Source organism: Sceloporus occidentalis, unplaced genomic scaffold, assembly GCF_023333645.1.
Source record: "Sceloporus occidentalis isolate IW3139 unplaced genomic scaffold, rSceOcc1.0.p SCAF_2, whole genome shotgun sequence".
NCBI classification, from domain to species: Eukaryota; Metazoa; Chordata; class Lepidosauria; order Squamata; family Phrynosomatidae; genus Sceloporus; species Sceloporus occidentalis.
In genome coordinates, this window is record NW_028316982.1 from 127,357,613 (window position 1) to 127,501,791 (window position 144,179).

General features: G+C 40.6%; 2 protein-coding genes across 3 annotated transcripts; one reads left to right on the plus strand and one right to left on the minus strand.

Annotated features, from left to right (window-relative positions):
* The first annotated feature begins 39,516 nt into the window (after positions 1–39,516).
* On the plus strand, positions 39,517–81,845 carry LOC149319004 (retinol-binding protein 3-like). Of its 2 annotated transcripts, XM_089510908.1 has the most exons (4): positions 39,517–42,654; positions 60,433–60,623; positions 76,797–76,939; positions 77,853–81,845. In XM_089510908.1, the coding sequence occupies exons 1-4, from the start codon at positions 39,610–39,612 to the stop codon at positions 78,185–78,187; spliced, it is 3,714 nt and encodes a 1,237-aa protein (XP_089367034.1). In that variant the 5' UTR covers positions 39,517–39,609; the 3' UTR covers positions 78,188–81,845. The 2 variants fall into 2 exon arrangements, with proteins under 2 accessions (XP_089367034.1, XP_089367035.1); XM_089510909.1 differs by lacking the exons at positions 60,433–60,623; positions 76,797–76,939; positions 77,853–81,845 and adding an exon at positions 45,036–45,565.
* An 18,738-nt stretch (positions 81,846–100,583) lies between these two features.
* On the minus strand, positions 100,584–111,624 carry ZNF488 (zinc finger protein 488). Its single transcript, XM_089507943.1, is given in 3 exon segments — positions 100,584–101,979; positions 101,982–102,208; positions 111,460–111,624. Coding segments are annotated over 2 exon segments (1,011 nt in total). The 5' UTR covers positions 102,084–102,208; positions 111,460–111,624; the 3' UTR covers positions 100,584–101,070.
* Positions 111,625–144,179: the final 32,555 nt, after the last annotated feature.

A 144,179-nucleotide genomic window follows, 5' to 3' on the forward strand; every position in this document is an offset into this window, starting at 1 on the left:
CTCCATCTTGGAGCCAAAAGCACAAACAGATTTTATTTGGGTGGCAACACTGAACTTTAGGGCTGAAGGGCGGAGTATAAATACCATAAATAGTTATAATAATAATAATAATAATAATAATAGTGTTGCATGCAGTGGCAAGCAGTTTCAAAGGAGCAAATGAGAACAAGAAAACCATATGGCTTTATGTAAGATACTATCCTGGTAGGCAATTTAGGTATAATTCAGCAGGTCAAGAACAGATTCAGGTCTGGAACAACTGGCACACTGAAGTCATCTCTGGTACCAAAGGTAGATGTCATCTCTGATCTGAAAGCATTTGAACATCTTGATGTCATCTATGGTGGAGTAATTGAATCAGCAATCAACTCAGTAACTTTAGCAACACTGGAAGGTTATCCTCTGGAATACAGCAACAGCTCAGGTTCAGCACAGCAGCATCAACAGCAAATATAACCAGGAACCAAAAATCAGGAACAGTTGTAGCAAGGAGTAAGCAGGAGCACTTTGGAGGACCTCTGAGGACTGTAGTCAGGCCCAGGAAACAGGCAGGAGCTGGAACAGCCAGAACAGGAACAGAAAACATCTGCAAATTTGCAGCTGATCTTTAGCACAGCATAACATAAGTCTGGAACCACCATTGTCAGGAACAAACAAAGAACACTTTGGAGGACATCTTAAGATAACAGCCGGAACATTGAGGACATCAGCAGGGAGACATCAAGGAAACAGCAGACTTTTGCAGATTGTAAGGGCACATCGGCTTAAACACACTTATTTAGAAGACACACACTTAAGAAATAAATGTCCTGAGAAGAGGAAGCAGATTGGATTGGATAGATTGTACTTGAGGAAGAAGCTCTATTAAAACTATCAAATGGGTTATATAGTATGCAAGCCAGAAAAAAATTGGATATTTGGAGGGCATGAAAAGATGTCTGCTGTTGGAAGCAAAAGAGGACAAAAGTATGTCGTCAAAAGGTTTGGGAGGTGACGGTAGAGGATATGTTAGTGGGAAGGAAAAGGGAAACTGAGGAATGTTATGTGTTTATTTTCTGAAAATTATATTGGTTTTTATGGAAAATAGGGGGAATCTTCTAATAAGAGATTAGTGAAAAAGTGATTAACTATAATATCTAAGAGTTTTACTGTGTGTTTTTGTTTATAATGTGAGATAGTGTTTTTTGTGTGGCTGTCTTTTTGTCTGTATGTTTTAAGAAATTGTTTTATAAATGTGGTTTTGTGGTAAAGAATGGACATATTAATGTTTGTTTTATGTTGATAACTGGGATTGCTTTCGTGTGGTTGATGTATAAAAATGGGGTTTGACTTAAAATTGACTCTAGAATATTATGTTTTGACTTGAAAAATGGCTGTGTGTTTGTTTGTGTGTAGCCGGTGGATAATGCATAAGTATGTGAATCTATGAGCTTGATGTATGGTGTGAAAAAAAATTATACATGGAGAAAGCAAAATAGACAAACAAAACTATTCAGATGTTTAAAGAAAAGAGAAAATATTGTTTAAATAATTTATGATTTGGAAGCGTGGATTCTGAATTAAAAGAGGTTATATATTTCCTTGTTAATGCTGTTTGTCATTTTTGCTTTCTAAAACTAAAATTCACTGTGGGTTTTTTGAAAAAAGTTAACCATCTGGTTGGATTAGATAGCGCTTGTGATCTCCTCCAATTTGTAAATCTGACTAAATTATGAAAATAATAATACCAATAATAGCTTGTATGATAATACAAGGGCTATTATATAAATCACTGAAATAACGTACATGAAACACTTCATCGATTGAAATGCTCTAGAGAGCTATTTATGCTTGTTTAAATACAACACTAAGATTATCCTTGTATTTTTAAAATCTGCTAATTTGGAAGGCAATGCTGTTATGGATAGTTTTGCCACTTTTTCACTGCCCCCGAAGTCTTTGTCTACTTTTTATTGTATCTGTGATGTTGAAGAGGATTTCAGGTGTATTAGGGCAAAACAAGATACGGCCACAAGAGGAGGCACTGATCCAGGTTGCTAGGGCTAATTATTCTGTCACAGGTCCCAAAGCTCAGAATTTCTCAATGGCTTCCTAGCATGAAAACTAGTACCACTTCTTCAGTTTTCTTATCCTGCATGTCTCTATTTTTAGTTCTATTTTTAGAGACATATTTGAATGATAAGAAGCAGAGCCACACATTCTGACAATGACTTCCTGTGAGGAGAAGCACTGACCTTTTGCACTTCCTCCAGAATGGAAGATTTCAGAGTGGAAAAGAGGGAACTGAAAAAACAAAAAATACTAGCTGTGGCTGCATCTACACTGAAGAATTAATGCATTTTCACACCACTTTAACAGCCATGGCTCAGTGGTATGTAATTCTGGGATTTGCAGTTTTGTGAGACATTTAGCCCTCTCTCTTACAGAGCAATGGTGCCACAAAACAAAACAAAAAACCAAATTTGATGATTCCAAGCAGTGTCAAACTGAATTAATTTTGCAGTGTGGCAGCAACCACAAAGGACAGGAGAGCATAGATTTGCAGACAGACATCTTCAGGTAGCATTTATTCCATACAAACTTGCTATCTAGGCACTGGTTGCATTCAGTAGGTGATAAGTCATTGTTCAGGTTAATTGTTCTGGCATCTGGTTCCTTTACATGGGTGGAATTCTGTTACTTGCTATCCCGAGCAGTCCAAATACATCTCTCCCATCAACTTTCTAAATAGAAGTATACTGTATCTCCCTGCTGTGCATTCAGGCTAATTGAGAGTGAATGAAGACAGCCCATAGTTTGCCCATTGCCAGGGTGTTTCTTTCTACACTTTTGCAAATCAACATCAGCAGTGGTGTTAGGAAAAGAACTACACATCGATGGAGGTTCTATTAGGTCAACTTGAAAGCCATGAGAAAGACAGACTGAAACTGTTTCCCTCTGGATTTCAAGTGCTGTGGGTGGGTGGAGTGGATGTTTCAAGCTTTCCAGTCCAGTTATTTGATTGCAGAAATACTCCTGTCTTCCAACGGGTTAATTAAAAAAAGAAGGGGGAGTCCAGTCATGGGAGTCCAGTTTCCCATTTTTGCCAACACAAAGGGCTGGGGTGACTGGAATCTGGTTTAAATTTTCTAGTTCAATGTGTGGTGGTTTCAATATGGATGATAGAGAGGGCAACTACAGTGGACCCATAAACGTCTCAGGGCTCATCTATAGTTTGTTTTCAACAGAACTATGTAAATATCCTTAATCGGGTATTCCCAAATTGTTGTTCACATTATTTTTTTATCAGAACTGCATCTATGTGCATCTCTGCAAGTTCTGATGCCCATGAACAAAGAATGCAAAGTTGTAACCTAGTTTTTTCATTTTTTAAAAGCTGTCTATCAAATTATGCACATCCATACATTTCTGCTTCTGTTGTCACATGTTTCTTTGTTCCTTTTGCAAATGATGTGGATCTCATCCTACTGGAGTGCTGTATGGCTTTTTGTCATCATGTCTCTCAATGTGCTTGATGTTTCCCATCACTGAAGACAAGCATTTTATCTTCATTTTCTTGCCAGAGATACATAACCGTTGAAGAACAGAAGAAGACACAGAGAGATTGAAGAGACTGGAGCACAATTGCACTAGAAATGTGTTCATTGTGAGGCTTTCTCAAGCCCTTGCAGTAGAAATTTCACCCCTTCTAACTCAGTTAAGAGCACAGTTTTGGCAATGGTGAGTATACTCAACGAGTGAGTATTGGTGGGAACATTTTGTGATGTCAACATAGTTTGATAAGAAGTAGCAACAGTATTTCTGAATGCCCAGATTCATTTTTGTCAAGCTGGTGGATGCTCTTCATCCAGAGATCTCAAAGCAGGACATGTGTATGCATGAAGCCATCCTAGTGGGAAAATACATCACCATGGCCTTGTGGTTGATGGAGTACCAGTGCTCATGTGGTTCCATGTTGTGCAAGTCTTGTGCTAGGCGTTCAACTGTTGGTGTCATATTTGTGCAAGTTGTGCTTGACATGGGGATGCCTCTGATTCATCAAACAGTTTTCCTGCGAGACCACTGGAAAGTATGTATTTTTAATTAATATTTAGTACTGATTTAACTCCTCAGATTTATTCCTCTGATTTTGTTGTGTTGAAATCAATGCTAAAACCACCACATTTGGTTTCAGTACTGTGTGCTTTTTTTTATTCCAGGTGATGACAAGCTGACTTTCCACAGGTAATAGGTGCCACAGATGGATGCCACTGCCAGATTGTATCATCAGTTGTCAAAGAAGATAATTCATTAACAAGAAAAATTGTTACTCCATTCTTCTTCAGAGCACTTGTGATCACAAGATTTGCTTCATGGATATGGAAACTGAATGGAGTGTTTCAAAGATAGCAGAGTTCCTGAAGACCCTGGCATTGTGATATGTGTATCACAATGCCAGGGTCTTCAGGAACTCTGCTATCTTTGAAACAATGGAGGCAGGGGTGTTTGTCCCTGGGAACCCAAACATAACACTATATGCCCAGCAGATTGGTCCACTTTTGATTGCTGATAGTATCTATAGTGCCATTGCTGCTGTAGAGCCTTGACAGACTGGCAAGAAAGGCTGGCATCGGGGTGCCAGCATGACACTGTGTGTCCCACCACATGGTGGGTGGCATCACGGTGCTCCTCTGGCACTGTGTCCAGATGACGCAGCGCCAAAGGAGTATCAAATAGCCATGGTGCCAGCAGCTATGGCACTCTTTCTAAGGCACAAAAAGGAGCCACATTTTGTGGATCCTCTTTGCACCAAGGAAAGTCCAGATTGGGACCACAGCATATCGTTGCCATGGCCCTGATCTGGCAATGAAAGGGGATGCTGCAGGCTGCCCTTAAAGGCAGTCTGTTAATCCTTGTAGTCACCAGCAAATGACTAATGAAGCCATGCCAGGAAACAGTGACTCGATGACAGGCTCTGTTTAACAAATGCCTAAACTGGGCAAGAAACATAGTTGAGAGGGCTTTTGGGAGTTTGAATGCATGATGGACCTGACAACACCTTTGGAGGATGTAGAGGAAAATGTTAACTCTCTAATAATCTCTTGTGTTATACTGCACAACATTGTAAATACAAAGGGTGAGGTATTGGGTGACAGCAATCAGTGTCCCCCAACATTCACTCTTGCCACTCTCAGGTTCATTAAATTAATAAAGATGATTTTTAAAAAGTAGAAGGAGAACAAATTAGAAAAGTCCTGGCTGTCTTTTTTCTGGCAGCACAGGAAGTGAAATTCTAACAGTCCGGTATGATGAGGACCTTAATTCTTGTACTAGACAATTGCTTCTTGTGACATGCAGTGTTTTATGTTTGTCCTTTTCTATAACTTTTATGTCATTATTTTTTTTAATAATGTTTATTAAATTTTAAAACATATAAAAACAAAAAAACCTTTGACGATTGTCCATAATATATCATAACACAAAACTACTATCTGTCGTTTTTATGTTCTCAAACATTACTTCCTTACTGTCAGTCTATCCCTTTATTCCATCGTTTTCTAATTGAAATTATCTATTAAACAATAATAATCGGTGTTCTAATTATGCTTGTTCCTACAATTACATTCCCCCCCGTCATCTTCATTTCATATGTATAATTATCAAAACGAGTCCTCTCTAAATTGCATATCATTAGAGTTAACCAATATACTCATATACATTCTGTCAGCTGTTATTGCCCTGAGAAACAAAACCTTTACTTCCACTTCAACTTAATCTATACCCAGAACAGCATTTTTCCTCATTCTTTTTGGAGAAAAAGAATAATGTCATTCCAATCTTCTTTATATACATTCTTGGATTCATTCCTGATTGCTCTCGAGAGCTTGTCCATCTCCATCATGTCTAATAACTTGAACAACCAGTCCTCTTTAGTAGGGATTTCTTTCAGCTTCCATTTCTGGGCATAGACTATTGTTGCTGCTGATAACACATAAAATAATATTTTACCATATTTACTCTCTAAATCAAGATCAATTATATTTAACAAAAAGACTTCAAGTGAGAACTTCAGAGTTATGGTAGTTATTTTTTTGAGTTCAAAGAAGATTAATTTCCAAAATTTACATGCTTCCCGACAAGTCCACCACATGTGATAGATTGAACCTTGTTCTTTCCCACATTTCCAACACAGATTGGTACAATTATTATACATTTTGCTGATCTTAAGAGGGGTTAGATACTATCAGAAGTAAACTTTATAATAGTTTTCTCTAAGGTTCTGGCTACAGGTATATTTCAGTCGCTTTAACCATGTATATTCCCATTGGTCCAAATCAATAGAAAAACTAAAATTTTGGGACCACTTAATCATATTGTCTTTGACAACTTCTTCCATATACATTTTAAGAATACATTTATACAGTCTTGACCAGGGGTCGGCAACCCCCGGCCCGTGGGCCGCATGCGGCTCGCTGAGACCAGGGGACCGGCCCGAGCCTGGTCCTGCCGCCGATTGCCAAAGGCCCCGCGCTGGCGGCAATTGGCGGCAGGACTGGGCCACTCATGTGGGGACTTTGGGGGGCCACTGGCCTTCTCCCTCTCGTGCAAGAGGCCGCTCGTGCGAGAGGCCAAAGGCCCCGCTCCCTCGTGCAAGAGGCCTTTGAGGGGCCGCCGGCCTCCGGCTGCTCGCACAAGAGGCCAAAGGCCCTGCGCCCTTGCGCGAGAGGCCAAAGGTCTCTCATGCGAGCGCGCGGGGCCTTTGGGGGGCTGCCAGCCTCCTCCCTCTCGCACAAGAAGACGCTTGTGCAAGAGGCCAAAGGTCTCTCGCGCAAGCACGCGGGGCCTTTAGGGGGCTGCCAGCCTGCTCATTCTCATGCGAGAGGCTAAAGGTCTCTCGCGCAAGCGCGCAGGGCCTTTGGGGGGCCGCTGGCCTTCTCCCTCCTTCTCGGCCTTCACGGAGGCCGGGAAGGAGCCCGCGGGGCCGGCAAAGAGGGGGAGGCCTCCAGCGCTGGTGGCCCCCCCAGCTCTTTTGCCAGCCTCTGACGGGGCCTAGGGCCGGCAAAGAGGGGGCCTCCAGCGCTGGCGCCCCCTCCCCCAGACAGTGGAAGCTCCCCCCGGCATGTGGCTCCGCCCCCGGAGGGTGGAAGTTCCACCCCCCAGCTTCAGCCCCCCAGTTGTCTGAGGGACAGCAACCTGGCCCCTGGCTCAAAAAGGTTGCCTACCCCTGGTCTTGACAATAAGGCATCTTTATTTAACATTAACTCCCGCTCTAACTCAGAATCTACTTTACCAATCTCATACTGTTTTTTGTCCATAAGAAATCGTTCCCTTAGCTGTCTGTAAAAGAGCCACGATATTTGATACCCTTGTTCAGTAAGGTTTTCCCATGACTTTATCTCATATCCATTATCATTTATAACCATCAAATCTTCATAGGTAATCCAACTCTCTTTCTTAGGGTTATATTTAAAAAGGGCTTCATGGGCAGATGCCCAAAGGGAGATTTTCGGACATATTAGTTTTTTGTATTTTTCCCAAATTCTGAGTAGAGCATGTCTCACAATGTGATTATTAAAGTCCCGATTTACTTTATCCTTGTCATAAAATAGGTAGGCGTGCCAGCCAAATCTCAAATTCACACTTTCCAGATTTAATAAATGCTCCTCTTTTAGAATGATCCAATCTTTTAACCATGACAGACAGGCTGCATCGTAATATAGTTTGAGATTTGGCATGGCAAGTCCCCCTCTCTCTTTTGAATCCTGAAGATATTTCATTTTCACTGTTGCTTTTTTATCCTTCCAGGTAAACTTAGACAAGCCCTTTTGCCATTCTACAAATGGCTTTTCATTTACAACAATTGGGACAGATTGAAATTAAAAAAAAAAAGGAATTTTGGCAATATATTCATTTTGACCAAAGCAATTTTTCCCAATAGTGATAGATTCAAGTTCTTCCAATTTTCTAAATCCTTTTTTAAAAATATTTTTATTAAGAAATTTAAAAAACAATAAAGTATAGACGTACAACAGTACTGAAAACAAAGAAAACGCATAATACAAACATAATACAACAACATTCCATTCTTCCCAAACATAACAAATATTCCCAATACTAATTGACCACCCACTATCCCCCCCTATCCCACCCCCTAGTTACCCCTACTAACCCTAACCTAATGACTATATTCGCAACACTTTCACCCGTAGACAGTGACTTCTTAACTGCCAGATACGACTCATTAATGTTCGAATTCGGCTTCCTCCTAATTGTTTCTAATTTACTTATTTTGGTGTTTGTTAACAGAAAAGAAACATATTCCAAAATCTATACTTCATCCTCTGGAACCACTATAATGAGAATGACAGAGTTAGTAAATATTGGTTATAACAGTCTTTCCCCATTCTAATCTGAAAAAGTCTATTACAGACTTCCAATCATCCATCGGTTTAGTGTTATACTCATTCCTCATAGCATGGGTTAAAATATCCATCTCCATTCCCTCATAGAGTTTTAATAACCAATCCTCTTTGGTTGGAACTTGATCTTCTTTCCATTTCTGAGCAAAGCAGAACCTTGCCAAAGAAATCATGTAGAATATTACTTTTCTTACACCTTTGTTAATCTCCCCATCAATCATCTCTAATAGATATAACTCGGGTTTTAAGGATAGTTTTGTACCCATTATTATGTTAATCAAATTATTAATCATTCTCCAATAAGTCTTGGCTTTACCACATTCCCACCAGCAGTGATAGAAAGTTCCCTTTTTGATCTTACATTTCCAACACATTTCTCTCCTTGTTTTATATATTTTGGCCAGCTTGTAAGGGGATAAATACCAAAAATATAACATCTTGTAACAGTTTTCTCTAATGCTTTGTGAGAGAGTCAATTTCTTAATATCTGTCCAAACCTTGTCCCATTGTTCAAGTGAAATTGTGTGTCCTATACATCTGGCCCATTTTACCATCTGTTCTTTAATCCTCTCATCTTCAGTTTCTAGGAGCAGAAGGGCCGCATAAAATTTCCCAATTAATTTATCCTTTTCAATATACAAAATCTTGCCCAATTCAGATTTTTTGATCTCTAATTCAAATCCATAAGTCTTTTGGTCCATCTTAAATTTTTCATAGATTTGTCTATATGAAAGCCAATTCAGATTTTGAGACCTGTCCCCCTCATCATTTATTTCTTCTCTGGTCTTCAGCGTTATCTTGCCTCCTTCCAATTTCCAAAGGTCTTCGTATCTGAGCCACTTAACCCCTTCACTTATTTCTTTTCTTTGAGTTGCTTCCTGCGGGGATACCCAGCCATGTGTCTTTTATACTTTTTCCATATTCTAAAGAGCGGCCTCCTGAATATGTGGTTGCCAAAGGATTTGGTTTGACTACTTGTTTCATATACTAAGTATGCGTGCCATCTCCTGGTCAAATCCTCTCCTTCTAAATCTAACAATAGTTTGTTTTCTAAGGTCACCCAATCTTTAATCCACAACAGTCCACATGCCTCAAAATACAATTTCAAAGATGGCAAGCCCAATTTTCTAAATCCTTTTTAACACTGGACCACAATCTTTCATAGTTATTCGGGAATAAATCAGAGTTCTTACTTGAGACCCAAATTCCTAGATATTTAGTTCTTTTACTTGAGTTAAAACCTGTAATTGATTCTAACTCTTTTACTTCCAATATGTCATATTTTTAGTTAGTATCGTTTTATCTTTACTTAATTTCAGTCCTGAAATTAATTCAAAATCCTTGAATACCTTTATTAGTTCTTTAGAATCATTAATTGGATCACTGATAGTTACCATAAGGCCATCCGCAAATGCCCAGGTTTTGTGTTCAGTTCATTTAATCTTTATTCCCTTAATCTTCAAGTTATTTCTTATATTTTGTAATAGCACTTCCATAATCAGCACAGAGGTAAAGGGGACAAAGGGCATCCCTGCCTAGTACCTTTGTAGATGTTTATCATTTCAGATCTCTCTCCATTCACATTAAGTCTAGCATGTTGTTTTTGATATATGGCTTGTACCCAACTTAAAATCCTATCCCCCAGTTCCAACTTTTGCATAACACCAAATAACAAATTCCATGAAACATTATCAAAAGCCTTTTCAATATCAAAAAAGGCAGGCAATTTCTTATCAATATTAATTTCGTGATACTCAATCAAATCTACAAAATGCCCAATGTTATCTTTAATATATCTTTTGGGGATGAACCCTCTTTGTTCTGTATGTACCACTAATGGTTCTATTTTTTTAATTCTCTCTGCCAAGATACTTGCATACAGCTTATAGTCATTATTGAGTAAAGAAATCGGCTTATAATTCTTTAGTTGTGTTGGGTCTCTTTCGTCTTTGGGTATCAAGGAAATTACCACCTCTTTCCAGGTTGGTGGAAAGGTGTCTTCTCTTATACTGTTCATCATGTTTCTTAGTGGATCAATTAGTTCTAACTGAAATGTCTTATAGTACAAGGCAGGGAAACCATCTGGACCAGGAGCACTGCCTGATTTACTGCATTTAATAGCGTTTAGGACTTCGTTCGTGGTTGTTTCAAGAGATTTCTTTGTTCTGTAGTTATTTTAGGTAATTCAGTATTTTGTAAATAGGAATTATCTTATCCAAATCTTCTTCCTCTTGGTTATACAATTTCCTATAAAATTTATGAAAAGTCTTTTTTATTTTGCTTTGTTCTGTGACCATCCTCTTACCAACCTGAATCTTCGTTATCATCTTCCTTTCTTTCTTTTCCCTAAGTTTATAAGCTAACCACTTCCCCGGTTTATTAGAATGTTGAAAATTATTTAATTTGAGATATTTAAGCTTGTTCTCCATCTCTTCAGTTAGCATAATAGAGAATTGTTTTTGTAGGAGTTATATCTCTTTATTTGTCTTTACATCAGTTAGGTTTTTTTGGAGAGCCTCGTCCTTCATCTTGAGCTCTTCTTGAATTTTCTGAGTCTTTTCTTGTCTTTTTCTCTTCTATTCCACATTAAGTTTTATAAAAAAAACCCTCTTAACACAGCTTTCGACGCTTCCCAGTTTGTTATATGATCAGTCTCTTTCCCCACATTTTCTTCACAATACCATTTAAGAGTCTGTTTTGCTTTCTCTACATTTTTAGGAAATTGTAGTAGTTGTTCATTCAGTGACCAATTAAATGACTTTTTAGCTTTCCTAATTTTCATGGTTATAGGATTGTGATCTGACAAGAGTTCTGGTAAAATTTCCATTTCCAAAATTTGCACAGCTAATGTTTTAGTAGCTAAAAAAAAGTCAGTCCTAGAAAAAGTCTTATGTCTGTCAGGAAAAAAAGTGTAATCTTTTGCTCCCCCATAGAGATGTCTCCAAACATCTACTAGTTTTTGATTTTCCATCAGTTTAAAAAAGGACATGGGGAATTTTCCTTGGTTCTTTTTTCTGGCTTTACTACAAGATCTATCCAGTATGGGGTTAATTACAGCATTCCAGTCCCCCATCATTATTATTTCTGTGTAATCTAAGTCTGTCATCAAATTATATATTGATTGAAAAAATTTATCTTTTTTTTCCCTGGGGGCCGTATATTCCAACTAATAATATTTTTTTGCCCTGAAGGTTCACTTCAACCCCAAGATAATGGCCATTTACATCACTGAACACTTCCTTTGCTATAATAGTCTTTTTTACATACATCACAATCCCCTTTTTCTTTTTTGTCGAAGCTGAAATAAATTCATTCCCTAATTTCTTGTTCTTTAATAATCTAATATCCTTTTCCCTTATGTGGGTCTCTTGTAAACAAACATCTTTCTTAAGTTTCCCAAAATAGTGATATATTTTCTTTCTTTTTATAGGTGATTTTACTCTTCCTATAACTTTTATGTCATTATTGACAGGAATCAAATGTAATGCTAATGTCGATGAAATCTGGTGGGATGAGTTTCATGATTGGAATGTAGTAGCAGAAGCTTATAACCTATTTCAGAGAAAGAGATGAAACAGGAAGGGAGGGGAGGCATTACATTAAGGATGTGTACACCTGTGAACAGATCAATGACTTCAATCCTGGAAGTCAAGTTGAGAGCATCTGGGTAAAAAATTAAGGGAAGAGAAACAACAAGAATGTGTGGGTAGTAGGTTTACTTCAGACCTCCAAGCCAAACTGAGGACTTGGATGATGCTTTCTTTGAACAAATGAAAGCTGAAGATTGCCATCTAGCAATATGTTTGATATCTGTGCTCTCAAATCCCATAGCTGTGGCTGTTCTGATTCGGAAAGAATGCGCACCAAATTTAACCCTCTTTAGTCCAAAATTAGCCAAAGCCTTAGCCGCCACAGTCCAAAATTGAAATTTAGTTAGGGTTGAGTGGTCTATATGTAGAAACAAAGGGCCCGGAGTTCGGCTACGAAGTACAGTTGGTCCTTGGTATACGCGGGGGATCCGTTCCGGACGCGGGGGATCCGTTCCGGACCCCCCCCCGCGTATACCAAAATCCGTATATGCTCAAGTCCTGTTGTTCCCAATTGCGGTGCGCGTGCATGCGCGCCGCCATTGGGGACAACTTCCCTCCCTCCCCTCTCCTCCCCCTAACTCTTTCCCTCCCTCCCTCCCTCCTTACCTTTTCCTCCCCGGTGCCGCGTCGCTGCTGCCGCCGCCGCCACCTCGGCCGTAGCAGGGGGAAGGCCGGGTGGGGGTTTTGGAGGCAAAGAAGCCTCCAGCCTGCCACCCGGCCCTTCTGAGGTGGCGGCGGCAGCAGTGGAGGACCAGTGGCAGAGGCCTCTTCGGCCTCCTCTGTGCCGCCGCCACTGCCGCCTCCAGCACCTCTGTGGGCTGGAGGCCTCTTGGCCTCCAGTCCGCCACTCGGCCCCTGCATCGAGGTGCTGGCGCCGGTGGTGGAGAGGAGGCCGAAGAGGCCTCAGGCGCTCGTCCTCCTCCTCCTCCTCTCCACCGCCATTGCCGGGGGAAAGGCCAGATGCTGCTCCTGGAGGCCTCCAGGACCCGCACCTGGCCTTTCCCCTGGATGTAGCGGTGGAGAGGAGGCCACTGGCGCTGGAGGACCAGTGCCAGAGGCCTCCTCTCCGCCACCACCGCTGCCGGGGGAAAGGCCGGGTGCTGCTCCTGCAGGCCTCCAGGAGCAGCATCCTGCCTTTCCCCTGGCAATGGCGGCGGAGAGGAGGAGGAGGAGGAGGAGGAGGAGGAGGACAAGCGCCTGGGGCCTCTTCGGCCTCCTCTCCGCCACCGGTGCCAGCACCTCGATGCAGGTGCCGAGTGGCGGACTGGAGGCCAAGAGGCCTCCAGCCCACCACCCGGCCCTTGCACAGAGGTGCTGGTGGCGGCGGAGAGGAGGCCGAAGAGGCCTCTGCCACTGGTCCTCCACTGCCGCCGCTGCCGCCGCAGAAGGGCTGGGTGGCAGGCTGGAGGCTTCTTTGCCTCCAAAACCCCCACCCGGCCTTCCCCCTGCTACGGCTGAGGCGGTGGCAGCAGCGACGCGGCACTGGGGAGGAAAAGGTAAGTAAGGAGGGAGGGAGGGAAGGAAAAAGTTGGGGGGAGGAGAGGGGACAACTTCCGGATTTGCCATGTGCGTATGCTCAAATCCGTGCATGGCAAATCCGCGTATAAGTAGGGCCGACTGTACCACATATTCTGTCAGTGCCTGTACAAAGATCGGCCATAATACAAGAATTTAATGTAATAGAGGTCCCTTTACCTTTTTGATTAGTCTTAGACCTTCTAATCTGCAGTACAGCCGTCCGGCTAGTTAGGACCAAATCAGTAAGTACAATTGGGAACGATGTCCCTTTAAGACAATGTAAAATAGTTTGTATGGCTATAAATGACACCAGGTTCCAACCTTAGTCATTACCATTGTATATAAGTGCTCTAAAACCCAGGGCAGGTGTGGGTTGGAGAGGACTTGGTGGCTTGAAGTTAGTGAATTGGAGAGGAGTTTTTATGTTGTTTGTAGAGAGTGAATTTATTGTATATCAGACAGTGAATGTTGGAGAGAGTTACAGGAGAGTTTGTATATAACTTGTACATATTGAAACAAGTGATAAAAGCTTCCAAGGATTTTTAAATGAATCCAACTGTGTCTGTACATCATACAAGGTTAGTAAGTGCAATATTGCCAAATGCTACTAACTGAGTTTTTTGTGGGTTTTTTGGGCTATGTGGCCATGTTTCAGAAAAGTTTCTTCCTGACGTTTCACCAGCATCTGTGGCTGGCAAGAAACTTTTCTGAAACATGGCCACATAGCCTGAAAAACCCACAAAAAACTATGGATGCCAGTCATGAAAGCCTTCGATGCTACTAACTGAATTTGTGTTTCTGCACTCTGCTGTGTAAATAGCTGCTGTTGAGGTCAAGCACCTCAGACAGTGCTGATAACTGGCTTATCTAGTGGGGCTAGTTTGTGTTTTTTGTTGCTGCATGCCTGCAGGACATAGAAGAGAGCCAACAACACAGTTTCCAGCTGAGAGAACCTGTGCCCATGTTGGACCACTGTCATTTCCCAATCAAGTCTCTGTAAATTGCCAGATCATAAAGTATGCCTTGCGGAGGTCATAGATATATGATTTATTTTGAACTGACCTAGCATTACATAAGAGCATGCTGAGGTTTTGTGGGTGGGCTGGCACACTCTCCTAGTTCCGTGGGCTGGCAGTGTAACTGGAAGGTGAGAATTGACTGATCACTTTGTATTCTTAATATACTTTTTATTTATTATTGTATTTGTTCTTCCAGTGGAAGAATATGACCCAGGAAGGGAGAGAAAAATAGTGGAGATGAATAACTGGCTCCACAGATGGTGCCACCAGGAATGATTTGGTTTCTGGGGCCATGGTGTGCAGTTTCATGGAGGTGGACTTTTAGCAAGGGATGGGTTGCACATCACAGCAGTTGGGAGGATTTTTTTTGCTAAGAGTTTGAAAGATCTGATCAAGATGACGTTAAACTGAGTAATGTCAAGGAGGGAGATAGTATTGTTGAGGGCAGGAGTTCATAAGACGCTGGACACAATAGCCCAAATATTATACAGAGAACAACACAAATAGCACAAGAGCCCAACAGTGTGGGGGGGGGGAGCTTTAAAAGTCAGAGGGGGGAATGGTCCATTAAGTGACAGCTGCTCTGTGCAAACAATTATACCAAATGCCACAAAGAATTGCTACAAAACCTCAAATTCAAATTATCTTCAAGTAATCTCTTTGGTACACACTTTGTAATGACCCTTTCAGTACTTGTATTCATAGATATAAAGGGAAAATACTGAAGATATCAATGTCAAAAATCAAGAGGTTGGGTGAACCAACAGATCCAGTTTTCTAGGCACTGGAGAGGCCATACAATTCAAGCTATCTTTTTATGAGAGAGCACTGCCTTTTCCATTAATACTTTTGTCCTTCCTATTTTTGGTGAACTTGCAGTCAATTTGCATGAGGAGGTTTGGATTTTGTCAGCACTAAATATTTTTGCTCAATGGTAAGAACATCAATACTGTTTAGAGCTGTGCTTCATCATTGTTTGCATCAGACTGACACACCTATATCTACTGACTAAATCCAAGGTGACTTTAATCTTAATAATTTGCAGTCAATTAGGATTTACTTGTAATACCACTACAGAACATATGGTCACTGTTTCCAGGAAAGAGAAATTAGTCTCACAGACTGAAATAGAATGTGTGCATGTGCATGCACACACACACACACGTACGTATTTCATTTAGTCTGTATTTTATGTCTCTAAGATTTTATTGTTCTCTTAAGAGATTACTTCTGACAGTGCCATCATCTCTATTCAGTTCAAAATTACCAACTAATTTTATTGTATAAGTACACAGTTTCAGTGAAAATGAAGAAATAGAGCATAGATGGGTCCAATGCAGTACTGCCATCACATGCTGCACCAAGTCTGTTTTTGAGGCTGTCACCCTTCCAGAATCCCAGGATTTCCCTATGTGTGGTCTGGGGGAAAAGAGGGTAATTCTCTGTAATTCTCCAGGAGCAACAGTTAATCTTTCTAGTACGTTGTAAACACTGCCCTGCACTGTTTAACCTTTTTTTTTAAAAAATCTTCAAATCCAGAAGTGGACTTCTAGGTCCATGGTAGAAAATTGATCCTCAGTCATATTACAGTTGCCCAGACATTTTAGAGTTATGGTGAATCAATTTTTCATACTAAATCTAAAATCTATTTTGTCAGTTGCACCCCAGTTCTTCCAACACAAACTGGACTGAAAAGCAAAATAAAATTCATTCAGATTTATCTCTCTGCCTTTCCCCCTCCACTTTGGATTAAAGTAAACTGAATTAAAGTAAATGAATTAATTATTTCTCTAGCACCTTGCATCTAGTTATTTCAGGAATTCTTGCACCATAAACTCCAACAACTTTTGTTTGCCAAGCACAAAACTAGTTTCTAGGAGAAGATTCCTCATTCATATATTACCATATAATTCATATATTACCAGTATCTAAGTGCCTACTCTTTTCTTTATGCAGTCAGAGGGCTCATTTCCAATGGCAGAATAACATGGATTGTGATTCAGATCCGCTCCATTTCTGTAACTGATTTCAAAAGATGCCTTGTTCTCACTGTAAAAGGGGATCTTTTTTATGCTACTTGAATTGGTTTTCTTTTTTTGTCTCCATTTGCACCGGCGATGAAGCACAAGCAGGTGGGAAGAGAGGGCCAAGGCCGAGGACAGCGAGCAGGCACTGGGGAAGCCAAGTGGGGGAAGCCAGCTGGGAAAGGAAGGAAGACACTGGGGAGGCAAGCGGGGAAGGAAAGCAGAGAAGGAAAGAAGGCAGGAACCCAGGGGGTGGGGGTGGAGGAGGATGATGAAGGGGAGAACAATGTATTTTTTAAAAATATAAAATATAGAATTTTCATTTGATTGATTTTGCAACTACTTGCCTTGCAAGTAGTTACAAAATCAAACAATCACATATTCTATCAATTTAATTTAAAAAACAAACCACAAGTACACAGGCACCGCTACAAGGGGGGAAATGGTGGATCTATCAAAATGTCAACCCTCTGCCATTTGCCTCTCCTTGCCTTGCAAGTAGTTACAAAATCAAACAATTAGACCTTCGGTATGATGGTGGAGCAGTAAGTCGCTAACCAGAGCAGTGGATAGCAAGCAGCACCATTCGTGAGCCAAGTAGCCAGCTAAAACCAATAATTTCCTAACAGAAATTTGGCTAAGAATTCACCTGATAAAGGGGGTTCGGACAGGACCCATGGGGGTTCTCACAGAGTGGATTAACCTGATGCAGAAGTGGTCAGAGTTGAGAGCCTGAGAGAATGAGGGCAGCTGCAACCATAAACTGGGGCTGGAACACAGCATAGCTCTGCCAGTATTATCTTTTATTCCCCTCTTGCCCCAAAAAGCTTGGAAAAGAAGACTTGAAGGTAAGAAAATACTACACTCAACTCATCAGAAGGTAAACAGTGTTGAAAAAAGGACTGAGATGGCCAAGATGGAAAGAGTGTGATGAGGAGAGGTAACATGAAGGAAGAAAGCAAAAAGTAGGAGGAAGCAGCGGTGAACTGAGAAGATGACAGAGAGAGTAAATTAAAGTTTGAGGAGCAGACACAGAAAAGAGAAAAAGGAAATAGTGAAGTGGAGAATGGCAGACCAAGACGAGAAGCAGATGGAGAAGGAGTTGGAGATAGCAGACCAGGACGAGAAGCAGACGGAGAAGGAGTTGGAGCCAGCAGACCAGGATGAGAAGTAAATGGAGAAGGAGTTGGAGGAATTGGACCAAGACAAGAAGCAGATGGGGAGGGAGTCGGAAGTATCGGAGGCATTGGACCAGGACGAGAAGCAGATGAGGGAAGAGCTGGAGAGACGGAGGAGAGGTTTCAAGCAGCGGAATAGATAGAGCAGATAGGCAAAAAAAGAGATAAAGGTTTGAAGTGTTCCTAGAGGGAATTAGATATGGAAGTAAAACACTGGCCGTATTCAAGGTTGCGGAGTACATGGAAACAGGGAAGTGACATAGAGGAAGGAAATTGACGTCAGTTACAAAGATAGACACAGATACAGAAATAAGAAGGAGCCTGAGACTAAGAAGAAGAGTGGAAAAGACAGTGATGTCTAGAGGCGGGAGAACTAAACTACATTTTCTATCTTTATTATTTAAATGCAAATTGAAATATTTATTTTTGAAAGGGCTGGTTTAAATAGAATTGCATAGTTGGGTTCATTAAAGTAAGTATCAAATTGAGAATTTAAGTGTTAAGCAGCTAAGGCTTTGGTATTTAAATTGATTGGATAAAAACTAAACTTGTGAAAACAGACAAATAAGAATTAGGAAACTAAGATAGCATAACCAAAATAAATAAGATGTCGTACTCCACTACAATGACAACGAGAGAAATGGCAAATAGAGAAAAAGAAAGGAAAATACTACAAATATCTGACTTGAGACAAGGTTTGGTCAGAAGACCATCTTTAGAACTTAAACTGACAGACTCAAACTTTAAAGTTTTGGAAGCAATTCAAAGAATTGAAATTAACATTCGTCAGGAAAGTAAAGATTCACGGAATGAACTATGACAAGATTTCAAGGAAGATATGGAGGAACTGAAAGAAGCTATGAAAGATAGAACAGAAGATGTTAAAGACGTGAAAAAGAGAATTGGAGCTTTGGAAGAAAAAACAACAGAATTAGAAAAAGTAACTAAAAACCTCACATTAGAAGAGAAGCAAGAGAAAGAAGCTAATAAAATTAGAGAAATCAAAGACAGGAAGAAATGTATCAAGATAAGAGGAATAAAAGAACAATTTAACAAGGATCTTTATGAATGCTTCGTCCCAGCTTTGGCAAACTTGTTAGAATGCTCTCCTGAGTATCTGGATATGGATATAGACAAAATTTTTAGGATTAACTTTTATGCTGCCCGTAATAGGAGTCTTCCAAGAGACATTGTATTCTACTTCATGAGAGAGAGAATAAAAGATAAAATCATACAAGCAAGCTATGAAAATAAATTAATGATTGCTAGGAAGGAGGTGATTCCAACGGAGGTATTAAGAAGGAAGAGAGAATATGCGACATTGACCAAAATGCTCCAATTAAGAAATGTAAGGTATAGATGGGAGCCATTAGAGGGCATTTCGTTCAGCTAGAGACAAAAGCACGACAAAATAGACTCAGTAGAGAAAGCAAGAACATTTTATAACAAATGGTTCAGAGAAGAAAAGAAAAAAGATGATAGACAGAGGACAAAAAAAGAAAGGAAGGTATTCCCTCTCCTGTATTTCCCAACATGTCACAGTAAATAAAGCAAATAGGATCGCGATTCTATCCCTTCCTTCTTTCCCCCCTCAGGAAACACTTTACTTTTACTCCACCTCCCTTCCTACTCTCTCCCAAACCAGCTCCTTTCTTCGTGAGTTCAATATTTTACTTACAGGTCAGATGGAACATTAACACAATTGATATTACCCACTTTTTTCTGGAGCTCAAATCCCACAGGTCAATGTCTCTCAACCCTGCATTAGGGTTGCCTCTAAGATTATCTCTTTAAATGTCAGTCTGCAATGATTCTTTACAACATTCCACTGTATAATCTATTTAATTAGTCTCTCTATATTCCCTTCTATGTTGTGACTAGTTCCTCATCCACTTCCGACTCCACTCTGCAATTCTCCACCGCCTCTATGGTCCCAGTCCTTCTTCAGTCCAGCTCTATGATCTCTTTACTTCTCTTTCCAGTTCCAGTCTATCCTTTTTGGCTCCACTCTATATCTCCTTCTATTTCCTCTTCCGCTCTCCACCACTCTGTCGACGATCCCTCCTCTTTCTCTCTCTCTCTCTCTCCTCGTCCAGCCGGGCTTCGCCTCACCAACTCTCCCCGCTGAGTCCAGCCCTCCCAGACATGCTCAAGGTCGCCAGCCATGGATGTGTATTCGCCAAGGTAAACAAATTATATTAACTCTTGCTATCCTCTCTTGTACTGCAATAGTATTAATATTATGGGGAAATTCCACTGGTTATATTGTCCTTTTCAGTTGCTGCTCAGTTTAATAACTCAAAGACCATCACCTTTAAATACAATCTCCGACTGGGAGAAAAATCAAAAAATCAAAAGAAGCAATAATCATTCTTTACTATTCTTTTGTAACGATCCTAGTTGTTATTTTCCAAACTGTATCCTTACAAAATCCACTTTAAAACAACAGCTCTCTCATCTTATATTCCACCTTTAAACCCATTAAAAATTTAAATTGGTGGCACCCTTGTGCAAAAACGTCTCCGGTTCTTACAGCATGGCTGTGGAATGCTCTTCAGCCCCGCTGCACCTTACGATTTCGGTTTGGTCCCTTTGAGCCTCTCCAGATTGAATCTACGTCTGCTGAGACAACCTTGGGGTGCAATTCCTGGGCCTCTGCCGAGCCCCCTCTGAACCTGCTATGACTAGAGGGTATTTTCTGGACTTAAAAGACCCTTTTTGTCCAGACCGCCACATTGAATGAGAACACCTCCAGGAGCCTCCTCAGGCGTCATAACCAACCGGAAGTCCAGAGGATACAGTTTTTGATCTATGGAATGGACTGCTATTGCCTCCACATTTTTGTTTTCATCGGTAGAAGAATTTGCTATTTACACCTTAGTAGGCACTGACATTTTTTATATTTTTAAGTTGAAGGAATGAAAGAAGTAGAATTAAATAATCTCGTATAGTTGATGGACATGGGCTGATAAGTAGGGTGCTGAAAAAAAGAAAATGCAAATTAATATTTCACCTTTCCATGAGTGTGAGTTCTGAAATTTTTGTGATGCAAGAAAAATAAACATTTCTGTTAAGTATCACTGTTTTGTGGGTTCTGGATATGGTGAATATGGCAACCCCTGGATATAAATTCTAGATAAATCACTCTAATGATGATGGATGAGAGATTAAAGTGATAATGTAATGACAGTCACAGCACCATGAAAAATCCATTGCTTACCTTTAGGCCTCCGAGCTGTTACTTAAAATTCAAATGTTAAAAATGAGGAAAAAATAGTGAAGGCAGTCTGAATTCTATATTGTCTTACAACAAGAGTGCAATGACATCCAAAAATCACAAAACAATGATATTGGGCCAACCATATTGTTATCATTATTGTTATTATTATTATTATTATTATTATTATTATTATTAACATTTATTTATAGAGCACTTTCAAGTTTACACAGAGCTTTACATAGAGAGACAGAGCCCTCCCTCCATGGCAACAACTGCCATCTTCCAGCCTGGAGGGAGAGAGGGGAATTGGGGATTGGGAAGGGGCTAATTTTGAATTTTTATTGTATTCTGTATTTGTATTGCTGTAACCCACCCGTATTCCTTGTGATTGGGCAGGCTATAAATAAATAATTTATTATTATTATTATCATCATCACCATTATAGTAAGGGTAAAGAAAAAAGAAAAAGAATAAAAAAGAATAAAAACCTACCAAGCGGTGTATAATCTAAAACAACAATATTACATTATTAAAATCTCTCTAAAAGAATACTAATTAGTATACAATAAAAACAAAGTAAGCAGAAGATTAATAACCAGTAATCTGGATTGCCTCACTAAATAAGAGTGTCTTCAATTTGGCCTTAAAATTAGCAAAGGAAGTAATAGTTCTTAATTTTGTGGGGAGGCGATTCCAAATATTAGGAGCAGCACAGGAGAAAGGGCGGATTCAAGCAGGGGAGGAGGAGACCCTTAGCTGGGTCAGGGGACTGGTGTCATAAGATCTCAATGCGTGTGGAGGCGGTAAGGAGAGATGAATGCTGACAAATAAGAGGGAGCCAAGCCATGAAGGGTTTTAAAGGTCAGGAGAAGGAATTTATATAGGCTTCTGAAAGGAATGAGTAGCCAATGGAGGGATAACAACAAGGCAATAACATGGTCAAAGTGACGGGCAGAGAAGATTATCCTGGCCGCTGAGTGTTCCACAGAGATTAGGGGGCCAAAATAGGAAATAGGAAGACCCACTAGCAATAAGTTGCAATAATCTAGGCGTGATATCAGCAGTGCATGCACTAAAGTCTTCACTGTCTGAACAGAAAGAAATGGTTGAATTCTGACGAGATTATAAAGAAAGAATCTGCATCACTTGGCTGTAGCCTGGACCTGTGGAGTGAATGATAATGAAGAGTCAGATAGGAAGCCAAGACTACAAGCCTCATTGACATATTGAATAGAAGTGTCATTCACAGTAATTGACAAAGAACATTGCAAAGATGGCTGTGTGAGAAGACAGGTAGCTCAGTTTTGGCCAAGTTGAGCTTCAGGCACTGATGAATCATCCATGCAAAAACAGCAGACATGATGATAACTGCTGCTCAACACCCAGTGAAATCTCAGGGGTAGAGAAGTACAGCTGGGTGTTGTCGCTGTACAGGTGATATTGAAAGCCGTAGGAGCTAAGAAGATTTCCCAGAGACAGGTTATAAAGGGAGAAAACTAAAGAACCCAAGACAGAACCCTAAAGGATTCTAACAGCTAATGACATTGGGGCAGAAACCTGACCTCCTGTAGCCACCACAAAAGATCTGTTTGACAGGTAGGATTTAAACCAATTTAAAACCCCCTTTGCCCCCTTTGCCTTCTCGCCGGACTCCGCAGCCAAGCCGCGCTTCTGCCGGGCGGCCTCCTCCCGGGGTGTCGGAGGTGCGCATCTGCGCACCGCCCCGGGAGCGCCGCCCACGGACTGGGGAGCACCTCAGCGGGACTCTTTGTTTTTAGGCTGCTTTGGCCTTCGGCGGCAGCTGGGGAGAGGGCCCTTTAAGACTTCTGGGGGGAAGGTAGGGAGTGGAGCTCGCCAGGTGAGAGCGGCGAGCTCATAAGCCGGACGCCGGACCTCCCCGCCACGCCCCCTTTGCCTTCTCGCCGGACTCCGCAGCCAAGCCGCGCTTCTGCCGGGCGGCCTCCTCCCGGGGTGTCGGAGGTGCGCATCTGCGCACCGCCCCGGGAGCGCCGCCCACGGACTGGGGAGCACCGCAGCGGAACTCCGCACTTGCGCAGCTGCGCAGTTTTTACGGGGCTAGGAAGGTTGTTGGTTAGCTTGGGCAGAGGATGCCTGCAGTGGCTAACCTCTGCTCCTTATTTGCTGGTGTAGGGTGGGTGGGGGGAGGTCATGGACACGGGGGATGCATGGGCTGGGGAGGAAGGGGACAACATCACTCTGAGCGGAGCTCCTATTGAGGTAGTGTGGGGCAGGGGGAGGTATGGCGGTGGGAGGAGGGACATGCGTTCCAGGGGAAGGCGAGATCGATGCCTCATATCCATCTCTCCTTCCGGTCCCCCTCCTAACCTAAGGGACCTGAGGGTCGCTCCAACCGTGCCACAAACCCTGTTGCTGCTCCTGTGCAACGCCAGATCAATTAACAACAAGACCCACATCCTCCACGATTTGTTGGAGGACCGAAGTTGTGATCTGGCTTGCATTACCGAGACCTGGCTGGGGCCTGAAGGGGATGCTGTGTGGGCTCAGGCCCTGCCTGCCGGGTTCTCGGTGAAGGACCAGCCCAGGTTAGGTGGGCGGGGGTGTGTGTGTGGCCTTGATACATAGGAACACCGTGTCCCTCACTAGGAACCACATAAGACAGACGTCCTATATCGAGTGTATCTACCTGACCCTTAAAGCTAGGGACAGTCTAGGGATTCTGTTGGTGTATCGGCCACCCCGTGCGCTAACGGACTCCCTTAACGAGCTGACACAGCTGGTCGCTGAGCTGATGTTGGAGACGCCCAGGCTACTTGTCCTGGGCGACTTCAACATCTCTCTCACGGCCAGCTATGTTCCACCCGGTGCGGCTCGCGAATTCATGGACACCATGGCTGCCATGGGCCTGTCCCAGCTAATTCAGGGTCCTACGCATTGTGCGGGTAATACTCTCGATTTGGTCTTCTGTTCGGATGTGGAAAATCCGTGGGCGGAAATATTTGATATTTCCCCCTTGCCATGGATCACTTCCTGGTTGAGGTGAAAATCAAGGTCTCTACCCAGATCCCTCCCGGGGGTGGTGGACCTATTAGGATGGTCCACCCTCGAAGGCTGATGGAACCCAAAAGGTTCCAGGAAGCCCTAGAGGGACACATGGTTGGAAGTGACGGCGATTCTGTTGATGCCCTGACTGGTATCTGGAATACCGGTCTCTCGAGGGCTATACACAGTATCGCTCCCAAGCGCCCTCTCAGACCTGCTTCCAAACGCAAGCCCTGGTATACGGAAGATCTCCGGGCAAGGAAGCGGGAGCTGCGACGGCTAGAGTACCGTTGGCGGAAACACCTTCGCTTACACGACAAGACTCTCCTAGCCCAACGGTTAGAGGACTACGGAGAGGCGATACGAGCAGCAAAGAATTCGTTCTATGGTGCTCGTATCGCGTCTGCGGAGTCGCGTCCAGCAGAGTTGTTCAGGGTAGTCAGGGAGCTCACTCAGCTCCCTCCTGCCCTGAACCAGATCCTTGAACCTTCTAAGGCCTGCTGCGACTTATTTAACGACTTCTTCGTGGATAAAACTTCTCGTATAAGCGATGGTCTTAACGCCGACATTCAGGCAGAACCTATCGTAGAGGCGTCCAGGGCCTCCGTGGACTTAGTTAAGCTGGATCGGTTTGAGTCGGTCAGTACCGAGGATATGGACAAGATCCTCGGAAGTGTTCGGAAGACGACCTGCTCTCTCGATCCCTGTCCCTCGTGGCTAGCAGCCCAGGGTGGACCGGCTGTAACTTTATTGTTACGCCGGATAATTAATACATCTCTGAGGGAAGGGCAATTTCCATCTGTCCTTAAATTGGCCGTAGTAAAACCTTTGTTACAAAAGCCCTCCCTCGACCCCCTGGTGTATAATAATTATCGGCCTGTTTCACTGCTGCCATTTTTAGGGAAGGTGATCGAGAGGGCGGTTGCAATCCAGCTTCAGAGGGTCTTGGATGAAACGGATTATCTGGACCCATTTCAAACTGGCTTTTGGGCAGGTTATGGGGTTGAGACGGCCATGGTCGCCTTGGTCGATGATCTCCGTCTGGGCATCGACAGGGGAAGCGTGTCCCTGTTGGTGCTCTTGGACATCTCAGCGGCTTTCGATACCATAGACCATGGTATCCTTCTGGGACGCCTGGCAGAGGTGGGAATCGGGGGCACTGCGCTCCAGTGGTTCCGGTCCTACCTCTCCGGGAGGTCCCAGATGGTGCAGCTGGGAGACGTGTGCTCCGATGAGAGGGCCCTTAAAACTGGGGTCCCTCAAGGAGCCATTCTGTCTCCCATGCTATTTAACATTTACATGAAACTGCTGGGAGAGATCATCCGGAGACATGGGGCGCGGGGTTATCAGTACGCTGATGACACCCAAATAATCTTCTCTATGTCTCCGACTGATGCAGTGACTGAGGATGGCGTCTCTCCTCTCGTGGCCTGTCTGGAGTCAGTAATGGGCTGGATGAGGGAAAACCGACTCAAGCTGAATCCAGAGAAAACGGAGGTACTTGTGACAGGTTCCCCTGGTCCAGGAATGGCGGTGGTTCCACCTGTCCCGAACGGGGTCACGCTCCCTGTGAAGGACTCCGTGCGCAGTCTGGGGGTGCTTCTTGACTCGTCGCTTCACCTGACTGCTCAGGTGGATGCGACGGTCAAGAGCACCTGCTATCAGCTTCGGCTTCTTCGCCAGCTGCGCCCATACCTGGCCCAGAGGGACCTTGAAACTGTGGTACATGCCCTGGTAACCTCGAGATTGGATTTCTGCAATGGACTCTACATGGGACAGCCCTTGTACCAAACCCGGAAGCTTCAATTGGTGCAGAACATGGCTGCAAGGCTGGTCACTGGCACGTCCAGGGCCAGCCATATAACACCGGTTTTAAAAAACCTCCATTGGCTGCCCATTCGCTTCCGGGCGCAATACAAAGTGCTGGTAATGACCTATAAAGTCCTAAATGGCTCGGGCCCAGGATACCTAAAGGACCGCCTCTCCCCATACATTCCGCCTCGCACCCTCAGAACATCTGGGCAGCAACTCCTTAGGGTTCCCGGGGCGAGATTATCCTCCACTTCTAGGAGGTCTTTCTCCATCGCCGCCCCGGCCCTTTGGAACACGCTGCCCATAGAGCTCCGCTCAGTCACCTCCCTGGCCCAATTCAAACGGGAGTTGAAGACCCACCTGTTTAAAATCACATTTCCCGATTAAGTCCTTATAGGCCCCCCCGCCGTAAAGGCCACACAGGCAATGGTTGGCTAACCCGGGGGCATTTGTTGTTGTTTTTATCTTTGTATTGTTTTGTAATTTTAATATCGTTTTATTGGAGTTTCTTGTGTATTTTTAATGTTGTGAACCGCCCTGATCTCACAGAAGGGCGGTATACAAATAAAACATTTATTAAAGACATTTATTAAAACTGATCTTGCAAACCCTAGGTCTTAGAGTAAATCCACCAAGAGACCATGATCAACCAAGTAGCACAAAATACATATTGCAAGTTTTCAAACCTGCACTGGAGAAGAAGGAGGAGCTTATCTACAAGCTGTATGTGTCCTGCTTACCTCTACTGAGGGCAACACAGCATGAGAATAGGCAAAGGAGTAGTCCAGAGTCCACTCCAAGGGTCACACAATACCAGTCAGTCAGTCAGTCACATCAGAGGCAAGAGTGTAGTTACAAGACAAGTCCAGAGGTCAGATAACTTGAATCCAAGAGCAAGGAATACAGGAACAACAAGGCTGCAAAACTTCTAGCCTGGAAGACCTCCTCAAGGACTCCTTGACCTGCCTTCTCTCCACAGGTCCTAGCACCTGCAGCCTAGAGTCCATAGAGTCTGTTTCCCCCCTCTGCAGCTTCCTGAGCCTGCTCTGGGACTGCTCATCCAGGCAGCCCCAGATCTGCCTCTGTCTCAGCCTCCTCCATTTCTTCAGAGTCCGAGTCCTCTGATCGTGTCTCTAAGTCAGGCCCAGGGCAGTCCATGAAGCATATGATATGATAAAGATCATAGAGTTCCAATCTATTTTCTGCTAACCAGCCATGTCCTCTTCTCCTGGCAATGTTCATTCACATTGTAGACCTCTGTTTTGCTTCTTGGAAGACAAAACCTAAACTCAGTATTAGGTTTTTAGTATTTCCCCACTCATGTATGGATTTAAACTGACAAAGGTGTTTAAACCCATTCAGGAGGGGGAAAATATGACAATGTTAGTCACAGACCTGCATTTTGTCAAAATGTAGCTGTTCTCATTTCATGCACGTTATGGAGGGAAATAAAATTTAAGTTCCATTAACAAAACAAAAAAAGTCCAAGTTGCCTCTTTCTGTTATAGTTTCAAAGGTTGGAGGCAACTTTAATCTTAAGAGGAGCATCCTTTTACATTTAAATGTTGTTTCCTGGTTTTGGGGGCGGGGGGAGCATGAATAACCATGAAGCACAGATGACATATAAGATCCCAGTGATTAACGCTAAATAAAAGCAAGAATTTTATCCTAAAAAAACTACTAATTGTCATCTACAATGGATTAATAATTACTAATCCATTGTAGATGACAATCAGTAGCCTGAGTTAGAACTAAATTGAGCCATAATAATGTTTTTATTATGATTATTATTATAATACTGTGGACATGGAAAATTGTAACTCCATTTATGGAGTCATATTTTACTTCTAAACTCTATGTCTTTACATTTATTGCTTTTCAATGCAACTTTAGAAAACTATTAATCATGAGACAGGCTAATAACAGAAGAGATAATATCCTGCTACAATTATCCTGCTCTGCAGGAGATCAGTGTGTTTAAATCCAGTCAGGAGAACAGGTGGTGCCTGATCCCCATTCCTCTTGGTAATGACATTGTTCTTAGTTTGTTAACGTTTGAACAAACATAAGCCTGTAATGCTAATTATGCTATTAATTGCTTATTTTAATCTCATGACTATATTCAACAGCTTAATGGAACATGTCGCAGAGCATTTAGATGTGGTAAAATGGACTATGTTAGATCCTCAAGTGTTAATCTGAGAAATGGGGAATAATATGAAAAAACAGGAAAAGATGCCCCAATTTCTTTATATATTACAATATAGTGCTACATGACAATCTTGAGAATTATATCCTATAATGTTAGGGGGGTTATGCTCAACAAATAAAAGGGGGGAAATGTTAAAACAGATCAAGCAACTACACCCAAATATCTTATTTCTTCAAGAAACACATTGCGAGGGATCTAAACCCATGTTTCCAAAGAAAAATTATTTGGAAACCAATATGTGGTTGGAGGCATGAGAAAAGCCAAAAGAGTAGCTATTCTCTTGGATAAATCTTACCCTTTCATAGTTGATAAAGAATTCCAAGACTCTGCAGTGCATTACCTAATATTAAAAGGAGTACTCTTTGGTTGCCCCTGTACTCTTGACACCTTTTATGCACCTAATACAGGGCAGCACCAATTCATGTCAATTTTTCTAAAGCATCTTAAAGAAGTATCTGTTGGATCTCTAGTATTAGGAGGTGATTCTAATGAAGTTCTGAACTCCTACTTAGACAGATCAAAACCTAAACTATTCGGACCAACAACTTTGGCCCAGATAGTTACCGATGAAGGGCTACTTCCACACATAGTATCATTAAAATCTCTTACACTGGCATAGTAGATGAATTCTGAAATTTCTACTCTGAACAATATGCTGAAGAATCGGCACCCCTAGAAAAAATTAACCCCTTCCTTGATTCTCTCAGAAATTACAAGACCCAAACCACTTTACTTAACCAACTAGCCTCATTGCACGAAATCAAACAGGCTGTTGAGAAACTCAAACCTGGGAAGTCTCCTGGGTTTACAGGATAATTTTATAAGATATGCTATGATAAAATTGCCTCACATCTGCAAGATCTATTTAATGAGGTAATGTCACAAAGGTTATGCCCTCAATGTTGGCTTACATCTAGAATTGTCCCTGTCCCCAAGACAGATGACTGTCACCCTCACACCTCTGCATTTAGACTGATAGTGTTAACAAATCAAGACATGAAATTACTAACCTCAGACTGAGCAAACAGACTCAACAGCTTTACCCCTAAATACATCTCATTAGCCCAAACTGGTTTTATGCCAAACACAAAACTCCCTGATGTCCTCAGACATGTTTTAAATGTAATACACCACTCTTCACTATCTAAAATTCCAACCATGAACTGGCAATATTTATTTGGCATACTGAAAACGATGAATCTAGGAAACAAATTCATTTAGACACTAGAAAATTTATACATAAACTCTGAAGCTGTAGTGACAGTCAGTTGAATAAATTCATCTAATAATAATAATAATAATAATAATAATAACAATATTTATTTGTATCCCACCTCTCCCTGTATTGGATTGAGGCAGATAACAACAAACTTAAGAACAATGAAAATAGAACACAACAAATCACAAGTAAAAACATAGCAAAGCATATAAAATCCAATTCCCTATCTCCCTCCCACCTTAAAATAGCATTAAAAACAATAATTCCCAAACGGAGAGTGAACATTCCGAGGAGGTCAATTTGGGAATGCCTGCCGGAAGAGATCAATTTTTATTGCCTTCTTAAAGGCCTCCAAAGATGTTATATGGTGAATCTCTTCCGGCAGGTCATTCCAGACTTTTGGAGCGGCAACAGAAAACGTCCTCTGGGAAGTCAATACCAGTCTGGTTTTCTTGGACTGCAAGAGATTCTTCCCAGAGGACCCGAGGGTGCAGGAAGGATTGTATGGGAAGAGGTGTTCCCTCAGGTAAGCTGGACCCAAGCCATGTAGGACTGTATAGTAATGACCAACACCTTATACTGTGCCTGGATGCTAATAGGCAGCCAATGTAGGGATTTTAAGATAGGTGTAATAGGTTCAGATTTCGAACTCCCTGTAACCAATCTGGCTGTCATATTTTGGACCAGTTGCAGCTTCCGAATGAGGCATGAGGGTTGTCCCATTAGTGCGCATTGCAGAAATCGTGACAAGAGGTTACCAGTGAATGTACAACTGTTTCTAGGTTTTCCCGTTCCATAAAGGGTTGTAGCTGGCATATCAGCCAAAGCTGATAACAGGCACTCCTGACCATCACATCCACCTGAGATGACACCTGAAGCGACAAGTCCAGGAGTACCCCCAAGCTACGAACACAGTCCTTTATGGAAAGTGTGACCCTGTCCAGAACTGGAGAGCTTATCCCCATTCCTGGATTAGGATTGCCTATAGCAAGTACTTCCGTTTTATTTGGATTCAGTTTAAGTCTATTTTCCCTCATCCAATCCATTACTGACCTCAGACAGTCATTCAGAGGGGAGATGCCATCCTTGGTCATCGAAGCAGTCCGAGACATGGAGAAGCAAATTTGGGTGTTATCAGTGTACGCCCCATGTCTCCGGATGGTCTCACCAGCGGCTTCAGTAACTGTTGAATAGCATTGGAGACAGTATCGCGCCTTGAGGGACACCCAATTTCAGCTTCCTCTTGGCCAAACAACTGTCCGCAAGTGACACCATCTGGAACCTACCTGAAAGATAGGACCGGAACCACTGCAAAGCAGTGCCCCCTGTTCCTAAACCTCTCAGGCGTTCCAGAAGGATACCATGGTCGATGGTATTGCAGGCCACTGAGAGGTCCAAGAGCACCAACAGGGCCACACTTCCCCTGTTGATACACAGACGGAGATCATCGACCAAGGCGACCATGGCAGTCTCGACTCCATATCTTGACCTGAAGCCAGTTTGAAATGGATCAAGATAATCGGTGTCATCCAAGACTGCTTGGAGTTGGTTGGCAATTGCCCTCTCGATCACCTTGCCCAAAATCGGAAGAAGAGATACCGGCCGACAGTTAGATTTCTCCAGGTGATCAAGGGAAGGCTTTTAAAGAATAGATTTAACCACAGCCAGTTTTAAACTGGCTGGAAAACTGCCTTCCCTGAGGGAGGCATTCATTATAGATCTTAACAAACTCATAGTTGCCTCCCCTCTCGGGATGCCCAGAAATGAAGGGCAGGGGTCAAGAGAGAAGGTGGTCATTTTGACCTTAGCAAGCAGATTGTCTATGTCATCAGTACTGAAAGACTGAAACTTATCCAAATTAATCTCATTAACAGAGTTGCTGGGCACCTCTCTAGACGTTTCTGTGTTAAGGCTGGAGTCTAAATCAGCCCCTATCCGAGATTTATCTGCAAAGTAGTTGTTGAAAATATCACAGCAGGCTTCCATACGTTGTAATAACGGATTCAAGGTGGAAGAAGTCTGAGTTAACTTCCTAACTACCTTGAAAAGCTCTGCCAGATAAGACTTCGCAGATTCAATAGATGCAGAAAAGCTGCAAAGAGGAACTAAACAAGGATGTCTCTTTTCTTCACTGCTATTTGTTTTAGCACGCTGATAAAATCAACTCTAGAGCTAACCAGTATACATCAACAAATATGGAAAACAAAACAGTGGACAACAGATTGGAATAGATCAATATACATCCCATCCACAAAAACAGGAGATGCAAAAGACTGCAACAACAATAGGACCATAGTGCTAATCTTCCATGCAAGCAAAATTATGCTCAAAATTCTGCAACACAGACTCCAACCCTACATGGAAAGAGAAATTCCAGAGGTCCAAGCAGGGTTCAGGAAAGTAAGAGACCCTTTCCAAAAGAAAATCAGCATGTGTTTTATAAACTACAGCAAAGCCTTTGACTGCATACATAATGAAAAGCTATGGAACACCCTTAAAACATGGGACTGCCAACACATGATAGTCCTGATGAGAAATCTATACTTAGGACAAGAGGCTACTGTCAGGACAGAATCTGGAGAAACATTATTTCCTTCCCTCCTACTTAGACTCTCTCTGTTTTCTGGAGAGAGAGATCAGCATTTAATGGGATTTAATGAGTCTGCTGTGATTAGGACTGTCAGAAGAAGTGTAAAAAAAAGTTCATAATATGTAGTGTAGTGTAGAATGAGGTTATAGAATAGAGAATTATGGGGAATTTTGGAAAGGCAGATTGAATGGCTTTCAGAATAAGTAGTGTGTGTGGAGAGGGGGATGGGATTGCAGCTGTGAAATGATATCAGTATTGCTTCAAAGGTTTGCTATGTTGGGGGAGAGTGGAGCTTGGGAAATGAGTTCCTCAAGGTTATACTGTCAGGGAGAAAGGAAGGTGAAGTGTAAACAATCATGTTATCTATGGCAACTGTCCGTTGTGTTAGTTTAGCTTGGGAATTGGGGCTGGCTTGGGGCCAGGTTTAAGAGGGTTAAAAATGGGGGGGGGGGGAATTCCTTTGTGTTTCAGACTTTGCAAAATGTGTTAATGGATGTTTCTGCCTAGATTCATCAATGAAGCTTCTTTTGCTTCAACTGAGTTTTATTTTTTGAGCACAGGACTGACTCCAGATAACACACTAACCAATAAATTCTTGCCACTTTCTACAGAGGCCAAAATGCAGACACGCACACAAAAATGCAGGGTGGTGGTGGCTTAAAATGAGGAATTGCTCTGTAAAACTCACTTCAAAATCTTACATGTGTGTACATAACAGGATTTGCAAAAAATCCTCATTACTTGCTACATTTTTTGCTTTCCTGTTCGGAGTGGAATCTAGGTAGGGTTGCCATAATGGAGGACCTCAAAACCGGGACAAATGTAGGACAAGGTTTGAAAATGTAGGACTTTTTTTTTTAATTTCCTGGCTAGGAAATTAAAAAAAAAAGTCCTAGATTTTTAAACCTTGTCCTCCTCCTCCTCCTCTCGGCCTGGGAGGGAGCCTAGGCCGGCTCCCAGGCCGGGAAGGGCGGGGGGAAGCCTGGCATCGCGGCGATCGCCGCGGTGCCAGGCTTCCTCCTCCTCCTCTCGGCCTGGGAGGGAGCCTAGGCCGGCTCCCAGGCCGGGAAGGGCGGGGGGAAGCCTGGCATCGCGGCGATCGCCGCGGTGCCAGGCTTCCTCCTCCTCCTCTCGGCCTGGGAGGGAGCCTAGGCCGGCTCCCAGGCCGGGAAGGGCGGGGGGAAGCCTGGCATCGAGGCGATCTCCACGGTGCCAGGCTTCCTCCTCCTCCTCTCGGCCTGGGAGGGAGCCTAGGCCGGCTCCCAGGCCGGGAAGGGCGGGGGGAAGCCTGGCATCGAGGCGATCGCCGCGGTGCCAGGCTTCCTCCTCCTCCTCCCGGCCTGGGAGGAAGCCTAGGCCGGCTCCCAGGCCGGGAAGGGCGAGGGGAAGCCTGGCACCGCGGCGATCTCCGCGGTGCCAGGCTTCCTCCTCCTCCTCCCGGCCTGGGAGGAAGCCTAGGCCGGCTCCCAGGCCGGGAAAGAGGCGGAGGCTGCTCCTCATCGCGGCGATCGCCGCAAGGGGAAGCGGCCTGCTCCTCCTCCCGGTCTGGGAGGAAGCCTCAGCAGGCTCCCAGGCCGGGAAAGAGGCAGGGGCCGCTCCTCATCGCGGCGATCGCCGCGGTGGGAAGCGGCCTCCTCCTCCTCCCTGGCCTTGCGGAGGCCTTGGAGGACCCCGCGGTCGGAGCTCCGACCGCGGAGCCGCCTCGAAGGCCTCGCTGGGGCCCAGGAGGGAGCGTCTCCGCGGCTGGAGCTCCAATCGTGGAGAGCCTTCCCAGGCCTCAGCAAGGCCTTGGAGCCGCCGCGGGGGCTGAGGTGGCCGCGGTGGGCGGGGCTGTCCCGGTTTGGGCGCCAAACCGGGCCGGGACCGGGTTGGCCCCTCCCAAACCGGGATTGTCCCGCCCCCCGGCGGGATATGGCAACCCTAAATCTAGGGCTCTTACTCCCAAACTAGCATGCAAGGTGGTTTGCAATCATATGAGAAAAATATTGGTTTGTATCTGTTCAGCACAACCATGCTGGTACATAATATCATGTACTATCAGGACTATCAGATTTTCCAGTGCAGGAAGAGAGAAAACAACAACAGTGGCTGAGAAAGCCATTTTCACTGTGTGAGTTCTTTTCAAACTTGGAGTTTTTTTGCTCCTGAGTGGTGGGCTTTTGTGAGTCACTGGGGTGGAGTCAGCAGCCTAGCTGTTTTTAATTGATTTCAGAGGCTTTCACCACCATAGATCGAACAACCTGTATTCCAGTGGACTGGGGCCTTGCCATTATTGTGCCTATTTTTAAGAAAGGTGATCAGTGTGATCCTGGAAACTACAGACCCATTAGTCTCCTAAATGTCATTAGCAAGCTTTACGCATTACATCTCTTAGAAAAGCTTCAAACCTGGTTTATAGAAGAAGATATCATCAAAGATGAGCAGGCTGGATTTAGGAATAATTGTTCCACAGCTGATCATGCCCTGGTTCTTCATCTTCTGGCCTGGGAGGGAGTGAAAGGACAGGCCCAACGCCATTGGGCCTGAAGAGGGAGAGCCCTCCCCTCCCTCCTTCTAACTGACGTCTGGCCTTAGATGGAGCGAATGGACAGGCCCAACACTATCAGGCCCGGCCTTGAAAGAGCCCTCCCTCCAGTCCATCTGCCTTGATCCAGGCCTCAGAGGGAGAGAAGAATGTTGGACCTGATCCCCTCCCCCCCACCATTCCCTTCTCCTTTTCTGTCATGTCTTTTTAGATTGTAAGCCTGAGGGCAGGGAACTCTCTATTATCCTCTCTGTTGTAAGCCGCCTGGATTCCCAGTGATTGGGTGGCATATAAATAAATCCTATTATTATTATTATTATTATTATTATTATTATTATTATTATTATGACTAATGCCCTGAATCCTAGCCCACCCTTCTAAGGTCTTGCGAATTCTAAAATCTGATGTATGATTGAATAACTCCTGGGCTTTGGTGGCAAAGGCTAAGGCTGATAATTTGTTCCTGTGGTGTTAGCCCCTTGTCGTGTAAATGAACACAGAATTGCAAACAGTGTTCTACAAGTACAGGCCACTTGTGGCTTAAACTATGCACAATATGAAACTCGTCAAAGGCCTCGCAAGACTTCCCATAACTGGACCGTGTATTGTCAGAAAGCAAAGCACTTATCACCTTTGCCACCTCACCCTTCCAATCGTCCAAAGCTCTTCCAGCAGAACTGCCAGGTGGAGATCCACCTCTGGAGCCAACTGTCTGAAATGACACATCTGTCAACGGTGAAGGCTGTCAGAAATTTTGTTATCAGTCTCCTAAGACATGAAAGGCCATGAACAGGATGTTATGCATCAAACACTTCAGCGACTGCCCAAATATGCACTGCAACCACTATTGGAAAGAATTCCAAAAAGGTGAGATCTGAGGAAAGGCCATCCATCCAATCATGAGGCCATACCTGTGCACACCAGTAATTGTTAAAATATACCCCAAAGCCAGTCGAACCTGCTGCATTCTCAAGAGACTTGCAAGGCTCGCCAGAGCAAATTAGCTTACAGCTGTAAACTGCTTAGACACTGCTTAGGCAGTATGAAGTGGTATATAAATGAAGCTTGTTTGCTTGTTTGTTTAAAATGTTTCTCCAGAAAGACACACCATTGAAGGATTCCAGGAATGAGAGCCAAACTTGCAAATCTTGTTTGGTCTCAATAGTCACCCGTATCCTATGATACAGTTGAGAAACACCAATAATTACATTGCTCAAACGTCTAAGGCCCGGCCTGGTGCAATTATCCTACAGGCAAATTTCAAGTGGCCAATCAATTCCTGGAACTCTTGAAGAATAGCTTTACGCATATGCAGAAACCTATGAATTCTCATCCTAATGTTGGTTATTTTGTCTTGAGAAAACTTAGAATACTAATTAATAGTGCCAATTTCAATGCCCAGAAACATTAGACAGGTAGAAGCACCCTCAGTTTTCTCGTGGGCAAGTGGGACTCCTAGTTTATCAGCAAGAAGTGCAAATTGTTGCATTAAGAATTGGCATTGACCAGATTGTGCCGTCCCTACAAAGAGAAAATTGTCTAAATAGTGAACCACTCCTTGTAATCCAGATTATGTACATATTGCCCATTCCAAAAACGTACTAGGCTTCAAATGCTGAGCAGGTTATAGAACCCAATAATTCAAAATCCTGTGGGTGTACTGGCAACAGTCTGAATGCAGACTTAATATCACACTTTCCAAGTTCAACAGTGAAACCTTTACTACGTACAGTGGCCAGAGCCAAATCAAAAGAGGTATATCACACAGAGCAGAGCTCTTGTGGGATAGAATCGTTAATTAAATCACCCTTCGGAAATGACAAATGGTGAACCTATATTCACCTGGTGCCGTCTTGGGGACAATGCCCAAAGGAGACACCCTAAGATTAGGAACCGAAGGTCAAGAGAAGGGTCCAACAACTCGCCCTTCATCAACTTTCTTCTGAATCTTAACTTTAAAAACATGTTCTAAACTCAAAACTGACTGTAAATTCCTTGAATAATAAGGTCTCGACCGTGGCCTGAATTAAATGCTCTCCTAGCACAGAATCTAATTCACCAGCAGGTGTGGCAAAGACTGATTGCCTGGCAAAACTTGTTGGGTCATGTATGAAGCTGGTATGTCAACATAAATAAAAGCTAACAATGGGGTATGATATGTCAATCCTCCAGATGGAACATATTGAGGTTGTAATGCTCCTTGTGTGAATTGTGATACATTTGATGCGTCAGTAACTGTGTGTTAGGTGGTACCCTATAGGCAGATGTATTCCAACCCCCCAATGGCCACATCTGTAACCAATCTACAACATCAATTTGTGGCACCAAATAGACAAGAAGAGTACCTGAACTAGATGCAACTGCCTGGCCAGAGGATGCTGAGGGAGCTGACTCTGCCGTTGCCTGAGCAACCACCTCTTCATCTGCCAATTCTCGACTTTGGTCCTGATAGCTTCAACAGTAGTTTCCATGCTTGCAAATATTGTTATTATTATGCTTATCCCTTGGTATTCTCTTTGCAAAATCCCTCCACATGGGTTTGCTTGCTCCTTTCTGGGTTGAGACACAGTGTGCATGCATTTTCCCTGTTCTGTGGCCTTGTCTTCTGGTAGTTTCCATGCTTGCAAATATTGTTATTATTATGCTTATCCCTTGGTATTCTTTGCAAAATCCCTCCGCATGGGCTTTAACTTTACTTGTTCTTGTTCTTCATTTTAAATATTGTATATGTTACCATTTTGTTTTTTACTTCAAAATATAATGTTTGCAGTGTATGTAGGAATTATTTCTTATTTTTTATTTATTTAAGTTTTTAAAAAATTATTTATTTATTTATTTTCGGGCTTCGGCCGAAGGAAGGGAGCGAGGAGGAGAGGCCAGGCACACTCTGCCTTCTCATTGCGGGGCTTCGGTGGAAGCTCCACCCCCGGCATGTGGCTCCGCCCCCGGAGGGTGGAAGCTCTGCCCCGGCGTGTGGCTCTGCCCCCAGAGGGTGGAAGCTCCGCCCCGGCATGTGGCTCCGCCCCCGGAGAGTGGAAGCTCCGCCCCCGGCTTCGGCCCCCCAGTTGTCTGAGGGACAGCAACCCGGCCCCTGGCTCAAAAAGGTTGCCTACCCCTGGTCTAAACTCTATCCAGCCATGCGGGAAGGAGAATGGGGCATGCATACACAACATTGTTATATATGTTAAAATAATTTAATTAAGACATTGCACAGAAAAAAAAAGTTTAAAATATTATTTGTTTTGTGTATGGTGATGTAACTCAAGTCACTTTATTCATAAATGAATCTAATGTACTGTGATAAATATGATTTGCTTTGTGTATGGTGATGTAACTCAAGTCACTTTATTTATTCTAAGTGCTAAATTATATAACTATCCCGTAACTAATATGCTTATGTGTATGTATGTGTATATATATATATATGCACATACATACACACACCTATACACACACAAACATATATATACTTATAAAAGGTATGATTGAACTTGAGGCTGAGAGAGTGTTCCTAAAATGTCTGACAAAGAGAACAAATGTGTGGAACTGCTGATGTGATTTGACTTGAAGCTGAGAGAGTGCCACACAAAATGGCAGCCAGAGAGTTTGATTAACAAAATGGCTGCCATGAACAAGTTGGCACCAGGCAGCAGAAAAATGGCAGCAAATTAACCAAAATGGCCACCGAGAACCACTAACAGGCCGAGACCAAAGATGCTAGGCCCTGTGAGGCCCAGCACCCGGTGGACCCAAAACACTGGGCTCAGTTCAGCCCCAAGAACATCACAGGCCCCAAAACACAGGGCCACGTGCAACCCAGGCACATAGCACCAGCAACACACAGCCTAAGACTGGGCATGAACACAGCCGCCCGGCACATGCCTCCTGAGCCTCCCGCTACAATTCATGCGGCTAGAGAGCCAAAACAGGACAAAATCATGTCCCGCCGAGGGCAAGAAGGAAGCAGGCCAAAGAGCGAGTGAGCCATGCTGGGGGTAGGAAGAACCAATGTGGAGAAACTCAAGGCCTGGGCTGGGAGGAGGAGGAAGAGAAGAAGGTAAGACCTGGGGAAAACTCAAGGCAAGAACTGGGAGGAGGGAAAACAAGGTCGGGGGGAAGACAAAACAAGAGCCAGTAGGAGGAAGAAGCAAGGCCCAGGGAGAACTCAAGGCAAGGGCTGGAAGGAGGAGGAAACAAAGCCCAGGGAAAAGGCAAGGCCCAGGGAGAACTCAAGGCAGGGGCTGGAAGGACTGAAAGAGGAAACAAGGCCCAGGGAGAAGGCATGGCCCAGGGAGAGCTCAAGGCAAGGGCTGGAAGGAGGAGGAAGCAAGGCCCAGGCAGAGCTTGAGACCTGTGCTGGGGAAATCAAGGCTCCAAGTGTCAAAACCTCTTCCAACAAATAACACAAAAACTTAGCCACAGAAGGTCCTGACGACAACTCTGTTTCCCTGCTTCATGGAAAAGAGGCAGGTTACAGGGTGTACTGTTTGACACCACTTTAACTGCCATGGTTCCATCCTACAAAATCCTGAGATTTTATATTTTGTGAGGCACCAACATGCTTAGGCAGAAGCCCTAAAGACCTTACAAAACTACAAATCTCAGAATTCCATAGCACTGAGCCATTGCAGTTAAACCACTGTCAAACTGCATTATTTCTACAGTGTTGATGCACCCTCTGTGTGCAGTTTTAGTATGCATAATGTATTTTAAACATTAAAATATTTTTAACATTTTTAACATTAAAATAAAAAAACACTAAAAATACACTGTGCATACTAAAACACCACACAGATCCTATATAAGAAGAAAGGTGGGATGCAATTTAAATAGACAACTAAATAAATAAATAAATAAATAAATTAAATAAAAATAGTTGGTTTAAGACAGCCTGTGCTAATTCCAAATTATTTATCTCCTCCATTTAGTGTGAAGCAAAATCTTATCCAGTTTCTAATGGCATCATCATACTCAGAAAGTGGTGACCTATAATCTTGTGAGCGAGACAAAATGGCCTGTGCATTACTAGGTTTTGTAAGATGGTTGTTGCAATCAGAATGAAGCTGCACTTTATTTGGATACTTGATGATGCCCTCCTGTTTAATGAGATTAAAGATTTAAAGCAAGATTAAGGGTTAGTGTTAGATAAAAGGGATATTCTGTTTTCAAATTTAATGCACAGACAGACCAGTGAGGTCAGCAGGAAGTTAAGCTCCTCTCAGTCTGCAAGTGCTTCAGATTTCTTTCATGGTGCATTTCTGACTGCACTTTCTTAGCTAAAAAATGATGAGAAAATGTTTACTGCTATCAATAGCCCTGGTGTGTTGCAACATCCATACTGAGGGTGTATTGCAGTCTACACTAGTGCTGGATATGGCCAAGCTTCTACTGGATAATTACTGCTTTCCTGAAAATCTGGTTGGAATGCAAGAAGGCATTGAACAAGCCATCAAGAATGGAGAGATCCTGGACATCTCAGATTCAAACCTTTTAGCAACTGTTCTGACAGCTGGAGTACAAGGAGCCTTGAATGACCGACGCCTTGTGATCTCTTATGAGCCCACAGCTACTGCTGCTCCCAAGCAAGTAATGGAGGCTTCTTTAACACCAGAGCAGCATTTAAGTCTTATCCAACATACAGTGAAGTATGAAGTGCTGGATAACAATGTGGGCTACCTAAGGATTGACTACATAATTGGCCAGGAAATTGTGCAGCAGATTGCTTTTTTCCTGGTAGAAACAGTATGGAAGACCTTGATGGGGACATCAGCTCTGGTATTAGATCTGCGCTATGCTACTGGAGGGCAAGTTTCAGGCATTCCATTCATTATTTCTTATTTATACAATGGAGACAAACTGCTGCATGTGGATACTGTGTACAATAGGCCTTCTAATACCACTGTGGAAATCTTGACCTTGCCAAAGGTCTTGGGTGTGAGGTACAGCAAAGACAAGGATGTAATTTTGCTGATAAGCCAACACACCACAGGTGTGGCTGAAGATGTGGCCTACATCCTCAAACAAATGCATAGGGTCATAATAGTGGGAGAGAGATCAGCAGGAGGCTCCTTGGACATCCAGAAATTGCAGATTGGCAATTCCCAATTCTATATGACAGTTCCTGTATCACGTTCTATGAGCCCATTAAGTGGCAGTGGACAAAGCTGGGAAGTCAATGGGGTGATGCCATGTGTAGCCATCTCAGCGGAGCAAGCTCTGGATAAAGCCTTGGCCATTCTTTTACTACGCAAGACTATTCCCAGTAGTATGAGCTATTTGATGGATATTGTAAAGAACAACTACTCCATGTTAGAACGAGTCCCCATACTGCTGCAGCACCTCTCCACTTTTGACTATTCTTCTATCTTATCAGCAAAAGACCTGGCCTCCAAACTCAATACTGAACTACAGACCATATCTGAAGACCCACGCCTCTTCTTATGGGTTCCTGCCTCAGGTGAAGTTGTAACTGCACAAACCAATGTGCAGATTGCCATGGGATCTGACTTGCCTTCCAATGAACAGTTCATGAAAGCCCTAGTAGCTACCGTATTCAAGGTGTCTATATTACCGGGCAAAGTGGGTTACATGCGTTTTGATGAGTTTGCTGATGCTACAGTACTGGTAAAGCTAGGGCCATACCTTCTCCAGCAAGTCTGGGAGCCACTACAAGCAACTGATAATTTGATCATGGACTTGCGCTACAACCCTGGTGGCCCATCATCAAGTGCTGTGCCAGTCTTGCTCTCTTACTTCCAAGATCCCTCTGCTGGCCCTGCACACTTTTTTACCATCTATGACAGACGCACAAACCAGACCAAGGTTTTTAACAGCAGAGCTGAGATGTTAGGCAAGCCCTACGGAGCACAACGTAACATCTATTTACTCACTAGCCACCACACAGCTACAGCAGCTGAAGAATTTGCATACCTTATGCAGTCCCTTGGTCGTGCCACCCTTGTTGGTGAGATTACTGCCGGCAGCTTGTCTCACACACACACTTTTTGCATCCTAGAGTTAGAAGGAGTGGGTTGTAGGCTTCTTATTAACATACCTGTCATCACTTTCATTGACAATCATGGAGAATGTTGGCTTGGAGGTGGGGTGGTACCAGATTCCATTGTACTAGCTGATGAGGCTCTGGAGAAGGCAGGAGAAGTGATGAAATTCCATAAGGGCATGGGAGCACTTATTGAAAGAATTAGACACTTGCTTGAGGCTCACTATGCCATACCTGAAATGGCTAGACGAGTCAGTGGCATGTTAAATTCCAAGTTGGCCCAAGGTGGGTATCGTACAGCAGTGGATTTTGAGACACTTGCCTCTCAGCTGACCAGTGACCTTCAGGAAACCTCTGGAGATCACCAGCTGCACATATTTCACAGTTATGTTGAGCCGTCCCCAGAGGAGCAACTTCCGAACAAAACTCTCACCCCTGAGGAGCTGAGCTTTATAATTGAAGCTCTCTTCAAGGTGGATGTGTTGCCAGGCAATGTGGGATATCTGCGCTTTGACATGATGGCTGAGGCAGAGACAGTGAAGACCATTGGGACACAATTACTTCACATGGTTTGGGACAAACTAGTAGAAACAGATGCTATGATAGTTGATATGCGCTACAATACTGGCAGTTACTCTACTGCAGTGCCCATCTTTTGCTCCTACTTCTTTGATGCTGAGCCCCAGCAGCACCTCTACACAATCTTTGACCGTAGCAGCTCTCATAGTACTGAAGTGTGGACTTCAACACAAGTTTCAGGCAAACGTTATGGCTCAACTAAGGATGTTTATATCCTAATTAGCCATGTGAGTGGGTCAGCTGCTGAAGCTTTTACTCGCTCTTTGAAAGACCTCCATCGTGCCACAGTAATTGGGGAGCCCACTGTTGGTGGCTCACTCTCTGCAGGTATTTACCATGTGGACAGTAGTCCACTATATGCTTCCATCCCCAGCCAGATTGTGCTCAGCCCTATCTCTGGCAAAGTGTGGAGCTTGTCTGGGATACAGCCACATGTTACTACCCAGGCTATTGAAGCCCTGGTCTCAGCCCAGAACATTTTTGTCTTGCGCACCAAACTGCTCAATGTTCTGCAGACAGTGGGCAAACTAGTGGCTGACAACTATGCCTTTGCTGATATTGGAGCTACAGTGGCAGCCAAACTTGCTGACCATGCCAACAAAGAAACTTACAGAAAGATCAACAGTGAACTGGAACTTGCTGAAAAAATAGCAGCAGACCTAAAAGCTCTTTCTGGAGATAGACACCTGATGTTAACCCATATTCCTGAACATTTAAGGGACCAAATCCCAGGGATTGTGCCAATGCAGGTAAGTTCCTACTAATTGACTTACTAGCTATTGTTAGGAATCCTTGTGAAATAGGAATAGAGAACATAGGTGGATTTTTCCTCACTTGATCACAATTTCATATCAGACAATAAAAGTCAAGTATGCACAGTCTCAGGTCCTACAGTACTAGTGGAAATAGGATTTGTCCAGTCAAAATTTGCTGTTAATGTTGTTGTGTGTCTTCAAGGGATTTATTACTTATGATGACCCTGAAGCAAACCTACCACTGGGTTTTCTTAGGAATATTCATTTAGAGGGGGTTTGCCTTTGCTACCTGTAACATGTGTGGATTTTTTTAAATGTAAAAAGCAGTTGCAGTGGGACCAAGCAACAGAAAAACCATAGCAGGAAAATGTAAACCTTTCCACCTCCATGTTCCTGACAAACTTTATCTCTGTGAAGTTACTATTTATACTTTAACTGTATATCCTGCTCTGAACGGAAAATAATTGTGAGTTTCAGTGAATCCACAATAGGAAAAAAAAAAACCATTCAAATTCCCACTCCCCATCCTTGTGGAGTTACTATTTACTTTTGAACATGTACAGTCTTCCTGTCTAATTTGGTCTTCTGGAAATGTTTCCAGCCCAGGTTCAATCTTGACATCTTTAAGTGTAGCTGGGAAAGACTCCCACATCAGAAACCTTGAAAGCCACTGTTAGTACGGTGAATGACACTGAGCTAGACAATTCAATGTGATATAAGTCAGCTTCTATAAGTTTTGGGGGCTATGGGGAGCCCTGATAAAAATTGCCACAAAAATTTTAAAAAAGGGAAGATTGATATCTCTTTCTTGAAAAGTCAGAAAGTGTAGCTGGCAGAGTTCTCATCATATTTCTGTATTATCTCTTATGTCAGAAAACACAGCTTGTGTTAAATTTTCTGCATGCCATACATGTGTTAAAACCTCTAAAAAGGACAGCCTTCTGGTAAACTGGCTATCATCTTGTGGATGCTCTGCAGGACAAGACAGAAAAAGTTATATCCTGCCACAGAGATGAAGAGCATCAGCTCAGTCAATGAAATTAGATTCTTCCTTATTTCTTCTTTGTAGCTCTCAGAGTCTAAATTGAATAGTTAATCCCACTGAATCAACTAGGACTTAAGCCTCATTTATTTATTTGATCTATTGTAGTCAAACTAACAAGAGGATTTAAGCCTAGAGACAAATTACACATCAGATGGAGCACAATATTGAAAAGTATTTAAGACAGTTATTTCTATTTTGAAAGAATAACAATTATATAGGGTCTTGATTCAGACTGTGCTCTCCATCAAGATAAGGGCCCTGTGTCATGTTCCCCAATCTCCATTTGCCTCCCCCCCCTGCCCCATGCCATAAACTAAAGGATTCTTTAAGGAACTCATAAGAGATTGTGCATGTCCATTTGGGTTTTAGATTCTTTTTTGCTATAGTGCTAACAGAGAAGGAAGAGAGCTACATCACACACACTCAAAATAAAATAAAAGGGATGACTGCTTTTTAAAAACAGAAAAGGGCACGGCAGCTATTGACAGATTATTCCCATTTCCAAATTACAACACAAATGCTTTGTTGTAGGAAAAATTAATTGGGGCAAATGTGATATTTAAATCATGTGCACAGTTGTAACTGTTCAGGTTTGTATAGTTGTACTGTTCAGGTTTGCTGAATATTAATGAAGCTCCCCTCCCCTTGGTTAGCCTAAATATAAAGTGGGGCTGGAGAATCTCAGGCCCTGAGGCTAAAGCCAACTCCTGGGCTTCCAGATGAACACCTCCTTTCCTCATTGATGCCATTCTTTTGTGGTGTCCCTGCTTTTGTATGGATTTTCCTCCCTCTAAAAACTTTAAAAGGATGAAATGCTTCTTACAGTGCTCAGTTACTGTTAAGCTAAAATATCCTGATATTTTTGGCCCCATCCATTTGGAACCAACGAACACAAGAATGTGGCTTCATGAGAAGTCGAATTTAAAACCTTGGATTGAAAGTAGTTTTCCTACCATGGCTGTTAGGCAATATGAAATTGCTATTCTGCTCACTGCCTCATTAGGAATCTCTGTCTCATGTTGCTTCCACTGCTCAGCTCTCTGTAACCAAAACCATAACTGTCCTAACTGATTATTCCACCACTATCTATGTATCCTAAACCTATGTAGGTTCCAGGTTCTCATAGAGTGTAGTGTCTGAAAGTCCAGCTGAAAAAAAAAATGATATTGAGAAAGACACTTGGCATGTCCTCATTCCGTACTGCCACAAGGGTCTACACATGAGTGAGAAATTCTGAACAGTTCCAAACAGATTTTAGTTTTTAAGATTTGTGTCTTCCAAATAATGAATCCAAGTTTAATGCTTTTTTCACTGCTTTTTTTGTTCTCAGCAAACCCAGGACCCATTCAGAATGAAATCCAATTCCTGTAGAATAGACTTGTTTGAAAGTCTGTAGTGTCTAGCATTTGAAATATTTCAGTACAAGAAGCAGATTAATGTCCTTGCAGTTAACTCATTCCCTTGATCTCACAGCTTTCCACTGCCTGCTTTTTGTAACATTATTTATTAAGGAGACTGGATGCATTTTGATTGCTTGCACATTTTTGTAATTTTTTGGTTGTCTCAATAAAGGTATTACTGAAATATGGATTTTGGAATTCATCTTATGGCATCTTACACCCACAGTGTGCTCAGCAATGGCTCCTCTTCAGCTTGGAGAGAAGTGAACAGTTGGGTGCCATAGGATCCTCGGCCCAGTGTTATTCAATGACTTGGATGAAAGAATAGGGGACATGGTTATCAGATTTGCACATAACACCAAATTAGGAGCAGTAGCTCCCCAGAGGAGAGGATCAGAATTCAAAATGACTTTAATAGATTAGAAAGCAGAACCAAAACTAACAAAATGAATTTCAACAGGGAGTAATGTAAGGTACTGCACTTAGGGTATAAAAATGAAATGCATAGATGGGGGACACCTAGATTAACAAGACTACATGTGAAAGGGATCTAGACCACAAGGTGAACATGAGTCAACATTGTGATGTGACTGCTAAAAAGGCCAATGCAATTTTCCAGCGATGGAGGTGGAAACATCCTATAACATGGGTCGATTGAATCTCTTGCTCCGAAATAGGCAGGAAAATCAGACTTGAAGGAGTCGCCACCAGAGGGAGCAGCCCCCACCATCCCTCAGTCTTTTTCCTACCTCGCTCCGAGTAGGCTGTGTTTTTCCTTTTCTCCTCCTTCTTTGTCTTAAAGACTTTAATATTTCTTCTAATATTTCTCCTATTCTTCTTATATTCATGGTCTGTTTTCTCCTGTCTTGACAACTACCTGCAAAAACAGCAATGTTTTCTTTAGTCTTGCTCTATTCTTTTGACTTTCTAATGGCTGAAACAAATCCAGACAGTGAGAGACAGTTCAGAAGCTACTGTGTTGTAAGCCAACTAGGCCCAACTCCAGCATTAAAGAACAAGAAGATAGCCCAGCCATGTCTGGCTGAAAGGACTAAAGGCCAGAGAGCCCAGGTGCAGCCGGAGGAGGGAGATCCCTCTGTCCTTGACCAGATGCGCTTCTCTGCAATCTCCACCCTGGCAAGGGGTCTGCACAGTGAGATGGACATCCTGAAAGGAATTGGTGTGGTGGAGGAGGCAATATTCCCTGTCCTTAACCAAATGGCACCACACTGCAGTCACCAACCCCAGATGGGGTTTGGGTGGTGAGATGGACAACCTAAGAGGGCCTTGGTGTGGCTGGAAGAGGAAGAACCACCTGTCCTTGGCCAGATTGCGCCCACTGCAGACATCAAACCTGGCAAGTGGTTTGGGCAGTGAGAGAGAGAGAGAGAGATGAGGCAGATTTCAAGAGGAGAGTGATGATCCTACTTCTAATCCTATGTTTGTGGGTTAAGATTTACCCCAGAAGTTTGTTCCTGCCTTGCATTGCCAGTTTTCAATGAGATTTCAGTGACCTCAGAAGTGCGAGTGGAGAGTTTGTTTCTGGCTTGCATTTCCAGTTTGCAAGAGACCTCAGTTGCACAGAAGTGCGAGTGGAGAGTTTCCCTCCAAAACCAGCTGCCTCTTCCTCTCCATCCTCCATGATCTACTTGGACGGAAGGGATCAGAGAGGGTTATAGAGAGTCTTGCCCGTCTGCCCCATCATCCCCTTTGGGAGAATTTGTCTAAACAATTTATTTGTTGTGCTTCCCTTTTTAAAAGAAGAGGCAAGGCTGCAACTTAAGGTGTGGCAGCCATTTTGATTAAGGACAGCAAATCAAAAGAACAAAGGCCTGCTGCCTCTGACCCAGTCTGTCTCTGTTAAAACAAAAGAAAATATTAACTAGAGTTCATTCATCAGAAGAGGAATGTGATCTGAAAAAAGAAATAAAAAAAACCACACAACTAAAAATGAGGGCCTTTCAGTAGTTCCTGAAAGCTCCTGAAATCTCTTAGACCTTTGGGGTCTGATGATCTTTTATTATTATTGTATTTGTTTTTATGGTATTACTGTATAAGACAATTAATATATTGGAGTTTAATGAGAACTCTGACCAACTAAAGCTGGAGGATCCTGATCTTCCTCAAGGGAAGGATTTTCCTCCCCTCTCCAAGTCTGGGCCTTCAACACCAAATACTTCATTTTCATGCAGATTTTATGAAGGTCATAAAGCCTCCATAGCTTGTTATTGTGAGACGAAATCCAATAGCTCTGAGTGTGTGTGTGTGTATAGTTACAGCTCACCTCAATTTGTCATGGGAATCAACAGATCCCACTTGTGGTTGCCAGAGTGTGGCTTACAGCGCTTGTTAAAAACAAACAAAAAACACGATGTCAGATGAAGTTTTGCCACAACATTAACAAATGATTAAAGGTAGTGGCTACTTCAGGAGACACTAGCCTAAATGTGATTCGATACAATTCAAGGCCACAACTGGTTTAGATCTAGTACAAGGGCAGATTTGACCAAAAAATTGACACATCACAAACAAAATTTGACATTTCCACCTCTTACTGGGGGCAAATTATTCAGAATAAAGCCTCTTGGCTGAGACTAAGGATAAAAACAAAACCTTACCATCTTTTATTTAAAAAAAGGTTATTTCCTATAAAACATTCCTCAAATGAAGAATGAGAACAGGGCCCCGACTTTCCTCTCTTGTCTAAATATGACAATGGGTAGCCTTTAGAGATGAAGATGGCTCTGATGCAAGGACTCCATCTTCTGACAGGCTTCTTCTGACTGAGCATTATGCAGTGTTACTACACAGTGTGGTTAAGATTTTTCAATAATATTTTTGAGGCCACTCCAATTAGTCTACAAGAAACGGTCCTGATTTGCCACAAGGCAAAGGTGACTTTTCTTAGACCAGGGCCTTCAATCCTAGAGACACTCTTCAGAGCTGTCTTCACAAAGGTATCAGGTAAGAGTGGGTTAAACCTGCCACATTACACCTAAATCCTGTGTCTGTTAATAAGCTTTATCATTTACCTTGACAGGTAATGGCAAAACTGCAAATCTAACCGATGGATGCCTCAATCTAAGCCCTGAGTTTCTCCCATTTATACTCAAGCTTGACGAGACACACATTCTCTCTCTCTTTTACACACATACATATACATACACTGATGAAAGAACAGATGTGGTGCTTAAAAGGTCACAAATATCATCCTCTTTGGCAATTAGGGCTGCTTCAACTATGTCATTTTATCAAGGGCCAACCTTAAGTGGGCTAAAGATTTTATGAGATCCCTCATAATCAGGTTAACATAAAATTATGTCAAGGCAACCTACAAACTACTCAAAGTGGCTGCTTTCTCAGCTGATGCCAGGTCAGCTCTATGTTGGTCAAGAGGCAGATTTTAAATAAAAACAAACAAATAAACAAAACGCTGGCATGTAGATGCCTATTCTAAACAAAATTTGATAATTTGATTGGTGATAAACTCTTTCAACAATCACTGGAACCAATATTGATAGAAATTAATGATAAGGGAAAATCATTTGCTTTTTCACATAAAAATAAAAAAGAGGTCCCTTCATCAGGGACAATCCTCCTTTTTCCCCCGTAGATACAGTTATGGTGCTTGTTCTACAAGAAATAATAGGTTTGGCAGACAGTAGGTCTTAGCTTAGTTACCAACCTTACCAGTAGTCCCAGGCACTGCTTCACCTGAACCTACAACAACAGTGTCAGAGACAATACCTATCTTGTCAAACAATGAGAGAAATAGCCTCAGTCCTGGCTGATTGGTGCTAAAGGGTCGGAGGAAGACTGCAGTCTTTCTTTCATAAGAAATTCAACAGACCTATGGGTCCTCTGAACTCTAAAAAAATTGCTCGGATATACTTCTATACCATTCTCATCACTATTTCATTGCTTCCTCAAGATAAAGGCAAAGAATAGTTGACTGATACTAAAAGCCACAAAACATCTGATCAATATTGGGGTCATAAAAAACTATACTATTTTTATAAAAACAAAAGAGGCTTGTTCCAGTCTTCTTTAATTCTACATTTAAAACAAACAAAAACAAAATTTAGAGTGTGGTGCTAGAGCTAAAATGGTTCAATTGGTTTATAAAAAACAGGTTCAGACTGGAGATTTTCCAGAAAATCCTGGAGGCACTTCAGCTCTATGATTTTGTGTGTCCCTGTTCTCAGTTGTAGTTGCTTCTGCATCCCAATCCACCTACCTCATCACAATTATCTTTACATTACTTACCAGGGTAAGCTTTTCCATACAAGGCTCTATGATCTGTTGTCTGTTGTTTTCTTCAGTGACACTACACTGATAGGGACACATTGAAAATAGTGGGACCTTCATTTATACTCATAATTTCACAATGTCCTGATCAGATCTGATTCTCTTTCATAGGATATAATAGATGTCGAGTTTTGCTTTACTTCCTATTCAGACATGGTTTTCTGCTCACTCATGAAAAGAACAACCTAGTTCCATTTCAGAACGTACAACACTTTGGAATGGTTGCAGACACGTTGCTGAAGAGAGTCTACCTGACCAAACAAAGGGTAAGATCCATGAAGAACACCTTCAAGTAGGTAGGTTGTTCCCAGTTATCTGACCTAGTGTTACTGGCACACCTACAGTGCCTGATCTGCTTCACTTAATAGTTTGCAATAAATACTAGGAGCATAGAGTGGTTTCTCTAGCTATTTCAAAGACAGATGGCACAAATAAATCACCTGTTCTGACATATAACAAATAAGTTCAAACCCCCTTGGTTCTTGCCACCAATTGAGAATGATTGTTTGATTTGGGCCCTGCTGGACTTCGAAGTAATGGTTGAGGCCAATTTAGGGCTAAGGTAATCATTTGTTACTCCCAATAAACAAAATACATAATAATAAAATAAGATCAACAATCTCTATTCCACAATATAAACTGGCTTGAGCTACATCCAATACTGTTTGTTTTCCACCACAACTACTAACAGCTTAATTCTGATTCAAGTTGACAAGTTAACATTAAAGGTTCATGTGAACCAAAGGACTGACCCAATTCAGATCACTGATGACAAAACCAACATTTCTAATAAATGATTTCAGCATCTTTTTGTCACAATCAAAAAAGGTGTTGATTAAATTGTGGCTTATCTTGGATGCATTTTAACATGCTACAAGAAGACTGAGATATCTGTGTTGTGATCAGTTGTTGATCACTCCATTTACAGTGCAGCTACTTCCTCTGCACTAACAATAATCACATCCATCTAAGATAAATGTAGGACATGACATGGCCTTCATCTTCCACATTTACATGCCACCACTGTTGGGTTGCCTTGAATCAAAAGAGGTTTCCTTTGAAAGACACATCTTGTGGTTGTCACATAAGCGATATGCCTCAGTTCACCCACCCCTTGGTTGGGGAGCTTTGGTAAGTCCCATGTTATAGGATGTTTCCACCTCCATCGTTGGGAAAAGGAACATTGGTTCTTACCAGTGATATTGTTCATTTTCAGTGATGTAGGTGGGAATATCCTCCCCACCCAGAACTGAGGAGGCTGTTTCCCTTGGCTCTGCAAGGGTGGTGGTTAGTTAGTTCTTTTTAGTTTGACTTTATGATAGTTTCTATTTATCATACTTATATTTGCATTGAATGCTCTCTGAGTTTGTTTTCTGTCCTCGGCTATAATATTGACTGAGGGATGGTGGGGGTAGCTCCCTCTGGTGGTGACTCTTTCAAGTCTGTTTTTCCTGTCAGGATATAGCAGAGTATCTGACGTATCTGGAAGCGTGTCCTCAGCCCTCAGCAAAGGTAACAGCGGATAGTTGTCTTCCAGAAATGATGGAATGTAGGTCACTGGGAACTGTCCAGCTTCTCACCAGGCTTCTGATGATTAACAACAGACAAGCCAAACTCCCGAAAGTGCTTATCTTTATTTACAAGTGCAAACCAATTATCCAACGTGATTTTTACTATACAGAACTAACAATCCACTCCTCTCACAAAACCCAACACCAATTACCGGAAGCCTCTGAGTTTATATAGACGCAATGCCATGCGGTCCTAAAACCCAGCCTCTTCCGTTCATGGCTGTTATCAGTTTCCTGTGCCACCCAGAAAACTGTTCCCTTGTCTAAACAGACACATGTTCATCTTACAGGCTTCCTGCATGCAGGCAGTAGAATGACCTTGTACACTCTGTGTTGCTGTGCTCAGCAGCTGAAGCTCATCAGCTTCGTCCCCTGGCTGCTGATTGCTCATGGTCACCACACATCTAAACATTTCTTGTTAGCTTTTAACCCTTAACAATTCCTGCCTATTTCGGAGCAAGATATGAAATTTAATATAGGATATTCCCACCTACATCGCTGAAAATGAGCATATCACAGGTAAGACCCAATGTTCCTTTTTAGGCTGCATCAGTATAAAAGTATAGTGTCTAGATCAAGAGAAGTAATAGTTCCACTGTATTCTGCTTTGGTCAGGCCTCACCTGGAATATTGTGTCCAGCTCTGGGCACCACAGTTCAAAAAGGACATTGAGAAACTGGAGCATGTCCAAAGGAGGGCAACTAAAATGGTGAAGGGTCTGGAAACCCATGTCCTATGAGGAACGACTTAGGGAGCTGGGGATGTTTAACCTGGAGAAGAGAAGGCTAAGAGTTGATATAATAGCCCTGTTTAAATATTTGAAGGGGTGTCATATTGAGGCTTGAGCAAGCTTGTTTTCTGCTGCTTCAGAGAATAGGACTCGAAGCAATGGATTCAAACTACAGGAAAAGAGATTCTACCTCAACATGGGGAGGAACATTAAGAGCTATTTGACAGTGGAACACACTCCCTCAGAGTATGGTGGAGTCTCCTTCTTTGGAGGTTTTTAAACAGAGGCTGGATGGCCATCTGTTAGGGTTGCTTTCATTGAGAGTTCCTGTGTGGCAGGAGACTTTTAACAAATCCAAACACAAATCCATCAGTGATCAAGAAGTCTACATGGTTTTGCAACAGGAACATTGATATTGATCAGGAACTGCATTGTAGCTGCAACAGGGGAACCATGAAGAGTAGTTTGTGGACTGAGACCTCCAACCAAGGTAAAACAATTTTTTTCTTTTTAAATTTAGACTGAATTTGCATGTTTTACCTCTACATGTTCCTGATGCAAAACCATGGAGACTTTTTGAATTAGTGCACTCCCTTAAATTATGATACTGCATCAGACCTCATTGGTAGTAAATTCTAAGTAATTTACAGTGTGAACTATGCTGGTCACTTTGGGGCCAGGTAGGAATTTTTTTTCTTCTTCTTTTTTGCCTACCCTACACTGTATCGGGGGGAGGGCACTGTAAATTGGAGTGGGTGGTGTCTGTAAATAGGTTGTAAAGGTTTCCTCTTTGACAAGGTTGTCAAATTGCGTCCGTTAGTAAGGCAAAGAGCCAGCATTGTCAAAAATGTGATCATGTGGCCAGCATGACTGCACAGAACGCTGTTACGTTCCCACTGAAATGGTACCTATTTATCTACTTCTACTTTTACATGCATTTGAACTGCTAGGTTGTCAGAAACTGGGACTAGTGACGGGAGCTCACTCAATGACATGGCATTTGGGCCTTGAATTGCTGACCTGCTGATCTTGCAATTATCAGAGCCAGCATCTTAACTTCTGAGCCACTGTATTCTAAGTGCCTCAGTATAAATCCCATGGTTCCATAGTATGGAGCCATGACTGATAAAATGGTATAGTTATAATTGTGCAGTGTGAATACATTATCTGTTGCTCTAACAGCTTGACCCTTTTAACTAACATGATTATAGCCATAAAAAATAACGCCTGTAATCTATTTTCTGCTATTCCTAATCAGCTGCCAGCTGTTTTCTCTTTTCAGTCTCCCATTTGTGGTCCTCCCTGCATGTGAGGATCATGAGCCCTCTCAGTAATGTATTTCTTAGTATTTTACACACATACAGACATACATTTCTCCTTCTAAACTGTCTTTTACTTAGCCTATCATACAGTTTGCAAAACTGTCTGGAAACTGCAAAAAACCTGCTTGTCTTGTGGATGATTATGCTATACTGGGAATGTGGCTAAGAGATGTTCCTTCCTCCTCCTTCCCCAATAGTAGGATGGATTTATTAAAATTATTATTTATCTTATTAAGAAGAGTACATCATTTTAAATAATTGGCTTAATCAAGTTTACAGTTTTAAAATATATTATAAAATAAATTATTTCCCAAATAAGCATTCATCATGCTCAGTGGCTGCTATAACAAAGCATACTTCTTTGAAAATCAAAACAGCAACAACCACCTTTCTGCTGCCTAGGAACACTATCCAAAATATTTGGTTCTGCATCTGACATACCTTTAATGCTACAATTACTAAGTTTATTGCAACCTGCAAGAAAAGGGAACATAAAAGTTTTGACTGATAGCTCTCACCCCTTCAGCAGTGTTGTCTAACAAAATAACACCTGTCCTTACAAATTCTTACTATGTATTGTTGATGTGCTGGAGGATTGTGCTTCCACATGTCTTCAGCAAAACATCTGAAGGATATCTCCATGAACACAAACAGTCACATCAACTCTGCTATCATGCTCTATTGTCGCTGGGTATGGATGTATCCCCACAGACTTGGATCAAAAGAGGGAACAGTTATATGATCCTGAATCAGTCCTCTGCAAAACAGTGGCTCACATTAATAAATGGATTCCATGAATCCATGGAATAAAGGATCCTTCCATTCACCTGTTGTGAGATATAAATCATTTAATGTCATGCCTTACTTGTCCTCAGGTCAGCAGTAGTAAAACATTCCTCCACAAATGCATACGTCCTCCATTATTATCCTGATTTATGGCATAATTCATTCTTCTGCACAGAAATTAGTGAAACCCCAATCGTGTCTGCTCAAAAATAGGTTCCATGGAGTTCTATGGCATTAATTACCAGGTAAATGTGTGAACGATAATGTATTTGACAAATGGGTGCATATCAGTTTAATTGCTCAGGCTTTAACATATTTATATTAAATTCAGATTTTCTTTCCAGTCAGGCTGTGTGTGTGTGTTTTAGACACTATGCTTATTGTGAAGGAAATGGTTACATAGGTGCGATACAGACTGCTTAAATGTGCCATGCTCCAACAACTGCATGCTACCTAACCCTAGTACACTTGGGGGCCGCCATGATTGTGCGGCTCTGCCCACATGTTGCACACGTCGATGATGCTGCAGCTGTGTAGCGTACAAATGGCACTGTGCAGCTGTGATGCCACCGTGCTGTTCTATGATGCTTTGCTGCATTGCAGCTGCACAACAAACAGGAGCTGCTTCTAAGTATTCCTTTTTTGCTGTGCAGTGGTACCGCACCATTTGGTTGCGCAGCAAAGAGAGGTAGGCCCCAGCCTGCCTTTTGCAGGGAGTATCTACTGGGCAAAAGTTACAGTTCCAATTTTAAAATCCACTTTTTAAATTAAAAATCTCCGCATAGAATCATAGAATTATAGAGTTGGAACTCCCTGAACATTTCCTCATATGTTTTGTTCTCCACACCTGGTTGTCTTTCTGTGAACTTAGGCTAACTGGTCCTTCCTAAAATGAGATGCCCAGAAATGAACACAATACTTTAGATTAAGCCATCGATTTGCCCTGTCTGATCAATTGGTAATATTTTCTGATAGATGCAGAATGCTATTGGCACAGAGAAAATTGAGTATACTTGTTTTCATTTATTGATCTGTTGTTGTTGTTACATGTCTTCAAGTTGTTTCCAACTTATGGAGGCAAACCTATCACAGGTTTTAATTGATCTGCCTGTTCCCATATCATAGAATCATAAAATCATAGAATCATATAATTATAGAGTTGGAAGAGACCCCAAGAAGGGCCGTTCAGTCCAACCCCCTGCTATGCAGGAACTCACAATCAAAGTATACCCAACAGATGGCCATCAAGCCTCTGTTTAAACACTTCCAAGGAAGGAGACTCCACTACACTCCAAGGAAGAGTGTTCCACTGTCAAACAGCCCTTACTGTCAGGAAGTTCCTCCTAATGTTGAGGTGGAATCTCTTTTCCTGTAGCTTGCATCCATTGTTCCTAGTCCTGTTCTCTGGAGCAGCAAGCTTGCTCCCTCTTCAGTATGGCATCCCTTCAAGTATTTAAACAGGGCTATCATATCACCTCTTAACCTTCTCTTCTCCGGGTTAAACATCCCCAGCTTCCTAAGTCATTCCTGATAGGGCATGGTTTCCAGACCCTTCACCATTTTAGTCACCCTCTTTTGGACATGCTCTAGTTTCTCAATGTCCTTTTTGAATTGTGGTGCCCAGAACTGGACACAATATCCCCAGTGGGGTCTGACCAAAGCAGAATAGAGTGGCACTATTACTTCCCTTGATCTAGACACTATAATTGTATTGATGCAGCCTAAAATCGCTTTGGCCTTTTTAGTTGCCGCCTTGCACTGTTGACTCATGTTCAACTTGTGGTCTACTTGGACTCCTAGATCCCCTTTCACATGTAGTTTCATTCAGCCAGGTGTCCTCCATCCTATATCTGTGCATTTCATTTTCCTGCCCTAAGTGCATTACCTTACATTTCTCCCTGTTGAAGTTCATTTTGTTAGCTTTGGCCCAGTTTTCTAGTCTATTTGGGTCATTTTGAATTTTGATCTTGTCCTCTGGCATGTTAGCTATTGCCTAGGAGGCCGCCGCAAGTAAACACATGAGCCAAAGCTGGAGGAAAGGCCACAACTTTATTCAGCAAGCAACAAAATTGGTAGGGTTGGCCCAAAGCATGAGGTCACGATCTGTACTATCGAACAACCCCCTGGTTGTTCAATAAACCCCATGCCTGGTAACCGCCAGGCAATGGGATGACCTAGGGACCTAGGGAACACCATCTCACAGCCATGCCACTAGCTGCTCACATGTTCTCTAAGCCCCTTGTCACCGGAGGCGCTAACACATTGTGGCCCCTGCAATGGCCACAACTTATGCCCTTATCGCCCCCGGGTACCTAATGACTCCCATACCAGTGCTCCGTAGCCCTGGTAACCACACCAACCAGATCCATGACCTATGCTGCCGCCACAAAAGGCAGTTCTCCCTGGAATGCCTTCCGCCAACCCTAGCCAAGCAAACTAATGTCCAGCGCAAGAGTCCAAGTGCGGCTGCACATATCTGGAAAAGGCCTTTACTTCCACCTGCCAAGTCTCTTGATGGAATCTTCCGTAATACCGGCCTGAGACGCTACTGTAGCTGCCCTGATCTGAAATGAATGATCACTAAAGTCTGAGGGAGGCAGTCGCAAATGACAGACAGCCATTCGTAGCACCGACACAAATTGGTAATGTGTCAAGGGGGCTCCATCAAGATGGACAAACAGGTAGCCATCAACCACAGGTTGCTGATCCCAGAATCTGCGAAGGGCCCAGACTGGGCATATCTGGGAACCCCTCAGCCGCCTGAGCACAATGCTTTTGCACAACCAAGCTGATCGCACGTGGACCTGTGGATGACGAATGAAACAGCATGTTTAACAAAAGACAAATCACCTGCTTGTAATGCCCTAAGAGACACATTGCTTTTAGAAGTAGAGATCCATTCTCCCAACCTGAAAGCTCCAGAAAAGGCAGTAATGAAAGCAGGAAAAACTGAGAGTTGGTCACATAGATTTGACAACAGCTGAAAACAAAGAGGATGTTTAGCATCTACAGAAACTATATAAAATCTTTTCCATCCTTCAAGCGCCTTCCTACCAAGGAAGGACGAGCATGGATCATTAAACCTCTCAGCTTTGGACAAGAAAGAAATGCCAGCTGAGTGAATAGACATGGTTTGGGGGGCAATACCGGCATGTTAAGCCTAACCAAGAATTGGAGAACAATGTCCGAGTCAATCAGCCAGCGGTGTTGGAGGCCAGAGGTCCCAAAGAATTCCCAAAGCATATAAAATGAACGCTTATAAGTCTTAAATGTAGAAGGAGCAAGAGATGCTATGACTCCTTGCATCACTTCTGACAGCCAACCTCACACAGGGCTTCAGGAAAAGGTGTGGGTGCTGAGTCGACTTCGGGCACCACTGGCGGAACCTGGACTCCTGAAAACGAGAAAGCGCATCTGCAACATAATTTTGTAATCCAGTCACAAAACGGGCTGTAAAAGAAACATTGTTATTTAAGCAGCAGAGCACAAATCGCTGTACCAAAAACATGACCCTGCTGGATTTAGAGGACTGATTTATGATGTTGACAACTGATTGGTTGTCACCAAAAACAGACTTTTATATAGCAAATTGAAGATGCCCAGTGTGAACTGCAGCAAAGATTGGGAACAGCTCCAAAAAGGTAAGGTCATGCAGAATGTCACCCAGAGCCCAACTGGCAGGCCAGTGCAGGACACACTAGTGACCCTGAAAATAAATACCAAAACCAATACTGTATGCTGCATCTGAATGAACCTGCAGACATCTCCTAGCTCCAAGGTTTACCAAATAGCAATCCCAAAGAGATCCCTAAGGAATTGAAGCCAAGCACGGAGGTCCTCCTAATGGCCCGTTAAAGGCGGACATGATGGTGAAGCAATCGAAGGCTGGGCATGGACTTGGCCAACTGGAGCAGACGGCCCGGCTAAGGGATACTACTTTGCAGACGAAATTAAAATGTCCTAGGAGCGACTGTATCTGTCTCAAAGTGGCTTTTTGAGCCTGCATGGTATCACAGAGCAATGACTGAGGGGCAGCCAACTTATCATGAGGCAAGCAGAACAGACCTACAACAGGATCTGATCTAATACCAAGGTAGGTAATGGAGGTGGTAGGCTCCTTGGTTTTTATCACAGCCAAGGCACACCAATCATGTTAGCCAGGGCAGAAAAGGTGGCGAGAAGTCTGGGACAACCAGTGGTGTGAGCCCTGTCTAGAAATAGAACAAACAAACAAACAAAAAACATCTGGGTAGTGGGAAACCCAGGTGAGGGGGAGCAGCCAAATGCATGGCCTCCCACTCAAGCAAGGAGCTGAAAGTCTCAAAGGCTGCACAGCTGACAGAGCAACAATCCATAAGCATGGCCTAGTCCAGTGGTTCCCAACCTTCCTGATGCTGCGACCCTTTAATACAGTTCCTCATGTTGTGGTGACCCAAACCCATGAAATTATTTTCATTGCTACTTCATAACTGTAATTAAATAGGTGTTTTCCAATGGTCTTAGGCGACCTCCATGAAAGGGTCATTCAACCCCCAAATGGGTCCCGACCCACAGGTTGGGAACCACTGGCTTAGTCAAAGTACCATTGTCTTACAAACTAAAAACCAAGGGGAAATCAACAGGAAGAACAGGCAGCAAGCGAAAAGTGGACTGAATATCCCATTTGACCATAAGGGCACCTTTCCCACAAGACCTCACCAGGCGTATCGCATGATCGAGGAAGCATATCGAACAGGGCAAGGCTGGCGGAGAAGGCATCATTCCCAGGAGGCCCCAGGAGGGTGGGAGAGGTGATGAAAGAGATGGAATTCGCCCGGGGCTTATAGGAACCACACCCCAAAGGTGGGATATAAGGTTGGAAGACATCAGGATGTGGAAGCTAAAACTTGGTTGGTGCCCACAACCAGCAGCCAAATCTCATAGTGGAGCAGGTCCCATGGTTCTCTAGAACTTTGAGAGGCGTGCTGTGTCATTGGCGATGGCTGCAGCCTCACCTGAAAAGTACTAGACCCGAAGGACATTGAGCATATGGCTGACAGGTGCCAGGCATGCTCTGGGAAGGCCATGGAGACAACCGCCTCTGGGCCCCACAACAACCTCCCACTCACAGAATTCTATGGCCTAGCCAGTAAAAGAGTCAATCCTAGAGCTCTGAGCCTCACAGTAAACTCCAACTCCCAGAATTGCGTAGTCGTTAGACAGAAAAGAGTCCAGCCGTGAGTTCCTGGCCCCACAACAAACTCCAATTTGCAGAATTCCAAAGCCTAGCCAAGAAAAGAGTCTAGACTGGAGCTCTGGGCCTCACAGCAAACTCTAACTCCCAGAATTCCATAGCCTAAAGCCAGGAAAAGAGTCAATCCTAGAGCTCTGGGCCCCTAGAGGTCTGGGCCCCACCACAACCTCCAACTCCCAGAATTCCATAGCCTAAAGTCAGGAAAAGAGTCAAGCCTAGAGGTCTGGGCCGCACAACAAACTCTAACTCAGGGGTAGGCATCCTCTTTGAGCCGGGGGCTGGGTTGCTGTCCCTCAGACAACTGGGGGGCCGAAGCCAAAAAATAAAATAAATAAATAATTTTTTGTATAAATTAAATAAATAAATAAACCGGGACAAATGTAGTACAAAATTTTCAAATGGAGGACACTTTTTTAAAAGTGGAGGACACACGAAAAAATTTGCTGATTTTTAAAAAAATGTTAATATAAATGCATGTTTCGGAGGCTTCTATAGACAATTTCCCCCCTTGCCCGCCGCTTGCCCCCCCTTGCCTGCCTCCTCCTGATAGGCCAAAGGCCCCACGCCCTCACGCGAGATGCCAAAGGCTCTGGCGGCAATCAGCGGCAGGACCGGGCTGGGGCCGGTCCCAAGGCCTTGCCGGGCTGCATCCGGCCCGCAGGCCGTAGGTTGCCTACCCCTGCTTTAACTCAAAGGCAAACCTGAGATCCAAATGGTCAAGCTGCAGGTGGCTAGAGCCAAGCAGCAAATGGCTCTGGGGCCAGAGCACATAGCCCTATATAGGCCAGGCCCCAGCATGCATAGCAGGCGTGGTGGCCCCTCCCCCAAGGCTGCCCAGCCAATGGGCTGCCCTGGAGGACCAGGGCACACCATAGAGAGGTCCTCCTGCCTCCCAGAGCAGCTCACTGACGTGGAGGACCTCTCCTCCCCATACCAGCCGTCCAATAGCAGCGTAGCTTGTCCCAGCAAGGCATGCTGGGGTGAGCCCGGGAACCTTGCTGTGCGGCTCCCGGCCTGCCTGGTGAGGAGGGTGGCTGCTCGTTCCTCCTAATTTGATGTCATCTGCAAATTTGATAAGTGTGCCCCCAATTCTGTCATCCAAGTCATTGATAAAGATGTTGAATCATTACCCCAACAAACCTGTAAGCTAGTTGGGGAAGTTCCAAGGTCCAAGTTCACCCAACAAGATTAACAGATAAATGGATGTAAATCCAAGTCCACCCTAGTTAATGGTACAACACTATTGTTACCATGACAGCTTTGTTTCAATAAGACCAGTAATCAAAACACACTCTTGATTGTACTCCCCAAGATATTATTCTCTCCTATGCCATGTGGCCTTTAAAAGTTTATTGTTGTTTTTTCAAACTGTTTCAGATCCCTTCACCAGAAATGTTTGAAGACCTCATTAAGTTTTCTTTCCACACCAATGTGTTTGAAAACAACATTGGCTACTTGCGATTTGATATGTTTGGATACTGTGAGCTTTTGTCCCAAGTCTCTGAATTACTAGTGGAACATGTTTGGAAGAAAATTGCTGACACAGATGCATTAATTATAGATATGAGGTGAGTACTGGACCAATAATGGGATTTAAAGAAATTTATCAGGGACAGTGTGCAAGTAATGGTATTTTCAAAATGGATTTTATGTAATTAGAGGTTATTTTAAAGGCTACATTTAGATATGGCATTACCTATGTATGTAAGTATGTAACACTGAGCCTAAGGCTGGATGTACTCCTTTTAAATTAGAAATGATAGAAAAAGTAATAATATTGCATTTTAAGGGTGGCTTCTAAAACCACAGTATTTCCTGCTCTGGAATAGATATTTTATGACTATTTTTTTTAATTAAAAAAAAAACAGCTTTGAAACAAGAGAACTTTTAAAGTTCTTCTTCTCTGGTACTTATATTCCTTTGATTTCGAACTTGAATAATACATAATGTTTTCATTTCAGCTAATGTTGGTGCAAAGAATGAAGTAGACACCAGTCTTTGTAGTGTAACTTGGCCAAAACTTTAGTTTTTAAATAATATTTATTTATTTATTTATTTATTTATTTATTTATTTATTTATTTATTTATGGTATTTATACCCTGCCTTCCTGCCCTAATGGCTATCAGAGTGGCTTACAATTATTATTTTTAATTAGATTGTTCCCTGCCCTCAGGCTTACAATCTAAAAGACACAACACAAAAGGAGAAGGGAATGGTGGTGGGAAAGGGGATGAGGTCCAGTGGTTATTCTCTCCCTCTGATGCCTGGACCAAGGCAGATGGACTGGAGGGAGGGCTCTTCTTCTTCAGGCTAGCTCTGATGGAGCTGGGCCTGCCTGTTCACTCCCTTGCAGGTCGGAAGATGACAGTTATGGAGGGAGGAGCCTCTTTCTTCAGGCTGGTCCTGATGGAGCTGGGCCTTCCTGGTCAACTCCCTCTCAGGCCAGAGGATGGCAGTTATGGAGGGAGGAGTCTCTTAATAAATTTTATTTTTAAAATACAAAAACAAGACAAAATATTACAAATCACCTCAGACAAACAACAGCAAACATCATTGACAATAACCCAAACATATAAATCACATATCTATACTCCCGTACTTCTCACACATCCAATGACTATCTCTAATATATCATCTTCCATTATCTTTCTCTTCCATCTTCGACCATTCTTCCTTTCTCTGACTCTACCATACATACTGACTTCTTACCTACCAACTTTATACACAAAGAGTTGTCAATACTTGGCTATCTTATTTACTATCTTACTCAGCTAACCTGTTAAATTTGTTCTACTTATCCTTTAAATTTCCTTTGTCCTGAGACCCTGTATAAGAAAGACTTAGGATTTACATCATTCTAAGATTAATTACAGAAGCTTTTCCCCATTCCGATTCAAAGAAGTTTATTACTTTTCACAACTTGTCCATGACTTTGGTATCAAAATCGTTTCTTAGAGCGTGCGTTAAAATGTCCATACCCATACTCTCATACAGTTTCAATAGCCAGCCTTCCTTTGATGGAATTTGTTTATTCTTCCAATTCTGGTCAAAGCAGATCCGTGCTAGCGATATCATATAGAAAACAATTTTTCTTCATCTCTATTTACCTCATTTCCCATTAAACCTAATAAATAAAGCTCCAGCTTTGAGTTAATTTTGAACCCAATATTCTGTTAATTATATCATTTAACATATTCCATTTTTTTGCTCTATTACACACCCACCAGCAGTGAAAAAGGTACCCTTTTCATTTTTACACTTCCCACAGGTCTTTTTTCTAGTTTTATAAATTTTTGCCATTTTGTATGGGGAAAGATACCAAAAATAAAACATCTTATAAAAAATTTCTCTTGTGTTTTGGGAGTCGACCATCTTCTAACATCTTTCCATACTTTTACCCAATGTACTAATTGTATGGGGTGACCAAAACATCTAGCCCATTTAATCATCTGCTCCTTAATTTACAATCTCAAGAGTACTGCATAGAATTTACCAATTAATTTTTCTTTTCTTTTTTAGTCATAATTTTACCTAGGTCAGAGTTGTTTCTCCCCCAAATCAAATCCATATATTTTTACATCCATTTTATATCTTTCAAAAATCTGTCTGTATGTGAACCAGTTTATATTCCACCCCTCACCATTTAATTTCTCTCTTGTTTTTATTACAACCTTGCCATCTATTAATTCCCAAAGATCTTCATATCTAAGCCGATTGATTTCCCCACTTATTTCTTTCCTATGAAAGGCTTCATGGGGGGAAACCCATCCACTTATTTTTGGAAGGACATGTCTTTTGTATTTATTCCATACCCTGAATAGGGGTTTCCTAATTCCTTGGTTCATAAAGGTATTATTTTGGTTAGTTTTCTCATAAACCAAATACGAACACACCTCAAAATATAGTTTTAAGTCTAGCAAATCAAGTCCTCCTCTCTCTCTTGAATCTTGTAAACTTTTTATTTTGATCCTTGGTTTTCTCCCCCTCCATATGAAATTCGAAATGTCTTTATTCCAGTCTTTAAATATCTTATCTGTAGATATAATGGGGATTGTTTGGAAAAAGAATAAGAGTCTTGGTAGGACATTCATTTTAATTGTTGATATTCTGCCTAAAAGTGATAAATTTAATTTATTCCAATAAATTAAGTCTTTTTTTAACTTCCTTCCAAACTTTCTTATAATTGTCCTCAAATAATTCTATTGACTTTTTTGTAATTTGGATTCCTAAGTACTTGACTTTGTTTGTAATATTTATACCTCCTTTCCCTCCCAACGTTATCTCTTCCTCCTTTTTTAAATTTTTCGTCAAAATATTTGATTTCTTCTTATTAATTTTGCAGCCCATTACCTCACCAAATATATAATAATGGGTCCTCTGCTATTATGACAACATCATCAGTGAATGCTCTAATCTTGATGTTAGTTCTTCTTATTTTTATCCCTTTAATTTCAGTATCTAATCATATCCCTTCAATTAATAGCTTGATGAATAATAAAAACAAAAGGGGGGTAATGGACACCCCAGTGTGTTCCTCTCTGAATTTGTATAAAATTTGATTTGCTTCCATTGATTTGGATCTGTGCTTTTTGATTACTATAAATTTTAGACATCCAATTTAGAAAAAATTTACCTATGTCAATTTTTCCCAAAAACTCCAATAAGGTAGTCCAATTAACCGCATCAAATGCCTTTTCAAAATCTAAGAAAATTAAACCAAGTTTTTCTCATTATGCTTCTCGTAAAATTCTAGTGCCCAATATCATCCTTATGTTGTCTCTTATATGCCTATTTGGCAGAAATCCCCTTTGTTTTTTTGTTTTTTGTTTTGTTTTGGTTTTGTGTCCGTGTGTGTGTGTGGTTACTAGATCGAAAAAAAATCTGGTTTACTTTAATTTTCTTATCTGGCTTCCTATCCAATTTGGGTTCTATTACCCCGTTAAAATCCCCTATCATAATAATATTTTCATAATCGAATATCTTCCTCTGAAGCTTTGTATAAAAGGATCCTTTGTTTTCTTGTGGGCTATATATCCCAAACAGCAGAATTTTTTCCCCATTCCAAAAAGTTTCTACCCCTACATAATGTCCATTAGCATCACTAAATATTTGTTTTGATTCAATGTGGTTCTTAACATATAGGATAACTCCTCTTTTGCTTTTGACTGTAGAAGAGGTGTATTCTTTCCCTGCTTTTTAGTTCTTGATCAATCTGACATCTTTTAGTTTTATGTGGGATTCCTGTAAACATACCATATCTGCAGTGTTTCTATCCAGGTAGAGAAAGATTTTTTTCCTTTTTTTGTGGGGAGTTCATTCCCTTTACATTCCATGATAAGGTTTTCATGTTAATAGCCTAACCGGATATCTTTAAGTGTGTATGGAAGAAAACAAATGCTTTCTATTACTTGAAAGTAATTTTATTATAGTTCCAGGAGGAGGAAAAAGAAAGAAATAAGAGGGAAGAGGGGATTTAGAGTGATAAAACTGAACAGTCCAACAGTAGTTTAATAGAAATTATAAATGGTCAAATTTCTAGTCAATTACAGCTTTTCCGCCCCCCCTCCCTCCCCTTCCCCTCCCCCTCTCGTTTTGTTTCTCCAAATCTTTCTTAAAACCACATAAGAAAAGTCTTGCTTTCTCGGTGGAATTCAATCGTACTTTCTTCTGGTTCCAAGTTACTGTTACTCCCTCAATTGCCTCCGATTTGAAGGGGATTTTGTGGATCTTTAAGACATCCGTGAGGAAGTTGCACTCTTTGCGTTTTTTCAATATTTTCCCTGGAATATCCTTCAGGATAGTGATCTCTTTGTTTTCAATAATTAATTTAGATGTGTCACTTTGGTTGAGAATTAAATCTCTTGTTTGTTTTCGCACAAAGTAGATCGCCACGTCTCTCGGTAGATTCTTCATCTCTGCTATTCTGGAACTGATTCTATAAGCACGGTCGATTTCCCATGGAATTGTTCTTCTGATTCATTAATAAAATTTGCCAGGATTGGACACAAGAAGGTATACAAATTTTCATTCACATTCTCCGGGACACCTCTTAATTTTAAATAGTTCTCTCTCTGTTTTATCGGGATTCTCAAGATTGCCTCTTGATCCTCAGTCTCTATTTAAATGTTCCAGCTTGTCTTCCATCTTCCTTATGTCTTGTTCTAAATTTTTTACTTTTCCATTGATTGTACACAATTCACTCTCAATCTTATTTAGTCTTGCAGTTATTTCACCTACTTCCAATTTTAATTCGTGTTTGACTTCCTCTCACAATTAGTTTCTTGTTGTAGTCTTCTCATTTCTTCAAGTAGTGTTTCATTTTGATCTGGCAGTTTAGATATTGATTTCATTGAAGGTCTTCTTGTGGTTCCTGGTTCCAGCTGGTTAGCATTTCTCCTTGTTGTCATCATCTTTAAGAAATTGGAAAGGGGTACAGGGAGACAACACAAATAGGAAGGGAAAGGAGTAATTTGATCTAATAACCCCTTAATGTTGGCTTATTTGTTTTTGTTATTGTTATTATTTCTTTGTTAACTTAAATTTGAATCTATTACTTAATTATTTCTGTTAGATAATCACCTTTGCTTTTACTATTCTATTTATACAAATACAAATTCTATGTGATACTCTTTTCAAGAAACCAATCTTACCTATAATATTTAGCCCAACTTGTGTCTTTCATTAAAAAAAAGAAAAAGAAAAATAGGACCACTATAGAATGGAATTTTTTTCCAATAAACCAACACTCCCCCCCCCTTTTTTTCTTTTTCTTTTCAATTGGGTCTCCTAAAAAAGGAGTTCAAAGAAAATGTAACTAAATAGCCCTAAACAAATCATAGATGTAACAATGTTATTTAATTATATAACACTAGTTAATTCACACATTTGTACCAGGCAATTTTGAAACAATACTTTCTTTTTCTGTCTCCCTTAAACCCCCTCCTTCCCCACTACAAATGTTACCAATGTAATTAAATTGTAGCACCCTGAAAAAACAAGCTATTTCTAACTTCCCCACCACCACTTACACACCCCTTTTCTTGGATTCTTGCATTTTTCTCTTTTTGAAAATTAGAGCTGCAACAAAACAAATTTTGTCCTCCAAATATTCGTCTGTATAAATTTCTTAGAATGTAAAGGTGTTCAATTAAACCAAGGAAGTCCCCACAGTTATTTATGTAGTTGATCCAGAATTCAAACAGCACACAAGATTTTTTTCCTCTATCCTCCTCCTTCTTATAGCCAACCAAGCTTATCTCCACCCAGGTTTAAAGTCTCTAAGTTAATTGCAAGCACCTGCTCTTATGTGAGTGGGGCAGAGAGTTCGAAGACTTGAAAAAAAGAAAAGAAAAACAAAAAATTTTACCCCTCCAAATCAATTAGTCTATTAGATATGCTCAGGTTATCCAAAAGTTTTCTTCAACTTTGCCTCTTTCCTGAAAAAAGAAAAGAGGAACAAACACTCCAACAGATCCGCTCCTTCTTTCCTTCTTTTCTCCATCTTGGTCTCTGTCTCTTTCACCAAGTCGCCATATTTTCCCCTTCTTTTCCCTTCATGCACACTCTTCTCCGTCTCTGTCTTCCACAAACTCCCCTCTCTTCTCGCTCACTGACAGCGGGTCTTTCATGCAGAAGCTTCTTTTAGTTGGCAGGTCTCTGCATTAGCCTTGAATGTTCTTTTCAATACTAATAAAAGTTGTGGTGGAGCAATTGATGCCGAGCCATGGCTTGCGTCTGCTCTTCGTGGCCGTGGTTGCTCTTGGCCCTATTTGCTCCTTCGTTTTCCTCTGTTTTCCTCCAGCCCACAATAGTGTAGAAACCTGGAGCGCTGGACCTTTAGGTTTTTTTACAGGTATTGGCAAGCTGAATAAGTTAGTGTTAGAAATAAGAGTTTCCCAGGGTTTGGGGAAAAATATGAAAGCTAAAACTACAAAAGCTCATGCTACCTGATACTTCAGTTAGTTTCAAAGATTCTACAAGATCCCTTTGCATACTGATTTTCCAGACTAACATGTCTAAATCTTTGAAAATTATTAGCAATTAGCACTTGGGGGGGGGGGGCAGAGAAGCATGTCCCAATCTGACATTGCTTCTCTGAGAACTGAAACTTGACTAAAAGATAAATATGGCAGGCAGTTTCAGGTTACAAATTTATAAAAAGTTTACTAATATCTTTTGCATTAGTGCAAAAGTACACATGCACATGTGCATGTGGAGAGCTAATATCCTAACTAAGGCCTGTTGCAGACTGCCAAAATAAAGCTGCTTCGGGTCTCTTTGGAGGTATGCTATTTAAATGATGCATGGGTCCTAAGAGTCTGGAGGTCGCGCCAAAGCCACACTCCATTCCTAAGCGCTGGAGTGCAACTTTGGTGCCGCTTCCGGATTCTTAGGATGCATTCATCATTTCAACAGCATACCTCCAAAGAGACCCAAAGCAGCTTAATTTTAGCAGTCTGTAACAGGCCTTACTAATGGAAAGATTAGTAAAAGTTAGAGCTTCAATCTTTAACTCACCATCTTTTGATGGAAAGGTGAAGCATGGCAGAAGGTGAGAAGAGATTTGAAGGAGTAGAAGTAAGAAGAAAGAGTCTGTATAATGTGAGGAACTTTCAAGGGTCACATGGTCTAATTACATGGACACTCAAAAGGATATGAAGAATAAATGAGGAGAAAAAACCCAGAACGATTTTACATGCAGGAATTTCTGTACTATCTAAACTCCAGCTCGGGTGAAGAATTTTCCAACTATTCTCTTCTCATTCTCTTGGACCCACATCAAGGATTCTCATTGGTCTTTTGGTAGATGCTTTGTAAGAATATCAGAAATAATCACTTCAGTATTGTAATATTCTAGCTGAACAAGTTCATTTTGACATATCTCTTGCACCTTGTGGAAGGCAATATCAATATTCTTCCTGAGTGGCTTCTGGCTTTCAGAAATCTTAATGCAGCTTTGGTTATCTTGCATCAAAATGGTTGGTATCGGCTTTGTTATCCCAGTGTCCAAAAGTAAATCTGGAAGCTGTTTTATTTAATCACAAACTGCCTTTACCAAAACACATTCAGCACCAGTGGAAGAATCTGCAATTGTGGATTGCTTCTTACTTTCCCAATTTATAGCTTCTCCACCATAAAAGATCAGATTTCTACTGACTGATGTTCTGTCTGCTAGATCTGCAGCTCAATCTGCATCTGCATGTGAAGGTTGGTCACAGGCTGGCAGAATCAGTATGTAATCTGCAGTTCCTTTCAAATATCTGGCAACTCTCTTCACTGCACTGAGATCTCTTTCAGTAGGAAACCATTCTGCATAAGATCCAACAGCATTTGGAATATTAGGTCTGATTAAATTAGCTATGAATAGGTGCTTTCCAATTGCAATCCTGTATTTGTCTCAATTTCTCAATGCTTAAGATTTCTCAGTTTACTTTAAGAAACCCACTTCCATTGAGATTGGCATAACTCTAACATTCTTTAGGCCAAGGCAGTCCAGAAGATCCATTATGTTCTGTTTTTGATTAAGAGAAAAAGAAAATAGGGGGAGTATTTTTTGAAAACTAACACAGTCTGTACCACAGAATGATCAGGTCTCTGAATATAGGCTTAGTGCTTCAAGGACTTTTATAATTACACCTACTGATTATCATTTCTTAAAGATCACAGGACATCAGTCTTTATTTTATGTATTTAATGTTTCTTTTATGGATTTTTATTTTTATGCTACTTGATTTTGCTTTGTGATATTTAAATAGCAGATAAATACTTTGGATATCATCCATACAGATTGTGTTAGTTTTCAAAAATACCTGACTCCCCCCTTTTTCTTTTTCTCCTTGTTACATTAGGTACAAGCCCCTTTGTTGCTGTTTTTGATTACATGCGGGGGGGGGGGGGGTCAGGAACAGATCCCCTGCATAAAACAAGGGAACACTGTATTCCCTTAATCCCAATTTTTCCATTAACCTTATCATAAACTGCCAATTCAGATTATCAAAAGTCTTCTTGGCATCTAAAAATAGCATTGCCACAGGGGTCCATCCTGGGCCCAGTGCTATTCAACATCTTTATCAACGACTTGGATGACAGAATTGGGAGCATACCGAAAACCAATCTTTTTGCCAAGGTATCTGCTCTTTTTTCAGCTGGCTTCAAGGCAGATGGGGGCTGCAGTGTGTGTTCACCATGGCCCCAATTCATCTTCAGTAGTAGTGGCTTCAAGCCACCCCCTCTTGCCAGTCTGTTTTGACCCCTAGAAAGGGCTGGATAACAAGCACATATACATCAAATAAGTGCAGTAGCAAGTTCCAGGTCCACCTCCCGAAAATCAAAAAGCCTGCATGCAAACTCTTCTCTCTCTCTCTCTCTCATCCAAACTAACTATGTGACTTAGGTCATTTTGCCTTTGGGACTAACTGACATTCTCTCAAGATTTTCAACTGAGCTATTTTGTTTCCCTGTTCCTGCTCTCTCAGTTTTCTTTGGAAAGATGGTGAGATAAAGATTTCTTTTACCTGAACTATTAACTAGATAGATTAGGATATAGCTTCTATGTACCGTATATTCCGGCGTATAAGACGACCAGGCGTATAAGACCACCCCCAACTTTACAACTTAAAATAGAGTGTTTGGGATATACTCACCGTATAAGACTACCCCTCTCTTCCATGATAAGTCAGAAAGGAGCTGAAGGCACACAACAACAGTAACAGCAGCGGCAGAGGAGAAAGAGGGGGGAGGAGAAAAAAGGAGAAGGAGAAAGAAGAAAAGGAGGAGAAATAAGAAGAAGAATAGGAAAAAGAGGATAAAAAGAAGAGAAGGAGGAGGAAGAGGGAAAGAAGAAGCGGAGGAGGAAGAGGGGAAGAAGAGGAGGAGGTGGAGAAAGAATAAAAGTAAGAGGGGAAGAAAAAGTAGAGGAGGAGGAGGAGAAAAAGAAGATGGGAAGAAGAGGAGGAGGAGGAGAAAGAAGAAGAGGAAGAGGGGAAGAAAAAGAAGGGGAGGAGGAGAAGAAGAAAAAGAAGAGGGGAAGAGGAGGAGAAAGAGGAAGGGCCCAGCTAGCTGGCTGCCTTCTCCCGAGGCAGGGGAGCCGTGAGGCATGTCTTCCGCCTTGGAGAAGGCCTTGCCACCGCAAGCTCTCTTTAGGACCCAACCGGCTGGTTTGGCCTTCTGATAATGTCCGTAGAGTTGGAAGAGACCCCAAGGGCCATCCAGTCCAACCCCATTCTGCCATGCAGGAAATCACAATCAAAGCATCCCCGACAGATGGCCATCCAGCCTCTGTTTAAAGACCTTCAAAGAAGGAGACTCCACTTCACTCTGAGGAAGGAGTGTGTTCCACTTTTGAAATAACAGCATACACAACATTATTTCACTCGCCTTGACAATTCCTCCTACCCTTCCTCTTGGTGTATCTACAATGTAGAATTAATGCAGTTTGACGCCACTTTAAGAGCCACTGCTCCATCCTATTGGAATCCTAGGATTTGTAGTTTTATAAGGTCTTTTGCCTTCTCTGCCCAAAGAATGCGGGGGGGGGGGGCTGCTCCAAACTACAAATCCCAGGGATTCTGTATGGATGGAGCTGCGGCAGTTCAAGTGGCTTTCTCTTTCCCCCAACAAGGCTTCATCCTACGCAAAGGAAGGGAAGAGAAGAAGGAGAGGCAGAGGCAGAGCGCGGGAAACCCTCTGCTCCTTCTCTTGGGAAGGACTGAGCCTCAGGAGGGAAGGTAGAAAGACTTCCTGCTACCCCTCCCCAGAGAGGAATCCTACCGCCCAGGAAAAGGAAGGACAGGAGGGGGAGGGAGGGGAGGGAGCAAGGAAGGAAGGAAGGAAGGAAGGAAGGAAGGAAGAGAAGAAAAGGAGGAAAAAGGGAAGGAAGGAAGGAGGGAGGGAGACAAGGAAGGAGGGGAAAAAGAAAGGGAGGGAAGTAAGGAAGTGGTGGAGAAAGAGAGAGAAACCTAGGAAGGGAAGGGAAGGAAGAAGGGAGGAAAGGAAAGGTAGGAAGGAAAGGAAAGGATGAAGGAAGGAAAGAAGGAGATGAAAGAAGAAAGGGGAGGAAGGGAAGGAACGGAGGAGGACACACCATGCGGCTCCTTTGCCTTCAGGAGAAGGTTTGCCGCTAAGGGCTCTCTTTAGGACCCACCGGCAGGCTTGGCTTTTTTTTTTCCGGCGCACAAAACTATATGTTTGTTATTTGGAGTCAGTCTCAGTTTTTAGGAAAGCATAGGCGCGGAACAGACTGCCAAAAAGGGCGGCCTGCCAACGCCTGATTTCTGCCAGAGGGAACCCTCAGCCTCAGCGGGTTCTTTTGAAGCCATGGTGTAACAAGTGCAGGGTACCACCATTGTTACGCCCTCAGCACGTGCAAAGGTTGTGGGGTGTGGGCGCTCCGCCCTAGCACATGACAAGGGTGTCTAAAAGGCCTGTATGTACAGGTTCATAGTTAAACAAGAGCATATCTCTGCTGTTTTGAAGCTAGACCCCAACAGGTTTGGCTTTGGTATTTTTGATATATAAACATTTTTGTTTCCTTAGGAATGGCTGAAGCCTTAGAAAACTTAGATTACCCCACACAAGGTTCCTGCATAATCAATCTCCTTGTCTGTAAAACACCTGGAAAACATGAGATAAGGTACAGCAATGGGGGAAGATGATTTGTACATATGAGAGAACAGAACCTTGTCATTTGGTCCCAACAGAGTGTTGAAATCGCCTCCCATCAGGAAGTCTGCTTTAGGCTACTGCAATATCAGCTGGTCTATGTATTCCTCTAATCTTACCCAGTCCTGCTATACTTCTGATTTTGTTCATAGAATCATAGAATAATAGAGTTGGAAGAGATCTCAAGGGCCATCCAGTCCAACCCCAGTAGGGAAATCCCCTTAAAGTTTACTAAAACTGCCATTGCCAGTGGTGATAAAGAGGGTAAATTCACAATTTTAGTCTGTAGATTCGTGGTTATTACAATTGCTAGACCACCATGTGCTCTACATTTCTTACTGGGTATAGCATTTACTGAACATGAAATAAAGTCCTTTAACCATAGATTCTCAGTGAGCCAAGTCTCCTGAAAAAGAAGAATGTTCACCTTAATTATAAAGTTTATAAAAGTTTTTTTTCTCCATCCAGCAATATTTCAGCAAAGTATGGCAAGCTGAGAGTCATGCTGGGGTGATTCATGTCATATAGTAAAAGAAGAAGGGGTGTTTGCCACTTTATCTCCTGTTCTTACGTTTTGTGCATTCAATTAATGTTCTATTGGGTCTAAATGGCTAAATTGCTCTCATTGTATTGGCAAATTTCCTAACTGATTATATACGAATAGTGTGTGACCTTCCTTTTCATACTTAGAGAATGTATGAGATGGTGAGGACTCCAGTAGGGGCACAGGGGGTGTCAACTGAACCAAAAGAGATTGATTAAGATCCGCCATCAGTAGTGCCATGTTGGTCAGTTGCTCGTCATTGATGGCATCAGAGCAAGAAAATAATTCCAACTTGCACTTTGACTCCAAGTCTATCAGAAGAGACCTTTTTAAATCTCATTCTCATGTTGATTTTCATGCTTGCCATCCATTCCACTGTTATAAACTGTAGATAGAGATATAGGATCTTTCTGCAGTTAACAGCCCCTGAAGTTTGGCACAAATCACATAGTGATCTGGCAATGATCTCAGCAAACTGACCCAGAATTTTCAAAGTTTTTAGCTTGTTGTTTATGTCTGTTTACACCAGATTTAACTGTTGGGAAACATTTCTCAGGCATCCTTTCATTTCAGCAAGATCCTCTTTTCCCATTGATATGGATCTCACAAGGTTAATATAAATATAAAAATAATATAAATAAATAAATAAATAAATAAATATGGCTACTTTCTTTTCCCTCTACCAAAGATGTTAAGTGATAGATGCTATCAGCTGGGGAAAGTGCAGGACTAAAATTTTGTAAAGGTGTTGAAGCCATGCCCACGTTATTGCATGAAATAAGAGGCCATATCACCAGATCATGAAAGACCCTAACTGTATTATTTGTAGACAGGGAAGAAAGTCTTTCATTTTAAATAACATCAATGGGATAGAGGGAGTTTGAAAGGCTACGAAATACCTTTTATATCCTCTTGCATAAGGGAGCTAGTCTACATTGGTGATATTGATAGCAAATATATCATCTCTCATGGCCTCACTAAGTGAGAGCCTTCAGGGAGCTCCAGAGCCTTTGGCTGATCTTATGAACTGCAATCTGTAGCATGACCTTTTTTGCAATAAGATGCATGTGGAATGTTGAGATGATGTGGAACTCTGATGGCACAGTGGTTAAATGCATGTACACAAACCACAAGCCAGGCATCCTTATAGGTCACTAAAATGAGTACCCAGCCTGTTGGGGGCAATTAGCTTACACTTGGGAACCACTTAGTACATTGATAAGTGGTATAGAAATGTACTTGCTATTGCTATTGCTATGTCATTTGCTGGATATGATGACTGAGCATATTTTTTTCTCCTCTTGCACTTATCAACTAGATCTCATACTGATCTCTCAGGTCTCTCTCAGAAACTATGTCCTATGGGTTAAAGTGAGGTACATCCCTAAGGACCATTTTTTAGGCATTTGTATTGAATTTATTTTAATTATTTTTTTTGTCTAAATCGAAATGTATTCCTTCTGAATTTTCTCATCGATAAATTATTCCATATTGTCTTAGTTATGCTGTCAGGAATTTGTATTCTTTTCTTTTCTTTTTCAATATTCTTCTCAGGATCTTAAGGATCTATATCTATATAATTCTGTATCATTAACAATCAATTTTGTAGCAAATGTTGTTGTATGATTAAAATTTCCCTTTGGGTTCATACAAAATAACCCACAATATCTCTAGGAAGGTTCTTTTGTCTGGCCATCCACAATTTGATTCTGTACATTTCATCAATTTCAAAATTAAAAATTTATCTGAATCTTCCTACAAAACCTTGTATAATTGGTTTTAGGTATTCATATAAATTTTCTCCTTTTTTTCCTTGTAGGCCTCTAGTCTTTAGACTTCTTTCTGTCATCTTTTGCTTCCATGTTGTTCTTTCATCTAGTCCTTCTACTTTCTCCACTGTCATTTTCAGGTTTTCTTCCAGCTTTCCATTCCACCCTCTCCCCCCCGCCCCCCCCCCCCCATTACCAATTTTTGACTTAAGTTGTTCCAGGTGTGTTGTTACAGGTTTCACTGTTTGCTTAACATCTTTCAGTTCTTATTTTAACTCCTATTTTCTCTCCGTTCTAATCACTTTCATTTTATGATTTCATTGAATCATAGAATCACAAAGTTGGAAGAGACCACAAGGGCCAACCACAAAGAGACCACAAACTTGCTCCCTCCTCAATATGACAACCCTTCAAATATTTAAACAGAAATGTAGGGTACTACACTTAGGGTGGAAACATGAAATGCACAGATATAGGATGAAGGACATTTGGCTAAAGTATCAATAGAAGTATACTGTCTAGATTAGGGGTAGGCAACCTTTTTGAGCCAGGAGCCGGGTTGCTGTCCCTCAGACAACTGGGGGACCGAAGCCAAAAAATAAATAATTAAATATTTTTTTTTAAAAAAATTAAATATATAAATAAACCAGGACAAATGTAGGACAAAATTTTCAAATGGAAGACACTTTTTTTAAAAAAATGGAGGACACGTGAAAAAATTTGTTGATTTTTAAAAAAATGTTAATATAAATGCATGTTTCTGAGGCTTCTATAGACAATTGCCCCCCAAAGGCCCCAGCGGCAGTTGGCGGCAGGACCGGGCTGGGGCCGGTCCCAAGGCCTTGCCGGGCCACAGGTTGCCTACCCCTGGTCTAGATCAAGGGAAGTAATAGTGCCACTGTATTCTGCTTTGGTCAGGCCCCACCTAGAATACTGTGTCCAGTTCTGAACAACACAACTCAAAAAGGATGGGGTGATTAAAATGGTGAAGGTTCTGGAAACCATGCCCTCTGAGGAACAACTTAGGGAGCTAGGGATGTTTAGCCTGGAGAAGAGGGGGTTAAGAGGTGATATGATAGCCCTGTTTAAATATTTGAAGGGATGTCATATTGAGGAGGGAGCTAGCTTGTTTTCTTCTGCTCTAGAGACTAGGATGCAGAACAATGGATGCAAGTTACAGGAAAAGAGATTCCACCTGAACATTGGGAAGAACCTCCTGACAGTAAGGGTTGTCCAACAGTGGAACACACTCCCTTGGAGTGTAGTGGAATCTCCCTCCTTGGAGGTCTTTAAGCAGAGACTGGATGGCCATCTGTCGGGGATGCTTTGGTTTGGATTTCCTGCGTGGCAGGGGTTGGACTGGATGGCCCTTGCGGTCTCTTCCAACTCTATTATTCTATGATTCTATGTATTTGCAAAACAAACAAAAGAACACCGCACAGAGTTTGTGGATTTAAGACAAGTCTTGGATGGCAGATTTACAAAGCAAAAGGCAAAATTCCAAAAGCAAGTTCCATGGTCAGTCTGGGTGCAAGCCGAAAGGATCAAACAAACAGCGTAGTTGAGCAGTCCAAGAAGGTCAAGGGTTCCAGGAAAACGGAAGAGTCAATCTGAAATTCAAAGATCCAAGCCAAGAAATCAAGAAGACAGTCCAGGAACAAGGTGCTTTCACCAGGGAAATCAGTTAACCTCTGACAAAGGCTCTGGTGTCCTTCCCAGGTTTTTATCATCGGCTCTCATGAGTGCAGATGTTATTTAATTGCTCAGCATTTCATATAAAGCCTCTGAGACCACAAGAGGCACACCTTTTCAGATCTCCTCTGGCTGTAGGTAGGTATATTGGTCATTTCCTCCTCCTCCTCAATGCCCACGTTTCCAGAAGGCTCTGGAAACCATCCCTTACCATTGGCTAGACAGGCTAGATGTGATGGGAGTTATTGTTAAACATCTGTAAGGCTAGACATTCCCCACCCCAGTGCTATAGGTTCACAACTGTAAAGCTGTTACTGTGAGGGTAGTGATAATCTTCAGGACACTGCCATGCTCCTGCCATTTCACTGTATTGTGTGAAAGTGGGTGAGTGTGCAAAACAGCTGTTGGAACATTTTCATAGAAAGGCAACCAAGATGTTAAAAGTTCTGGAAATCAAATCTTACAGTGAATCAGTTAGGGAGTTGGGTATGTTTAACTGGAGAAGAAAAAACCCGAGATATGACATGATACCTGTCTTTAAATAGCTGAAGGGATGTCCTGTAGCGGGTGGAGTGAGCTTGTTTTCTGCTTTTCCAGAGATTAGAGCATGAACCAATAGATTCAAATTAGAAGAAAAGGGATTCCAACAAAACATTAAGAACTTCTTTATTGAAATAAATATTCATCATAGGAATAGATTGCCTCAGGAGATGGTGAATGCTTCTTCTTTGGAGATCTTTAACAGAGGTTTCAGGAATGCTGTAGTTGTATACTGTAGGGCAGAGAATACACTTTTCCACATACACTAATAGAATAAAAGAATCTGTGAGCCTGTAGAAAGTTGTATCAGATTCATTATTTTTACTCCCAATCTCTCTACCAATTCTGGTTCTCAAAGTCTGTATTTCCCGTCTATGTTTCCAAGGCACCTCTCTCACGAAGCTTTGTCTTTTTCACTGAACCTACTAACTAATCAGTTGACCAATGCATTCTCAGGACATTTTGGAAAATATGTTTGACTTTCCACTGGTTTGAATATAATGTGATCTGTGTATTCCCTCCTTCCTATGAATAGATACAATATAGGAGGCCCTACATCCTCTGTAGCAGCTCTATGCTCCTACTTCTTTGATGAAGGACATCATGTTCTTCTGGACAAAGTATACAACCGACCAAATGATACTACCAGTGACATTTGGACCCATTCAGAGCTTACAGGTAATAATAATTATATTGTGTGGTTATGGCCATAAGTATATTTTTCTATACCTACAATAACACATTAGCCCATCATTTGGTAGAGAGAATGCCAACTATACCAAGAATCATATGATAACCACAATGTTCAAGCACGTGATCTTATCCAACCTGAGTTATGAATTTGGCAGTTCACTTTCAGTTTGAATTCAATGTGCTCATGATATCATTTAAAGTACTAAATGGATTGAGCCCTCAATACTTGAAGGAGCCCCTCTTCCTATATACAGTGGACCCTTGCCTTATGCGGGGATCCGTTCCGGACCCCCCGCATAAGGCTAATTCCACGTATGCTTGAGCCCTGTTCATGTGAATGGGGCTTGTGCATGTGGCGCCATGGCTGCACACCCATTCATTTGAATGGGATGCGCCAACCCGCATGCTCTCCGCGGCTTGAGCACATATGCTCAAGTCCGCATATAGCACACCCGCGTATAACACGGGTGCACTGTATACTTCATCAGTGTGTTGCAAAAGCAGGGGCAGTATGAAGTGGGAGGACATATAGGAGAGCACCTTGATTGTTGAATGCCATCCCTTTGTAGGTCCAACTAGCACAAATGTTGAGTTCTGTCTTTTCATTAAAAATTTTGGGCACCAGTGTATTTCAAGTATACATATACATGGTTTTAAATTGTTATAGTTTTTAAAATGGTTTTAACTGTTACTATTCTTAATATGTTTCTATCTGGTTAAAATTATTTATGGTTTTAATCTGGAGATGTTTTAAATTGGTTGTATTATGTGTCACCCTGGGATGAATTCAGCAGATCTACTCACATGTATGACTAAATCTCAGTCTTACTCTCTGAATGTAAACTAACTCCAGGATGAAACAAATCTCACTTGCTGCATTTTATTTTTTCTCTTGAAGGTACACGATACGGCTTCAATAAAGGCTTAATCATTCTCACTAGCCCTGTGACTGCTGGTGCTGCTGAGCAATTTGTATATATCATGAAGAAACTGGGTAGAGCCTTCATAATTGGACAGAAGACCAGTGGGGGTTGCTACCCACCTCAGACATATCATGTGGATGACACCAACCTGTATATCACTATCCCAACATCTAGATCTGTATTTTCTGTTGATGACAGTTGGGAGGGTGTGGGTGTGAGTCCACACATGGCAGTTCCCACTGAGATGGCACTCATCAAAGCGAAAGAAATGCTCCTGATGCATCTCCATGGTCACAGTAGTTTAGGGTAAGAAAGGAAAAAATCTCAATTGAAGTACTGAGCAAGAAAGAATTAAGAAAAAAAGATGTCGGATAAGTATCCATTTGTTTCATTAGGAGTTTTGTTTCTGAAAATCTGAGACCTCTATAGCACCAACAAATTTTATGCAGAACTCTAAAGGTAGAAAACAAAGAGAAGAAAAAAGTTCAGGATCCACTCCTCAGATTTCATTTTCTCCTTCACAGTCCCAGAGTCTCACTGCCTGCACATATGCATAGCTAGGATGTATAATTAGAGATAGCTCTGTCTAATTTCATGCAGGCAGTTAGAGTGAAGGCTTCAGGTTGTTTATATAATTTTCTATGTATATATTTACTTTTACACGTAGCATATAGCAACATATATCTTGTTTTGCTAGCTTGTGCCCTTTATTCTTTCCTGATTCATGTATGATGAATGATCCCTATGTATGTAACTAAAATAGTGTCTATTTGCAGCCCATTAAGTTCTGTACAAACTAGTTGGAATTTTGTCAGAGTCAAGTCTACCAACCCATCCACACATGCACACACTTGTGGTAATAAACAGTCTTGTCTAAGAAACTTGGGAAGTTAATTGTACCATATATGTGACACAGAACATCTATAGACATCTTTGTAAATATTCCAACCTACAAATTAATATAGTATTATGCAGAGAAGGAACGTCAAGCTGTCCATTTCCAGTATTATATAAAATCAGAGGATCATAGTTGGTATCAATGGCACTCCACCCCTATTGTCACCTGGTGGGTGGGCGGGCTGCTGGGGGGCAATGGCCAAAAGGGGGTGCTCAGGTCCGCAAAGCTGGGAGGGGTGCCCTTGGCTCTCTCCTTCACCATGGCAGCATGGCCCTCTTCTTCACTGTGGCAGTGGAGATGTCCTCATGAGGAGGCCTCCACTGCTGCAGCAAAGCTGAGAGAGGTGCACTTGGGCCACTTTTTCACCACCATGAAGCTGGGAGGTGTACAGCAGGAGGGTCCACTTGGTGTCACTCCTCTTCTATCACCAGTGTGAGCTGCACCTCCCACACACCTCTAGTGATACCACTAGTTATAATGAAACACAAGGGCCGTCCAGTCCAACATCCTGCCATGCTGTAATACACCAACTAAAACAGTTCTGAGAGATAGATCTCCGATGTCTGTTTAAAGATCTTTAAAGGAGAGTCTATCACCCTTTCAGGCACTCCCTTCCACAATTGAATTCTTACCATCAGATTCTTACCATCAAGAAGTTCTTTCTGATGTTTAGGTGGAATCTCTTTTCTTATAATTTGGATACAATGGTTTGTGTTTTAGTCTCTAGAGCAGTAGTAAACAAGCTCACTTAATCTTCTACATGACATTCCTTCAGAGACTGAAATACAATATTTAAAGACCTATGTAACCCGAGGCTGGCTTTACTGAATACAAAAAAATAAACCATAGGAGTGAAGCCATGATTTGGAATTTGAATTTTACTACCTCTATCAAATTTAATTCAAGATTTTACCGTGCTTTATAAATAAAATATAATAATAATAATAACAATAACAACAACAACAGCAACAACAAGGCATAGAAATAAAAAGACAAAGGACTGGAAAACAGCAAAAGTGAATATCATGTTGAAATAAGAAACACAATTTAATAAATAGGCTGGAATTCAGTTGGTGCACTATACTGGTGATTGTACTTTTCCTAGGGTTGACTAGTAATAGCAAGGGAAGGCAGATAAATATATCAGCTAATTTTCCAAGATTTTCATGGCTGCTGCACACATAGCATTTTTCTTCTTGCCATCACTGCCTAGGTTGGTGTAATTAATGGATAAACAGGATTCTAGCCCACACTTACTTTTTAAAAAATGTACAATTATTTCTTTGTATTTATTAAACTGAGAGTCCCGCTTGGCCATGAAACCCACTGAGTGATCTTGGGCAAGTCATATCCTCTCAGCCTTAGGGGAAGGCAGTGGCAAATCTCTTCTGAACAAAACTTGCCTCCTCCTGAAAACCCCATCATAGGTTTATTTTAGGATTAACGCAGGTCGGAAATGGTTTAAAGGAAGGCAAGAGCAACAACAACAACAATTTATTAAATACTTCTAATTCACATTAAATCAGAAGATCTCAAATAGGTGTACAATCAGCTCCTAAGAGGAAGCCAATTCCTCCTGGGGAACAATGAAAGAGAAATCCTTCAGCAGCATATGAGTCAATTACTGAAATTCAGGTTACATTTGGGTTTCTTTTTTGCAACTATCCACAGAAGAGGCCTATGTGTTTAAGCCCCAAACTGTAATAGAGGTCATGAGGATGTGAGGTGAGGATGAAAATGAACATAGTGAAAGATTTGCCTAAAGGAATCAACTTGATTTGGAACTGGGTGTAGTATTAGGCCTCTTTTGGGTTCTTTCATTGCCAGTAACTGGCACATGTTACTGGTCTAGCATAAGCTTTAATGATAGTGAGTAATGCCGCAGATGCTACAAAGCAGAGAACTATTCCAACCTTTTTGTCAATGTGGTTCAGCACCACTGGAGCCAAAGGCAGAATTGGGCCCTCAAACAAATTCTATCAGACTTATTCCTCCAGTGAACAATGAAATAATTGGATTAATATGGGATACCTAGGTCAGGGTGCAGAAGCAAATGGAAGATGGAATCTGAAAGGGTATATAGTGCCTGAAGCAAACACTGGAAGCATCACCCATCTCTCCCTCTTCAGCAGAAATTAGAACTGTGCAACAGGTTAGCAACAGAGAAAAGTTAACCCTCCCCTTTATATCTTTTTCCAGCATCAAACTGCAAAGAAAATGCAAAAAATATCCAACAAGGTCATTAATACAAATAAATATTTTCATGCTATAGGCTGTATTTCAGACTGGTAAAACCACCTCTGAGTATTCCTTGCTTAAGAAACCCCTATAAAATTCATGGGCTTGCTATAAATCAAGAGGTAACTTGAGGGCACATAAACACACACAGTGCTAACAAGGATATCTATCTCAGAAGAAGCTTCCAGGATTAATTTTATTTGCTTAATTTGTATTCTGTCTATACAACAGTCAAGGAGGTTAAAAGCAACAAAATTCAATGTAAATTGAAAATAATTAAAAACATAAAAATTCAACAAGTAAAACTTTATCAGCAAAATTTTTTAAAAAAAACCTTGCTCAGCCCGTATGAAAATAAATTGTGTTGAAAAAAATAGAATCAATAGAAAAGGACTGGAAATGTGTTAAAGAGTATAGAGAAAGAAAGTGCATGTGTGTCTCTCCAGGAGAAAATATACTGTAATGTATCAACAATTTAAAAAGAGACATAGTTGTTATAGCTACTCTCTGTCTTTGTAAAAGAATTGATACAGAAAAAAATATTTATAGGCTGTGGAAAGTTTATTAATATTTGATACTTTTTTGTGTGTGTCTTTTTGCGGAATAATACTAACAAATAAGAAACCCATGAAGTGTAAGTTAAAGAAGTATTAACTCCATCTAGGAAGTCTTTTACTTTTCTAACCTTATTTTAGGCAATGCACTCAGTCCAAGAGTGTCAGATGCTTTTATCCTTAATTTTGATTGTTTTTTGAATTGATGTGGAATATTCGGTATGGATGTGTGTTTATGTTTTGTCTTATGTGTTTTTTTAAAGAAAAACCCTTAATAAAAATTAAAAAAAAAACTTGCTCAAACAACCATCAATTACCCCAGCTGCAACTTATTTACGATATCATTAACAAATTACTTTATAAAGCTAAAGTATTGTCTGAAAAACAGACATGGAGCAATGGATGTAAACTACAAGAAAAGAGATTCCACCTTAACATTAGGAGGAACTTCCTGACAGTAAGGACTGTTCAACAGTGGAACACACTCCCTTGGAGTGTGGTGGAGTCTCCTTCTTTGGAGGCCTTTAAACAGAGTCTGGATGACCATCTGCCAGGAGGGCTTTATGTGTTCCTGCATGGCAGGAGTTTGGACTGGATGGACCTTGAGGTCTCTTCCAACTCTATGTTTCTGAGGAGGTTATCACACCACCCTTTCTTCCTGTGTTAGAGGCAGGATGTAAACTAGAGGTAGGATGTAAACATGGGATATAAACTTTTTTTTTTACATTTTATTACAAGTTCCTTTAAAAACATACAACAAATGCAACAATAACATACAACAAAACATACAACAAAAACATACATCAAAAAACATACAACAATATAACTTATCCAGATGACCCATATCATCAGCAGCATAATTCTCCATTCATATCAAACATTCTTTCTTATATAACTAAAAAATAGCTTCTCAATATTTGTAATTTTCCAGACATCTTTAGTTGTAATTTAAGTATCTATGTGCTTCATTTACTTTAAGGATGCAAACTTTAATAGGTGTATTTTATCACACACTTCCATGCTCCAGCAGGAAGCACACTGTACCTGATTCAGGCAATCTGGGCATCTCCTGCCCCTTGCAATGAATGGGAAAATCCCGTTCTTTGCAAAGTGCGGGAGAAGTCTGGATCAGGTACAGGGTTGCTCAGATTGGGTATGGGATGCCTCCTTCCTGGACATGGAGGTGTGTGATAAAATACACCTATTGAAGTTTACATCCCGCACAGGAGAAAAGGGTAGTGCGATAATTTCCTAAGTGTCATTGTCTGGCTGCAGGGTTAATAGAAAGGTCTAGTTCAGAGTTTGCAAGCAACCATCAAGGAGGCCCATTTCTTGAATTCCTGCAAAATCATAGAATCATAGAATCATAGAGTTGGAAGAGACCACAAGGGCCATCCAGTCCAACCCCCAGCCATGCAGGAAATCTAAATCAAAGCATCCCCAACAGATGGCCATCCAGCCTCTGCTTAAAGACCTCTAAGGAAGGAGACTCCACTACACTCCAAGGCAGTTTGTTCCACTGTCAAACAGTGCTCTACATGTTGGCAGGACAGAAAGAAGGCCAGTCACGCTGGTGCAGGAGAGTGCAGACGTACACTCTAACCCAATCCAAATCAAGCAGGACTTTATAAGTCATTATCAACACTATTAATTTTTGGTGCAAATGAACTGGCAACCAAAGAAATTGCACTTGTAACAGAATGAATGTGGAAATTACTCATGTTAGTCTTCTTGTATATCTTCAGTTTTCAAAATAATAATAATAATAATAATAATAATAATAATAATAGGATTTATTCATATGCCGCCCAATCACTGGGAATCCGGGCGGCTTACAACAGAGGGGATAATAGACAGTTCCCTGCCCTCAGGCTTACAATCTAAAAAGACACGACAAAAAAGGAGAACGGAATGGTGAAGGGGGGAGGGGATCAGGTCCAGCATTCTTCTCTCCCTCTGAGGCCTGGACCAAGGCAGATGAACTGGAGGGAGGGCTCTGATGGAGCTGGGCCAGCCTATTCTCTCCCTCATAGGCTGAAGGATGACAGTTATGGAGGGAGGGCGCTCTATCTTCAGGCTAACCCTGATGGAGCTGGGCAAGCCTATTCGCTCCCTCACAGGCCGAAAGATGACAGTTAAGAAGGGAGGAGCCTCTTTCTTCAGGCTAGCCCTGATGGAGCTGGGCCAGCCTATTCTCTCCCTCACATTCCGAAAGATGACAGTTAAATAACCACCCACCAAGTGTTTTTCAGCAGAGATTATGTATTAAAACAATAATACAATACACATTTTGCACACCTGAGCAATTTGAAATAGTTGAAATGGCTGCCAAATTACTTTGTTAGCTGAGGAAAAGCAACAGAGGGGAAATATAATTTGACTTGTCTATTTGATTTTGTCTTTATATTTTAAATCTGGTTACTACAAATATGCAACTTCGGAAGGTGGATTTAAAACAAATATTTTTATTAACACATCATCATCAAAAGAGAGCAACAACAACTTGTCTGTTGAGAACATGCAATGTTAATTAAACAACTAATCTAATTAACTACACTAAGTACTTAAAAATCTAACATGTTAGAAAAAAGAGATACACACATATGAGGAGAGGGGGACTATGGCTTCCAACTTGTCCTGTCAATGATTATACAGTATTACTTAGCTGTATTTAGCCCCACCTTAATATTCAGAAATTAATCATATATCTTAAAAAATAATAAAAACCTAAACCCTAAAATCATCATGGAGCCCCACTTATTTTTCATATTAATAATTTCTATTCTTTAAAAAAAATGACCACGGATTTATCATGCATTAAAATGGTAAGCTTTTCAATTTCTGCAGATTGCAAAAAGTAACTAGTGGGATTGTTGTCTCTTTTCATCTCTCTGTGTAAATCATTCCTGCAGCTGTTATCATATATTGCATAACTTTTCTATGTTTCTTCTCTACCTTGTTCAATATTCCTAGCAGAAATAATTCTGGTTTTGACTTAGATTTAATTCTCAAAATATCTTCATCACTGTGTGAATCTGAGTCCACAACTTTTTAGCTTTGTCACAGTTCTGTCACATTTTCAACACAAATTAGAAGAATCCTTATATAGCTTAGAAATTCTTTCTGGCATTAGATACCAATGATACATCATCTTCTAAAAGTTTTTTCTAAGATCATAACTTAAAGTAAGTTTTAGTCCTTTCTTCAACATCTTCTCCCATCATTCCATTAGTATGTTGTAACCTACATTTTGTGCCCATTTAGTCATATATTCTTTCACTTGTTGATCTTCCATTTCCATTTATAATAACAATTTAGACATCTACAGGGCTGTCCACAAAGCCCAAAATGCCCGTGTTTCTCCCAGTATCACATTGTCCTGATTGGACAATGCAGGCCAAAATCCCAGGGCCAGAATTGGGCTGGATCCTGGCAGACCAGAACCAGATCCAATGGATCTGGCCCAAACTTGGGGTTAAAGGGCCTTAATACGGGTTAAATGAACCCTATTTGCCATGGAGTTTTTGAAAACTCCATGGCACACCCAGTTAGATTAGATGGCCCTGTTTGCCCCTTACCCTCAATGCCACTAGTGAGCAGGTTCCTTTTGCTGTGACTGATGCACAAAGGGGGGCTTGGCTACATGCGTGCAGTCAGATGTCCCATTTATGCATCAAATGTGATGATGGGAGTCTATGCAACCGGGGCATCAACAAAGGGAAGTAAGGAGCATGTAACAGTATTGAGTGCATGGTGTGAGGATGCATCCAATACTGTTACATGCCCATTACCTTTCTTTCCCCCCATCAAGATAACTCCAGTCTTTCATCCACGCCAAACCACAAGCATGAAAATATACTTTCAAATCAGGAAGTCTTAAACCTCCTCTTTGTTTTTCATTTCGTAATATTTTGAATCTAATTTTGTTTCTTTCATGGGAGATAAAATGTGAAATGTCTCTGCCATTGCTTGAATGGCACATCTTTTATAATAATTGGAATTGTGTGAAACAAAAACTAAATTTTTAGTAAAACATTCACCTTTATGACTGATATTCTTCCTAATAATGATAAATTCAGATTATTAAATTTCTGCAAAACTTGTTTGATAACACTCCATGTTGTAAAATAATTATTCTGAAACAACTTTGTATTACTGCCAGTGAGGGCAACACTTAAATATTTAACCTTTTCTCAACCTAATATCCTTTTTCTCTATCAAGAGGCTTTTGTCATCTTTTCTGATATTTTTTAGCATCACCATTATTTTTTCTCAATTGATTTTCAGTCTAGCTAACTCACCATAGCTTTTTTACATTTTCATCAAAGTATCTACACTTTCCAAAGGGTTTTGGAGGAAAAAAAATACTATGTCATCTCCAAAATGCTCTAATCTTAAATTGATTTTATTTTATTTTTATTTCTTGTATATAATATTTTTCTCTAATAGCTTTCATCAATACACTCAAAGACAATATAAAAACTAAAAGAGAAGTGGGAACACCTGATGAGTGCCTATTTGTATATTACAAGCATTTGTTATTTCAGTTTATCAATATTTGAGCTACTTGTTTGTTTTATACATTGTTTTTCTCCATGTAACAAAATTCCTGCTAATATACATTTTTCCATCAGTGCAATCATAAACAAACCAGCTCACATTACCAAATGCTTTCTTAGCATCTAAAAATATCAAGATGTTTGTTTTTCATTGTATTTATTTAGATATTTTCTAACACAACTACACATGCTCTGTTATCTCATAATTGTCTTTTAGATGAAAATTTGCACTGATCCTCATTTATCCAGTCCTTCAACATGGTTTTCAATTTGTCTACTAAGATCATTCTTATAATCTTGTTATCATTATTCAGTAAAGAAATAGTTCTATAATTTTTAGATTCACCCAAATCTCTGCCTTCATGCAAGGTCAAAGAAATGTTTGCTTAGAATCAAGAATCAATGTTTGCTTTGATTGGAAGGAAAAGCGGTATACAAATAAAAGTTTTATTATTATTATAAGAATTTCTCTAGAATGCAAAATGGAATTCATTGTCTACTGCATAGTAGGCAACAGTATTTGATCTTACCAGATTTTATAATAAATTGCAGATAATGCATTTTGATTTGCTACTTTCCTCAATTTCATCTCTTTAACAGTATCCACTAACTCTGTTATTGTTATGAATTTTTTCTTTTGAGTTTCTGTAATTTTAGACAAGTTATGCCCATTTAAATATTTCTGAGTTTTCTCCATTGAGACTTGACCTTTTTTAAATAATGAAAGAATATAATTATAAAAACCTAATTTGATTATGTTTCTCTCAGTAATTATCTTTTCCCCAAATTTGAATCTTATTGAATCTTATCAAATCTTTTCCTTTTCTTTATGTGGAGAGATGGAATATGATAACCATCTTCCTGATTTTTTTTTAGCATATTCAAAGTGTTGTGCATTTCTCAGCACCAACAACAACAGTTTATTGAATAGCCCAAGGGCCATTTCAAAATACTCAAAACATAGTACTACAAGCAATGCCACACACATACTGTATATGTAAAATGTTAATATAGTGCACTAAGTGCAATAAACCACAATATAATATATATATACTATATATACATATGAATAGCTTAAACATGCACAGCTTATATACAGACTATACAAATCTAAAAATATACAATATGTACTGAAAGATATACAAATAAACAGGTAAGAATAAAAGTGTTTACACAATCGAACACTAATGTGTAAAATAGTTACCCTGGGAAGTAAAATAGAATTAAAATGGGAGGTAGAAATAACATAAAACATCCGTCATCATATGTCAAATCTCTTCATCACTCTTACAGTTAACACCAATCATCTCCACATATCTAGATCTTGACAGTGATGCTTTATGAAGGAACCGAGCAGTGGCAATAGATATTTTTGAATCTTGTCCACTCATAAAGTATGATATTCTGATGTGAGTATCCCAGAATATTGTTTGTTTAATATAGGGATCAAGGTATTGGTCCCTTTCCTGTTGGTACAGATTACATCTAAACAAAATGTGTGCTAGATCCTCAATTTCGTTGTCACCACAAATACAAGTTCGTTCATTATAAGGGAAACCCTGGTCGAGTTGGTTGAACCTAGCTCGGATGAGTGCCTCTGTGAGATGTTTTGGGATCTGTATTTTTAGATAAGTTGGTATTTGAAAGGACCGTTTGTATCAGCTCAAGCATTTTAAATTACCTACCCTGCTAAGGGTGGCTATATCTTCTTGGGCTGCAATGTCCAAGATTCTCTGTCTTGCACCCTTTCTTGCTTGATCTTTCGTGGTGCAGGCTACGGGGAGGCCACAGCTCTTTATAAAGTTTATCAGTTGTACAGACCATGAAGATTGCAGATGAGAGTGCAACTCTTCTAATAGGCATAATCTAGGGAGTCTGGCTCCATTTCATTAATTTTGCACCAATAATTATGCACTCTGTTTTTAGCTTGCGAGTGGATGGAGTAAATTTCAAATTCGGCTCTAACAGCAGCTGCTGAGGTTCTTTTATCTACTCCCAGAATACTTCTCAAATGTTGAGACTGGGCTAGTTCTACTACTGTGGTGGAATTTAGACCCCATATAATGCATATAAAAGCATAGGTATAACCTTAGCTGTGTATACATTAATTATTGGGGCTAAGGAGCCTGGGTACTTTTGACTTTTAGTTTAAGAATGAGATTCATACGAGCCTTTGCTCTAAGTGAGCTTCTGTGGTGATGGCATGACCAGGATCCATTCTCATTGAATGTTACACCGAGGTAAGAAAAGGAATTTACTTGTTCTATTGGCTCACCCTCTAGTTGCCATCTGTGTCTCTGCTGTCTTTTACCAAAAACCATTATGTTTGACTTAGATTTATTAATGGTCAGAGAATTATTCTGGCAATAAGAGCTAAGTCTTCTTAACAGCCTTCATATGCCAACTTGTGAATATGATAACATTATCATATCAGCATAGAGCAAGATGTTACAGGAAGTATGTAGAACACAGTGCATATGGAGTGCTGAGTCCTTCAATTGTCCTGGTAGGTGATTTATATACACATTAAATAACAAGGGGGCTAGTAAACACCCTTGTCTTACCCCTCTATATGTGTCAATTTTATTTGACAAGGCTCCATTTAACCCAAATCTCACTCTCAGACAGGTATCAGTATACAGGGCTTTAATTAGTAACAGCACTCAGTTCTATTTTAAGGTCGATCAGTTTGCTCCAGAGAATTTCTCTGTTCACTGTGTCAAAGGCTACAGACAGATCACTAAAAGTAGCATATAGATGTTTTCCTTTGCTGGTATATTTGGCAATCATGTGGTTTAATATAAAACAATTATCTATGGTAGATCTATTTTGTCTAAAGCCTGCTTGTTCTTCAGTTAGAATACCCTTCTCATTAACCCAGCTTTCGAGTTTATTCAAAAGGAGCCTAGAATAGATTTTGGCTATGATGTCTATTAGGCTGATAGGCCTATAATTACTGGGGTCTTTATTGTTCCCTTTTTTATAAATGGGAACCACTACTGCCAATTTCCAACCAACTGGGATTTGGCAGGTATTATTTATATGCGTAAAGAGACCTGTCAAAATAGGCACCCACCATTCACTAAATTGTTTAAATAATTCCGCTGGTAAGAAGTCCTCCCCTGGTGCTTTATTGTTTTTCAGACCATTAATAATAGACAAAGGCCCGTTCCGCACGGGCCTTTACGGCGCCCCCATCATGTGCTAGGGGTTGGCCGAGGACCTAGCATCCATACCGGCCTCACCCCTAGCACGTGATGGGGGCATAAAAATGGCCGCGCCCTATACACATGTGCGCGGCCATTTTTACGTGCTGGACGCTTAGCATCCGCACGTAGTGTCGCAAAAATGATGTGTCAAGTGTGCCATTGGCACCCCGTCGCATCATTTCCGCGATGCAAGAAGAAGCGCCATTTTGGTGCTCCTTTTTAGCTGTGCCGGGAAGCCTCGCAGTTTGGCCGCTGGGGCTTCTTGGCGCAGCTAATGATGGCACAGGCAGAGCACCACTTTTCGGTGCTCTGTAACGTGCCAAAGTCTCTTCTTCAAAGACTGGTGGACAGGGGGGCAGGGATTCGATAGCTAGGGAATCAACACTTAAGTGCTGGATTTCAGTGGAGTTATTTGTGCAAATAACCCTTGGAAATAATTTTCCCATTCCTTAGTTGGTATAGGGATATTGTATGGAAATCTCCTTTCCTTTAGAATTCCTGACACAGAATGCCAAAATATTGCTGAACTGTGACTCTGCTGCTAACTCTAAACCTGCCCACATTGATGTAGCGTAATTTTGTTTCTTTGATTTTTATAAGTTTTTGTATTCCTTTCTGAGGGACAGCATCTTAGCTTGTGCTTGACAAGAGGTACTCCGCCGTGCAGATCTCAGTGCTGACATCAGTTTCTTTTTCAATAACCTGCATTCTATGTCAAACCAGGGAGAAAAACCTTTCTGGTGACTTTTCCCAGCAAGGTTGGTTGTCAGATGACACTTCAGTGTTTGACATAAGTTAGTAAATGCAATGGTAACAGATGACCAGTCTGCTGAAGATGACTGAATTATATTAGCCTAATTATCTACTTCCTCTAGTTTAAGGCTACCTGATATTGCAATGGTATCAACCTTAGCCCATCTGAGTCTGCCATTTTGCCACACCTCTTGATTATTTGCAATCCAACTGTCTGCCCAACAACTTGATCTGAGGTCTGAGGTACCCCATAAATTTACACCCACAGGTTGATGGCCACTTTCCCAATTTTGTCTCAATTTTAAAACATTGAAAGCTATTTCTGTAAGACTTTAATATTTTCAACTAGCAGTTTTTTTGTGTGGTAATTACTTCAGTTTAATTTAATTTTATCTAAAATTTCAACATTTCTTTCTAATTTCTTCTTTTTTCAGATAAATATTTTGTTGTATCAAAAATCCTTTTATAAATGCTTTACAGGTATCCCAGACTGTTTTCACATCTGTACCTTTATCCAAATTGTCTGTTTATTTTTTTTATTTTATCAATAATTTATCCATCATATAATAAGAATTCATTTAATCTGCAACTAAAAGTTTTCTTATTCACCATCCTTTGTATGGGATTATAATCTGGAAATCTTTGGATAATATGTCCAAATTTCTTTACACTATGGCAAGGGGTTCTTGAAATCAGAAGCATATTGTTTCAAAGAAAGAATTATGTTTGTCTAAGAAAAATGTATAGTCTCTGGCTTCTCCATATTTAAATTTTCAAACATCCTGAAGACCTAAATTGTCCAGAAAATACAACTACTACTAATAAAGCTTTGATAATTTCCCTTTCTTGTCTCCTTTATGTGTAGAGTTTCAATTACTTATTGGTTACTTATTGCTTGGATAACTCCATTGCAATCTCCACAAAAAAATCAATTTTTTAAAAGAAAGATCTAATTTACTTTGTTTATAAAATGTGACCTTGTTTTCTGAATACCCACTATTATTGCTTTAACTCCTTGAACTCCTTGAAGCATAACTTCTACTCCTAGATATTTTTCATTTTCATCTTCAAAAATATTTTCAGCTGGTGTGTGTGTGTGTGTGTGTGTGTGTGTGTGTAGCAACACATCTTTCCTTCTATGCCACTGATAAAAAAAACCCTAATTTTGGATTTGGTGTATATATCTCTGGAAGTAGGGTTGCCATATCCCAGTTTCTGCCGGGACATTCACAGTTTTTTTCTTTATTAGTTTTAACATAAGCAAACATTAAACCAAATCATCTATTTAAAATTGCATGCCTAAACACGTTCACTAAACACATTCAAAAAGAAAGAGAAAGAAACTTTGTTTCACAAGTGCCATTTCTCATTTCGTTTCACATCAGTTGATTCATCCATCTATATGCTATAAATCACATATTTCCATTAAAACTAAAAAGAAAATAAACAGACAACAAATCTTTGTCCATTTCATTGATTAAATCCGGTCTTATATGATATTCTTATAAATTATAATTCATTTCCTTATGTGATCAAATACCTTTTAATATTTAATTTGTTTTCCCAAAATTGTAATACCGGAAGCCATTCCTCGTTTAATCTATCTTTGGACTTATTATTAATCAAAAATTTAGTCTGTCCATTTCTCTTAGTTCTTGTAATTTTAATGACCATTCCTCTAAGGTTGGTATGTCATTGTTTTTCCAATTTTTGGCTATAACCAATTTTGCTGCTGTTGTTATATACAAGAGTATCCTCCAATGTTTATTTTCTATTTCTTTATTAAAGACAGATGTTATGTTTAGTAAGTAAAATTCTGCTAACATTTCAAATTGGATAGTTAAGTGTATTTTCTCCCAAAACTTTTTGATCTTACTACAAGCCCACCACATGTGATATAATGACCCAGAGTCTTTTTTACAGTGCCAACATTTCATGTCTGGTATTTGGTATATTTTCTTAAGTTTTAAAGGGGTAAAATACCATGTGTTTGTTATTTTCATATGATTTTCTTTTAAGTCTTGTGATGCAGTAAATTTATTTTATTTTTTCATGCTGTTTTGCAAATGATCATAGGATATTGGGTGTCCAATATCTTGTGCCGATCATATCATACTTTCTTTTAATGTTTCTTTTTCTAATTCCCTTTTTAGCAAAACTTTGTAACATTTAGAGATCTTTTTTATCTAATTTCCACCATACGTAGTCTAATTCATTAATTGTTGTTTCTTTCCCATTACTCTTAATATCCTCTTTAAATTTTCCTTTTATTTGCATATATTCAAACCAGCTTAAGTTTCCCCCCTCTTTATTTAACTCCTCCTCGAAGAGACCCACAGAAATGGATCACACTTTAAAAGTTTAAGCTGTTACCCAAATAAAGTGGACACAGAAAACCAGCCTTCCTTTTTTTTTTTTTTTTTTTTTTGCAAAGAATGCTCCGGAAGTCCTCTACCAGCAGTTATATAGAATGAGGCTTCTAGCTTCTCCTCCTCCCAGGGACCCACTTTTAGTATCTTCCAGTCCGCTTTCCTTCACTAGCAAAATTGACAAAAATACCACCTGTGCCTCAAATCCCTTCAGCTTCCTGTCCAAAGTTTCATAATCAAGACTGATCTGCTCACAAGTGTTCTTGGCAGAGTCATTGATTCCCACATGAATAAGGAGAAAGGTGTAGTGATCTGTTTTCTTGATGAGTTTTGCCAGATTGTCAGTAATATCCTCGATACGTGTGACAGTACACTTCCTCGTTCATTTTGTTAGGCTGACACACACAGGTGCCTCTGTTCACCTGAGCAATGAGTCCCTAATCACAAACACTTTTCTTTTGTGTTTTGCCTGGCAGTTAATTTGACTCATTCTTTGGTATGTAGTATCACTTCACACTGATTAGCTGTTTGAGCATCTTCACTACTGCTATCCTCATGACGATATAGGAAGTGATTGCTCAGTTAGAGAGGTGTTGAATCCCTTCTTTATGGTCTGCTCCTGACAGTGACTGTCCTCTGGTGTTTCAGGCCTCTTCATTTTTCTTGGCAGTTTCTTGGCAGTTCTGTAGGATCAATTCTCTTTTATTTTACCATACCATCAAACTAACCTAGTTGGAGACTAAAGTCTAATGAAGTTACCCCAACCAGTTGCATCTGATTAATGGCACTTTGTAGTTTAATTCTTGCTTGGACAGGGGATATGACTGTGGTTTTGAACTAATATGTCTTGAATGTGGTGCTCTATCACACAATATGATAGAGTTGTTTGCAAGATGATGGCAGCCTACTCATTGTTGTGTGTTTACCTGATCGTGCAGTCCTATCCTTACCTTTTATCCTTACTTTTTATAAACTATCATTTGTTTATAGTCTCCAGTCTGCCTGTACATGAACCTATGGTATAAAACTCAGTTATGTTTTAAATTGGAATTTTGTAATTGTGCTGGCCAAATGGCTGTAATAAAGTTGTTGTTGTTGTTGTTGTTGTTGTTGTTATTATTATTATTATTATTAATGTTTTGTTTAGGAAGTCCTCATGTTCTCTGAGGCACTTTTCAGTTGATAATCTTGTGCTGAGGATTTATACTGTGCATTCAAAAGTATGTTTTTGTAGGGTTCTGCTTCTACTTTACAGACATATTTAGCCAGACCTCACTTGAACACCTATATTTTTTTCTGGGGACCAGAGTTCAAGGATATCAAAAAGCTGGAACACCTCCAGAGAAGGCTGACTAAGGCCACGTTCCCACCATGATTTAAAGTGAATTGCTGATGGGTTTATATGACCGTCATTCCCATTTGAACTCGGTTCTGATCCTACTGTGATAGGTTTCAATTGCAATGAAGTGAGGGAAACACACAAAAAACCCCACCACTCTTTCCTGACACTAGTTCTTTGGAGGTTCTTTTGAAATGAATCGATTCTGAAGCGTGTTCAACAAGTGGAAAAGATAGACCTAAATCACATCATTCTGGAGGGGAGGTACTAATCATAGAATCATAGAGTTGGAAGAGACCACAAGGGCCTTCCAGTCCACCCCTCTGACATGCAGGAACTCTCAGTCAAAGCATCCTAGACAGATAGCCATCCAGCTTCTGTTTAAAGACCTCCAAGGAGGGAGACTCCACCACTGTCTGAGGGAGGGTATTCCACTGTTGAACAGCCCTTACTGTCAGGAAGTTCCTCCTAATGTTGAGCTGGACTCTCTTTCCTGCAGTTTGCATCCATTGTTCCAGGTCCTGTTCTCTGGAGCAGCAGAAAACAAGCTTGCTCCCTCCTCAATTTGACATCCCTTCATGTATTTAAACAGGGCTATCATATCACCTCTTAACCTTCTCTTCTCCAGACTAAACATCCCCAGCTCCCTAAGGCATTCCTCATAGGGCATGGTTTCTAGACCCTTCACCATTTTAGTCGCCCTCCTTTGATCATGCTCCATTTTCTCAACATCCTTTTAAAATTGTGGTGCCAAGAACTGTACACAGTATTCCAGGTAGGGCCTGACCAAAGCAGAATAGAGTGGCACTATTACTTCCCTTGATCTAGACACTATACTTCTATTGATGCAGACTAAAATCGCATTGGCCCTTTTAGCTGCCACATCGCACTATTGACTCATGTTCAACTTGTGGTTTACTTGGACTCCCAGATCCCTTTCACATTCACAGCCAGGTGTCCTCCATCCTATATCAATGCATTTTGTTTTTCCGCCCTAAGTGCAGTACCTTACATTTCTCCGTATTGAATTTCATTTTGTTAGCTTTGGCACAGATTTCTAGTCTAGTCAAGTCATTTTGAATTTTGATCCTGTCCTCTGAGGTATTGGCTACTCCTCCTAATTTGGTGTCCTATGTAAATTTGATAAGTATGCCCCCAGTTCTCTCATCCAAGTCATTGATAAAGAAGTTGAATAGCACTGGGCCCAGGACAGAACCCTGTGGGATCCCACTGGTCACTTCTTTCCAGGATGAAAAGGAGCCATTGTTGAGCAACCTTTGGGTTTGGCCAGTCAACCAATTACAAATCCATGTAACAGTTACTTTGTCTAGCCCACATTTTACCAACTTGTTTGCAAGAATGTCATGGCCTTACTAAAATCAAGATAAACTATATCTACGGCATTCCCTTCATCTATCAAGCTGATAATTTTATCAAAAAAAGAGATCAGATTAGTCTGGCATGACTAATCTTAAATCCATGTTGACTTTTTGTGATTATGAAATTGCCTTCTAGAAGTTTGCAGATTCTCTGTTTAATGATCTGCTCCAGAATCCAAGGGAACCCCCAGAATTTTAGGAATTAGGGTAGGCTGAAAGAGAACACTCCAAAACAGAATCACTAAAGGGACACTCCAAAATCAGGGAGGTGGCATCCAAAGAAAACCAAACCAAACTATGTAAACATTACATAGGCCAGACTTGCCCTCACTACAAAGACAAAGGTCCAAAGCACACTGCAGAAATAATCTAGTCAGACTGTTTTAACTGCCTGGCTCAGTGCTAAGGAATCCTGGGAATTGTCATTTATTAAACAGAGAAGGCTAAATGTAAAAAAACAAAAACAAAAAACCTACAGTTCCCAGAATTCCCTAGCATTAAGCCAGGGCAGTTAAAGTCTTAAACTGGGTTATTTTTGCAGTGCGTTTTGGACCAAAGTCTCCCCCTGTTGCTTCCTTATCAAGATGAATGCCCAAGCTTTTGCTAATAGTACTCTTGTCTTGCATCTGTATAGAAGACTGCTTTTCTCTTTCAACAAGAGCAGCTGAATTTGAATAGTCAGGTTAAGCATATGAACTTAAGATGAATTTTTTTCATTCATTCCTTTTCCTGAATTTTCAAAAAAGGTTTGTGTGTAAATATATAAATATATATATACTATAGGAGTGGTGACAGTTTAGTGGTTTTGAGTGCTGGACTACACAGCAGCCTCTTGAGAGGTGTTTTGAATCCCTGCTTGCCCACGAAAACCCACTAAGTGATCTCGGGCAAGTCACAACCACCTCAGTCTTGGAGGAAGGCAAATGCAACCCTTCTCAAAACAAATATTGACAAGAAAAGTCTGTGATAGCTTCACCTTAGGGCTGACATAATTCGGAAATCACTTACAAAGGCACAATAACAAAAGACAGATAAATAGATTTAGATAGATAGATAGATAGATAGATAGATAGATAGATAGATAGGAAGCCAGTGTGACAGAGTGCTTTGACAGTTGGATTAGGGCTATAGTTGGGGATGATGGCAATTGTAGTGAGACAGTTGGGAAGAAGTCCCAGGTTGAGGGGAGCTACTGCCAACCATAGCATTCAGCTACACTGATGGGAGTTATATTGGTCATTTTAGTGATTGGTAATAGTTATCTTGTTTGTTCTATTGATTGTATTTTTAGATAATACTGTACCTTGTATTTTATTGTTGATTTTATTCTCTGTTGTAATCCCGCCTCGATCTGCAGGGAGAGGCAGGAAATACAAATAAAATTTATTATTATTATTATTATTATTATTATTATAGTCCAACAGAGTCCATCCAACTATTAATTGGGACAGCTGACCCTGTCCATGAAAGCTCTAGCAGAGGGTTTGACAGGAGCCACAACCCGCATTGTCCATAGGCCAGGAATGATGGGAGCTGCAATTCACATTGATGGGAGTTGTAGTATTTTTTTTTATGGACTACATCTTGCAGAATCTCCATCCAGCACAGCCACTGGGAGTTGTAGATTGTAATGCACTGACATGGCCTGGGGCCAGATATGGCCTACTAGCCATATTGGGAAGTTAAGGGCAGGGTAGAGTAAGGCTGTCCCCTCCTACCACATTCTTCTCTCTTCCTCCTCCCTATCTATCTACCTTCCTAACTAGGGATTGCCCTTCGATCTGTATACCAGGAACTAGAAATCCAGAAATGAGGTAAGTACAATCAATGTCTCTTTTATTGGAAACAGGGGCTCAAACACACACAGGCACATATGCACATGCATTCATACAAGTCTCAGGAAATAACATGGTAGATGTGGGATAGATATTAGGCTTCACTGAGGTAATACTCACCTGATGTAGAGGTTCTATCTTGGGAAGTCCAATTTGTGTGAGGGTTTGTAAGTCTGATTAATATTTAAGGCTTGGCAGACCAGGTCAGAGCGACTCTGACTTCAAACTGACATAGATTTTGGCTGCAAAATGACCTGAAAGGGGCAGGCAGTACATCCCTAAATTTAGGAGACCTTTTAAAGGTTTAACAGGGTCTCTAGATAAAGGTCAATCAGTCTTCTAAGGAAACTGTTTGAAGTGTATTTCACATCTTAGGTCCATGTTTTGATCTCACCAAATGTTTCTGCTAGAGTAGGGACCCAAATGGCTATGCAAATAACATTCCTTTGACTCAAATGGCTCTCTCTCAATCACAAAGAGAAACACTTCCTTAAGACATCTGCCTGATAGCAGCTTAGCAGCTCCTGCATGATCTCATCAGAGCTGGGAAAGGAAATTCCTTTACATATCAAAACCCATGGCTTCCCTTGTTTCAGTGGGAACCTGTTATTAGGTCCCATGCTAGGGCCATACAGCTACTCAGGTCAAGATGCACTTTTGATACAAAGGTGCAGGTCAGAGCCTATCATTTAGATATATTAAAAGGTGCAGATCAATGCCTATCACTGCAGAACTGAGTTCTATCCAGTTCCCAAAATCTGAGCATACTTTTATCACTGTAACTTAAAAGAGTGTTCTTTTTTATTGTAAACTGCTAATCTGCAGGACTGTAGCTCTAATTTCTGGTGTGTTTTTTTCCAGATCATTGATAGAACCATATCAATAAAAAGTGTGGAATTTTATGCACTGAACTCTGGGCCATCATAAAGTTCCTGTTCCTACAGAAGAAAACTCTGAAGGAAATCCATGAGTGTATGATGCAAATATTGAGTGACAAGTTGTGTGCAAAAACAGTTTCTGACACGTGAGGAAGTGGTATGCAACTTTCAGTATGGAAATTTTGAAATTGAGGAGTTTCAACAGGGTCAACTCATGAAATTGTTGAGCATGTATATGACCTGTTTTTCACAGATCAACTAATCTCAGCTAAAACAATTGCAGAAACACTACAAATATCCCAGGAATGCTATGTAGAGGCTGTCAGCCAAGGGGTGCCAAATGTTTGAAAGCTGACCAGAAATGAAAACACCTCAATTGATTTAGCAGCATTTTGAGTGATATAGTGATAATGAATTTGGAACAACTCATCAATGCAATGAAATATGGTTATATCAGTATGATTCAGAGACCAAACAACTGTTCTTGTAGTGGTGGTACTTGGGTTCTCCACAGCCAAAGAAATTTCAGACTCTAAGGTCAGCAGCCACAATATTTTGGAATAAGGAAGGCATTTTGATGACTGATTATCTTCAAAAAGCCAAACATTTAGGGCAGGGATACTACTCTAACATGCTGTGCTCATTAAAGGAGGCGAAATTTATCCTCCTCCAGTCTATTGGGATCTCTCCTGACCTCCAGGAATTTTCAAAGATGACATTGGTTTTGAGATGACTTCTGCCAGTTCTTTTAATACTCTTGGATGTAATTCATCTGCCCCTGGAGACTTGGATTTGTTTGTAATAGCCAAGTATTTCTGTACTGCTTCTTTATTCTTCATTTTCTTTTCTTTTCCCTAGGGTTGAAATCTCTGGTTTTAAAGTCCTTTTCAAGGAGCAGTTGCTTTTTCAAGGATTTCTTTAGCTGTTAAGGGATTGGCTGCTTTTCTCCTCATCACATATCAGCTATTCCTAACACATTTTTGTTCCTCTCCTCTCCCATCCTTTTCCAGGTCAAACTCTTCCTTCAAAGTATGGAGTAAATTCAGCTAAGAACAGGAATTGGCGTAAGGCTTAACAGGAAAACCTGTAGTCTGGATTTCATTTCTCACCAGCACAGTCCATGCTCAAGTCACATTATTTATAATGGATTAGTAAATTGGTGTCCCTCATATAAAAAGGCAAAATCATTTGCCTTTTGGATTAAAAAAAATATTTTCAAGTTATAAATGGCTAAATCCATGGATTCAGAATCCATGGATACAGAGGACTGACTGTACTTTGTAAAAACATTTCCTTGTAAATTTATCCACAAAGTTTGAATTTTCCAGAAATATAGCTAGCTGGAGTTCATGTTAAGTATGGTGTTTTTCTGAAAAGAATACAGTAGAAATCATTGCAGATGTCTGCCTAATTAAAATATGCTAGTTACATCTGGCTGAAAAAAATATGCTAGTAACTCAACATATACACAGAAATGTGTGTACCTACACAAACATTGCAAATATTTATTTATTTATTTATTTATTTAGGTATTTATATCCCGCCCTTCAGCCCTAATGGCTCTCAGGGCGGCTTACAATATTATTTTTAATCAGACAGTTTCCTGCCCTCAGGCTTACAATCTAAAAGACACGAAACAAAAGGAGAAGGGAATGATGGAGGGAAAGGGGATGAGGTCCAGTGGTTCTTCTCTCCCTCTAAGGCCTGGACCAAGGCAGATGGATTGGAGGGAGGGCTCTTCCTTCTTCCAGGCTAGTCCTGATGGAACTGGACTTGCCTGGCGAACTCCCTCTCAGGCCGGCAGATGGCAGTTGTGGAGGGCGGAGTCTCTTCCTTCAGGCTTAGTCCTGATGGAACTGGACTTGCCTGGCGAACTCCCTCTCAGGCTGGCGGATGGCAGTTGTGGAGGGCGGAGTCTCCTTCTTCCAGGCTTAGTCCTGATGGAACTGGACTTGCCTGGCGAACTCCCTCTCAGGCCGGCGGATGGCAGTTGTGGAGGGCGGAGTCTCCTTCCTTCAGGCTTAGTCCTGATGGAACTGGACTTGCTTGGCGAACTCCCTCTCAGGCCGGCGGATGGCAGTTGTGGAGGGCGGAGTCTCCTTCCTTCAGGCTTAGTCCTGATGGAACTGGACTTGCCGGGCGAACTCCTTCTCAGGCCGGCAGATGGCAGCTGTGGAGGGCGGAGTCTCCTTCTTCCAGGCTTAGTCCTGATGGAACTGGACTTGCCTGGCAAACTCCCTCTCAGGCCGGCGGATGGCAGTTGTGGAGGGCGGAGTCTCCTTCCTTCAGGCTTAGTCCTGATGGAACTGGACTTGCTTGGCGAACTCCCTCTCAGGCCGGCGGATGGCAGTTGTGGAGGGCGGAGTCTCCTTCCTTCAGGCTTAGTCCTGATGGAACTGGACTTGCCGGGCGAACTCCTTCTCAGGCCGGCAGATGGCAGCTGTGGAGGGCGGAGTCTCCTTCTTCCAGGCTTAGTCCTGATGGAACTGGACTTGCCTGGCAAACTCCCTCTCAGGCCGGCGGATGGCAGTTGTGGAGGGCGGAGTCTCCTTCCTTCAGGCTTAGTCCTGATGGAACTGGACTTGCTTGGCGAACTCCCTCTCAGGCCGGCGGATGGCAGTTGTGGAGGGCGGAGTCTCCTTCCTTCAGGCTTAGTCCTGATGGAACTGGACTTGCTTGGCGAACTCCCTCTCAGGCCGGCGGATGGCAGTTGTGGAGGGCGGAGTCTCCTTCCTTCAGGCTTAGTCCTGATGGAACTGGACTTGCCGGGCGAACTCCTTCTCAGGCCGGCGGATGGCGGTTGTGGAGGGCAGAGTCTCCTTCTTCCAGGCTTAGTCCTGATGGAACTGGACTTGCCTGGCGAACTCCCTCTCAGGCCGGCAGATGGCAGCTGTGGAGGGCGGAGTCTCCTTCCTTCAGGCTTAGTCCTGATGGAACTGGACTTGCTGGGCGAACTCCTTCTCAGGCCGGCGGATGGCGGTTGTGGAGGGCAGAGTCTCCTTCTTCCAGGCTTAGTCCTGATGGAACTGGACTTGCCTGGCGAACTCCCTCTCAGGCCGGCGGATGGCAGTTGTGGAGGGCGGAGTCTCCTTCCTTCAGGCTTAGTCCTGATGGAACTGGACTTGCCTGGCGAACTCCCTCTCAGGCCGGCAGATGGCAGTTGTCAAATGATCAAGTTAAGTCTAAAAATGAGAAGTCATATGACGAGATAAATGATGCTGCTCCTGAAAATATTCCTGACAGACAGGACAAGACACTTTTTCTTCCCGCTTCCTTTTGCCACAGGACCCTGGAGAAACACTCTCCTTTTTGTGATTGGAGCGCATGTGGAACACAAGGTCAGACGTCATGCGAAAGGGGAGGTTACATTTTGCACACCAGTTCTGGGCTTCTGTGCCAAAGGAAGTGAAGGTAGGAGGCAACAGCATCAAGGAAGCAAAGGAGGAGTTTGAGGTGGATGTGACCTGCATGTGCTCTTTTGTCTGCCTTGGCCATAATCCTGAAATATAAGGGAAAGTGTTGCTCTGAACAATATCAGTCTGCAGCAATGGAGAGCTCGTCAAATCACTCACAAAGAACTTAGAAGTCAAAAGGTTTTTGTACTTCTTGAGGTCAGTGGCACTGATGCATCCTGACAGCTTCCCTGAGCATCTCCCTGGATCACTCACATGATGAGTGGCAGCCATTGCTCTTTGGTCCAATAGGCCTTTTGCAGGCTTGCTGAAAGCACTCTTTGGTTCCTCAGAAGCTCTGATGGGCCATACACAAGAGAATGCACTGCCTGATGAACAATAAACTTGGTCATTTTTCCTAAAGTAAGCCTCTTCGTTTCCTTGTTCTGTCTTTTTAGGTTTCTCAATTATCAGCTTCATTCTCCTCACTTCAGTGAATGCACTCTCCTTCTGTTCCAGTACATCCTTATTAACAACTATTTGTTTCCCTGCACTGAACTTCCAGAAAGGTCCCTCTAACACATACTGTACAGTTTTTTCATCCCTGTTCTCACTGTGAAGTTTGTCATATAGACCATTTGTTTTCTCCAACAGCACAGTTTTTCTGCCTTGATTATTCTCCATTTTGTCACAGTTCATTTTTCCCCCACATCGGAATCATCTTTCCAAGTGGCCATTTTGAGCTCTAGGTCTCTAGCAAGACTCTGGAAGTTGGTGGCTTCCTCCACTAACCTACTCTTCATGATTTTTGGGGCAGAACGATTTCTCAAGAGATGGGAGATATTTTCTGAGAAGCAAAGAAAGCGTGCATGAGAGAGATAGGAGTATTCACACTTGAAAATTTGCTTGCAGTTTGGGCAATCCAACTCTAGAAAGAAAGAAAAGGAGTAGTTAACATGAGAGAAAGAACAGTTCTCTTTATTTACTTTCTACATATTATGCATAAACCCTGCCATCCTCTATCATTTCCCACCCAAATTTTTTGTTTAATCTGACCTGCCAGTTCAGAGCCAACTGGTGTATATAGGAAGTTAAGGATTTTCTCCTCTATTTGCATTACCCCTATTTAACTCCATTTACCATTTTGTTGCCCATCTGTCCAGTTTGGAAATATCCTTTTGGGAACTCTTTATATTACACGTGGATTTTCAGCACTTATACTATTTATTTTATTTTTAAAAAATTAAAATATGTACAACACACTCTATATGAAGATTTCAGGGCAGTGTAAAATAAAACCAGTCTAACAAGTAGAAATAATTAAAATGATCTTAAAAGGCAACCTCCCCCCCCACTAAATTAACAAATTAGGTAGTAATTTACAAGTACTTAACAAAATACATTACTGGAACAAGCCACTAACTTCCAGACTACTAGTTTGCACATTTACTACTTCACTACTCACCTCTGATTCCAAATTATTTATAAGTATGTTAAATATTTAAAATATATATGTTGGGGAAAATCCTCTACTTATTTACCTCCATTGTGAACTTTGCTCCTGCTACGCATAAAAATCCTTAGACACTTCCTCTTATGCTATGACTGCTAAGTTTACTTATGAGCTTTCCATGATGTTTTCAAAGTTTTGAAAGAAGTAGCTGTGTTAGTCTCTTATAGTATAAAAAGGAGGAAGAAAGGTGGAGAAAAAGAGGAATGTGGCAACACCTACTGGTTTTTATTTTAGCATGAGTTTTTGTGGATGTAAACCCACTTCTTTCAATGAGTGATAAAAAAGCCTTGAGTTATAATGCAGGGGGAATGAGCCTGACTGAAGACAGAGTAGCAAAGAAAACTACAGCCTTGCTGCAAATAAAAATATAATCAATTCCTGCTCTTACATTAAAGCAAATGTAAGTACAACATAAAAGAACTGTGAATGAAAGTCTTAAGCAAGGGGGTGAGTCAAATAATTGGACTCTGACAGACGTAAAGAGCAATTAAAAATTACTTTTGGTTTTGGAGCCAGAGCTAGCTAGCAAATGTCCAAAAGCAGTAAGCAAACACCAACCAATCTCCCTTCATGGGTGAGATCTAAAAATGCAAAACCTTCAGATGCCTGCAAAACCTGTTAAATGCCTCAGTAGAGTGAGATCAGAAGAAAGAGTTGCTTTGGAAGATAATAGAAAACTGGCTGTAAACAGAAAAATAATGGCAAACACAGTGAAAGCCAGAAAAGGAGGAGCCAGGAGCTGAGCAACAGCCAGTCCATCATTCTCCAACAGAAGCAAAAATGTCTGAACTGAAAACATGGCTCTCAGAAACTATGACAGAAATGCAACAAGGTGCAGTCTCAGCTAGACTAGTAGGAAATGACCACACAGTTCTGATCTAAGATATTGAACTTATATTGAACTTTATTAGAACCCAAAAAAAGAAAACTTGAGCGCTCAAGGGTGTCTTTGGCAGGGACCCAAATGTACAGTGGGTACAGGGTTTTATACAATTTGGGCAGGTTCCAGACCACCAAAAAGTACGTGCTTGGCATGTACTAGGGTTAGAAAGGGGCGTCCTTTCTGGACGCCCCTAATCCTAGTATATGCCGAGCATGTACAAAATGGCGGTGCCCATTCTGAGAGGGAGCGATCAGGCAGACCCAGCAACATCAGGGACTGCCTGAAGGAAGAGGCCCCTCCCTCCTCAACTGTCATCTCGGCCTCAGAGGGAGCGATCAGGCAGACCCAGCAACATCAGGGACTGCCTGAAGGAAGAGGCCCCTCCCTCTTCAACTGTCATCTCGGCCTCAGAGGGAGCCATCAGGCAGATCCAGCAACATCAGGGACTGCCTGAAGGAAGAGGCCCCTCCCTCCTCAACTGTCATCTCGGCCTCAGAGGGAGCCATCAGGCAGACCCAGCAACATCAGGGACTGCCTGAAGGACGAGACTTCTCCCTCCTTTAACTGTATTTTGTATTGTATTACGATTTTACTGTACACCGCTATGATCATTGCGGAATAGCGGTCTATAAATAAAACATATTATTATTATTATTATTATTATTATTATTATTATTATTATTATTTTGACGTAGCGGATGCTTGCAAGTCACAGGCTTTCAGCTTCAACTCCAACTCCTAGATATTCCTTCATGGTAGAAGGGGGGTTGGATGACTCCTGGGAATCCCTTTGAATGCTAGGTTTTATGCATGGCCGAATTCCTGCCATATCACCCCACCCTGCCCCTTCTTCTCTTTTGTGAGGGTCACACTCTCTCAGCCTCAGAGGCAGGGCATGGCCAAATATCCACCAAATATCCTCAATTGAGGCTTTTAAGAAGGCAGTAAAAACATCTCTTCAGGCTCACCTATCCAGATTGACTAGGTCATGAATGAAAAAACCTGTCCATATGTGCTCCTATGTTTTGTTGTTATCGTGTAATGAATAATTTTTTTCTGATATTTTATGATGTTGTATTATTTGATCTCATTTTACAAATTGATATCTTAAGTGGGGTGGGATAGAGGGATGGGAGACCTTGTTGTTATTTACTGGTATCTTAAACTCTGTTGTTATCCACCTCGATCCCCAAAACGGAATTATTATTATTATTATTATTATTATTATTATTATTATCCTTTTTGAATTTTGCTGCCCAGAACTAGACACACTATTCCAGGTGGGGTCTGACCAATGCAGAATAGAGTGGCACTATTACTTCCTTTGCTCTAAACACTATACTTGATGAAGCCAAGAATCGCATGGTTTTTTTAGCTGCTGCATCACACTGTTGGCTCATGTTCAACTTGTGGTCTACTAGGATTCTTAGATTCCTTTCACATGTAGTCTCGTTAAACCAGATGTTCCCCATCCTATATCTATGCATTTTATTTATTTTTTTATTTTTTGCCCTAAGTGCAGTACTTTACATTTCTCTGCATTGAAATTCATTTTGTTAGCCCAGCTTTCTAATCTATTCAGGTCATTTTGAATTTTGATCCTGTCCTCTGGGATATTAGCTGTTCCTCCTAATTTGGTGTCATCTGTAAATTTGATAACCAAGCCCCCTATTCTTTCATTGATAAAGGTGTTGAGTATCACTGGGCCCAAGACAGAATCCTGTGGCATCCCACTTGTCACTTCCCTCCAGGATGAAGAGTACCCTTTGGGTTCGGCTGGTCAACCAATTACAAACCCATTTAACAGTTGCATTGTCTGACCCACATTTTACAAGCTTGTTTATAAAAATGTCATCGGGGACCTTGTCAAAGGCCTTACTGAAAACAAGATATACAATATCCACAGCATTCCCTTCATCTACCAAGGTGGTAATTTTATTAAAAAAAAAGGGATCAGATTAATCTGGCATGACTTGTTTCTCTGAAATCCATGTTGACTGTTTGTATTTATGGCATTCCCTTCAAAATGTTCACAGACACTCTGTTTCATGATCTGCTCTAGAATCTTTCCCGGTATTGATGCCAGACTAATTGGACAATAAATGTTAGGATCCTCTTCTTTCCCCCCTTTTATAGATAGGGACAAGATTTGCTCTCCTCCAGGCTGCTGTGATTTCTGTTCTCCGGGAGTTCTCAAAGATTATTGACAATGGCTCTAAGATTATATTCACCAATTCTTTTAATACCCTTGGGTGTAGTTCATCTGGAGACTTAAATTCATTTAGATTAAAAAAAGTATTCCTGTACTAGCTCCATTTTCCTCAGGTTGACCACCCTTTTCCTTTTCCGAGAACACTGACACAAAGAAGGTGTTGAGTAATTCTGCTTTTTCTATGTCCCCTGTTAGCATGTTCCCATCTCCTCCACATTGTGGCCCTACCATTTCCTTCTTCTTCTTTTTGCTGCAGACATACCCCCCAAAAGTCCTTTATATTGTTGTTGACCTTTCTAGCAAGCCTTAATTCATTCTGTGCTTTAGCTTTTCTGACTTTACCCCTATACGTGCTTGCTATTTGTTTGAATTCTTCTTTGGTGATTTCCCCATTTTTACATTTCTTATGCATACCCTGTTTAAAACTTAGCTCCATTGAAAGTTCTTTAGTCATCTAGTTTCTTGAGATATCTCCCATTTTTTCCCCAACTGGAACAGTTGAAATTGTGCCTTCAGTATCTCCCTTTTGTGAAACTCCCATCCATCCTGAACTCCATTTTTAGTATTTCTAACCATGGGACCACCCCCAGTAGAGTCATAGAGTCAAAGAGTTGGAAGAGACCACAAGGGCCATTCAGTTCAATCCCCCTGCCATGCAGGAAATCTAAGCATCCCTGACAGATGGCCATCCAGCCTCTGTTTAAAGACCTCTAAGGAAGGAGACTCCACTACACTCCAAGGGAGTTCGCTCCACTGTCAAACAGCCCTTTCTGTCAGGAAGTTCCTCCTAATGTTGAGGTGGAATCTCTTTTCCTGGAGCTTGTACTCATTGCTTGGGGGTCCTTGTCTCTGGAGCAGCAGAAAACAAGCTTGCTCCCACCTCAATATGACATCCCTTCAAATATTTAAACAGGGCTATCATATCACCTCTTAACCTTCTCTTCTCCATGCTAAACATCCCCAGCTCCCTAGGTCGTTCCTCATAGGACATGATTTCCAGACCCTTCACCATTTTAGTCACCCTCCTTTGAACATGCTCCAGTTTCTCAACATCCTTTTTGAATTGTGGTGTCCAGAACTGGACACAATATTCCAGGTGGGGTCTGACCAAAGCAGAATAGAGTGGCACTATTACTTCCCTTGATCTAGACACTATACTTCTATTGATGCAGCCAAAACTTGCATTGGCCTTTTTAGCTGCTGCATCTCACGTTGACTCATGTTCAATTTGTGGTCTACTTTGTTATCGAGTTTGGATTTATATAAAGCGATCAAAAATCATGACCCCTGACTGACCCCATCGCAAGCCGCCATTACCCTAAAAGTGAGCTGACCACGTAGCCAGCTAAACATTGCTGGACCTGGTCATAGAAAAAGGTAAAATTAAACCTTAAGAAACCAGTTCTGGGAGTTGCCCTACCAGTTTCACAGGCAACCTGAAAGAATGAGGACAAAAGAAGTTTGCCTCACCTATTGATGGCATTAAGTACTCAGCCATCTAGATAGTGGTCCTCTCCCAAAGAAGTGGCAGACCCTTTTTGTGTATCCATTGTTTAGCTGTAGTCAATAGATAGCCATTTGTTCATCAGGTAGCTATAGCCTGCAGACTATACTTGACTTGAAAGTAAAGTACCAGACATCTGGCAAGCATCCTTAAAAAAAAGTCACTCTGCCATTTTTACCCCATCATGAAAAAACTCTTCTTCAGCATTCTTCTTTACTGAGGCTCCAAATTCATGTTAAGTCCACATTTTTCTAGCTACTTCTATATGCTTATAGGAATTAATATATGAACCACATATTAATTATTGATTTTTACTGCCACACTAGGAGAAGAGATGAGATGACAACCTGTTCATTCAACTTCCTACCCAGAGCCTCATAATCCCATCTGATGTTCTGAAGGGTGCGCCTTGCATTATCATTCGTTCAAACACAAAGCAAAAGAAAGGGGTAATGGTCAGTAGGGCTGACAAGTCTTGTCAGCCTCTCTATCACATCATGAATCTTTGCCCCAGGGAGACAACACACCTCCTGAGATATCTTGTCAATTTCACACACACCACTGATTCTGTACCCCTCAGCAAGGAGTCCCGCAGGACCACTACCCACCTCCTCCAAGGCTTAGCAGCAGCCATTCCCTGTGCTGATTCTACAGGGATCTCCTGCACTTCTGCTAAGGACTGTCCATGCTGCTCTCCTTCATCATCCCTGATAAGGGGGAGGACTTCAAATTGGTTCTGTAGCTGCAAGCTCCCAGAATGATCCCTGGTGTTTTTAGTTCTGTGTGTGACAATTCCTCCATCTATCAACCTCCTTGTAAGTTAAGTGACTTCCTCTCCAGAAAATTCCTCCATGTGTTCCCCAACCAGGACAGCCCATTTTGTTCTGTTCAGGAAAACATCTTGCTTCCTAATATGCAGAAAGATAGATACCCAGGCCTCCAACTGCTGGACTGTCTCTTCCAACAGGTCTACCAACTTGCACTTGCTGCAGGTGAAGCTCCCCACATCCATAAGCAAGAAGACGAACATCCCACAAATGTTGCAGATAACTGCAGCATCTCCCTCACTGTCCATCCTCCAGTAAGGAGGCACTGAAACAAGACTATGAACTTCCTCCTCAAAAACTGATTATTAAGGGAAAAGACTGCTGTTGGCCTGACTTCCTCTTTGCCAGTCAGCTCAAGAGAAACATACCCTATTCCATGTTCTTAAGACTGAAAAGAAATTGCACCATTGTTGTTTGTTGTTAGCTGCCTTAGAGTTGACCTCGACTCATAGTGACCTTGTGAATGAGCTGTCTCCAAGCCTGAAGTCCTGGTGGTGCAGTGGTTAAATGTCAGTACTGCAGCCACAATGTTGTGAATTCAATCCCAGGGACTCCAAGGTTGAATCAGCCTTCCATCTTTTCATAGGTCAGTAAAATGAGTACCCAGCTTGTTGGGGGCAATTAGCTTACAGATTGTAAACCACTTAAAGAGTGCTGTGTTCACTGATAAGTGGTATATAAATGTACATGCTATTGCTATTGCTCTCTGCTCAGGTCCCATAGGCTCAGGCCCGTGGTCTCCCTGACTGAGTCTATCCATCTGTCATACAGTCTTCCTCTTTTTCTGTTTCACTTTCCTCAGCATCATTGTTTTTTCTAATGAGTCATGCTTTCTCATGATGTGGCTGAAGTACAACATCCTCAATTTAGTCATCTTGGATTCCAGACAATTGTTTGTCTTTTTGGCCATCCATCACATTCTCAGCACTCTTTCCCAACACCACATCTCAAATGAATTAATTTTCTTCCTGTCTGTTTTCTTCACTATCTATACATGATAATGAGGAATACAATGGCTTGGATGATTTTAATTTTAGTGCTCAACTTTATTCTTTAGGATTTTGTTAGTTCTTTCATAGCTGCCCTTCCTAATCTTGTTCTGATTTCTTGACTGCAGTCTCTATTCTGATTAATGTTTGGCCAGTCATTATAAGGCATTCGCAGAGCAGTATGCACAAGAATCAGCTGACAGGGCTGTTCCTAATTATATCTTTTCTCATGCTGAGAACAGGGCAACCTGAACTGAGAGATCTTCTTTGTTTCAATCTTCAGAGAGAAAAAATCGCAGGATAGAATTATTTGGTTTTTGGCTTTCAATCATGTTTCTTATAGGATAAAACATATCATATTTAGACTTTGGTATATAGTGCAAAACATTCCCAGTTGTGCAAAGCTACCTATCATTGGGTTACACATGACTACAAATTTTTGAGATGCATTAGTACACACAGATTTCTCTCAACATGAGTGGATAAGTCTGACCACATTAGGACATTTTAAATGTGATATTGTTCCTGCTGCCAACAATGCTGAGAAATCAAGATGTTTATTTTCAAAATGACCTAAGGGGTCTGAAGGTAGTCGTCTACTACCACAGCTTTTCAATATATGTTATTGTCCTTTAGGCAAGCTCATACAGCTTCCTACTGAAACTACTAAAGGAAAGGATATACATTATGAATATTTCACGTTTGATATCTGAAGAAATTAATTTGTGTTTACTTCAATGTAGAATACTTGTAGTTGTTGTGCTAGAAACAGTTCTATGTGAAGCTGGTTTCCTTATAATTCCACGACTACAACTTGACATTTGAGGAAATACAAGACTTTAAGTTGTTGTGATAGACAAATTATTTTCATGGATTTCTATTCACTTTAGCAGTTCAGTCAAGTAATGTTATTGTAAGTACTATTTGTCAGTAAAGTCAATTTTGCAAAACATTCCCTGCTACTTTCTGTATATAATAATTGTTAATTATTTTCTTAATATATTTACTTTTTGTTAATTTTTAAATATTATATTTGATAAATTGTATGATTTTGCCTGAGTTTATTAAGAAATTTATATGACCAGGAAAATAAGTGTGTGGCTTTATAATCTGTTCTATATTTATTAAGTAAAACAATTAGCAAATGTAGTTACACATTTCACACAGATAGTGCAGTGTAGGAACATTTGCTTTCACAGAAATTTGAGAGTAGGCTTAGACTGTAGACTTGATTATATCTCTTACCATAGTCTTTATGTAGTCTAGGCATATTGCTTTCTTAACCATGGTATGTTCAAGGCACATACATGATCTCTTATAACAGTGGTTCCCAACCTTTTCTATGCCCCACACACCTAGAAAATGTTTGATTAATGATTGCACCCTGTACAAAAGTAATATCACATTTGAAGATGAAGTAGTCTAATTTCTAATTTTTGAATCACAAATGAACTACTGCAAGTGAACAAACTGGACTTTTTAAAAAAAACTCGTTGCATGAAATGCAAATCTAAATTGAGTAATTAGATTCTAATTTATTCAGAAATTAAAAAAAACCCATTATCTTGGTTGTACCCACTGAAATACTGTCTCACACCCCTGGGGCTGTGGGCACCCCAGGTTGGTAGCCTCTGTGTTATAAGGTACCCATATCAAATTATAACGTTCATGGCACTGGAAATTCATTTAACATGGCACTTATAGTACATTGCATTGTGAGGAATATCAATAATATATTTATATTACATCTGCACCACATATATCTCATTGTCATTAAGGAAATTGCTCATCTCATGAAGCCATTTTATAGGCATTTCACTATTTGGAAACTGCAGCATTTCTAATAAATTTCATTTCATATGAAGAATCTATCTGCTTACAAAGTAAAATTCAAGAACTGATCAATTTAATTCAGCATTCTTGCACATTTCCAATGTTGTAGTACATTTCTATTGCTGTATTTCAGCATAACTATACTCATTGTTACAAAAAGTAAAGTCTATCTGTCCAGAGAATACGTTAATTCTCTTTGTCATACTAACCTTCTACAGTATGGTAAATACAGTATTCTCACCCCATCTGGTGGGAGACTGCAAATAACCATATTTTCTGGATCTGATTGCACAGGGTAATTAAAGTGCAATTGGATCTGCATAATAGTGCCTCTGTTTAGGCTGACCACATAACAATGTCATTCTTCTGCTATCGTCCCATGGAAAACAGTTTTTAAAAATAATTATTTTTTACTTACAGAAAAAAAATCCAGTAATGACCTCGTGTACAGCTTCTGTCATGCTCTGATTTCCAGTGCGAGAGTTCAATTGTACTGTTATGCCGAATTCGGATGGAAGGGTCAGCCCCTGCCAATGCCTCCCAAGAAGGAAAGAGAGGAGGGAGGCTGTGCAATGAGACAACACCAAGGTGTATTGATTGGGGCGGGGGGGGGGGGCAGGAAGGGAAGCTTGAAGCAAAGCCTTTGGGGGGGGGGGGTAATGATGGCTGCTGATTGGTTGCTGCCAGAAATGTCATCTGTCAAAGTGAGGGGGGCAATCTGATGGGAAATGTGAAAAGAGAAAGAGAGAGACAAAGACAATAAAAGTGGGAAGTGGAAGCTGCCTTCATTTGTATGTGAGAGAGAGAGATGGGAAAGAGGGGGAGTGAAGAGGGGGAACAAGGAGAAATTCAGATAGAGTCAAGGGCCCACCTCCAGTGATCATGTGAAAGAGGGATGAGGCGTGCACGTGCTGCCAGGAAGGCACTTGGCTACACACGCACACTACTGTATTTACTCTCTCTCTCTCTCTCTCTCTCTCTCTCTCTCTCTCTCTAGCTCTAGCAACCAAGGCCCCAGCGGCATCAGCAGAGCATGGTGGACATACAGAGACAGACAGAGGGGCAGGCAGGTGCTGGCCAGGCAGTGCTGTGAGGAAAGAGAAAGGAGTGAGGATAGGTCCAAATAGCTACCCTCCTCGCTCCTCCTGCATCCTCCTCCCTCCCAGGGATTGCCATCTTCAGCTGGTCATGCCCTGGCCAGCAGGGCTTGTGGGTCCCAGTGAGGCTGAGAGAAAGAGGTGGTAAAGGGCTGCCAATGAGGAGGTGGGAAAAGGAGAAATTTGGAAGAAGGGAAGAGCCTGCCCTCCAGTGATTGTGGGGAAGGAGGTGAGGTGCAAGCGCTCTGCTGGTGGAGAAAGCAGATTGCTGTGTTACACACACACTAGCACTGGCTTGCATTCTTTCTTCCATTCTCTGACACTTCAACAATCAGTGAAAAGGGGAGGGGATACGTGTCAACAGGTCTGGACACTGTAATCCAAGAATCCTATGCAGGTGGCACAACTGAAGGGAATAATCCTGTCTGAATAATGTTTTCGGGGAGGAGCCCTGGTGGTGCAGTGGTTAAACAAGCCACAAGGTTCTGAATTCAATCCCAGCCAGGGGCTCAGCGTCGACTCAGCCTGGCATCCTTCCAAGGTTGCTGAAATGAGTACCTAGTTTGTTGGGGGCAATTAGTTTATACTTTGTAAACTGCTTAAGGAGTGCTTAAGTACACTGATAAGCGGTATAGAAATATACACACATCCCTCCACATTCGCTGGGGATAGAGACACAAGACCCCAGTGAATGTGGGAAAACCACAAATAACAAAAACATTATGATTTTACCTGAGAGTACACCTCTCTAGAAATCTCTAGGAGGGTGTCAATGCCCCAGAATCGTTTCCGCTGCGATTCGATTCAAAATCGAATTATATCGTATAATTCGAATTAGACGCCTATAAACCGGTTTAAAAAAATAGTAGGTTATAAAGTGGGTTATTTTTGAAAGAGGGGTACGATTCGCTGTATCCAAATAGGAACGACAAGGGTGTCTGATGCGGGAACCTGGAGATGGGAGGAGCAGCGCTCAAAGGGCTGGCCTGGGGGTGTCACCCTCTTTGGTCTCTTTTTGCATCGCCAGCACCATTTTCTTCAATTCACATAGACTTTCCCCCGGTGGATTGCAACCTCCCCTCTGCTCCTCATTCATACACCAATGTGTGAGAAGAGCCATTGAACACCATTTTAAACTATTATTTTTCTTTTTTCACCTCTGCCTGAGCACCTGAGCAGCAGATGGGCTTTGCAGTACATGCCTGCTTGATCGCCCCCCAGACAACCCAGGGAGCAATGGGGGAGGCAAAGAGATTTTGGGGAAAGGAGGCTCCTTCCAGAGGAACTATGGGATGGGCTTTGCAGGACATCCCTGCTTGATCGCCCCCCCCCAGACAGCCCAGGGAGCAATGGGGGAGGCAAAGCAATTTTGGGGAAAGGAGAGCCTGGACGCCCAGGGATCTGGGGGGGGGGGTCGAGTCTTATCTTCTCTCTTCCTCAAAGATTCTCTCCTCAATAATGAAGCCCGCTGCCTTCTCCTCTTTGATCCGATTTGCCAAGCCTCCTTCTAGTCTGGAGAGACACAACAGAAGAGCCTAGGATGCAGCCAATTTTCATTGGCTGCCCTAAAAATAAAAAAAAAACCCTAGACTTGTGACGTCTGAAGCCTATGCGCTTGATTGACAGCTTGTGGACACAAATGGGAACAGGGAGCAAGTTAATCCGCTTTAAAATAAATGGGAACGAAAACAGGGTCTAAATGAATTGAGGTAATTTGCCCCTTTTGGTAATGGAAACGATGGAAAAAATTCGAATTATTCCCGGAACATAATCCAAATCAGAATCACGCCAATATAATCCATTTTATCTGCCAAATGGGAACACCCCCAGGTCTTCCATTGCAACTCTGTGGTCAACATCTGCCAGACTGACCATAGAATTGTGCTGGAGGAGATACAAATGCCTACTGGAGTGTTTTCTCTAGGAATCTCTAGGTCCTTCAGTGCAACTTTTGGTTACAGTTGAGTTGTGTCGGAGGACCAAGATATTCCTAGAGAGAACATATTAATCAAATCCATGAATAATCAAATCCGCAGAAGTCAAAGCCACAAATGTGAGGGAGCAAGTGTACTTGCTATTGCTATTTTCACAGGAAGGCAATTATAAGGTGAGAGGGGCTTGTTATACTAGGGACGAGTCTTGAGCAAGTGGGGCTGTTGGACTTACCCTCAGATCCCATTGCAGTCCCAGGGCTGGGGTGCAGTTCTTCTTCCCAGGAGTCTCCAGGTCTCCATGCAGATGGTCAGGAGCTTTGTGTTGACATGCCTGGTTTCTAACATAATCTTTTCAGCCCAGTATGTTCCAGGTTTGGACAATGGCATAGCCGATTCATTGTCTCAGTTTCAGGCAGACAGGTTTCGTGCATTGGTGCCAGAGGCTTCTCTTCTACCAAGGCATTCCTGGAACATCTATGGGAGTTTGGAAGTGGAGTGTAATCCAGAAAGTATGGAACTCTATAGCCCCACTTACAGCAGGGCTGTCCATTCATTCCTTGCCTTCCAGAGGATGGAGAGGTATGGGGAAGCACTTCCTGAGGAGAAGATGCTGCATTACCTAGCACACTTCAGGAAGCTCAGGACTTCCCTGAGATCCATGTGTCTCCAGCTGTGAGCCATCTCATTTTTCATCAAGATGGGTGGTCATCCAGATTCATGTACTGCCTTTTTAGTCAGGAAAGCAGTAGCAGATTGGGCACAGTCAGCACCTAGCTAGAAGGATGGCAGGAGGCCAGTAGCTTTCAAGCTCTTTGGGAGGCTGGTGACTCAACTACCACATGTCTGTCATTCCACTTATGAGGAGTTACTTTTCCAGTCAGCCTTCATCACTGCCTCTTTTGGAGCATTGAGGTTGAAACAAGTGGTGGCTGGCTCCAAAGCAGATAGTTCTGGCAGAGGTGTCCTGAATACCAATATTTCCTTCACCAACAAGAACTTCTTATCAGGATTTGGCATTAAAAGGGGGATCAGTTGGGCAAGGACACCACCATCAGACTGAGGACTAGGTGGCCAGCCCCTGTGCCTCATTGCCCAGCTGCAGAAATTCTTGACTACTAGGTCTACAGGGGCAGGCCCTCTCTTCATCCACTAGGATGGTCCCCCCTCATGCAGTATCAATTTGTGACAATCTTCCAGTCTGAGGGTCCCAGTGTTGGAATATGGGGGCCACCCATTCAGGATAGGGGCTGCCATCTCAGCAGCATTTTAGGGTCTATCAACAGAGGGCATCAAGAAACTGGACAGGTAGAAGTCTAGGGCATACAAAAAAATACATCAGGCCAAAAGTGGTGCTGGGCCATGCTCAGATGTAGTCTGTTACTTTACAGGATGGCCAGGAGGAAACATTGCTGAAAAATTATCACTGCACAGCAGCAACAGGAGGAAATAGGACTTGTATGGAACTGTGGAACCTGGAAAATTAGCGATGCTTCCAAAAAACAACCCTGGTTAATGGAAGACCTCAGGAAAAGGAAGCGGGCTGTGCAACGACTAGAGCGCAACTGGCGAAGACACCAGCACTTAGCCAACAAGGCACTCCTAGAGTCCCTCTTGAAGGCCTACGGAGTGGCAATAAGTGCAGCTAAACATTCTTTTTACGCTGCACGTATTGCATCTGCGGAGTCGCATCCAGCAGAGCTGTTCAGGGTAGTGAGGGAGCTAACTCATCTGCCCCCTCCCCTGAACCCTATATTAGAGCCATCTAAAGCCTGCTGTGACAAATTTAACAACTTCTTCGTGGATAAAATCTCCCGGATAAGGGCTGATCTCGATGCCAGTATTTCTTCAGAATCTATAAGAGAGGTGTCCAGAGCTTCCGTGGACCCTGTTAAACTGGATCACTTTGAGTTTGTTAGTATCGAGGAAGTGGATTCTTTGAAGTGTTAGGAAGACGACATGCTCTCTCGATCCCTGTCCCTCATGGCTGGCAGCTCAGGAAGGGGGGAACGCGGTGCTAACCATGTTGCACCGCATAATTAATACATCTCTAAGTGAGGGACAGTTTCCATCTAAATTGAAATTAGCAGTTGTGAAACCCCTGCTTAAAAAAACCATTATTTTCATGGTCCAATTATTGTTTTGATGTTAAGATTAAACGAAGCTATAAATTAACTACAATTTACAGTAACAGGTTCTTTGTTCTTATTCTTACTATTCCAAATTTCTTTCACCTTTTCCCAGACTGTCTCTTTCTCTTTCTTTTGTTATGTCTTCTCTACTTTCTTCTTGTCCTTCCTTCTCTTCTGTCAGATTTTCTCTCATTTTATTTTGTTTAGCTGACCTTCCATCTTTGTTGCTTCCTTTGTAGTGTCTTGGATCCTTTTCATTTTTCCTAGTGATTTTCCTATGTTTTTCAATTTCTTTTCTATGCTCCCTCCAAAAATCACTTGCTTTCTCAATTGTATTTAGACAGTATCTCCTTTGATTCCAAGTTAGGGACAAGCCCTCGATCTCATCCCATCTGAATGGGATTCTGTACGTTTTTAGTTGTTCCATCAGAAATTGATAATCTTTTATTCATCTTAATATGGGAGCCAGCACATCCTTGAACACCTGAATCTCGTTTCCTTGAATAACGAATTTTGTCTTGAAATTCTTTTGGAGAAATGCGTCTTTTGTATACTTTCTAACCCAATAGACTACTATGTCCCTTGGCAATTTTCTAGATTTTGCTCTTCTTGAATTCAATCTAAATAATCTGTCGATTTCAGCTTGTATTTCCTGAATTGATAAGTCCAGATATTTTGCCAAATATGGGAGTAAAAATTTGTATAAATCCTCACTGGGTTGTTCAGGCAGTCCCCTCAGCTTAATGTATTTCTCTCTTTGTTTCATCTCCAATCTTAATATCCATTCTTGATCCTCTTGTTGGTATTTGCCTATTTCTTCCATCTTGCTTTCCACATTCTTTGGTTTTTGTTCCAATTTCTCCATTTCTCCATTCTCCCGAGCTACTTGAAGGAGCGCCTTCTCCCACATAATCCGCCCCGCACTCTCATAACATCAGGGAAATTTTTATTAGAACGTCTGAAAGTGAGACTGATAACAACTCATAAAAAGTCATTCACATCAACAGCACCTACTCTCTGGAATAATCTTCCTGAGGAAATCCGAGCCTGCTCCACTTTGGATGCTTTTAAAAGACACATCTGAAGACACATTTATTCCGACTGGCATATCCGTCTGACCTTTTGTAGAAATTATTTTTAATAGATTTGCATATCATCGACTGAAAAGACTCTTGGCTGTATGTTTTTATGTATTTTGAGAATTGTGGTTTTTATCTTTATCTGTATGTATTAATACTCCTGTTGTACACCGCTTTGATCATTGGAAAAGCGGTATAGAAATAAAGTTTTATTATTATTATTATTATTATTATTATTATTATTATTATTTTGCCTGTTATTTTTTTCTATGTCCTTATTTATGTTGTCTAAGTCTTGTCTGATTAAATGTGATTCGTGTTTTAATTCCCTTTTCATTTCATCTCTGGATTCTCTGTTTTCCCATCAAGTTTTGTCTCGAGAGTCTCTAATTTTGTTCCTTAATTCCGTGTGAAGTCTCTTCATTTCTTCTAGTAAGAAAGAGTTTTGGTCATTCCCTTTGGCAGTTGACTCTAGAGATGGTCTTCTTTGAATAGGACGTTGTGATGCTTGAGTTAGTTGTTCCCTTTTTTTTCTTGACAACATGATTCCTTTGTTATATATTCCCTTCCTTGTTAGGTAGTACCAAAGTTTTATCTCAGTTTATTAACTAGATTATTCTAATAAGTTATTTTTGACCTGTCCCATTATTTCTTTCTTCCTTTATTTTCTTAAAGCAATTCTAGCCTACTTTAAGTTGGAATTCTATTATTGCTGTTTGCAAATTCTGTTTTCCTTTAGTTCCAACTAGCAATCATTTTTAGATATCTAATATCTTATTAACCCTTACTCAAATAATCATCTTGATCCCCCTCCTTCTTATCTCTAGTTCCCCTTTGAATCTTCTTTGGACCAGATATTATTATTAATGTGCATCTTGCCACACAAATTATTCAGAAATTAAAAATGTATATAAATTTATGTCCCCAAACCAAAGAATATATAACCCTTAAATAAGTTGCTACCAAGCCAAAGATTAACCTAATAAATGGAAACCCAGTGGGTCCCCTTCTGTTCCTAAATCTTGTTGTTAATTTTACTTACATAAATTGTCTAGGCCAAAACTCAATTTTAACAAATTCTTCAATTCTTATATCACCCCTCTTCAAATTTAAATGAGTATAGTTCTTATAAATCAGTTAATTTTGGGTTACTTTAAAAAATAGTTACTTGATTATAGGTAAGTACCTTTAAAGTGCTAAATGCACACAGAACAAACCTACTTCCTTTAAATTGCTAGTTTGTACTCAAATCTATTCCACTTTTCCAATATTTAAATTAAACTAATATTTAGTATTCAATATATCAATGTAATGTATATGTAAAGCTATACATGTAGATCAATATTCCAACTCTAACCAATATTCAATGTGCAGTATTTTCATATTCAATCCCCAATAAAGTCACCCCTTCAAATATTTAGATATTTATATAGATGAGCTAACAAGAAGCAAAAAGGAAATATTAATAAAAATAACATCTAGAAAGCAATGCCATAATCACAAAAAGTCAACATGAGTTTCAGAGAAACAAGTCATGCCAGACAAATCTGATAACTTTCTTTGATAAAATTACCAGCTTGGTAAATGAAGGGAATGCTGTGGATATAGTATATCTTGATTTAACAAGGTTTCCTATGATATTCTTGCAAACAAGCTTGTAAAATGTGGGCTAGACAAGGTAACTGTTAAATGGATTTGTCACTACTTGACTGACCAAACCCAAAGGATGGTCAATAATGGCTCCTTTTCATCCTGGAGAGAAGTGACACATGGGGTCCCGCAGGGCTCTGTCCTGGGGCCAGTGTTATTCAACATCTTTATCAATGACTTGCATGACAGAATTGGGGACATACTCATCAAATGTGCAGATGACACCAAATTAGGAGGAATAGCTAATACCCCAGAGGACAGGATCGAAATTCAAAATGACCTGAATAGACTAGAAAGCTGGGCCAAGGGTAACAAAATGAAATTCAACACGGAGAAATGTAAGATACTGCACTTAGGGCGGAAAAATGAAATGCACAGATATATGATGGGGGACACCTGGTTGAACGAGACTACATGTGAAAGGGATCTAGGAGTCCAAGTAGACCACAAGTTGAACATGAGTCAACAGTGCGATGCAGCAGCTAAAAAGGCCAATGCAATTTTAGGCTGCATCAATAAAAGTATAGTGTCTAGATCAAGAGAAGTAATAGTGCCACTCTATTCTGCTTTGGTCAGGCCCCACCTGGAATTTTGTGCCCAGTTCTGGGCACCACAATTCAAAAAGGACATTGAGAAACTGGAGCGTGTCCAAAGGAGGGTGACTAAAATGGTGAAGGGTCTGGAAACCATGTCCTATGAGGAAGGACTTAGGGAGATGGGGATGTTTAGCCTGGAGAAAAGAAGGTTAAGAGGTGATATGATAGCCCTGTTTAAATATTTGAAGGGATGTCATATTGAAGAGGGAGCAAGCTGGTTTTCTGCTGCTCCAGAGAACAGGACCAGGAACAATGGATGCAAGCTGCAGGAAAAGAGATTCCACCTCAACATTAGGAAGAACTTCCTGACAGTAAGGGCTGTTCGAAAGTGGAACGCACTCCTTCGGAGGGTGATTGAATCTCCTTCTTTGGGGGTCTTTAAACAGAGACTGGATGGCCATCTGTCAGGGATGCTTTGATTGAGAGTTCTTGCATGGCAGAGGGTTGAACTGGATGGCCCTTATGGTCTCTTCCAACTCTCCGATTCTATGATTCTATGATTCTAATAATAGTAGCTCAATATAGTGATAGTTTAGCTTGTTCCCTACACAAATAGGCTCTAGGTTCAAAAAATATCTTACACACAGACTGGAGATCAGTTATCTGCAAATGTTTATCAAACATATCACAGTGAACCTATATTAACACTACATGAAAATCAATATAAACTCAAGTTTATAAGGGCCACTGTGTACTCATTTCCCTACAGCTTGATCAATTAACTTTGCAGTTTATAGATTAGGTGTTTCTAAACCAAGTACAAAAAATTGAATTGCCCCTGATATTTGAGATTTATAATCTAATTTACATTCCTAAACAGAAACAAGGGCTAAATATACTTTTAATAAATTTCAAATGATTGTAATTCTAGCTAATTGTATGTTCGCTTGTTTAATCTTTGAACGTCATTACTCCCATGCTTCTCCTTGAAGCTGTCCTTTAGATCCGCTCAGCACCTTCCCCCAAGTAAACTCCAACACCAGCTGAGTCAAAGAAGGGGACGAAAATCCAAACCAAGATGTAAAGCTAGAATGAAAATCCAAATAAACACCCGAGTAGTCTATGTGCAGTCTATATGGTCTATTTAGTCTTTCAAACTGTCAGAACGTATCCCAAGCAAACAAACAAACAAACAAACAAACAAACAAAATGTTCATTTTCTACGTTCTCTAAGAAATCAGGAGCAAAAAAAATGTTCCTTTTAAACAAAAAAGGAAGCAACTCTCAAACCCCTCATTGGGATGCACATCCAAACCTCACCAACCACTTTCTTTCTTCAGTTAGTTTTAGGGGGGTGTAATAGATGAAAAGAGTCTTAGTTTCAGTATCTTCACCAAGAAAAATTAATTGTTAACAGACTAATAAATAGAACAAGTCCAAGCAGGGTAAATCCAAGTCCAGGTCCAAGAAGGACTCTTTTATTTTCTTTGTTTCCTTTATATCATCTCCATCTTTCCCGTGGGAATTTAGTTCTATTTTAACCTTGTATCCTTATATCCCTTTCTTTCTGGGACTTTGATCTTATTGTCCCCTCTGTCTCTAGCAGTTATTGTAGCCTTTAATTAACTTCAGTGACTCAGTCAAGCCAGATGATTTATAGACTCATGTTGCCACACAGGGGATTTAAAGTAGAAGACAAATTCTTCAAACAGGACAAGCCAATGTCTTTGTAGCTTAAATAAAACCAATTTGAATTAAAATAAGTGGTGGTGGCGCTTGTGCTGCTTACCTTACCGCAGACGTGGCCAGCTCAGACCTCCATGCCTTCCGCGCCCCTCTTATCGGCTTTGGATCTTCTCTCAACGCAATCTCACCCTTCTCCAGGACATTTCGGATGGAATTCTGGTCTCGATGAGCTCCTCTGCTTCTTCCATAACTGGGGTGACACTTTTATATCCTCCAGCCCAATGCACTGTGGATATTGTCTCTGCGATTGGTAATCCCCGCCTGGAGCTGTTATTTTTATGGGGATTCTCACACTACCATGCCACACGAAGTGACAGATGCATATTTAAAAAGAATTATATAAGGTCAAAACAGAAGGCCCAGTAAAGCCGCATTCTGGGCAGCATGGGGTGTGGTGTTTAGACATTGCGTGCTCCCAAGACATCTTGAAATTGCTCAGCTGTTTAGATGTGGGCAGCTTCCAGACACTCTCATGGTGTGGTGTTTATATGCCATACATCTCCGGAGTGACTTGCAGCCAGTTTCAAACCACTGCGGGGCGTGAAAAGCTGGAAAAGGAGTGCATCTTTGCTGCTCATTTTTCAGCCAGGCTTCAAGGAAAATTGGGGCCAAGGTGTGTGCTTACCACCACCCCAATCTGCTTTCAGTGCGGGTGGCTTGAAGGCACCTTTTTGGGGTAGTCTGTTTTGCCCAATAAAAATGTTAATTGGATTAAATATAAGAATTGATTAGTAATAGAAAACTGTCAATATAAACTGAAATCAAGTGAATAATTAGATGCTGAAACATGTTTTAAACTGGGTTTTTCATAGACAATTCTTTAAAATATTTAAAATGGATAAAAATATCTTAGGGTTTGAAACAATTAAATATGAGTTGGAAATGTAATTATGTGCTGATGATGAAAATATGATTGCTAAAATGTATATATTTTTGCTGAGGTTTGCAACAGAAGGGGAACAAGTAAAAGACTGTATGGTGAAATAAAATCAAAATATTGGTTCTCCAATTTTAATGGAACAATGGGAAAGGATGTGGACAAAGAGTTTGAAATTTACTTTGAGTCATTTAAAGGATGGGGAATTAAGTTAATGTATAGATGAAGAGAAGATTGGGAATTTTTACAATATGTAGTGGATTTGTTAGAACTATTGGACTCAAATACATTTAATGATGGAGGGCATTTTTAAAATTAAAACATAGCTAAAGCCAGAAACATTTTTGTTGTGAATTTAGATGAACAAAGAGAGAGAAAAAAATAAGGAATTATTCTGCAATAGATGATTACTGGAGCAAGAATAGTTTATCCTAAAAATGGAAGGAGGCTGTCTTTCCAATGAAAGAAAATTGCCTGGTGGAGATAAAACAGCTAAATGAAGAGAAATACTGTAGTTGGATATGTTAAAGAAAGATTGGAATTTTTTTTACACTCTCATTGAGGCCATATATCCATTTTAGGTTTTATAAGTTAAACAGAGTTTTGTTTGAAACAAAAATATATTATCATTTAAGGAAGTTGGGGGAATATATTAATCAGGGGATGGAAAGTCAGTATCTACGTATATAAGTATGTTTTAGATATATAAATAAAATATGTGTGTGGTTGTTTTTCTGTTTAAGAAAAATTGTTGTTTTTTAATTGAGGTAGAAACTCAAAGCCAAAGTGTTGAGATAATCTAACTCCAGAGCATATACGGAATGCTCACAAAATACAGGGTGAAAATCACATATTTACCCTGGGTCCATGTCTGGACAGGCAGGGTTGGGCTTGATCCTGCCCCAGGGGTTTTCGTCTGCATCATCTGATTTAGATGACACAAGGCTGGGGAGAACCTGAATCTTTTGATCTATGTAGACAACCTCTGGGGAAAAGATCATCTACTGAACAATGACCCTTTCTTATACACACAGTTATAAATACAGTTTCTGTACAAGAGGGGAAATGTTTTTAAAAACATTTCCAACATAATGATGCTCAATCAATGTTGTTGTGTGCCTTCAAGTCATTTCTGACTTATGGTGACCCTTTCATGGGTTCAATGGTGGCTTGTCTTTGCTTTTCTCTGAAGCTGAGCCCAAGGTCATTCAGTAGATTTCCATGGCCCAGTGGGGGAGCAAACACTAGCCATCAGGGTCCTAATCTAATACCCAAACCGCTACACTACACTGGCAATCTTTCCCCCTAAAATATGTGATTCCCATCAATATAAGTGATTTATTCAGTTACAAATGGGTGAAATGCTCAAATGGCATTTATGACATATTCAGCTTTCTCCATGCAATGTCACCAATGCACTATTCAAAATATATTTCAAAAGCTGTTTTGTCTAGGGAACAGGATACAGAATAGTGCAACCTGGTATTTTTTTATTCTCCAAGGAATCATGCTGATAGCATGATGGCAACAATAATACTGTTGATGTTAATCCTTATTAGGTCAGCAATGGCAGCAAAACAGGTCATTACAGATGGTTTCATTGGATAATAAACTGACACAGACATTAATTGCTCTGCCTTCAGACAGATATCTTTCTAATGAATTCTAGCAAAGGTTTTATACTTATCCCAATTTTCACTAAAACAATCTAAACAATCTGTTTTTAAATCTGCCTTGAAGATTGTCTTGAAGCTCACATGACTTGAGTTTAAACATAAATGTTTGCAAGAGGTGCCTAATGCTTGGTTGCTTTAATTGCTTCACAAAAGCTTTTGCTGAAGATAATTTATGGCTCTGCATAGCAAATGATTTGTGGCACAGCTGCTACATAAAATATAACCATCAAATGTCTTGTCAGAATCAAATAGGCCTAGAACTGGGACTTACTACATTGTTTTTGAAATATGTCATTCTATATAAATGCCTTTAACGCCTGGTAGAAAATTCTTATGAGCACGATGACAAATGAAATAACTGGAATTATTTGATTAATGTCCAAATAAACTGAATATTACTTGTACTGAAAAACTAAATGTCAATCTACTAATGGTTTAGAAGGAAATATATTTGCTACAACAAATGATAAATTTAATTCCTTAACTCCTTGCCAAAAAAAAAATGAGCAAACAAACCCTGATATAAGGAACTGGAGGATAACCAAGGCAAGAGTTTTTGCTTTGTGAAATTCACTGATCTTGCAAAAAGCATTAGATAACCAGGTATTTTAGAAAGGTCTTAAGCCAAATTTCTTCCTTCAACTGAAGATGTCTTGCTCTGTTATGTTTGCTTGGTTAGCAGCTAGTTCACAATTAGTGGAAATGAAGAATTTTGGCTATTTGTTTTCATTTTGCATTTCATTTTGGTGGCCCAACATGGAGTCTGAATATAATAATGGTATACTGATATGTCTGTCTGTCTGTCTGTCTGTCTGTCTGTCAATCCAATCAAGTGACTCTAGCTTTTATTTCGTATGAAGATCTAATTTTGTGATTTTATTCTGAGCAGTGGACAGTGAACAAATGAGGTCAGGTATCTTTCTTGTAAATCGTCCAGCTGGACCTTGCCATTTGTGTAGCTTTTTCATTAGATGTGAGTAGACCTACCCACCCATAGGGATTGTAAAGTTTGCATGGCATATAAAGCAACCAGCCAGGCAGCCTAATGCAGATGGTGAACTTTTTCATGAAAGATTTTTTGACTAGTTCTAATAGCAATGCCAGTCCCCTAGCAAGATATACAGATGTTGTCTGGATATATAGAATGCTGCTGTTTCAGAAGTTGTTTGACCAGCAATCAGTCCTGATCTGTCGTGACAGATATCCAGTAGCTAATGAGTGCTTTCTATTGTGCTATTGTGTTTTTAAAAAATAGCCCAGAGTGTGTACCTAACTAAATGTACTGCATCATGGTAGCTTTATTGTGAAAAAAAAATAATTGATGGGAGCATTTCCAAACACTTGAATTTGGAAATAAGAAACAGTGAAATATGACTTGGATGACAGAATTGGGGGCACACTCATCAAATTTGCAGATGACACCAAATTCGGAGGAGTAGCTAACACCCCTGAAGACAGGATCAAAATTCAAAATGATCTGAATAGACTAGAAAGCTGGGCCAAAGTTAACAAAATGAAATTTAACACGGAGAAATGTGAGATACTGCACTTAGGGCAGAAAAATAAAATCCACAGATATAGGATGGGGGACACTTGGCTGAATGAGACTACATGTGAAAGGGATCGGGGAGTACAAGTGGACCACAAGTTGAACATGAGTGAACAGTGCGATGAGGCAGCTAAAAAGGCTAATGCAATTTTAGGATGCATCAATAAGTAATAGTGCCACTCTATTCTGCTTTGGTCAGGCCCCATCTGCAATATAGTGTCCAGTTCTGGGCACTACAATTTAAAAAGTATGTGGAGAAACTGGAGCGTGTCCAAAGGAGAGTGACTAAAATGGTGAAAGGTCTGGAAACCATGCCCTATGAAGAACGTTTCAGGGAGCTGGGGATGTTTAGCCTGGAGAAGAGAAGGTTAAGAGGTGATATGATATCTCTGTTTAAATATTTGAAGTGATGTCATATTGAGGAGGGAGTAAGCTTGTTTTCTGCTGCTCCAGAGAACAGTACCAGGAACAATGGATGCAAGCTACAGGAAAAGAGATTCCACCTCAACATTAGGAAGAACTTCCTGGCAGTAAGGGCTGTTAGACAGTGGCTCACACTCCCTCAGAGTGTAGTGGAGTCTCCTTCCTTGGAGTCTTTAAGCAGAGGCTAGATGGCCATCTGTTGGGGATGCTTTGAATTGGATTTCCTGCATGGATTGGACTGGATGGCCCTTGCGCTCTCTTCCAACTCTGTTATTCTATGATTCTATGATTCTATCCATCTCAAAAAGATCCATCATTTTCAACTTCTACTCTTCTATTGTAGGGCATTCTTCTTTTTCCCAGTATTTAGCATATGTTGTTCTTGCTGCTATAATTGCATATAATCCAATCTTTTTATATTTTCTTTCAATTGAAACACTGTTCGTCATATTCAGGAGATACATCTTGGCCTTCAAGTCGTCTATGAACTTAAACACTTTCTTTAATTCTACATGAATATTATTCCAGAAATTTTTAGCTTTGGCACAATTCCACCACATATGCTTATAATTACCTACATTTTCCTGATATTTCCAACATAAATTTTTATTTCGCTTAAACATCTTTGCCAATTTATATGGGGTAAGAAACCATCTATACATGGATTTATAAATATTATCTTTCATTTCAACACTTATCAATTGTTTGATTTTTGTCTTCCAAAGCTTTTCCCATTCTTCTAATTGAATTACTTCCTTTAAGTCTTTCACTCATTTTACCATAAATTCTTTGATTGTTTCTTCTTCTATTTCATATTTGACTATTAATTGATATAACTTTGAGATTTGTTTTCTTGATTGTTTTATTATTTTTTCCACTTCAAGCGTGCCTTCGCCTATTCCGTTTTCTTTCCTATCTTTCAAAAACCTTTCTTTAATTTGTCTATATGCGAATCAATTTACAGAATATCCTTCCAGTGCTAATTCCTCTTGTGTTTTCATTATTCTTTCTCCTCTTTCTGTTTTATTAATGTCTCCGTACGTTACCCAGATATTTTGTTTGAATTCTTCCCTTCTAAAAAAAGCCTTGTTTGTAGATGCCCATAATGGGATTTTTGGAAACCACAATCTTTTATATTTATTCCAAATTTTTAACATTATTTTTCTGGTCCAATGATTATTAATATTACTATCAAGTTTAATTTTATCATACCATAAGTAATCCACGTAAACCAAATTCCAAATCGATTTTTTCTAAATTTATATGTCTTTTGTTATCATAGCTAATCCAATCAAATATCCAATCCAGCAGACATGCACAATAATACCATCTCAGATTCGGTAATGCAAGTCCACCCCATCTATCGAGTCATATAATATTTTCATTTTAACCCTGGGTTTTTTGTCATTCTAGATAAATTTTGAAAGTTCCCTTTCCCAAATTTTAAACAGTATATCATTTGTTATAATTGGCAAACTTCAGAAGAGAAAAATCAATTTTGGTAATACTGACATTTTAAGTATAGCTATTTTTCCCATCCATGAAATACCTAATTTTCACCATCTTTTGAGATCTGTTTTAACATCCTTCCAAATTTTTTCATAATTGTTTCCAAAAAGTTCCATATTTCTCGCCATTATATTAATCCCCAGATATCTTACCATTTTTTAAATTTGAAATCCAGTTCTCTCTTTTAGGTTGTTTATTTCCTCAGTAGTCATATTCATGGATAACACTGCTGTTTTTTCTTTATTAATTTTGAAGCCGGCCGTTTTACCAAATTTTTCTAATATATTCATTAACGTTTCGATACAGTCATTCAGATTAGCCACTGTTAGGACAAGGTCGTCCGCATATTTCACATATGCAGACTTCTTGTTGTGACGTCAGGAGAATGGAGGTGTAGAGCGTTTGCTCCCTCTCCAGAGGTCCGTCGCGGACTTGTTTGAGGCCCCAACCTAACAGCTGTTGGGAGCTAGAAAGTCCCCGGTCTGAGGGAAAACCGGGGCGAGGGCCGACAGGGGGCTTGAGAGGCTTCTATCGCCTCCAGCATCGGGGAGCCGCTGCAGAGGGGAGAAGAAGCCTCGGCGAAAGTCGCAAGGCAGCCGTCACGACGTGAGCCTTACTTCAAGTAACCAGTCCTGACAACAACTTTGCATTGCTGAAAGGAACCGAGGTTTGGCCCACCCAAGGTTTCAGAAGAGAGAGTCAGTGCTGGACGTGAGAAGAACCAGTCAAAACCTTCCAGTTTTGGGTTGCCCTGGGAGCACGGAGCTTGAAAGGGATGAACTGTCTTTGAAGTGAGTTGTTGATTTAAATCGACAGGGTATTCCCTTTCAGGAAGAAAGAAAAAAAAAAAAGGGAGCAAATCCCTTCTTTCCTTTTCTAAAGAGCTTGAATACATCTAAACATTGACAACTAGTGAAAAAGATTTATGAGTACTAATGAACCATTGAGTTTTGAACTTTTGAACTTTTGAAGTTTAGAGCTTTAGAACTTTAGTAGTAGCCTACTAGCCATAAATTTGGGGCTGAAATCAGGCATAATTCTACCAGCTGCTTGCCTCGAGGCTAATAGCACCCTGTGAGTAATCAGTAAAGAGCTCTCAGCTGGAGCTAGAGGGGCAACATTGTTTGAGACAGAGACTGTGTAATTGGCTGAAAGCTGTGTCTTTGAAAGTCGGACCTTGTAATACAGAGTAGCACAAAGAAAAAAAAGCAATTGGAATTTGGCTTCCTTTTCCACATTTGAACAGCTTTTGGTTTGTATACACGGCTAATCTCAGCCCTATCTTCTACTTTATACTTTTAAGCTTATATTGAACGAATGGAAACAAGACAAACCAAAAACAAGAAAGATAATATGAGCTGGACGAATTCAAGCAATAGGAGGAACTCCTCAGACTGGTCTAATAAACAACAAGATCTGAATGTGACTATTTTAGCAGAATTACGAGAGTTCAAAAAATCTTTTAAAGCATTGTGGGCTTTTTATCTATTTTGTTTTCATGAATTTCAATTAGATTTATCAGATTTCCTATATTCAGGGACAGCCTGAAGGAAGAGGCCCCTCCCTCCTCAACTGTCATCTCGGCCTCAGAGGGAGCCATCAGGCAGACCCAGCAACATCAGGGACAGCCTGAAGGAAGAGGCCCCTCCCTCCTCAACTGTCATCTCGGCCTCAGAGGGAGCCATCAGGCAGACCCAGAAACATCAGGGACAGCCTGAAGGAAGAGGCCCCTCCCTCCTCAACTGTCATCTCGGCCTCAGAGGGAGCCATCAGGCAGACCCAGCAACATCCGGGACTGCCTGAAGGACGAGACTTCTCCCTCCTTTAACTGTCACATTGCATTTTGTATTGTATTGCAATTTTTTACTATGATCATTGCGGAATAGCGGTCTATAAATAAAATGTATTATTATTATTATTATTATTATTATTGATCATTCTATTTGGTAGAAAACTGGCTTGATCCATTTCAATCCAATTACTTAACACTTTTTTTAGTCTTTCAGCCAATATTGATACAAATAGTTTATAATCAGTGTTCAACAGCACTATTGGTCTATAACTTTTGGTTAGTGTCGGGGGGGGGGGGGGGCGGTAGGTCTAGGGTTTGATTTTTAACTTTATTGTAATTGATGTATTTTATTGTTGTAACCCGCCCGGATTCTTCGTGACTGGGCGGGCTATAAATAAATCATCATCATCATCATCATCATCATCATCATCATCATCATCATCTTCCCTCTTTTGGTATCAGTGCAATATTTGATTGGGTCCAGGTCTGGGGGATGTAACCTCTCTTTATTTCATTCATAATTTGTAATAGTGAAACTTTTATATGTTCTTGGCATTTTTTATAATATTCGCTCAGAAAACCATCCGGCCCCAGGGATTTCCCCATTTTACTCATGCTTATTGCATCAGATAATTCTTGTAATGTGACCAGTTGGTTCAATAGTTCCTTTTGTTCCTCTGTTAATTCTTTTAATTTTTGCCATTCCAAATATTCTAAAATTTTGGTTTTCTTTATTTTTGGTTCTTTGAACAGATCTGTAAAATATTGTACAAATATTTTCTTAATATCGTTTTGATTTGTAACTATTTTTCCCCATCTTTTATTGCCACAATACTTTCTTTTGGCTTTTTGTTTTCTAATCTGATATGCCAATAATTTTCCCACTTTATTTGCCAATTCAAAATATTTTTGTTTTACAAATTTCAACTTTTTTTTCCATCTCTTCAACTAATAATATAGATATTTGTTTTTGTAGGTTTTTGATCTTTAAAGATAAATTCTTATTCTTTGGATATTTTTTAAAGAATGTTTTTTTCAATTCTCTATTTAATTTATCCAATTTTTCTTTCTTTTTTTAAAAAATTTCTGCTAATTTTTTAATCATCTATCATCTAACCACAGCCTTATGTGCATCCCATACAATTTGTATCGAGGTCCCTTTATCTAACTTTTCTTCAAAGTATCTATCTATTACCATATTTAGCTCTTTCACTAGTTCTTCATTTAACAGCAGTTTTACATCTAACTTCCAGTTATACTCGATCTTTTTACCAAAATTTAAATTTAGTTGAACTGGGTTATGATCTGACAATATTCTGGGTAGAATTTTTACTACTTGAATCTTTGAATTTAGATGATTTGACATCAAAATCATATCTATCCTGGACCAGGTTTTATGTGGGTTGGAAAAGAAGGTATAATCTCTACTATTTCCATATTTTGTTCTCCATACATCTTCAGTTACTACAGTGGATCCTTGTTATACGCTGGGGTTTGGTTCCAAGATCCCCTGTGTATAACAAAATCCGTGGATGCTCAAGTCCCATTAAATATAATGACATAGCAAAATGGTGTCCCTTATGAAAAATGGAAAATCAAGGTTTGATATTTGAAATTTATACTTTTTTGGGACATTTTCACACCGTGGATGTTTGAATCTGTGTATAAAAAAATCTGTGTATAAGAAGGGCCGACTGTAATGACTCTTTTAAATCAAAAAATTCCTTAGGTAGTTTTCCCTGATGTTTTTTAACCTTTTTTCCTGAAAATCTGTCTATAGCTGGATCAGTTACCCCATTCCAATCCCCCATTAGAATTATTGATTCATGTTCCTGTTGTAGAAGTTTGGATTTTAATTCTTTATAGAATTTATTTTTATTTTCTAATGGGCCATATACCCCTACTATTAATATTCTCTGACTTTTATTCAATATCTCATTTATCACATAACTTCCTTCCTTATCTTGATAAATTTCTTTTGCTTCGAATTTTGGATTTATATAAATTGCTTACCTCCCCTTTTTTAAATTTAGAATTAGATTAGAAGAGTTGACCCGATTTAATACATCTTAAATGTTTTTTGTCTTTTTCTTTTATTCTTGTCTCTTGTAAACAGATTATGTCAAGTTTTAGTTTTTGTAAATAATAAAATATATTTTTTTCTTTTTGGGGGAGTATTTAATCCCTGGACATTCCATGTCAGAAATTTTATGTGTTGTGCCATGTTCCAAAATGTATCTCCTGAATAAATTTTAGACCAAATTATTCCAAAATGCTTTTATTATACGTTTATTCTGGCAAAAGTTAAATTAAAGAGTGGTAAAAGGGAGAGCAAGAATCACAATATACTATTACGGTTTAAAAAAATAACTATTGCTAAACACTCGGGGTGAAGGCAATTTTAGATCTCTCTTCTTTCTTCTAGTTCTTCCCTTCTCAATCTGATTTCTTCTTGCACCAAATCTTGGTCATCATATTCCAAACCTAACCCCTGTAATTCCTGCAGTTCGTCTTCCACTTGGTCCTTCTCACTACATAAGTCTATATTGGAATTACTAACGCTTTCGATTTCAGCTTCCCCTTTTCCTTCCTTCTTCGTTGATTGTTCTTTTTTTATTTGTCTCAGAAAAGCATTTGCTTGCTCTGCTGTAAATATCCTAATTCTTCCTCCACCAAAAGGTGAGTCCTTCGGGGATTTCCCATCTGTAGGATATTCTTTTTGTTCTTAAAAAGGAGGCTAAGCCATTGTAGTCTTTTCTCTTCTGTAACAATCTACCTGATATGTCCTTTAAGACTTTCAATTCAATTCCTTCATAGTGAAACAGGTTTTCATTATGCCAGTTCAGAAATTTATCTCTCATCGACTTTCGTGCAAAATATACAGCAACATCTCGGGGTAAGCCTTTTTGTCTTGCCACGGAAGAGTTCACTCTATTTAATTGATCTATTTTGTTCTCAAAAGTTTTGATATCTCTCTCTAAAAAAAATGCAATTGCTTCGATCAATTTTTTGTAAAAGTTTTTGTCTTTTTGTTCTGGTATTCCTCTAATTTTTATCGATTTTTCTTTCAGCTTCAAATCCAAAATTGCTTTCTCATCCAACTCAATGTCGCCTTTATTTTTGATTTTTGTCACTTCATTCTCAAATGTTTCGTTTTGAAATTCTAGGATTTCTACTCTCTGTTTTGTCTTTTGAATATCAATATTCAATTTGTCGACAATTTGATTAATTTCTTTCAAATCTCTAATTTCGTGTTTAATTTCTTTCTTAAAATTTGCAAGTTCCTTTGACTAATTATTAGTAAGTTCTTTTGACAAATTATTCATATTCAGGTTTAATTTTTCTATTTTTTCCAAAATTAGTTCATTCATATCTATAACTTTATCTTTTCCAGCGACAATCTTCTTTGATTTATATTCTGAGCAATCCCTTTTTGCATCTGTTTCCTTGTGTTCATTATCAGTGTTACCCCGATTCAGTTATCTTTACCAGAGAGAGACAGCAACAACAACAATATCCTTCAAACAATAGCAATAGTCTATAGTATAAACTGGAGTGAAAAATTCCACCTATATAGGAAAAAAGAGACACAGAAAGGGGCACACAAATAATCTATAAAACTTCCTATACAAGGGGTTTTACTTCTAACTAGTTATCCCTTTGCGTTTTGTAAATCTACAATCAACTATATTTTCACTCACAGAATACTTGCAAGTGTTTCTGCTTTACCCCCCAGAACAGCCTTATTACAAGATAGTCAAACCCCAGACCAATACCGCCTTTCCGTTATAATATACTATCAATATTGGCAATCTGTATTCTCCTACTTCTATAGTACCTAAAAACCTTGTCGTTTTACTTCCTTCTTCTGCTCTCCGCCCACAGTTCTCTTTCGTTGCCACTCTATATTTCTCGTTGTCTGCTCCCAGTCCTCCAACTCTTCCTCCTTCTTCCTTCCACTCCCCGTCAGTTCCAGTAACGTCACAGACCTCTCTGGCAATCTTTCTCTTCTGCTCCTGTTCTATCCGTCTCTCATTCCTCCACGGTCCCTCGTATCCTCCTTGATCCTCCTCCTCCTCTGCAGACATTCTCCTTCAGTACAGGTGGGTTTCAAGGACACTCCAATTATCCAATTAAGTCCAGCATCTAATGTATCTTTCTCTTAAAGTTATATCTCTCAATTAGGGTGCCCGTCAATACTTTTCCCTCTGAACAGCTTTCGTTAACATTTTCCTCGACCCGTAATCAAAAAAGAGCAAAAAGTTTGGTATGAAAAAAGAAAAAACAGGGGGCTTTTAGTTTGAGATGGACCAATACTTAATTCCAATATAGTGCTTGATCTCCCCAAAAATTGCAATTCTCCCACAATTAAGTTCTGTCTTCAAACATCGTCAAAAAATCAAATAAAGTCCCACAATTTTCCCACCAAAAGATCCAATAGTTCAGGAGTTCCAGTCAAACAAATGCTGTCTCAAAAGTCCAGGAAAAACAAATTATCAGTTCACTGGCTATGAAATGTCAATCCCCACCCTCAGTCTCAGAGTTTCAATAAGTCAGAGATCATGTCCCAAATATTAGCCAGAATTTTCCTGTTAATAAAAAATAATAAAAAATTTCCTGTTAATAAAAAATATCCCTTGCTGTAAAAGGGTTCTCTCTTCAACTCACAGATTGTTGGTTAATTTGTAGTAGTTATGTTCTGGAGATCACTTAAATCAGCATCATTTTGTTTCTTCTTTACAGTCATCAACACAGTTTAAAAGAGATGGTAGGCGTTTCTGTATGGGGAGCCTAAGGCTTCCCATTAAAGATCAGTCCGCAGGCGTGGATTGTTCTCCGGGCTCTGCACCCCTGCTTTCTCCTCGCATCTCAAGGGAGTGAGTTTACTTCTGTTTCCAGTGCTAGGGTGTGCGACCGAGGCGAGGCCTCCGTTGAACCTCCTCTGTTCCCCCCTTATCTGGAGGGAAATTCTGAAACCTAAAAAAAGATTCTTGAGACCTCAAACCCGCCGCTGAACAGAATGTCTCCGCAGCGGTCTGGAGTCCGTTCAGAGAGGCACCATATCCCAACCAGAAGTCTGATCACATCGGGTTTTTAAACTGCAATTTCAATGGGAGAGAATCAGCATCAGCAATGCTGACTGCATTATGTTACTTTCCTCACTTAGCTGTCCCAACCCTGATTTGTTCCTTATCATTCATGGGGGAAACCCATGAATGAGCTGCCAATCACGCAATGCCTCAAGTGTGAAAAACCATTCCCAGGGCATTCCCAGCCGCCTCGGTTTATGGCAAGCCGCCTTGGTCCTAGTCGGAGTAGGCAGCATATAAATAAAAAATAATTATTATAAATTATTATTTGTGTGATTGGCAGTCACATGGTGTCACTGTCCTCTCTTCCCCTCCCTCTCACTATTTATTTATTTCTGTTTTTTGCACAATTCCGGAGCTCTGAAGCCTCAAAATTTCAAACAATTTAAATCAGGGCTGCAGAGCGCTGTAATTTTGCAAAAAAAAAGGGGGGGGGAGGACAAAAAATTACTAAAAGCAGAGAGAGGTAAAGGAAGGGTGGGGGGGCTGCTGTAAAATCAGAATGTTCCCATTTTATCTTTTGTCACATGACTGAAGCATGAAAGAGGCAAGAAAGGGGTTGATGTGATAATTTCCTTAAAGAGATTTTGTTAACACCAGCTATATATCACAATACTCAAGGAAGGCCTAGAAAAGGAAAAACAAAATTGAAGGCTATAGCAACAAGATAAGAGATGCAATAACAAGAATAACAAAAATAATGTTAAAAAACACAACTAAGGTTGCACACAGATTATCAGTGACACCTACTGGAGATATGAACATTTATGTGGTAAGGGGGGACGGAAACATCTCATTAAAGGCATGCCATGGTGCAATGGTTTCAGTGTTGGAATAGGATTCAGGAATGGAAAGGAAAGAACTTACTAAGAATGCATTTCAGGCAGGTCTGGTTTGAAACCCAAAAGCATGGATACATATACAGTACAATAACCAGATTCACCCCCAAAGTCAAAAAGCCATTACAACAGGTTATTTTCCACCCAAAAGTTTCCCCTCAAACATTTTATCAAAACAATATTATTTAATATATAGTTTTCTAATCATACAGACTTTTTCACCACATAGCTCCCTCTATTTCTCAGACTTAGGCCTGTTACAGACTGCCAAAATAAAGCTGCTTCGGGTCTCTTTGGAGATATGCTATTTAAATGATGCATGCATCCTAAGAATCCGGAAGCTGCACCAAAGCTGCACTCCAGTGCTTAAGAATGGAGTGTGGCTTTGGCACAACCTCCGGACTCTTAGGACCCATGCATCATTTAAATAGCATATCTCCAAAGAGACCCGAAGCAGCTTTATTTTGGCAGTCTGTAACAGGCCTTAGAATAACAAAAACTATTCCCCCTCTCTAGCAACTTAAAACCTTGAAATACCTTAAGGCTATAAACAACTCTTTTCTTTCCAGCCTGGCTGTACCTGTCTTTTAAGAAATAGTGAAATGGATTAAAACTTGATACAGACACAATTTTAATTCTCAGCATATATGAATTTCTTCATAGCATTATTACTTTAACTCATATAGGCACTTAGGAACTTATTTGTTTTAGATAACCAAAAAGTTCAAATAATAAAACATCAATAACAATCCAAGAAAACAGAATTAATAACAGTATCAAATATAACAGTCTTAGGAACCTCTTAACCTGATCATATAATAACTGAAACACAACCTTATAACCATATAATTCAAATCTATAACGTCATAGCCAAACTTAATAAAAAAATTCTTAACAACATAACCCAGCATAACAGTATATGATCCCCCATACTATCCAAGAACATGGTAACACATCTTTATATCACTGCTCCCCCATAATGGTCCCACATATAATCTATATGTAATTCAAAAACTGGTGAAACTTCTTCCCCCAGGACTGTCTCCCTTACAATTCATTTTAAACCTAGTGCCCACTGGCCTCCCTTGAGTTCCCATATAATCCCATACTGCAAAGCCCTTCACTCAGAATACAAAATCAACCCTTAATTAACTAGAATACAACAAAACCTTTAGAAACTAAAATTCAGGTACAAAATCATGGCAGGATTAATTAAATGAAATTAATTCCTGACAATTGCTTTCTCAAATGGGTTTACAGCCTCTTATTATAAAATGCCTGAAGATAAGCTACAAACAATGAATGCAGTATTAACATGAGAAAATAATATCAGAAACATGGATAGAGGCAAATATAGTAGTGATTCCCAAAGAAGACACACAACAGATTGTAATTTTTTAAAGACCTATTTCACTTCTAAATTAAGACTGTAAAATTTTTGCTTCAATTCTGGCCAACAAATTAAAGAGATATTTATGACACTGGGTTGATGAGGATATGGTTCTAATGGGTTATTCCCAAGTAGGCTTGAGAAGACTGTTGAGGAAATTCAGTGTCTATTGTGCCACTAACTGTTTAGACATCTGTAAGTCTAAATACAAAGTGGTGGTATTTGGAAAAAGACAAATCAAACGCAATTGATATTTGGATGGGAAGCCTACAAAACTTAGCGGCCCTGGACTAATAATTTTAAACTAAGTTTCACAAAGGCTGCTTCCCATTCTAAAGGTATACAATAGGTCCTCATTATATGCGGGGGATCCGTTCCAGACTCCCCGCCCTGCGCATACCAAAATCCATGTATGCTTAAGTCCCATTGTCCTTAATGGTGGTGGCTGCACCACCATTAGGGACAAAAGTCTCTCCCCTCCCCTCCTCTCCTCCCTTTGTCTCCTTCCCTCCGTTCTTCCCTCCTCCCTTCGTCTCCTTCCCTCCATTGTTCCTTCCTCTCCTTCTCTCCGTTCTTCCTCCCTTCCCTCCCTTCTTATTTCCCCTCTCTCCCTTCCTCCCTCCTTCCCTCCCTGCTTAGATACTTCCTCGGCAGCTTCTGCCCTGGCTTGACTGCAGGGGCGGAGTCTGCTGAGGCTGGGTTCGAAGGCCAAGGGTTAACTTTCAACTTCCAAAGGAGCCCCGGGCCAGCCAACAGCCCAGGAGGGAGGCACTGGGCTTTGAAATCCAAGCCTTGGCTCTGCCTCCCTTGGAACCCTTGCTGCATCCACACTGGAGAAATCACCCGGTTTGGTACCTCTTTAACTCTTTTCTGGCTCAAGGCTGTGGAATTCTGGGAGTTGCAGTATGTTGTGGGAGCCAGAGCAGAGCGCAGCTCTAGACCCCAGTGTGGATGCAGCAAGGGTTCCAGCCCCGGCAGACTACGCCCCTGCAGCCAAGCCAGGACAGAAACCGCCAAGGAAGCAGGGAGGGAGGGAGGGAGGGCAGGAAGTAAGGAAGGAAGAATGGAGGGAAGGAGACAAAGGGAGGAAGAAGGGAGGGAGGAGGGGGAAGGGACTTTTGTCCCTAGTGGCAGCATGGGTGCGTGCGTGCGCGTTGTCATTGGGGACAATATGAGCTTGCCATCCGCGGATGCTCAAATCCACGCATGGCAAATCCATGTATAAGGAGGGCCCACTGTATAAAGCAAAAATTATGCCAGTTTTAACATATGGTGCTGAATTGTGCAGACCATCAAAGGTCCCTCCATTTGAACAAAATTAAGCAGGTTATTTAAGGACTATTTTGGGGACTGAAAGGAACACTCCTGTAGCAGAAATAAGAGCTGGAACAGGTTTTCATTGTATTTACAGTTAAACAATAATTAAAGCCTTCAGTTATTAGTAGATGATCCTTTCATTGGAATCTGACAGATTTCCAAAAATGTGCCTTGAATAACAAATGGGCAGATTTCAACACACTTCATGGTTTAGTCAGTTTTATCAAATTATCTCACATCATGTTTTTTCAATACAATATCTATTTTCAGTTGGACACCAGACCACAGCAATATTTAAACAAAGGGGGGGATACAGATGGGCAGCTCCATGCCACCTGTTTTTGCCCCTCATCATCACCATGCCAACCATACAGCGTAGCACTGACAAGCTCTATTTCCCTAATACCACCGCTTCTGGTGAGTGCTGTTTGGGCATGCGGATGCCCATGCATTATCATTGCAGGTGGGGCTGAGGCAAGATGATGCATGGGCGCTGGTATTAGGGCTAACAAGCCCTAACGAGCCCTTGAGGGCAATTCACCACAATAACAAGGGAATGCACACATTACTCAGAGCGACATATATCATTGTCATAAATCGACATGTTTAAGGCTTCGTACAGACAGGTCAAAATAAAGCTGCTTTGGGTCATTTTGGAAGTATGCTGTTTAAATTATACATGCGTCCTAAGAGTCCGGAAGCCGCACCAAAGACATGTTCCAGTCCTAAGGACTGGAGCATGGCTTTGGTGTGGCTTCTGGACTCTTAGGATGCTTGCATCATTTACACAGCATACCTCCAAAATGACCCAAAGCAGCTTTATTTTGGCCTGTCGGTACCAGCCCTTAGCTTCAAAAACATTGAATAAAAATATCAGAAAAATGGGAATTGTGTCAAAAATAACACCTGACCACAATACTATAGCAAACACCATTGCAAACATCAACAGCAGAGTACAACTGTGATTGAATTAATCATTTTCAAAAATGAAAGGATATTCACTAAGCTAAAGAAACATTTACATTACACGCCCAAGAAAACTTGAATAAAGGATCACAGACAAATGCTTCTTGGAAGGCAAGTGAAATTGTTATATGTGCCTTCTTTCTACAACAAAATACACAGTTAAAAAAAGAAGAAGACAAAGATTGCATGGCCATCTTTTGGGAATACTTTAGTTGTATGTTCTTTCATGACAGTGAATTCTTTCATGACAGGGATTTAGACTAGATGGCCATTGCAGTCCCTTCATCTGTATGATTCCATACCTCTAGGATACTGGATGTACTTATCGTGGAATCATACAGTTGGAGGGGACTGCAGCTCATCATATTTTCATCATACTATTCATCATATTTTCAAATGTCTCTTTCAGTGTTACTTGAGATTAAAGATACTGATCACTGTTGACAGGTTTCTTAATGCCAAATGTTCTTTTCTTGTGCATGTCACAGAAACACATCTTCAATGTAACCTTGGAAAGGGTAAGAAAAAATAGGGCACATTTGTATTGTTCATTTCAAGAATGCTAGACAAGACTGATGTCTGTTACTGGATTTCATACACTCTTTGATTTTATCTGAAATTTTCAACTTAAAATACCTACTTTCTGGAAAATGTGATTAAGGGTCCTTTCATGCTACATAACACTATGATTTCTTTTTAACAGCCACTGCTGCATCTTATGGATTCCTGGTTCTGGTGGTTTGGTGAGCCACTGGAGGACTTTGGCTAGGAAATCTAAATGCCACTCCCTAAACTGCAAATTCAAGGATTTTGTAGGATGCAAGCATGGCAGTTAAAGTGGAATCATAGCACTATAGTGGTATAATGTGGAAGGTGCCTAAATGGAGAGCAAAAAGACATTTAATGGATACTTCTTCATGTGAATGAAATGAATAGATGTTTACATAGTACAGGTATGTGGAATAGTGAAGTCAAAGGCTCTAGAAACTCTTCTAGAACATGGCCACATGGCCTGAAAACCCCGCACAATCAAGTCTTTTATAACTTTCCAGTTCCAAACTCTAGGTAAATAAATAATATTGGGAAACTAAATGAAAAAATAGAATATGAATACAGTAGTAGCTTTAACTTTCCAGGCTATAAAATAACATAAGTAATAGACACTAGCAGCAGCTGCTCTCCCTGTACTCAATAACTGGCTTCTGAAGTTAACAGATAAGCTCTTTTTTTTTTAAATTTTATTATTAAAACAGTTGTGTATTGTACATAAATAAGTTTACAATCAACTACATAATAAATAAACATCATACAAAACATCAAACAAATAAACATAGAAAGAAAAAAAAACAAAATCAAAAAACCCGAACATCTCATTCTTATACATTCATAATAATTTGCTGGAGGAAAACCTTCTTAAATTTTATACCAGCCCTCTTACCTATTAACCCTCGACTATCTACCCTACCCTAATCTTCCTTCTTAACTCTCTCACTTCCTCTTCCTCAGCTCTCCTAGCTTCTTTTAACTACTTACTCTAATCTTCTTCACTTTCTTCTTCTTTCTCAACTACTAACTCCTTATCATTCCGTTTCCCTCTTACATTCCCTTCAGTCTCATCTGGGTCTACCCTTCCCATTCTCACTTACATACACACATAAATTGACTTCCTTTCACCAGTATGTGTTCTATTATTGATTAATATTGCCTTTCTTAAATCACAAAAATATATTAACCTAGATCCACTTACCCTAAATTGCCATATATATTATCATGTACACAGTCTTAAAACCTCAGTCCTCTGTAAATCTATATCTTTAAATAAACAGCTTATCTGTATAAGTATCTCATACAAAACATGTAGCTATTTTGCCCCATTTGGATTCCAAAAATTTGAAAAACCCCTCCCAATCTTCTTTAACTTGGTCTTTAGATTTATCTTTCATAAACTGCGTCAGTCTGTCCATTTCTACTCCTTCGTAGAATTTATAGATCCAGTCTTCAATCGTCGGGTTTGTCTGACACTTCCAATGTTGCGCATAACATATCCTTGCCATAACAACCATATAATACAACATTTTTTCCTCTCTCCCTTTTATATCCTCTTCAAATATTCCCAATAAAAAACATTCCGGCTTATGTTTTATCTCTCTTCCCATAATTAAATTAATTTGATCATTGATGTCTTTCCAATAGTTTTTTGCAAATTTACATGTCCACCAACAATGGTAGAAGGTCCCAATCTCCTTCTTACATTTCCAACATTTGTTATTTGAATTTTTGGACATTTTGGCAACCTTAACCAGGGTTAAATACCACCGGAAAAACATTTTATAAAAGTTTTCTCTTAAATTTTGAGAGACTGTAAGTTTGAAGTTATTTGTCCATGTTCTTCCCCATTGGTTCAAATTTATAGAATGCCCAATATTATTCACCCATATAGCCATCTGCTGTTTCACAACCTCTTCTTCCATATCCCAACTTAGCAATAATTTATAGATTTTCCCAATCACTTTTTCATTGTTTTCCAATAAAATTTGTATAAGTGCTGACTTATCCCGTGTGGAAGCGAACCCATACATCTTTCTATCCTCTCGGAATCTTTCTTGTAATTGCTTGTAAGCGAACCACCCTTCTTTGTTCAGTTGTTCCTTAGGTTTCATTTTAATTTCTATTTTCCCTTTATCAATGATATCACTATATCTGATCCAATCCCCTTCTTAAATCATCTCTTTTCTATGGAAGGCTTCTTGCGGGGAAATCCATCCTGGTATTTTTGGAATCGCCCTATCTTTGTATCTGTTCCAGACTTTAATTAATGAACCTCTTATACAATGAGTTTTGAAAGATTTATTTTGTTTCTCTCAAATAGGCATGCCAACCATAAAATATCCCGTCTGATTCCACATCCAACAATATATCGTTTTCCAACATAATCCAATCTTTAATCCATAGTAGACAACAGGCTTCATAATACAACCTCAAATTTGGTAAATTTAGTCCACCCCTTTCTTTCACATCCTGCAGCAATTTGAATTTGATTCTTAGTTTACATCCTCTCCAAATGAATTGAGATAAATCTTTATCCCATTCTCTAAATGTTTTATTAGATATAATGATTGGCAAAGTCTGGAACAGATATAGAATCTTTGGAAGCACCATCATTTTTATTGTTGCTATTCTCCCCATAAGGGATAATTGCGGTTTGTTCCATCTAATCAAGTCTTTTTTTATGTTACTCCATAATTTTTTATAATTGTTTTCGAATAGTTCCACTGTTTTATTAGTTATTTGCAATCCTAAGTAACTGATCTTCTTAACAACTTGAATACCGGATTCTTTCTCTAATCTTGTCTGTTCTTCCCTGTTCATGTTTTTAGTCAAGATTCCCGATTTACCTTTATTCAGCTTGCATCCTGACACTTCACCAAATTTATCCAATATTTCTACAATTCTCCCAATATTTTCATTTGGGTTCCCACTAAACAAAATAATATCGTGCGCAAATGCCCTAATCTTATAATTGTTTCTTTTCAATTTCAATCCCTCAATTTCTTCAATCCCAATGGTCTTTTTAATCAAAATTTTTATCACCATTAAGAATAATAGGGGGATAGGGGGCACCCCTGTCTTGTACCTCTTTGGATCTCGATAAAATCTGTTTTCTCTCCATTAATTCTAATTTGAGCTCTCTGGTTACTATAAATCTTTTTTACCCAATTCAAGAAGTTGTCACCTACTCCAAATACATTCAGTGTTTTTAGTAAAGTATCCCAATTCACAGAATCAAAGGCCTTTTCCAAATCTAAAAAGAACAAGCCCAATTTTTTATCATTATGTTTATCATAATATTCCAGTACATCTAGTAAAAGTCTCGTGTTATCTCTGATAAATCTTTGAGGTAAAAAACCTCTTTGTTCCAACCCAATTGTGTCCTTCAAACAATTCTTTAGCCTTTTTGATAATACATAAGCAAAAATTTTGTAATCACAATTCAAGAGAGATATTGGACTATAATTCGAAGGGTCTTCCAAATCTTTATTTTCTTTGGGGATTAGAGTTATTTCTGCTTCTTTCCAAGAAGGAGGTATATTTCCTAATATTGCATCGTTCATAATTGTTTGGAGGGTTTCAACCACTTCGTCTTTAAATGTTTTATAAAATAAATTCGTTAACCCATCATTTCCCGGTGCTTTCCCTATTTTGGAATGTTGAATGGCTTCTTCGACTTCCAGATTAGTTATGGGTTGATAAAGTTTCTGTCTCATCTCCTCCGAAATGGGTTGAATATTACAGTTTTGGAGATAGTCCTCAAATTTCCCATTTTCAACTACTTTTTCTGCATATAAATTTTGATAGAATTCTCTAAATATTCCTTTTATTTCCTCCTGCTTTGTTGCCATTTCTTCCCCTAATTCTACAAATTGTCCTTCTCTGTTTTTCTTTTCTTAATCTGTGTGATAACCATCTACCTGTCTTGTTTGCTTGCTCAAAGAAATTTTGTTTAACCAATTTTAATTTCCTCCCCAATTCTTCAGTAGTAAGTGATTCTAATTGTTTCTGTAGAGCTTTAATCTCATTTTGTATTTTCTTATTGCCTGGATGTTTAGTTAGGTTTTCTTCCTTTTCTTTCAATAGTTTATTTAGTAGATTAGTCTTTTGTTTCCTTTCTTTCTGATTTTTAATGTTTTGCTGTGTGAAGAAGCCTCTAAAAACAGCTTTAGCTGCATCCCATACAATGGGTAATTTGACCTCATTATCCAAATTTTCCTTAAAATAATTTCTCATCGTTTCTTTAGCTTCACTAACAATTTCTTTATTTTTTACCAATTCTTCATTCAAATACCAATTAAATTTCCTATAAGCCTCTTTTAGTTTCAGTTCAATTGGGTTGTGATCCGAAATTTCTGTGTTTAAAATTTCCATTTTTTCCACTTTACTAATTAAAGAATTGGATACAAAAAACATATTGATTCTAGAAAGTGATTCATGTCTTTCAGAATAAAAAGTATAATTCGTTTGATTTACATACAAATGTCTCCAAATTTCTAACAAATTCCATTCATCAATAAGATCAAAGAATGTTTGAGGTAGTTTCCCTTGTCTTTCTGTTATTTTTTTCCCTGAGAATCTATCTCTCTGGGGATCAATCACCCCATTGAAGTCTCCCATCATGATTACGTTTGTATACTCTAGCTCTTCCACTTTTTTCTTCATTTTTTAAAAAGAATTTACTTTTCCCTTCTTGTGGTCCCCAGTATCAAGATTTTTCCCCCATTCCAATTAATTTCGACCCCTAAATAATAACCCTCTGAATCACATATAACTTGTTTGGATTCTAAATGATTCTTGATGTATATGATTATCCCTCGTTTGGCTTTGTCAATTGCGCATAAATATTCTTTACCTAATTTCTCATTTTTAATTAGTCTTGAATCTTTCTTCCTTATTCTGGTTTCTTGTAGACATACAATGTCTGCGTGTTGCTTCTCTAAAAATATGAAAGTTCTTTTTCTCTTTTGGGGAGAGTTCAGCCCTTTAA

Bases quoted from the DNA above. Each gene is read 5' to 3' on its own strand.
- LOC149319004 (XM_089510908.1), top strand. From the start codon at position 39,610: ATGATGAGAAAATGTTTACTGCTATCAATAGCCCTGGTGTGTTGCAAC. The intron at 60,624-76,796 runs GTGAGTACTGGA...TCCTATGAATAG, and splicing joins GCATTAATTATAGATATGAG to ATACAATATAGGAGGCCCTA. The intron at 76,940-77,852 runs GTAATAATAATT...TTTCTCTTGAAG, and splicing joins GACCCATTCAGAGCTTACAG to GTACACGATACGGCTTCAAT.